The sequence below is a fragment of the Crinia signifera genome, chromosome 11, assembly GCF_055691185.1.
Source record: "Crinia signifera chromosome 11, ASM5569118v1, whole genome shotgun sequence".
Taxonomy (NCBI): Eukaryota; Metazoa; Chordata; class Amphibia; order Anura; family Myobatrachidae; genus Crinia; species Crinia signifera.
Window position 1 is genome coordinate 84710210 of NC_139227.1, and position 144179 is coordinate 84854388.

The window sequence follows — 144179 nt, forward strand, 5'->3', positions numbered from 1 at the left end:
GATGGTGCACCCCCTAATAAAATGTGCTACGCACGCCTATGGAGGGACAGGGGGGATATTTGCGATAGAGTGAAAATTATGATGGGGGGCTCAGAAAGGATATGTGTAACAAATTATAATTAATGTATGGGGGCATGGCAGCATTTTATTTGGGGGGGGGGGGGGGGGCACAACATTTCTAGTTACGCCACTGCAGAAAGCACACAGTTTCTTTAGGATAGTAACATAGTTTGTGAGGTTGAAAGGATACATTAGTCCATTAACTTCAACCTATATTTGATCTATAGGTCCTCGCCCCCACCAGAGTGAAATCCCACCACTGTACAGCTGTGGATGGCATCGCAGGCACTCTGATGAAGGATTGCAGATCCGGGGCCAGACTGTTGAATCCTTCATCATAGTGCTGAGTAAGCCACAGGTTACTCAGCCGCAGCACATTATGGGGGGAAGGGGACCTCCGATGTTGCCGTTATTACGAATAGATCTGCAAGTTTTAGCGTGCCTGCGATGCCATTCGCAACTGTACAGTGGTGCGTTTCCTTCTGACACTTCCAAGAAATGGCCGGGTACCTCACCGAAACACCTGCTGTCAATAAGGGTGCGTATGATAGCTATAAAAAGCCGCTGCTAGCTATCAACGCAGAATGGCCTTAAGCATGCGCACTACGATCCGCAAATTCGCAGCCAGAAACCCCATGGTTTTCAGGTATTGTAATTTTGGAATATCTGCTGAATATCTGATTTTATGAAAATTCCACAAAGAGTGGTCCATCACAGCTGTATTTAAGAATGTTTAGAGTTTTCATTTCTTCTTCATTTTCCCCAATGGACAAAACCATGTTGCACTGCAGGTGGGGCAATTGTAACATGTGAAATTAGATTTCTGCCACCATACTTTTTTATTTAAATAACAAAGATGACCAATTTTCGTACCACTTATGTTTAATGCGGTTATTTATATTTACAGTATATATTGTATCTACAGAATGTTTGGTCCAAGGGCGTAACTACCATCAGTGGCGTAAGTTCGTCCCAGCTGCCCGAAGGCAAAGATAAATATTGGTGCCCCCCCAACAGGCACACCATCTTATATAAATATATGTATGCATGTGTGTATGTTATGGATATTATGTTTAGAATAAAGAGAGTGTGCCATCTATGGTCCTGCTAGGAGGAGGAGACAGCCACAGAAGCAATATCAACAACTTTCAATTAACTGATTCAAACTCACAGGGGAGGAGAGGTGCCCCCTTGGGAGCAGGAGCCTGGTGGCAGATGACTCCATTGCCTCCAAGAGTTCTGCCTCTGACTACCATAGGTGCAAGAGATACAGTTGCTATGGGGCCCAGAGCTGAAGGGGGCCTATCTTTACTGACTAAGTCTGGGGTAGCCAACTCCAGTCCTCGAGAGCTACCAACAGTTAATGTTTTCCAGATCTCCTCACAGAATCACAAGTGAAGTAATTAGCACCACCTGTGGATCTTTTAAAATGTGTTAGTGAGTAATGAGTGCACCTGTGCAGCAGCTAGGTTGTCTGGAAAATGTGAACTGTTGGTAGCTCTCGAGGACCGTACTTGGCAACCACTGGTCTAAGTAATATGTTTACATACATTTATCCCCATCAGTTGCTAAATAGGGGGCCCTTAACAACTTTTGGTATGGGACCTATGAATATCTAGTTACGCCCCTGTTTTGGTCTATGAGCAGAAGCTATCAGTAATCACTCATGATGAGGTTGGTAAGCTCTGCAAAACCAAATTAAACAGCATTTTACTAATAAAAATAATGAAACCAAATTTCATTAGTGTTTTAAAAGAGGAACTACTGTATTTGTTACAGATATTGCCCCCGCCCGAACCCCCCCCCCCCCCACCCCAACCTCACCACCCCCCCCCCTCAACCCCCCCCCCCCCCCCCAAAAAAAAAACCCAATCAAACAAAACACAACTGATTACGTCACTGTGGTGTTGGGCAAAATTCACTTCAGTTTGTTCACATACTGTATGTTATGATAGGCAGCCACCAACACTGATTTTTTTTCTATTACACTGACCATAAATAATTTGATTTGGTTCTGAGCCACCAATCCAAGGTATCCCTGAAGATCCCCAAGGCACACAGTATGGGTACCACTGGATTACGTTAATAACAAAGATTGTTCAGATGCAATAGAACAGGCTACTATACTAGCTGTAATTATACCAGTTTAGGAAACCCACTTCAGTTACACCACTGTTATGAAAGTTAATGAAAAGAGGTGGTCTGGGATAAAAAACAAAACAAACAAGCTTTGTGGGTTGGGGTTTTAAAACTTCAGCCTTTATATAGTGTAAGCAAGCAATTTAATTAATGTAGTGTTCCAACTCGTGTCATCAGGCAAAGCTGGGTACACACTCACCTCATCTATATGCCAACTCATTAAAGCAGTGATATGATGTAACAATATATTGTTATACTGTATGCACTACATGATTTGCCATAGGACAAGACAATATATTGTTACATGATTAATGTAACAACACAGCATTGTCCGAGGCATCATTCCATCTGATGTGCAGCATATAAGATTGGATGATGGGATCATCCAATGTATCAAACAATGAATTGGCGGATTTGGAGATAAACACTATATAATGGTCATTGCGTGTTGTTGTGGATTATAATATCAGTCAATTCATTATATCACGTGCTCTCACCTTTTTTCTCTTTGGTAGAGCATAAGCATAGTTTTGTTACTGAGGGACACTCTTTAAAAGATCCACAAGTGGTCCTGATTATTCCACAGAGGACTATTGGGCAAGTTTAGACCTGTCCGCACATGACCGAATTCGGCACCCGTCCCCAATAGTGGAGGTCTACGCATTCTATGTGCATTTGCAAACCCCCAAAGCGAAGGCCTTTGGCGAGTTTTTTTACACGCCAGGGCATTACCAAAATGATTTGCAGCCAGGGGTCGGTCGCTGGGGTCTGACCAGCGTTTCATAGACATGCCCACTAAAATGGTGGATTCCCATAGAAACACTGGGCATACCTCTGCCAAGGCAGGTGTGTCCATTCATGCTCTGTGTGGGTAGATGACATCACATGACGTCAGCGCCCCGCCACCAGTTTGTCCATCATCGTGCAGTATAAAAGTAGGGCCAGGCTTACATTTATCAATGAAGAGAGGAAAAATCATTCTATGGCGATAGACTGTGCAATTATTTTTCCTCTTTGTTGGGCACTTGCGAGTGGATGTGCAAGCATACATATCCGCCGGCATCGTAGTGCGGGAATTAGGGCGGTGGGGTGGATGCGCATTCCAGTAGCGCACGCAGGGGGAGTTTCTGAGTACCCAGAAACCCCCCTAGGAGTCTAAGGACACTAATCTGAAAGCTGAGGGTCCCCTCTTTCCATGGATACAAGAATTTTAAAAATCGGCCCTTGGGAACCGGAGATATCTGACTTCAAAGCAGTGGTCCCCATCCAAGCCTGTTAATTGCTCTTCCCAGTCAGATATTTCAGGTTCTGTCTGACTTAGAGTTTTTCTGAGGGTATATTCCAAAACTGTGACTCTCCCCCTTTAATGGACACTAGTAGCATGTCTCTACTGTACCCAGAACCAGAGATATCAGCCTTCCAGCAGCTGGTTACTGCTCCAGCTCCACACACCTGGTATGTAGTTTTATATACTTGTTGGCAGATTGCTCTGCCTCCTGAACTCTGATCCCCTAGTCCCCAGTACCATTTGGTAGGTGGGATTATCTAGTTTTTAATTCCATAAATTTCTAAGAAATCTATTTCTGGGAACTGGAGATATCTGCAGTCAAGCAAGCTGTCCTCCCACCAGAAAATTATGAATAATAATCCCACTCCACTATACACCCCTCCTCTGTGTATTAAACATCCTCTACCACCCTGGAAGTTATGTATCAGGGCCCCTTCATTTAGCCCAATGCCCCCTTCTCCCACCTCATCTCACACCATCTGTGCAGTAAAGGGGTAATAAGTGGAAATTACTGATCCAGACCCTACATGCTGAGCGGTTGATATAATACCCCCTACCACCCGCGGGACATCAAAGCTTCCACTCATAGCACCCCCCACCCCTACAGTTGGAGGATCGGTAGGGGCCCCAATACATTGCTATGCCCAGGAGTCTACACTGCTGTTGACGCCCCTGTATGTATATATATGTATGTATATATATATATATATATATATATATATATATCCACAAAGCCTGCACTCACACCTTCAGCTAAATGCGTGGGGTGGGGTGCCTTAATGGAGCACATGTATACCTGTGTCCATGTAAATACAACAATGCTTTCTCACCAGTGAGCAGGGGTTAAAGTGGGCCGGAACGGGGCGGAACTGAGTTCCGGCAGTTGTAATTGAAGCCGGAACTCAGTTCCGCCTCCTTCCGCCCACTGTGCACGGCCACAATTAGAGATTTCCTCCAGCAGGCTGGCTCAGGCTGCATTCATTAAGCCATTTAGAGCTCAAACTCCGGAGCCCGCCCAGCGTCCCCCTGCCTCTAAAACCCGCCCAGCGACTTACTGCCTCCAGAAACCGGCCAGCGTCCCCCTGCCTCTGCAGCACGCCCATGCCCAGGCAACGATATGACCATGCTGCTGATGAGAGGAAGGAGGATGCTGAGAGGCAGACAGTGTGACACACTGTCTGCCTCTCACCATGCGTCCTCTCATCAGCGGCATTGTCAAATTAGCCAACACTGCAGCAACCCAGGGCGGTATTGCAAGGCAACAAGTTCCTGACGCTTCTCCTGCCCCTATTGCTTGGCCACTGTGCAAGTACTTATCTGAGCAGACACCTGGCCCCTTCTCTCAGGTCAGATAGCAGCCCGCAGTACAGCACACACAACTGAGCCTGCAGCATGTCGGTGTGCAGTGCAGGCTGGCTAACTTACATTACAAAACTTGACTCCCAGCTGCGCTCACAAAACTGAGCTGACAGCAGGGGAGAGCGCACGAGTGGGCGGAGTCAAGGCTGATACATGATCGGAGTGGGGAAGTGAAAGGCGACCTGGGCAAACTGCCACTAACAAATATGGCCGCTGGTCTAGGAGGAGGGTTTCTGCACATGCCCAGAAGCAACAGATCCTCCTCCCATGGGCCTTTGGGGATCCTGACTCCATGCAGTAGGACAGCCTGCCACCATCATCACATCTATGCAGTCAGACAGCCACCACCACCACCACAAACAAGTAAGTGCAAGAGCAGCCTTGGGTAAGATGTAAGTTTTACTAAAATAAGGCAAGCTTTTCCAATGTTTTTAAACAAAAGTGTATATATATATATATATATATATATATATATATATTGCACACACTTATGCTGTAATGTATAATATAGTGCTTGAAGTGCTGTTCCATACCATCCAGCTGTCCAGGATGTAGACAGCAGCACACTCTGGAGCCCTGCAGTGTTGGCCACCCTACTGCTCAACACTGTGTCCCACTTCACCTGCAGCTTCCTGCCAGTGCCTCCTATACAAATACCCCAGTCTATGTTCCCATGTCCCAGTCCCTTCCTGCATGCCCTAATATGTATTCCTATGTCCCTCCCTGCGTGCCCCAGTCTGTGTTCCTATGTCCTACCCCTGCGTGCCTCAGTCTGCTTTCCTATGTCCCTCCCCTGCGTGCCCCAGTCTGCGTTCCTATGTCCTACCCCTGCGTGCCTCAGTCTGCTTTCCTATGTCCCTCCCCTGCGTGCCCCAGTCTGCGTTCCTATGCCCTTACCTGCTTGCCCCAGTCTGTGCTTCTATGCTCTTACCTGCGTGCCCCACTCTATAATCCTATGTCCTTCCCTGCATGCCCCAGTCTGCATTGATATGTCCTTACCTGCATGCCCCACTCTATATTCCCATGTCCATTACTACCCTGCTGTGATACCTGTGCTCCTATACCTGTGCTTCCCATATACAGCCCTCTGTGCCCTCCCATTATTGCCCTGCTGGGAGATAAGCTCCTATACTTGTGTTGCCCCCTATATCCCCCTGTACTTTTCCATTACTGCCCTTCTGTGAATGCCACTCCCATAGTCAGCGCTACCATTAATCAGCCGCATAAAGGCACCTGCTCCTGAGGGGCCCCACTGGGTTCTTTTAACACAGAAATGACGGGATGGCCTTCATCTACATCTGCAGCTTACCGAGCGCTTGAGACGCCGCCCTGCCGAATACCTTCCCCCCGCCACTGAATACCCTTGGTACCATGTAAGGGTTGAGTTATGGGGCGTGGCTTCTGCCAGGTGGGAGGTGCTAGGGGTGTGGCCCGCAAGGGTGGGTGTAGAGGGGTGAGTTCCTGTCACACGTAGCCGCGACGGAGCGCGGCGGGTACAGTACTCACCCGTCCGCGCCCGCCGCCGGCTAGCGTGTGCAGGCTCCGGTCTGCGGTGTGCGGGTAGCGGCAGCTCTGGGTAGGGATGGCAGCAGTAGTGGTGCCGGGAGGCCGGCGTCGCCATCTTGGTTGAGGGCAGGAGACAGATTGGCCCAGAGTGGAGGTTCCCTCCTCATCCTGTGCTGACAGCCAATGGCAGCCACCCCCTGGGGATATAGGGGATCTGCCTAGGCTGTTCAGTGTCAGTGCAATGAGTCTTTGGAGTCATTCACAACTCCTAGCTGATTCCCGAATCCTGGCTCTTTCTCTCCTGACTCTGGTGCCTTGCTCCCTGCATCTTGCTACAAGGAAGTTTTCTCCTGACACCAATGCTGCAAGTCCTACCTAGTGCTTGTTCCTGCTTGTGTCCCAGAATTACCCTGCACAGCTTTCCGCTGTCCTCCTTCATACAACTCATTCATTCCATCATCTTTCAGTCATCCGGATCCATTTCTTCTGTCATCAAATCAACCTCCTTCCGGATCCTCATCTATGTACTCTGGCTCACCAAGTATACGTTTCCAGATTTCCCTGCCCGTTATTAGTATTGTGCTGGACTCTATTTAATTTATTCCAACTGTCACTTAAAGAAGTATTTGAGTGAAGTTTATCATTTATGAAATCAGTTATTAAACCTGCACGTTTCAATCCTACTCCTCCTGGTCCGTCTCCGGTTCCTGTGCACCACACGACTCCATCAAGCCCTTTAGCCGTGACAGTTTGCACTGACCCGATGGAATCGGGTGAAGCACAGGCCTCCATGACGGATGTTCTTCAAGGCATCATGGCTCGATTGGAACAAGTAGAGACTACCCAGCGTCAAGTGGCTCAATTTCTCCAGACCTTGTCATCACCTCAGGTGGCTCCCTCAGTTTCAGCAGCACCAACCTCCGGAGCTTCGGCCTCTGCTGCTCCCCCTGGGCCAGCTGCTCCTCACCATCTACACCTGTCAACCCCCAGTAAATATGACGGGTCCCCGAGGGGGTGTCGAGGATTCCTGAATCAATGTGACGTCCATTTTACCCTCCAGCCTTCCAATTTCCCCTCTCCCAAGACTCGGGTGGCTTACATCGTGTCCCTACTGGCGGGTCCAGCCCTGGAGTGGGTGTCCCCCCTTTGGGAGCGTGCGGATCCCATCCTCAATAACTATGAAGAATTTGTGGCCTCCTTCCGTCGCATCTTCGACAAGCCTGGCAGAGTGTCCTCCGCAGCCACGGAGATCCTAAGGATTCGTCAGGGCAGTCGCCCAGTGGGACAATATGTCGTACAATTTCAAACCCTGGCTTCCGAACTCAGATGGAACGAAGAGGCTCTCGTTTCTGCCTTCTGGAACGGCCTAGCCGGGCGCATCAAGGACGAGTTAGCAACTCGCGATTCTCCTTCCACCCTGGCTGAACTCATTTCATTATGTAACAAAGTCGATCTGCGACTCCAAGAACGCCAACTTGAGAGGAATCGCTCTGATCGCCTTCGCCCTCGATTTCCTTCCAATGTCGCACCAGCCTCCAAACCAACCCCGCCTCCTGCGGTGTCAACAGATGAGCCCATGCAAATCAACCGCTCCCGTCTCTCTCTCGAAGAGAAGTCCCGAAGACGGCGAGATAATCTATGCATGTACTGTGGCTCCTCAGCTCACTTATTGGCTTCCTGCCCGCTGCGGCCGGGAAACGACCGCTCCTAATCTCCCCGAGGGAGGTCCGATTAGGAGTCTTGCTTCCATCTCCCTCTTCTTCTGATTCCACCATTCCGGTTACCCTTGTGTGTCCCCAAGGGAGAAAAAGAGTTCAGGCCCTATTGGACTCTGGAGCAGCGGGAAACTTCCTTTCTTCTTCTTTTGTCACCCAACATGCCCTGCCTGTGCAACCCCTGGATCACTCGCTGGTCCTCACTGCAGTGGATGGGAGTCGAATTCGTAGTGGACAAATCACCCATCAGACCACCCCGGTGACACTGCTCATAGGAGCTCTACATCAAGAGACCCTCGAATTCTTCATTCTTCCACAGTCCTCACACCAAATGGTCCTGGGCCTTCCCTGGCTCTCCAAACATAACCCACACATCGATTGGACCAATATGGAGGTCAAGGCCTGGGGAACAGATTGCCAGTCTACTTGCATTCCTCAGATCCTTCCGGTCTACCAGACCCATCCACAACGTGAGGGTAACTATCCTTCATCCTCTTCAGCTCCACCCTTGTCGATACCCGCACCATATCGTTCATTTACAGATGTATTCAGTAAAGGTGGTGCCGACACCCTGCCTCCTCACCGTCCTTGGGACTGCCCGATAGAGCTGGTGGCCGGGAAATTCCCTCCTCGTGGCCGCATCTATCCCCTGTCGCTACCTGAGACTGAGGCCATGTCCTCGTACATTCAAGAGAACTTAAACAAAGGTTTCATTCGACCATCTACTTCTCCGGCCGGGGCCGGGTTTTTCTTTGTGAAAAAGAAGGATGGCGGTCTTCGGCCATGTATCGACTATAGGGGCCTGAACGACATCACCATTAAAAACCGCTATCCCTTACCCCTTATCGCAGAACTATTCGACAAGATCAGAGGGGCAGCAATCTTTACTAAATTGGACCTGCGAGGGGCCTACAATTTGATCCGGATCCGTCCAGGTGACGAGTGGAAGACGGCTTTTAACACGCGCGACGGCCACTATGAATACCTGGTGATGCCCTTCGGCCTTTGTAACGCCCCCGCCGTCTTCCAACAGTTTGTAAATGATATCTTTCGGGACTTGCTGTACCACTCCATCGTAGTCTATCTAGACGATATACTCATCTTCTCTCCAAATCTTCAACTTCACAGACAGACAGTGTCCGAAGTCCTACGACGTCTTCGCCAAAATCAACTGTTCTGCAAGTTGGAGAAGTGCGTTTTTGAGGTCACGTCCATTCCATTCTTGGGTCACATTCTCTCCGCCACTGGGATAGAAATGGACCCAGAGAAGGTGAGAGACATCCAAGACTGGGCAGCCCCCACAACACTCAAAGGAATTCAGAGATTCCTAGGGTTCTCAAACTATTACCGGCGATTTATCCGGAACTTCTCTACTATCGCTGCTCCCCTCACTGCTCTCACTTGCAAGGGAGCTGATCCAAGCCGATGGTCGCCAGAAGCATCCTCTGCCTTTCAGCAGTTAAAGAGAGCATTCATAACGGCACCAATCCTCCTCCAACCAGACCTCGACAGGCCCTTCATTCTCGAGGTGGACGCATCCTCGGAAGGGATCGGGGCCATCTTGTCACAAAAAGGTGAGGATCAAGAATTACACTCTTGTGCCTTCCTCTCCAAAAAATTCCTCCCGGCAGAGAAGAATTACCCCATCGGGGAACAGGAGTTGCTTGCAGTCAAAACTGCGTTAGAGGAGTGGCGATACCTTCTGGAGGGGGCACGGCATAAAATCACCGTGTATTCAGACCACAAAAATCTGTCCTTTCTTAAACAGGCTCAGTGCCTTACTGCCCGCCAAGCCCGTTGGGCCATGTTTTTTGAACGCTTTGACTTCCAAATTAAATTCTGACCTGGAACCACGAATACTAAGGCAGACGCTCTATCCCGCTCCTTTGAGACGACCTCTGACCTAGAGACACCTCCTCGTCCACTCCTCGATCCGCTGGTCTTCGCCCAAGTAACCGTACAGCCATCTCCTCCTCCAGGTAAAACGTTCGTTCCCCCCGAACTCCGCAAGAAAATATTGTCATGGGCACATTCTTCCCGCTTCGCAGGGCACGCAGGAGCACAAAAGACCTTGATGTTCCTGTCACGTTCTTATTGGTGGCCAACCATCCGCCACGACGTAACCAACTTCGTCGCCTCTTGTGTAAGATGTGCTCAGCATAAGGTGCCCAGAACAACTCCCGCTGGTCCTCTCCGCCCTCTAACCATTCCCACAGAACCATGGACCCATCTGTCAATGGACTTCATTTGCGAACTACCTCCCTCAAAAGGTCATACCGCAATCTGGGTAGTGGTCGACCGATTCTCGAAAATGGTCCATTTTTTCCCACTAAAAGGTCTCCCCTCTGCTCCAGTACTGGCTCAGCTATTTATCTCAACCATTTTTAAACTTCACGGACTGCCCAAAGAGATTGTATCCGACCGCGGAGTACAGTTCGTTGCAAAGTTCTGGAGAGCTCTCTGTGCCGCGGTACAGGTCAAACTCAAGTTTTCCACTGCCTTTCATCCCCAGACCAATGGCCAGACAGAACGGGTGAATCAAGACTTGGAGGCCTTTATCCGACTGTTTGTCTCGTCGTCCCAAGATGACTGGGTGGATCTTCTCCCGTGGGCAGAATATATGCATAACAACTCCTATCACTCTTCCTCCGGAACCACCCCCTTCTTTACAGTATTCGGCAAACATCCACGATCTCCGGATTTCTCAGAATTATCCTCTTCCGAAGTTCCTGCAGCAACCACTTCATTACAACGCTTTGCTAAAATCTGGTCGGATGTCCACACCGCTCTTCTTAAATCTTCCGCCCGATACAAGAGGATGGCAGACAGGAAAAGAAGGGCAGCGCCCAGATTGAAAGTCGGAGACCGTGTATGGCTGTCTACCCGCCATATACGCCTCCGTCTGCCCTCTATGAAGCTGGCTCCCCGGTTCATTGGGCCTTACCCTATCATCCAAGTCATTAATCCTGTCGCTTATAGACTTCAACTTCCTCCTTCCCTAAGGATTTCGAATTCCTTCCATGTGTCCCTCCTCAAGCCTTTAAGGTTGAACTCTTATCAAAAGAAGATTCCCAAACCGCCCAAGATTAACTCCGAAAGTGGGGCTGAATTCGAGGTAAGACGCATTATAGACTCTCGTTGCCGCAATTCTCGTACCCAGTATCTGGTGGAATGGGTTGGGTTTGGTCCCGAAGAGAACTCTTGGGTGGATTCCATTGATTTGCACGCTCCAAAACTGGTAAAGCAATTTCTCCAGAGAAATCCGCACAAGGCCCATAGGCGCCCTGGGGTCACCCTGAAAAGGGGGGGTACTGTCACACGTAGCCGCGACGGAGCGCGGCGGGTACAGTACTCACCCGTCCGCGCCCGCCGCCGGCTAGCGTGTGCAGGCTCCGGTCTGCGGTGTGCGGGTAGCGGCAGCTCTGGGTAGGGATGGCAGCAGTAGTGGTGCCGGGAGGCCGGCGTCGCCATCTTGGTTGAGGGCAGGAGACAGATTGGCCCAGAGTGGAGGTTCCCTCCTCATCCTGTGCTGACAGCCAATGGCAGCCACCCCCTGGGGATATAGGGGATCTGCCTAGGCTGTTCAGTGTCAGTGCAATGAGTCTTTGGAGTCATTCACAACTCCTAGCTGATTCCCGAATCCTGGCTCTTTCTCTCCTGACTCTGGTGCCTTGCTCCCTGCATCTTGCTACAAGGAAGTTTTCTCCTGACACCAATGCTGCAAGTCCTACCTAGTGCTTGTTCCTGCTTGTGTCCCAGAATTACCCTGCACAGCTTTCCGCTGTCCTCCTTCATACAACTCATTCATTCCATCATCTTTCAGTCATCCGGATCCATTTCTTCTGTCATCAAATCAACCTCCTTCCGGATCCTCATCTATGTACTCTGGCTCACCAAGTATACGTTTCCAGATTTCCCTGCCCGTTATTAGTATTGTGCTGGACTCTATTTAATTTATTCCAACTGTCACTTAAAGAAGTATTTGAGTGAAGTTTATCATTTATGAAATCAGTTATTAAACCTGCACGTTTCAATCCTACTCCTCCTGGTCCGTCTCCGGTTCCTGTGCACCACACGACTCCATCCAGCCCTTTAGCCGTGACAGTTCCACCACCTCCCTTGGACCACTTTAAGCACTGAAGAAAGCACTCTCCACAGAAATTATTCAGTTTTCAAAATGAGAAAAAATACAATAAATGCATAGAAAAAACCTGTTGCTGTTCAAAAATCCTCCTCCAACGTTTCGGTCACCACTGTGACCTTTGTCAAGGAGTGTATTAAAGCCAAGTATACAACGTCACCAAAGTCACATCAGTCAGCGGGACAAGATCCACAGAGGGAGAGCCACACTTTGGTGACGTTGTATACTTGGCTTTAATACACTCCTTGACAAAGGTCACAGTGATGACCGAAACGTTTTTTTTTAATTATTATTATTTATATACATTTGGTCTATCCATAATACTTTAACTGACCCGGCATATACTGGGTCACCTAAGTGTCCATCTCCGTGCTTTGCTCCGCCCCTCTGGAAACCCCCTTTTGAAAATCCTGCTTTGCCCCTGCATTCAGTAGGGCAGCTGTTACCAGCGAATATATGCAGCCTAGCGAGAAGGCATGAATCAGGCTCTATGTGGGAAGGACCAAATAGGGTTCCATTATGACTGGGGTTGCAAAAAACTAGATTCATCTTTTATTTTTTTTCATTTGAATCACTTGCTGAAAAGGTAACTGATAAATATTGTCAATAGAAAAAAGTTCTTAAAATAATTCATACAATTTTTTCCCCAAAAGTAAATAAATATATTTATATTAATTTTGAGGCTTTTATTTGGATTATGCAATTTACGGTACATAAAAAGTACTCTACCATAGATAATAATTCAAAATAAAGTTTACTTTAAATTATATAAAGAAAAACAAGATTACAGTAAACTTCAAAGGAAAAGATTCACGCTGTGGTCCAAATTCCCTCCCCCGGGTGATGGTGGGGTTCGGCACATGTACAATTATGCGCATGTGCAAACCCCCACAGCGAGCGCCTTCAGAGAATATTTTATTCGCCAGGGCGGGGGGTGTTCCAACGGGCCTGTCCAGCGTTTCATGGGCGTGCCCATAGAAATTCTGGGCGGGCCTGTCAGAACCCAGGTCAGGACGCTGATGTCACATGACATCAACACCCGTCCCATTTCGACCATCTCTGTCCAGGATAAAAGTAAATATAGAATTCTTTTATCTGCGAAGGGAGGAAAACTGATTCGATTGTGAGTGACCATCGAATGATTTTTCCTTTGTGCGGCTGCATGTTTATACACATCCGCTCGCATGGTAGCGTGGGGATTCGAGCGGTGGGGTGGGTGTGCCTTTGGTGGGGCGGCATTTACCTGCTCGCTAGGCAACAAATATATACAATCAGGTCTGAATAGCACCCTATGTGACACATTCAATGATGTCAGCTGCCCGCCCCCATGTCCGTCATGGCCTCATTAGCATGGGAACGGCCAGCGTTCTCTTGTGAACACTCATAAAATGCTGCGCATTCCCATATGCTGATGTAACCACCCGCCGCCCCACACCCACTCTCCCGCTGTCCTGTTCGCCGTAAGTGCACGTATCCTGCGTATGCACATGCGCATAAATGCGCTTGCTCATATCGCAAACATCGGGCCCCGTGAGAATGCAGGCAATCTGCGAACGGACCTCAATAAGGTCCACACCCTGTTCCATGTGCCATTTTAGAATGGAAGGCAATAATCGCTCTACCAGAAACCAAGTTTACAGCTTAGAACTGTAAATGAAATGCAACACCTTTATGAGATATTAGGAAGTAAAGCTTTATTATTGAATGGAATATGTTCTCTTCACACAATGCAGACATAGAACGAATGAGAGTAATTATAGTGGACATGTGCTGTAGATGTAAGAAACCCGAGGAATGTACTGTATAAATCAGTAATGTGGCTTTCTGTATTACCGGTATGTAGGTGGCAACCATGCAATACATTATTTCCTTGTATATCTGTTGCAGGAATAACAGTGAAATTAGCTGGCAATATTAGCATTTCATTTATTTGCAGAAAGACTTAATCATTTGAATATGACAGTTAGCTACATTATAAGACATTTAGTTATGCAGTATGACAGTTAGCTACATTAGCATAAAGCAGTGGTTCCCAAACTTTTTTTAAATCACGGCACCCTAGAGCTTTAAAAAATGTTCAAGGCACCCCTAGGCCAAATGTTTGTTATCGAGAAATTCCGAAAAAAAATATTAAACTAAGTGTATTGTGTTTATGGCCCTTATTCTGGTTGGTGCGGTAATATCCGCGTGCGTTCGTGCCGCCGATGTTTTGTGTCTGCGCATGTGCAGAGGCGTCTCTGCGCATGTGCGAGCGGGGCGTACGGCCAAATCCCGCATGAAATGTGAACACTCCGAACAGGGGGTGGAGAGGGGCGTGAAGGGCTATTTGGGCTCATTACCATATGCATACGCCCCGCGTTTCATGGGCGTTCCCATGCAAACGCTGGGCGTACGTATAGAATGCGGCCGTGACGCACGTGTAGGGGGCGGACATATGACATCGCCGGATGTCAGCTGCCCGCCCAGATCCCTGCTTTTGCACGGAAAAATGTCCGTGTGGTCTGAGGTTGCGGGAGCTGGTGGACCACTCGGTCCTGCATTCGATGGTCTGCGACCATCGAATGATGGGGGAGGTTCCCTGAGATGGAGGAGGCGTATTCCATGAAAAATACACGTGCGGTCCGTTCGGCCAGCTTCTTACCGCGTACGGACGGAGTTGGCGATCCGTATGGAAGGCGGGGTTTCGCACGCACAGTCCTGGCCGCATATTCGGATCCGGCCGCACCGATCAGAATAAGGCCCTATATGTCACAGTTATCTGGTGAGGGACAGGATTTGCTTCTGTTTGTCCACATATGTTATGATTGGCAGCCACAAGCACTGGTCTTGCCTGGTACATTGACCATAAATAATATGAATTGATCTTGGTCCACCAACCCAAGACACCCCTGCAAGTGTCCTAGGGTGCCTAGGCGCACAGCTTGGGAACCACTGGCATAAAGACTTAATCATTGGAATACGAAAGTTAGCTACATTAGAAGACAGTTAGTTATAAGACAGTTAGCTACATTATAAGGCGATAGAAGGCGTAGATACAATTTAGACATAACAAATGTGCAATACATAAGAAATTTATCTCTTTGGGGTTTACATTGTAATTTTTATCTTCATAAGATTATAATTGACATACTAAGGTATTACTTTGTCTGATTTATGCATTTAGGGACTGAGCAGTCACATTCCTCTGTATAAGTGTATGTGTAAGTATTTCTCGTGCCATTTCTGCAATACAATAACACTTCATGTTCGCTGGTCTTGGTTGGCACGCAGCATGTACAATTCTGTTCCATCATGTTATTCACTACAGAGAACCTGTGTGGAGTATAAAACATACACATATTAATATATCTACTAACTGGTAACCAAATTTGGGCTGTATTTAATGCTTTCTGCATGCTGTGACAGGGAGCAGTGCTGGCTGCTCGCTGTCACAGCTCACAGGGTGAGTAATTCAACGCCGTTTCCCCCTCGCTAGGTTAATGGAGTGAGGGGAAAATGGCGTATGCGGCCGCTAAGACAACAGGATTTCCCCGGCGCATTGAATGTGGTGAGCGGCCGCCGATGAGGGGGTTAAACTTTGGGGAGCGCTGAAAACAAGCGATCCTTGCCGTTTATCACCCGTGCTGGATGCTCACCCTATTCAATGCGCGGGGGAATCCTCACTGTCAGAAGACAGCAAGGATTCCCCCAAACAGCAAGGCTCATGGCAAATGCAGGGAGCCCGCTGCATTTAGCCGTAAACCTCGCTGTTTTAGCATCCGCCGTTTCCCCCCACTCCAAAAACCGAGCAAGGGGGAACCAGCGTATGGTCACTGATGCTCTCTGTAATTTACAGTAGCCACTGACGTCCTCTATATTATATGGCAGTCACTGATGCTCTCTGTATTATATGGCAGTCACTGATGCTGTCTGTATTCTATGGCGTCACTGATGCTCTCTGTATTATATGGCAGTCACTGATGCTCTGTGTATTATTTGGTGATCACTGATGCTCTCTGTATTATATGGCAGTCACTGATGCTCTCTGTATTATATGGCAGTCATTGATGCTCTCTGTATTATATGGCATCATTGATGCTCTCTGTATTATATGGCATCACTGATGCTCTCTGTATTATATGATAGTCACTGATGCTCTCTGTATTATATGGCATCACTGATGCTCTCTGTATTATATGATAGTCACTGATGCTCTCTGTATTATATTGCAGCACTGATGCTTTCTGTATTATATGGCAGTCACTGATGCTGTCTGTATTATATGGCAGTCACTGATGCTCTCTGTATTATATGGCAGCACTGATGCTCTCTGTATTATATGGCAGTCACTGATGCTCTCTGTATTATATGGCGGTCACTGATGCTGTCTGTATTATATGACGGTCACTGATGCTCTCTGTATTATATGGCAGCACTGATGCTCTCTATATTATATGGTGTCACTGAAGCTCTCTGTATTATATGGCAGTCACTGAAGCTCTCTGTATTATATGTCAGTCACTGATGCTCTCTGTATTATATGGCAGTCACTCTGATGCTGTCTGTATTATATGGCGTCACTGATGCTCTCTGTATTATATGGCAGTTACTGATGCTCTCTGTATTATATGGCAGCACTGATGCTCTCTGTATTATATGGTGTCACTGATTCTCTCTGTATTATATGGTGTCACTGATGCTATCTGTATTATATGGCAGTCACTGATGCTCTCTGTATTATATGGCAGTTACTGATCTCTGTATTATATGGCAGTCACTGATGCTGTCTGTATTATATGGCAGTCACTGAAGCTCTCTGTATTATATGGCAGTCACTGATGCTCTCTGTATTATATGGCGGTCACTGATGCTCTCTGTATTATATGGCAGTCACTGATGCTCTCTGTATTATATGGCAGTCACTGATGCTCTCTGTATTATATGGCAGTCACTGATGCTCTATGTATTATATGGCAGCACTGATGCTCTCTGTATTATATGGCAGTCACTGATGATGTCTGTATTATATGGCAGCACTGATGCTCTCTGTATTATATTACAGTCAGTAATGCTCTCTGTATTATATGGTGTCACTGATGCTCTCTGTATTGTATGACAGTCACTGATGCTCTCTGTATTATATGGAGTCACTGATGCTCTCTGTATTATATGGCGGTCACTGATTCTCTCCGTATTATATGGTGGTCACTGATGCTCTCTGTATTATATGGCAGTCACTGATGCTCTGTGTATTATATGGCAGTCACTGATGCTCTCTGTATTATATGGCAGTCACTGATGCTGTCTGTATTATATGGCGTCACTGATGCTCTCTGTATTATATGGCAGTCACTGATGCTCTGTGTATTATATGGCAGTCACTGATGCTCTCTGTATTATATGGCAGCACTGATGCTCTCTGTATTATATGGTGTCACTGATGCTCTCTGTTTTATATGGTGTCACTGATGCTCTCTGTATTATATGGCAGCACTGATGCTCTCTGTATTATATGGTGTCACTGATGCTCTCTGTTTTATATGGTGTCACTGATGCTCTCTGTATTATATGGCAGCACTGATGCTCTCTGTATTATATGGCACCACTGATGCTCTCTCTATTATATGGTGTCACTGATGCTCTCTGTATTATATGGCGCCACTGATGCTCTCTGTATTATATGGCAGTCACTGATGCTCTCTGTATTATATGGCATCACTGATGCTCTCCGTATTACATGACGGTCACTGATACTCTCTCTGGGCAGCACGGATGGTGTAATGGTTAGCATTACTGCCTCACAGCGCTGAGGTCATTGGTTTGATTCCCACCATAGCTCTAACTGTGCAGAGTTTGTACATTCTCCCCGTGCGTGGCTTTCCTCCGGGTACTTCGGTTTCCTCCCACAATCCAAAAACCTACTGGTAGGTTAATTGGCTCCCAACAAAATTAACCCTATAATGTCTGAGTGTGCGTGTATATGTGGTAGGGAATATAGATTGTAAGCTCCACTGGGGCAGGGACTGATGTGAATGTTCAACTGTATACTCTGTAAAGCGCTGTGGAATATGTAGGAGCTATATAATAAACTGTTAATAAAATATATATATATTCGTTCCGGCGCTCGTGACATAGTTTCGGGTATCTGTTAGGCGGAAGTAATGAGGCGGAGGGATGGCGTCTGCGGCGCACCTGGCATGTGAGTATGCATTAATTCACCTCTATTTAGGGTCTGACTGACATAATACCATTTGATACCCTTTGAGAAAGGCGCCACTGCGCCCGAAATGGCCCGTCAGGGTAATGGTTGGTTCCACGGCTACTGCTATGAATATGTGAGATTCATGCTGTACATGTTAGATCCACTGCTGCCCTTGATAAGTATAATGGCCTTATACTTTTTCTCTACAATAAATGTGTGCTGATTTTTGATTCATAGACATCTGGATGTGCTGGTCCTTTCATTGGCAATTGCGCTATTGGTATAAGTTCCTATAATTCTCTTGACCTGGCACTCCCTATTGAGACTGTATTGTGTGCGTTTTCCCTACAAAAACATATATATATATATATATATATATATATACATATATATATATATATATATATATATATATATATATATATATATATACACACACACACACACACAGACAGATAGCAATGCTCATTTAAATTGTGAAGAAATAATGTGGTGCCCTCCATGGCATGCAACGCAGCGGCTGACCAATTATAGAAAGGGCATGGGTGGCAGCACTCGTCACAAGTAACGACAGTCACAATGGTTAAGCCAATGTTTCAAAGCTTTACAATTCTTTTTCAAGGTTTAAAGAGACAAAGAGGGTTATTCTTATTCATTCGGTCCTCCGTGCATTCGCACAGAGGAACGATGTTGGGCATCTGCGCATGCACAGACTCATTTCTGCGCATGTGCAGACATTCTGCTAAACGGGCAGCCCCATCACCATATGGGAACGCCCAGCGTTTCATGGATGTTTCCATAAGAACGTTGGGCGTTCTCATGGTAATGATGCGATGACGGGGGTGTGGGGGGCTGGCAGCTGACATCACCGCATGTTAGCTGCCCGTCCATATCCGTCCCAGCGTACACGCATATGGAAGTGACCTGGAAGTCACTTTTTTACGCGTGCACCCTCCTTATCTTTCTATAGTCGGCGACCGTCGAAAGATGTGGGAGGTTACCTGCGACATACGAATAAATGTTTATTCTAAACATCCATTCGCAGCCTGTGCGAGCGACCCACGCTGAGAAGGGGGGGGGTTCGAGCTGCCTGCCATTCACAGGGTGGGGTTTGGTGGATTTGCAAGGCTGCGAGTTCGAAGCCTTGCGAATCAACCAGAATATCCCCTAAAGTCCTGTAACCTTGAAAAAGAAGTGTGTTTTTGTTTCTCTTGCTTCCTCCAATGCCCATGGGAAACACAATAGGGAGCACTGCCTATTTTGTCAGTCCCGAGCCCCACTGTTTCTGGTGGCAGCCCTGGGTATTAGACTATCTTATACTCCATACTTCCTACAGTGGCACATAAACCTTCATTCCTGCCACCTGATGCAGTCTTCTCCAGCATTGTCTTGTACTCTAAATCTCTGTTTTCTTGTTTTGCTCATTTGTGTGTGTAGTGCAGAAGCCTTGTGGTGCCATAAAATAAATAATAATAATAATAATAATAATAATAATATTAATAATAATAATTATTATTATTATTATTATTATTATTATTATAATAATAATAAATCCCACTTGACAGCATTTTAGAACAAATAATACAATACTATAAAGCAATAGGAACATATTAGGGCCTATGCGGAGTCCGACATAACCCCTGATCCTGAATGAATTTCTTTTAAATACCATGTGCGGAAATGTGCAAGAGCTACTCTTCCATAATAATTGAAAAGTAATTAGAAGGTGAACAAGTTAACAGTAGAAGTGTTTAGCTTTCATCTATTACAAATAGATCATTAGTTAAGGTCAATTTACAGAATGGAAACAATGGTGGTACAGTATGTCATTTTCATTCTATAACTACCTCCAACCAAAAATTTGCTGTATCAGCCAGCTACCAACTAGAATTATTTCCTGGAACTGAATACACCACTGGCACCAATTTCTCAGCATTTCCCAGTGTTCTGATACTCACATTGTTGAAGACTCGCATGATCCGCTACAATAATTCATATACACAGGTTCAATAGACGAACAGTTGTTATACTCAATGATGACAGGCACTGCCGATATGCTACATACTTCCATTGGTCCTACATTACAGGAAATAAAAAAGTATAGTTGGACCAACGTTTCTCATGCGTATTACAATTTAAAAGTACATCAGACAGATTCATGGTGTAACTATGGTGTAACTATAAGTTGTATAAAACATTTTAACCCTGTGAGTGCCACGTGATGTTGTCAAAATAGGTGTGAAAATTGCCAAGCAAACATTTTTATTCGTCATAATGAGCTGTAATGTTTACCTTATATATATAAAAAAAATATATATATATATATGGAACTTTTTTCACGGCGGCAGCTTACGCTACGTTTGAAGCTACGCTAACAGCATAGCCCAATGGGTGCCTTACTTGTGTAGTTTCATGGCGGCAGCCTAAGCTACGTTATCAGTGTAGCCCAATGGCTGCCTTACTTGTGTAGTTTCATGGCGGCAGCCTAAGCTACGTTATCAGCGTAGCCCAATGGCTGCCTTACTTGTGTAGTTTCACAGCGGCAGCCTAAGCTATGTTATCAGCGTAGCCCAATGGCTGCCTTACTTGTGTAGTTTCTCAGTGGCAGCCTAAGCTACGTTATCAGCATAGCCCAATGGCTGCCTTACTTGTGTAGTTTCTCAGTGGCAGCCTAAGCTACGTTATCAGCATAGCCCAATGGCTGCCTTACTTGTGTAGTTTCATGGCGGCAGCCTAAGCTACGTTATCAGTGTAGCCCAATGGCTGCCTTACTTGTGTAGTTTCATGGCAGCAGCCTAAGCAACGTTATCAGCGTAGGCTGCCGCCGTGAAACTACACAAGTAACTCTCGTACTGTTGCCGGGAACTGCATCTCTGTCCCCGGCGTCTCTGGCAAGCCTAGTCAGCACCTCTCTCACACTGCTGGTGCCAGCATGATCCCCTCTCTTTGGCGGAGAGGGGCTCATGGTGGCGCTGATGGAGAGGCGCTCCATCTGTTTGAGAAATGTAAGGACATGTAAGGTAATCCGCGTGTGCTCGCCACGCTTCAGGCTCGCTGCGCTCGCCACACTTTATAACATCAACTTCACGCCAACGTGGATAGTGGGGGTATGAAAAGGTCGGGAGGACGCGTAACGCATCCCCTCGCGGGGTTCGCTGCGCTCGCCACGCTTCGGGCTGCCGTAGATAGTGGGGGTGTTTCAGGAACAAATTCACACCGGCCGCGGGAACACTACGCTACTTCTGACTGACTACGCTAACTACGCTGGCCGCAGGAACACTACGCTACGCTACTTCTGACTGACTAAGCTAACTATGCTGGCCGCGGGAACACTACGCTACGCTACTTCTGACTGACTACGCTAACTATGCTGGCCGCGGGAACACTACGCTACGCTACTTCTGACTGACTACGCTAACTACGCTGGCCGCAGGAACACTACGCTACGCTACTTCTGACTGATTATGCTAACTACGCTGGACGTGGGAACACTACGCTACGCTACTTCTGACTGACTACGCTAACTACGCTGGCCGCAGGAACACTACGCTACGCTACTTCTGACTGACTACGCTAACTATGCTGGCCGCGGGAACACTACGCTACGCTACTTCTGACTGACTACGCTAACTATGCTGGCCGCGGGAACACTACGCTACGCTACTTCTGACTGACTACGCTAACTACGCTGGCCGCAGGAACACTACGCTACGCTACTTCTGACTGACTACGCTAACTACGCTGGCCGCAGGAACACTACGCTACTTCTGACTGACTACGCTAACTACGCTGGCCGCAGGAACACTACGCTACGCTACTTCTGACTGACTACGCTAACTACGCTGGCCGCAGGAACACTATGCTACGCTACTTCTGACTGACTACGCTAACTATGCTGGCCGCAGGAACACTATGCTACGCTACTTCTGACTGACTACGCTAACTATGCTGGCCGCAGGAACACTACGCTACGCTACTTCTGACTGATTATGCTAACTACGCTGGACGTGGGAACACTACGCTACGCTACTTCTGACTGACTACGCTAACTACGCTGGCCGCAGGAACACTACGCTACTTCTGACTGACTACGCTAACTACGCTGGCCGCAGGAACACTACGCTACGCTACTTCTGACTGACTACGCTAACTACGCTGGCCGCAGGAACACTACGCTACGCTACTTCTGACTGACTACGCTAACTATGCTGGCCGCAGGAACACTACGCTACGCTACTTCTGACTGACTACGCTAACTATGCTGGCCGCGGGAACACTACGCTACGCTACTTCTGACTGACTACGCTAACTACGCTGGCCGCAGGAACACTACGCTACGCTACTTCTGACTGATTATGCTAACTACGCTGGACGTGGGAACACTACGCTACGCTACTTCTGACTGACTACGCTAACTATGCTGGCCGCGGGAACACTACGCTACTTCTGACTGATTATGCTAACTACGCTGGACGTGGGAACACTATGCTACGCTACTTCTGACTGACTACGCTAACTATGCTGGCCGCGGGAACACTACGCTACGCTACTTCTGACTGATTATGCTAACTACGCTGGCCGTGGGAACACTACACTACGCTACTTCTGACTGACTACGCTAACTATGCTGGCTGTGGTAACTACGCTGATTCTGACAGGGACGCTACACTGACAGCGTAACTGCCGCCGTGAAACTACACAAGTACCATATATTTTTAACACAACATTTTTTGTTTGAATTTATATAACAAATGTGAGCGACTCTGGCATTTTTAGTGGACAAAGATGTTGGCACTCAAAGGGTTAATATATAAGTATTAAAACATATTAAAATGTTTAAATTGTAAAATGTGTATAAAGGAAAGCACAAACTAACTTTCTAATCATTACTCACACAGAAAAAAACTTCAAGCTCACTGGTTGAAAAATAAATGAAAATGTCATACTTCAAATACAAGTATTAAACCTATACACTATATCCACACTCAAAAAAATACCCCACTGTATGAGGAAGCTGCTGATTGCTTAAAATAGAGAGGTGGAGAAACGCATCACAGATGTCTTATACTTACCTTCTAATCCTTAGATCAAGCTACTGTATTTGAGAACACACTGGAGACTATTCAATGCCGTGGGCGAGCGGTGAAAGCGAGCAGGGCTTGCTGTCACCACTCGCCCTGTCAGTATTCAACTCACCCCCCTCATACGCCAATTCCCCCTCGCTCCGGTTTTTGAACGAGGGGGAATCGGCGTATGCGGCTGCAGAAACAGCGAGATTTGTGGCTAAATGCAGCGGGTTTGCTGCATTAGCCGAGGTCTCGCTGTTTGGGGAATCCTCACTGTCCTGTGATGGTGATGATTCCCCCAGAACGTTGAATAGGGTGAGCGGCTGGCGAGGGGGTTAATCAGCGAGGATCGCTGATTTTCTGCGATCCTCGCTGTTTAACCACCTCGCCGGCAGCTGCGAGCTTTTGAATACTACTAACTGACCGACACTGTAAACCAACACAGTCTCCAAATAATAAATTCTTCTGTACTGAAAATATAATGGAATTGTCACCAGAGAGTTAGGGGGGGATGTAGTTGTATTCCAACAACTGTGGGTGGGTGGTAACAACATTACACTATGGGGTATATTCAACGGCATTAGGGCAAGCTATGATGGCGAACAGTGCTGATATCTCGATGTTATAGCTCGACATCAGTATTCAACTGCCTCCCCCCCCTCTCCACCATTCACTCACTGTTTCCACCTCACTGGTTCTTTTCAACGAGGTGGAAACGGCGAGTGTGGCCATCAAAATTCCAGGGCTCACCACAAACCTCACCGTTTAGGGGAATTCTCACCGTTCCCTGATGATGAGGATTTCCCCTGAACATTGAATACAGCGAGCGACCGGCAAGGGGGTTTGATGGTGGGGATAGCTTGTTTTCAATGATCCTCGGCGGACCACCTCGCCGGTGTCATTGAATACCACCCTATATCTGAGCAGTGTGAAAACTGTGATATTGACCCCAGTCATTTAAAATTACCATTGTTTTGGGATAAAAAGTGTTATTTTAATTGTTAGGATGAAAATCCCGTAATGTCATTACCTCTCTTTTCTGAAAGTGTTTAAGGTCTGGATCAGTTTTGATGATATTCTAGAACTGTTTAGTTTTCTTTACATGATTTTTTGAATTTTTTTTATGTTTTGAACTTTTTTATACTTTCCCATCCATGGGGACTCCGCTCACCATGCTTCGATTTTATCATTTACAATCGAAGTGAGCCATACAAAGTGAAGTGAGAGAAGTGAAATGAGCCATGCGAGGAAATGGGGTACACTAATCTGAGATCCATGTCATGAAATCTGCAAGTTGACACCAAAAACCCACGAAAGATGCATGTCGACCGCTTCATGTGTCGACTAATCTCTTGACTTTTCCTTGTGTTGACCTTTTTGTCTATGTCTACAGTGTGTCTCTTGACCTTTTTGCCATCAACCTAGGCACTGTCGACCTTTCATTGTGGACCTAATATACCACACCAAGGGGGGGATTCTGGTTGACATGCAAAGCTGTGAAATTTGCAACTTTGCGTGTCATACATGCACCAATTTTGCAAGCGGTTGCAGATCTAAGACACCTCTCTGGTGTCTTAAGGTGCCCATACACGTACCAATTACCCGGTACTTTTTGTGCTAAAATAGCATCGTTGTGCATGTGTTGTGCATGGGATGTGATGCTATTTTAGCACAAAAAGTACCGGGTAATTGGTACGTGTATGGGCACCTTACGATCTACGTGCTCCCTGTATGGGAAGTGGGTGGGTAGTTGACATCCACTGATGATAGCTGCTCGCCCTCCTGCACCCGCGTCACTGGCGTTTTTTAGCCCAGCAATTTGTGGGGACGCTCATGTAACGCTGTGCGTTCCCATGGGCGCAGCCCCATTGCCACCCTATGTCCCTCGTCTGCACTGCTAGGTGTGAACTTACAAATAAGTTGTAAATGTTAACTTACAAATAAACAAATATACTAGTTATTTTTGGCTCCTAACAAAATGAAACCCTGTGTGTGCGCATACCTCCCAACTGTCCCACTTATCGCGGGAATGTCCCGGTATTCTGGTAAATTCCCACGTCCCTCCCGCCGCCGGCAGTGTCCTGCAGCGGGGGGGGGGGGGCAGTTGTGAGTCCCCCCTGTCGGTTGTCCTTGAATAAACGTTGTGCGCATGCGCACTGCGTCTATTCTTGCAGGCAGAGGGGCTGGATATACCCCCACCGCGGCCGAAAACTACGGCGTGGCCTTGCGGCAGCACCGCGAGTATAGGCCAAGCCCCCTTTTCAATAGTCCAAGCCCCCCAAATTGACGTACACCCTGTCCCTCCCCGGCGTCTACGAAAGTGGTGTGCGTGTACATTTGCTAGGTAATGTAGAGTGTAAGCTCCACTGGGGCAGGGACGGATGTGAATGTATAAATATTCTCTGTAAATTGCTGCGGAATATGTTTGCGTTATATACAAAACTGTTAATAAATAATAAACTTACGAAAACACAAAGTCTTGTTACAACAAGGAAAGTTTTTATCCGGAACTTCAAGTGCAATAGAGCCGTTTGTGCAAGTTTAGTGCAACCGGTATCGGACATTGGATTGGCTTGCATATTATTGTTGAGGTTTGGTCACAGGTACAATTCTGACAGTTGTATATCCAGTAATCTCCAGGCTGTGAACAGTGGACACAGAAGATTTTGTATGATATCAACACAATATAAGATTGAAAATAGAATCAATAGGGTATGGGTCGTTAGATTGACCAAACTAAAGTCGATATAGATTGGGTTGACCACTGAAGGTCGACAGGGCGATATGGCTAAAGTTGACAGGGTTATAAGGTCGACATTGGGAAGGCCGACAGTCAAAAGGTCGACATGGGTTTTTCTAAAATGTTGTCCTGAATATTGACATAGTCGACATGGACACCATATCGTTGCACCGCGCCACCTTGCTACGCTTGCCATGCTTCGTGCATGGTGCCTCCCTCCGCTTGGCACATTAGTCTATTCTCCCTCCACGCCCTAGTGGATGGTAGAGCATTTAATACCGCCTGTCGGCACATGTTGGCTCAAAATTAAAAGAGAAAAGCCTATGTCGACCTGTTGACTGTCGAGCTATCCAATATTAACTTAATGCACGTGTCGACCTTAGCCATGTCGACCTTTTGTCTGTATGGACCTAAAGCCCGTTGACCTTCGTGGTCGACCCAATGTATTTCGACCTTAGTTATGTCAATCTAACGACCATTTCCCAATCAATCTCCACTAAAGGCCCATACACATTGGGCGAAACTTGGGGTTATGAGCGGCTCTCGGCTCAAAGCCGCCCAGCGCGCTGCCCTGCACAGAAACAAATAAATCACCCAAATCTAATGCTCTCTGCACATATTACATCTGCACCCCGTCCATTTAAGAAGGAATTTGCCTTTGCAAGTATACCAGAATAAGGGCCCTTGGGTGAAATGTAATAGGATGAAAGATTCAGAAATTGAGACATTAGGTAAGAAATCTCCAGTTTTTTTAAAGCGGCAATCTTTTACAGTACACTGCAAAACCAGATTGATTTTGAAGTGTAAATGGTTGCCGCTTTAAAAAAACTGGAGATTTCTTACCAATCTCTCACTTTCTGAATCTCTTATACTATTTAATTTCACCCCTTTTGCTTAAGCATCAGTGCGGCCGCATTCAAGAGGATGTGTAAGTGTACACATCCACTCGCATTGTGTCTAGGGGCTTTGGTCATTGGGGGGGGGGTGCATTCAGCGGAGCGGCGTTTACATGCTCGCTAGGCAGCGAATATACGCAGGCCTGAATTACCCCCAATTTTTCACTAAATTTATTTTGTCATGCTACATGTTATTTTATTGATATCTATATGGATATACAGTAAGTGTTAGTCTATTATAAGGCTTTTTTTTATTTTAGCAATTTAGGATTGTTGAGTAAATCTAAATAATTTCATTGGCACAGATAGTGCTCCACATTCTTGCTCTTTTTTGTCTAATACCATACTAAGGAAACAGCACCTTAGTTTATTTGAGCAGCAGTCTGGTACCAACTAAAGAGTCAAAAAAGTGCAGTGCTCATTAGAAAACTTGACTAGCGCCCTCAATGTGTGACCCTTTAAGACTGGCTCCTGAGGCACCATGTTGGAGGTGGGGCCTGAACCGGTGCTGGGAGATGACAGCATCTCCCAGTGCTGGCTTTTTTACTGCAGTGAACAGGTTGGATTACCCGTTTACACTGCACAGCGGTCCGGGTTGAACTCATGTTCAACCCTGTGTGCTTGACGGGTTGATGACCCAGGTCTCTCAGTCTCTCTTGTTGTAACACTGCAGTGTATGGCTATCTTACCCCCATGGCAGACAGAGGCCTTATGCCCCATGAAAGATGGCCACCACCTTAAAGGAGACAGATGCTAGAGGTCTTCCTGCACCTCTATCGTCTGTCAGGGGAGTGAAGTGCACCCAGCACTACCTGGAAGTGCGGATTCTGGGAATGCTGGAGCAAGGTGCCCCCTGAGTATTTAATACCCCCAGGCATGTAACACCCTCGCAATGAGCATGTAACCCCCACCCTTAGCAATGAGCATGTAACCCCTGGGCAATGAGCATGTTACTTCCCCTAGCAATGACCATTTAACCCCTTCCCTCTTGGCAATGACCCATTAAGCCCCCTGGCAACAAGCATGTAACTTGCTAGCAACAAGCACATAAGTTGCCCTAGAAACAAGCATGTTCTAGCAATAAGCATGTAACTGCCCTCTGTCAACAAGCATGTAAACACCCCTAGCAACGTGTATGTTACACAAAAAATGTTACTTTATACAATAATTCCTTGTATTTGATCAAACGTATTTTGTGTATTTCTTTGTTTTTATCTTATTTCATTATACTAGAAAACAACATTTCACGTTATTTTATTAGAAACAATACTTGCACTACAGTATGTTCTCTCTGTTTCTTTGAATACCAGTGCTGTGGTAAAACATATACAATACATTCTGTATCCACTGTTTTAAGGTCTCTCCTTTATCTGTACTGTCCTTGAAGCACCAGAAGACTAAAATCTGGTCCTTAGTACAATCCTTCGTGTAATTCATCAAGATGATGAGACATTTTCTTACCATTTTAATTTGGTTGTTAGGTCCAATACACTCTAAAAGAAAAACAAATAGCATTTTATTAAACAAATCAAAACTAAATATAAGTGTTATATCTACAGTAGACTAGATTGTGTAAATCACTCATGGACTCAACCCTGACAAGGGCCCTTATTCAGATCTGATCGCAGTACAAATTTGTTCTCAAAATGGTCAAAACCATGTACACTGCAGGTGGGGCAGATGTAATGTACAGAGAGAGTTAGATTTTGGTGAGTTATTTTGTGTCTGTGCAGAGTAAATACTGGCTGCATTATTTTTACACTGCAATTTAGAGTTCAGTTTCAACACTCCCAACCCGAATCTAACTCTGTCTGCACATGTTAAATCTGCCCCACCTGCAGTGCACATGGTTTTGTCCATTTTGAGAACAAATTTGTACTGCGATCAGATCTGAATAAGGGCCAATATGTTAAATTAAATTAAACAGTTGCCCAAATTGTTTCAACTAAAGGGGCCTACACACGGGGCGACACTGTTGAGTGATCTGAGCAATGCAGATTTATCAGAACGCTCAGCAAGATCGCTCAGCACACAGCGATTTGTCACCGATGTGTGCTGAGCGATCTGTCAGGGCCAGTGTTATCCAATGAGAACACTGGCCCTGAACAGCGATGTCACTAGATTTATCCAGCATGCTGATTATTAATCCCCAGAACCGGGCAATGCTGTCGCCCCCCCCCCCCCCCCCCCCCCCCACACACACACACACAGAGCGATGTAGGGGAATTTTCTAAGTGATCTAGTCAGATCACTTAGAAAATGCCCTAATCTAAGTCTCATTTTGCCAAGGTGTGAGTGGAAATAGGGAATTGGAGAAATGATCTCTATGATCAATGATGAATGACGCAGTTTACTACACATGCAAGAGGGCTTTATACTAAGTAGAGATGTACAGGTTCAGATTTACCCAGATTTCCTCTGATCTCAAAACAGGATCTTTTTGGCTATTGGCTATAACAGGATTTGGCTCCAAAACATGTGACAGCCGGTAGCCAATAGTATCCCGCTTTGAGATCCATGTAAATCCAGGTAAATCCGAACCTGTACATCTCTAATTTATAGTAGTCACTTTGATGACTATTCATATCACTACTCGGTTTCAGATATCCATATAAACTCTACGGCTATTCTAGAATCCAGATGAAATGTTGTGTGTGTAGATGAAATACATTTGTTTTAAACAGATTGCAATAGGGTTGTATTTTTACAGTTCCCCAACAGAAGGACTTTGCTGCTGACGTGACGCATCGTGTGGTCCCCCAAAATGTATACCAGATGTGAAGGTAATTAGGCACGGTGCTGTAGGAGAGCATTACCAATGGTAATGAATCGCAAATGTTTAGGATATTGGCCTAAATGATAGCATTGAGCGTTAACTCAAGACAGACATAACTGGATGGCAGCAGTATGGATGTACTTTACTAGGTATAGGAACACATGAGACAGATATTAAAGGATATTAGTAAGTCAGGAGTAACAGTTAGAGAGCCACTAGGAAAAGTATTTCCATAGACAGATCTGAGATACTGAGATATTAATGACAGGACTGTCACAGAGATGACTGGATAAGTGCTCCTCTGAAAAGGCATGAGATACAGGAGTATTGGAGACAGATCTCTGGATGCCACAAACTTAAATATTGATTCTGAGCTGAGGAAATGTCAGGGAGTGCACTATAGTATGCAAAATGAGAACAAAGTTGAGACCTGTCCAGGGCCGGTGCTAGGGTGTCCGGCGCCCTCCTGCAAACCATACATTTTACGCCCTTTCACATTGCCATTGCAACAAGCTGCAGCCCGATTGTGGGAGTGTATGCAACATGCGATCCTATGGAGGATCTCGGGTGCATGTACAAGTATGCATAGACAATCTCAGTGCTGTGTCCGCAAAATGTTGCAGGCACTAAAGGTGCCCATGCACACTGCGAGAATCGCATACGTTATGGGCTAGATCGCATCACACGGCATGCGTGCAATGTGTGTGCGATGCGATCCGAAAGCAGTACAAAAAGTATGTGCAGCACTCGTGACTGAGGGGGAAAGGAGGGGAGAGAAGGGGGAGATGAAGAAGAGGGGAGGAGATAGAGGGGGCAGAGTGTTGAGGACTGGCAATTAGAGTGGCCAATCCCGGGATCGGGATCGGCGGGATCCCGGGATTTGGCCCCCAAAACGCCGGGATTTCAATCCCGGGATTGGAATATCCAATCCCGGGATTTCGGGATTAAACTGCGCATGCGCAGTTTAATGCCGGGCAGCGTCTGAGCACTCAGACGCTGCCCGGCTTCTCCCATAACCCGCAGTGCGCAGCGTGACGAGGTCACGCTGCGAGGACACGCTGCGCAGGGCACAGCCGCACATCCACGGCTGCCCGCCCAGCGCTCCCGGCCAAACGCCCGATCGCCCACCCACCCAGCGCTGAAGCCCGCCCGCTCGCTCACCGGCACCCAGCGCTGACGCCCGCTCGCCCGCCCACCCAGCGCTGACGCCCGCCCGCTCACCGGCACCCAGCGCTCGCCCGCTCACCGGCACCCAGCGCTCCCTGACAACCGCCCACCCACCCAGCGCTCGGGCGCCCATGGTGTTTTTTATTATTAGGGAAGCCAATCCCGGGATCCCGGGAATCCCGGGATTGAGCATTTTTCAATCCCGAATCCCGGGATTGAAAAAATGCCCCGGCATTGGCATCCCTACTGGCAATGGCACTGGCACAGCACACTGAGAAGAGGGAAGAAAGGGGAGGCGGCGCTGCTGCCTGTTCGTCATTTGACTGACAGCTGACAGGCGCAGGGAGCAATGGGTATGGGGTGGATCTGGACATGACATGTCATCCAGGCATTCACAGACAGCGCTATATCCCTCAGCGCAGGTGTCCTTGAGGAAGAGGGGGCAGGTCGCAGGAGGAGGACAGTGTGCGCGGTGCAGGGAGCTGCTCAGCCTCTCCATACTGCCGCCCGCTGTCAGACAGGCGCTGCGGGCGGCATGCAGGAGGCAGTGACAGTGAGGGCTGAGGCAGCTTTAGCAGAGCAGGGAGGGAGACAGCGCCTTTTCAGCATGGCGCCTCCCTGCATTGCAGGAGCTGCTGAGTGGGTAGCGCCGGCCCTGGACCTGTCTGAACTTACTGTCATCTGGCTGAGGGTTTGTCAGGTGTCATTCCAACATGGAAGACTCGAAGAAAAAAACTGGTGATGTACGGCATTATCCTACCAAGTGGATCCTGTGGGGCATCCTAATGAACCTTAATAAGTGCAATAGATGATCAGACAAATGACAGTGTACCCTCTTAAGGCTTGACTTAAACACCCTAAATACCCTACATTTTTATTGATTGATTATAAATATGCTGGATTTTTAGGATTCAAAAAACGTATATAATTTTTTTGTTTTTTGTTTTTCAATACATTTTAAGTTTTTAGAGGATTTAAAAATGTCAGTTTAGGAATCTGTATGCTCTGTACAAAACATAAACCAAAACTATGCGTTGCATTCCATTGGCAGGCATGGCTTTTTGATAGAAGAGCAAGGATCACGGGAGCATGCATACGCGAATCTCAGGACCTGTCAGTCGCACTGTATTTGCTAGGTATCAAGACTTTAACAGGACATAGCTTATGTAGGAATTACATATGAAAACTATTCATTCCACACATTTCCACAATAAATGTATACACTTTCATCTTAACTAACAGAATTAGGTATTTTTTAGGTTCTTACAATCAAAATAGTTAATTTCAGTTACTAGCACCAAGTTTAGATTTTTGGCCCTAAATTAAGGGGCCAATTTAGTCCCATTCATTAGTGTCTGAATTCAGCCCTGTTACTGATGGTGGGGGTCTGCACGCGCACAAATATGCGCTTGTGCAAACCACCTGTGCAAATGGCTTCAGCGAGATACACACTAGCCGAGCCATTCGCTCCAGTTAGGGAGGGCAGGGGTGGCAGCAGGAGAATGTCCAGCAATTTATGGGGGTACCCATAAAAACGCCAGGCATTCCCCTGATAACACAGGCCTGGTGATGCCTGCTCTCATGACGTCAGCGCCTGCCCTGAATTCGGCAGATAGCTGCTGGAATAAAAGTTAGTCTAGACTGACTTATTACTAAAGGGGAAAATAATTCAAAGAAAAACCATCAAATGATTTCTCTCCCATTCAGCCACATGCAAGGGTTTGTGTTGGCGTACAAATCCCCTTGCATGCTAGTGAGAGGATTCGGGCGCAGGTGGCGGACATTCGGCCAAGCGGCAGGTGGCGTTTACCTGTTTGCTAGGCTGCGATTACAGATCTGAACCAGGCCCTAAGGGGGTTATTCTGGTTTATTCATTTGGATGTGAAGTCGCATCCTTGCCAGTCAATCAGAATGGTGGTACACCGGCTCACCATTTGCATGACATGTATGTTCGCATGGCATGCGAATAGATGTTTTACATACAGATGGAGCTCCTCTCAGCCGGGGCTCGCCAGAATGCCCCCGCTGGTGAGATGGCGCTCCATCTCACTGGGACTCGCGTCCCAGTTTCCGGGCGGCGGTGGACACAAATCCTGCCTGTCTCTGCTTTAGGGAGATGGGCAGAGTTAGGGGGGAGGGGGGGTTGATGTGGAGGCGATTGGCGGGGACCAGCGGGGAGCTCCGTTGGAAGGGGAAACACAAGCGTCTCATGCGCGTGCATCCCCTTCCACAACTGGCGGTTGGCGATCCGACCGCCATACTCCTGCTAGACGGCGTGTGCTCCATCTGTATACATCCATTCGCATGCTAGTGAGAACCTTCCACATCAACATTCTTGAGTAAATGGGTGGGCAGATGACATTTGTTGATCCATTACCATGGGAACGCCCATGAAACTCTGGGTGTTCCCATGGACGAGTACCCCTTCCTGCCAACCCCCGCTCACAAGGTTGGGTGCTTGCACCCGGTGAACAATCCGTTCATCGTGGCCACACACACCCAGCGCATGCACATGCACAGAAATGCGCATTGAGAAAACATCGGCCCCATGCGAACAAACACCCACTACCGAATAGACCAGAATAAGGTCCTAAGTGTGTTAAACATTTTAGTGTAATGGGAAAGCATTAGAATAGGTTAGAACTTAGGAATCATGGGCTTTGTTGACAATCTGATGACTGTCAATTTAATAGAATATTACAGCTAAAAGCTACTATTACATTTTTTTTTTAAATGATGTATACAGCTTACAGGGGCAGTAGGTGCATGACATGTAGGATAGTGCAAAAAATTTGCAATTACTGTTATATTTCGAAAGTACCAAGGCAAGCATTTAAGTGCCACCACCTTATGGGAAATTCACCACTGTCTATGCCCTTTAATATTTGGCTATAGCACAGCGGTTTTTTATTTGTAAATAAAAAATTGTAGTGATATTTCCCTGGATTTCATTTAATAACAATTTGGAGTAAGAAATCCACTACTAGATCTTTAGATGGCAGTGTAGAAGGAAAAAGATGCAGTGGTTCCCCTAATTGAATACCAGAACCCTATATTGCAAGGTTCTTATAGTTAGAATGTTAACAAAAAGATCGCTTGGCATTCCAGCAACTGCCTATGATTTATTTCCTTTAAAGTGTTAATAGTCATTTTTGTGACCCTCCACATAATAGGATGTTACAAACCCATTCCGCAGGGTTGCATATTTTGTTCCATCTAGCACGTATTATGAGTACCGGCACAATGAAAACAATTATAATGAGGGCCTCTCTTCCACTCAGGGATGGACTAGGGCTGTATAGGAACTCTGGCATTGCAGTGGCAGTGTGTGCAGTGGCGTAACTTGAAATATTGCGGCCCTAGCCAAAAATTCTCTGGTGCGCCCCTGCCCAGGGCCGCCGAGAGTGGGGAGGAGCAGGTACTAATTACCCAGGCCCAGGCTTGCTGTAGGGGCCAGTAAGGGGCCCTAGGCCGACCCCCCATACCTTCCTCCTTAGTCCCTCCCGGGCTGACAGCAGGCTCAGCATGAGCGTCTCACTGGCAGCGTGAGAGCTCATGCTGAGCCTGCTTTCAGCACAGCACATGCTGTAGGTGTGTCCTGCTGCTGCTGAGGTGGGGGGTAGGCAATAACACTCCCCCCTTGACTTTAGAGTGTTTTTTCACCCCCATAAACATTTTGGGGTGTGGCCTAGTTACGGGAGGTGGTCATGCCTCCCGCAATTATGCCGTGCCCCCAACATTTTACCGGGGCCCGGCATACCTCTTGGCTGCCCTGCCCCCACCATATATATACCTACATACACATGCGGCTGCTGGTAGGAGCCCCTTTGACTGAGCTGCTCATAACTATACGGCAGCTTGTGCATTTTATGCTGCACCCCGCAGACCCCGCTGGCGATGGCTCCTCCAAGCAATGGCGAGGTCTGCGGCACCATTGTTACGCCACTGAGTGAGTGCAAAAAGTGGGCATAGTCACAGTTCACAGGGCAAGGCTTTGAGCACGTCCCTGTGTCCCTTATGCAAGATTGTCAAGGTAAATGCCGGGAGGCAGAACTGCTCAACCAGCTGCTGTCTCCATATGCTGGATAGTCTATCAGACCTGAGACTTTCTTTGAAGTGGTCAAATCCTATTTTTTGTTTTAACTAGAGGAGTAGAGTGTGTTGCAGTTGACGAGCACTACTATGTATATTACATATTGGTTAATTCCTAACCAAGTTGGCCACCACACCAAGTACTGCACATGCGCAGCATCATCTTGTCACTGTGGGCCTGATTCTGGTTTGATTGGTCGGGGCTGAAATCGGACCAGCTTCCGATTGTGCCAGTCTGCGCATGTGTATGGGAGAATATGCGCATGTGCAGACCCCCTGTGCAAATGTATGTTGGTGAGTATCACACTCATCGAGGCATTCGCACAGACATCGGTGGGAAGGGGTGCCCCCATGAAAAGTCTGGGCGTTCTCTTGGGAATGCAGGTGGGTCATAGCCTGCTCGGGGCAGGTGGCTAAAATCACATGATGTCAGAGCCCGCCCCTTTTTGGCCATCTCCATCGGAAATAAAGTCAGTCTAGACTGCTTTTTTATTTGCGAATGGGAAAAAAATTATTTGATGGTCGGCGACCATCGAATGATTACTCACCCGTGCAGCTGAATGCAAGGGGATGTCTGAATCAGGTCCTGTGTTGTAGCACCACAATTGAGGATGAGCATCTCACACTTCAAAGCTCCAGGAGAGACCCTGCAAATACTGCATCCACACCACTAAAAGCACACACATATTCCAACTGGTTATGGACCACAGCGCTGGCCCATATCTACTGGGATGTCAAGCAGCGCACAGTAGCCGTCTTAGACACGTGCAGGAAACAAGCTGCTATCAGACAGAGAGTGCAGACAACTTACTGTGTTTCCAGCACAGTGTTTCGGTGCAGAAAGTAATTAAAGTACAGCATCTGCATAATTATGTATTTGAGAAGCATAAACAAAAAAGCTACACCCATACTGGAAAAAAAATAAAGCTTAAAAGGTGCAACTGAAGCATGACAGTGAAAAGCAAAAGTTTGTCCTGGTGACAGCAAACAGAAAACAACATATGTAAAGCCATAGGAACAGTTAGCTTAAATGTAGAATAACGTGTGTACTTAATCATACATAACAAAGTGTCATCAAAATAAATGCAGGCAGATTTGGAGGCAGAGATGAAGGTCTCATGAGAAGGAAGAATTAACTTGAGATGTCTTTTAACATGAAATTATATGAATGCAGCAATATGAGTGACTACACTTCCAAATGTATGTCTGTTTCTTGGCTAGTGCAAGTAGATGATAAAGATATTGCTACAGTAATGCTACAAAATGTAACTCCTGAGTTTAATTTCCAATTTTGACAATGGACGTAAACATAGCTAAGCTAATCACAGGCACAGTTAGAACAAAGCTACTTAAAATCCAAGAGCACCTAAAGAGGGAGTTCTTGGATCCTGACCCTGATTTGCCCAGTCTTCAGGGGAATAAAATTCAGGCAGGCTATATCAGAGGCCAGAGTATAGGGGACCGCATTGTAAAATCTGATATTTCCTCAATGCACAGTACACCTCAACATTTTTGAACCAGAAAAGGAGGATGATATACGTGCACAGGGTGTGATACCTGTAGTTATATGATAGCAGGTAACACATTCCGACATCCTCACTCTGATAAAATTTACCATATTAAGCAAGTACTTACATGTACGTCCAAATATGTTATTTATTTGCTTTTATGTCCTTGTGGACTAAACTATGTGGGGAAATCTATTTGTACTTTTAAAGAACGGATGGCCAACCACAGGGCAGCGGTAGAAAAAGGCTACAGTGAGCAGACGGTAGCCCGTCATTTCTTAGGAGCATAACATAGCATCGCCACGATCAGATATCGCATTATCGATCAAGCTCCTGATAGTTGTAGAGGAGGTGATAGGGACAAATGTTTGCTACAAATGGAGAGTTGATGGATACATAGGCAGGGGCCCCTGGCCCCGGGGGGGGGGGTTTAATTAGACACTAAACCTGTGGAGTTTTCTATGAGTTTCCTAGGTTTAGACACTAAACCTCTGGGGTTTCCTATGAGTTTCCTAGGTTTTTCCATCTGTTTTAGTCACCAGTTTGATCCCATGACCTCTCTGTATATAGATGTCATTATATATATAAATATCCAGTTTTTTATGTAATTGTTATAAGATCATGAATATAACAGTGGAGATCTAATAGTTAGTTATTAGGGCGATAGTCCATACATTTATTATATATATGCTACTAATGGAGCTGGATCTGTACTAATTTTCATATGGGTCAATATAGAGGGAGCACGATATTACATTGTATTTTATATATTGCTTTGTACTGTTTGCATGTAGATACTACCACACTGCCATCTAGTGGCAATTAGTGGACAGCACAAAAAGGGAAAGCTCTTGGCTGTAAATAATTTTCATGCACGTTGTTTTATATATATATGAATTTTCACTATTATCATGCACAGTATATGTATATTGTTTTAGATATTTATAATCATGTACAATGCTTGTCATTTTTAATAATATAACGGACTTTGCACTTTTTCCCTTAGTGCTTGCATCCTCCCCGCCAGGAGTTCCGATAGGTCACTTCCTGTTTGTTCCCGGAAGTTGTCAGCGGTAGCCCTGGCCGGAAGATGGAGCAACGTTTCAATCAATGTTTACTAGGGGAGAGCAGACAGAGGAATGCACACGTAACACATTTGGGATGAACAAGCCGGATCTCAATATTGATTTAACGACCGAGGAAATAAAATTGAGGCTCAGCAAAATCAAAACAAACAAATCACCAGGGCCAGATGGGATCCATCCTAGGGTACTAATGGAATTAAGGGAGGAACTAGCGACCCCTCTATATTGCATATTTAATAATTCCTTATCATCAGGTAAGGTACCAAAAGACTGGAGAATAGCAGAGGTAGTGCCAATATTCAAAAAAGGAAAAAGGGATGACCCAGCTAATTACAGGCCTGTGAGCTTAACATCAATAGTGGGTAAAATATTTGAAGGAATTTTATAGGATGGTATCCTGGAATATTTAGACCTTCATAGTTTACTTAGTATCAACCAACATGGGTTCGTAAAAAAATCGTTCTTGCCAGACAAATTTATTAGGCTTCTATGAGGATGTCAGCAAAAACCTTGATAATGAAAACACAATAGATGTGGTCTTCCTAGATTTTGTAAAAGCTTTCAATACAGTACCACACAGGAGGTTGATAAATAAAATGGAGAACCTGGGATTAGGGGCAAATATCTCTAGATGGGTAGAGAACTGGCTGTGTAATAGAGAACAAAGAGTGGTTGTGAACAGTGCTGTATCAAATATGACACCAGTACTAAGTGGAGTGCCACAGGGTTTGGTACTAGGGCCCATCTTATTTAACATGTATATTAACAATATTGGGATGGTGATACTCATCAATGTATCCATATTTGCTGATGACACAAAATTGAGTAGAGTTATTAAAACAACAGAGGATGTAACCGCACTTCAAAATGATCTGAACAAGCTAGATGAGTGGGCTAAAAAGTGGAAGATGAGGTTCAATGTGGATAAATGCAAGGTTATGCACCTCGGGAGGCGTAACCAGTGTGCTAATTATAACCTAAGCGGGAGGCATTGGGTATTTCAGTACTTGAAAAGGATCTAGGAGTCCAACTAGAAAAAAAACTGGGGTGTAGTGCTCAATGTCACATAGCAACAAAAAAGGCCAACAGAATTCTAGCATGTATAAAAAGGGGCATGAAAACTAGGGACTCAAAAGTAATTATGCCACTGTACAAGGCATTGGTTAGACCTCACCTTGAATATGGAGTACAGTTCTGGGCGCCACACTATAAAAAGGACATCATAGAATTGGAAAAAAACCAAAGAAGGGCAACAAAGCTTATTAGGGGAATGGAGAATTTAAACTATGAGGAAAGATTGAGCACTTTGGGACTATTTACACTAGAGAAGAGATGTTCAAGGGGGGACATGCTTAACGTGTAAAAATATATCAGGGGCCAATATAAGGAACTGTCAAGCACCCTTTTTACTGCAAGAAAGGGATCTAGGACAGGAGGGCACGAATTTAGATTAGAAGAAAGAAGATTTCGTTCCCTCAAAAGAAAAAAATTCTTTACGGTCAAAGCAGTCAAACTGTGGAACTCTCTTCCTGGAGAAGTGGTGTTGGCAGACACAATAAATACATTCAAAATAAGGTTGGACAAACATTTATTGGACAAAAACATCCAAGGGTACTAATAAGAATCATATTCTGTCTTTTACAAGGGAAAAGCTATTAAAATCTAAGTTGAACTCGATGGACGCAAGTCTTTATTCAGCCTTATCTACTATGTAACTACTGTGTAACTATAGTAGAAGTGAGTATCACAAGGATACAAATGGGGGTCGGTCCTCAATACCAGCGCTCACACAGACGTATCTACCACACCTCCCTTAGGGTTGAGTGGCGTCTCCTCTTCTCCGAAATTAGGGATTTCAATGGTTAATAACTTTGGACCATTTTCACAACTAAAAACAATTCAATGATAAAAATAGATAAAGGCGAGAGGAGAAGGGGTAGAATTTACCAGAGTTGGTGGAGAACCAGGTAAAAGGCTCTATAATGGGCATAAGCGGTGATAGATGTTGACCCGGGTAACCACAGTGCCCCCCATTTGTATCCTTGTTAAACTCACTTCTACTGTATCTGTCCCACCGCCATTGGGGAAGGCGGATCGGGATTGGACTTTGTTACTAGCAGCTTCTTTGTCTCAAATTATTGCGCAGAACTATTCTGTTTCGGTTGATCCATACACATTACTGTGTAACTATGTAACGCAGAGGGTCGTCTAATTGTAAGTTGTGATATAAGCGCTGCACTTTGTGCTGTTGTTTGTGTTGGTCCTGACGACGGGGTAACTCACGAAATGGCGTTGACCGTCTCACACGAAAGTTTGTTTTTCACTAAAGACCCGGAGTGATGCCTATTTATTCCTATCTATATTGGTGGAACCCCCACCTGGGAGTGCACCCAGACAGGAACTTTCTGAGGGCGAGAAGTGCCAGACACAGCAACTACATATATATATGGCAATGAAATGGAACTAGGAGACTGAAAAACTAGTGAAAGCAAGTGGACTCTTTATTCCAAACAGTCCATCATGAAATAAAGAGTCCACCTGCTTTTACCAGTTTTCAGTCTCAGTCTCCGAGTGCCACTTCTATGCCTTATATATTTGGGAGGATCGCCATCTACTCTAAGGGGGCACCGGAGCACTGCTATTCAGTCGTTCTGTGACCAGCGATAATCCCTGAGTGACGGGTCCTTATTTGGATACAGTATATATATATATATATATATATATATATATATATATATATATATATATATATATATATATATAGAGCAAAAGGTTTGTTCGGCACTCTCGGCTATGGCGGGGACATCCACCGGGGTGCCTTCCTAAAAGATTGGTATAGGCGTTTTATCACCAAGGCAAAAAGCCCTGGAAATGAAGAAGCGGCACTCTCTGGATTTGTGAAGTCAGTAGTACTTTAGTGCATCACAAAAAAGTTACAACATGGTCGACCATGTTGTAACTTTTTTGTGATGCACTAAAGTACTATTGACTTCACAAATCCGGAGAGTGCCGCTTCTTCATTTCCAGGGCTTTTTGCCTTGGTGATAAAACGCCTATATATATATATATATATATATATATATATATATATATATATATATATATATATATATATATATATATATATCGATACTGCTGGAGATGCGCTAGTCTTTTTAACTTGTAAATGTTTTTTGTGAACCACTACACCTGAGTGTTAGGGTGAAGATAAAGTCACAGTCCTTTTCAGGTATCTGCTCCGTGGGACACACTAGATCCTTACACACTTTAGGACCGCTGCTTTCCAACTAATGGGGGAATCCCTGGATCCGTAGGGATTAGGACAATGTGCAGAAAAATGTAGAAGGAAGCGCTTCTTAGTGTATTAACGTTTTATTAAAAGGCAATCTGCCACTTTGTAAAAGTTAAAAAGAATTACAAAGACTCGTACCACACAATACATCAGTGTGGGCTTAAATACCACATGATATAAACAGAATTTCCAAACGACACACGTCACCGTCAATGATGTGGGGCTGGGGAACTTTAGCTGGTCACAACGCGCTGGATCTGTAGCTGGCTGCCACGATTTTTTCCAGGTCACAGCAGCTCTCCCTCTCCCGTACAGTGATCAATGTGCAGGTAAGCGTCTGGTGAGGCACGCCCAAACGCGTTTCGTCATGGACTTCGTCAGTGGGCCCAATAAAACGTTAATACACTAAGAAGCGCTTCCTTCTACATTTTTCTGCAGATAAATATATATATATGTATATATATATATATATATATATATTATATACACTTAACATCGGCACTCACCTTTCCTAGTTTTGGGGTGCCCTATGGCTTGTGACTACATTGTTTAAACAGACATTGTAGGGGCTCTGCACACACTAAATTACCTGATAATATATATATATATATAATTAACTAATAATATATATATATATATATATATATATATATATACATATATACCGTATTATACAGTTTAGTATTATACAGTTTAACCGCATTGTATATTTGCTGAATTATACAGCTTTCAGACAGCAAGCAGGCCTTGAGGAAAATGCCAGGCAGGCATTGAAACATTGGCCGACGTGCTATGCTGTAACTGTTATATTTGCTGTATGCTTGAAAAATAAATACCTGCAATTGTTTTACCAAGGAACCGCATACTTTTCTATGGACTACGCAATCTACATGAAGGCACACGGGGCAATACTTCAATGAAAGGAGGAGTGCCAATTCTACAACCACAAATATATATATATATATATAGAGTGCGCTAGCAACAGATACACAAAATTTGATAAAATAATGATATTTAATAAAAATTCAATACATTTGATGAATCATTTGCAGTAATTTTAACATCCAGAAGGTATAGCGAACCCAACGCGTTTTGTCACCAAAATGACTTCATCAGGGGCAAGAGAAGTAGTTTGTAAGAGAGTATAATATGCGTAAATCATCAAATAGAAACAGACTTATTGTGTGCTGTAATCATGCATAAATGGTCCCAAGAGGTAGAATCACTGAATATTGAGGCCATCGCCATAAATTTGATTCAAAATCAAGCTGAACAAGACAAATCAGGTCATGCAATAGTGGTCCAAAGTAGTAGGATCAATGGGTATTGAAGGCAATTGCCATATATTTGGTTAAAAATCAGGCTGGATAAAGAAAATCAGATCAGGGGTTCACAACCGGTTTACAAATATTGCCCCCCCCATAAGCATAGGCAATCAATAATGGGGATCTAGCCAATATGGAGTCAATAAGACCGGATGTGCACTCTAGGGATCCAAAAACAGTATCCTCTTAGACAGTTGATATACAGGTATGGTCTAGACGGATATCTCAATAAGCCCATTCGCTTATTGAGATATCCTGGGCTTATTGAGATATCCATCTTGACCATATACCAACTTTCTAAGAGGATACTGTTTGTTAGTGATTCATTGTAATTGTATCCCATCAACCTTTGCTGTATACTGCTATGCCCTGTGGGCAGTTTTATTAAATTGTTTTACTATAAATTGAATTAATCTGTTCAACAAGAAAAAGTTTAGCGCACCCTGACACCCCCCCTTCCCCCATCTATTCCAATTCTATAACCGGGTCCTATCTAACAGGGGACCCTATCAGGGTAGCAGCTCTTCTATTTAGTTTTGTTGAGCGCAGTGTGTGTGTTTTTAGAGATATATATATATATATATATATATATATATATATATATATATATATATATAGATAGATAGACCTTTTTGAAAGCAAACATTACCACTCCGCGAAATAGACTTAAAGTGAATTTGTGGTGGGCAGATGTAACCAGCATCCAGGAGCGGAGGCTGCCACACAGAAGCGAGCCTGAATGTGGGGTATCCATGGCAACCCAACAACAACAGGGGTAAGCATGACGATGTAGTGAGGCGACGCCCACTGACATCCGCCCGCACCAGAAGCCGCACTGGACGCAGCTTAGACACTCCACGGAGAGGGGAGGTGAGTCTGCTCACACTGAGTATTTAACTGCTTTTACTATCACTTGCACGTTTGTAAACCTTGAAAAAGGGGTATCCATTCCCCGAAACGTTGGACACCTGAATTAAATCACTTTAAGTCTATTTCGCGGAGTGCCACTGTTTGCTTTCAAAAAGGTCTACATTTACATTCCGGGAGGCACCCGCGGCTGTTGTAGCAGAGTTGGAGTGCGAGGATGAACCTCTCTCTCTCTCTCTCTCTCTCTCTCTCTCTATCTATCTCTCTCTCTCTATATATATATATATATATATATATATATATATATATATATATATATATATATATATATATATATATATATATATATATATATATATATTGAAAGCGCATCATGAGCACAAAGTTGTAAATGATTTACTAAAACAAAGTAAATCATTTACAACTTTCTGCTCATGGTGCACTTTCTCCTTATTTTTCCAAGTATCTGCATCTGGGTCCTAGGTATGGTCTATGGGGAAAAGCTGCACACATAAGGTCTCAATCAACACAGAAGATACTACCTGCACATAAGTATACTTGTAACTATATATATATATATATATATATATATATATATATATATATATATATATATATATATATATATATATATATATATATATATATACAGTATTATTTTTCTGGAAAAATAGGTTTAGGAACTCCAGGTCTGGGGGTGGATCAATTAAATAAAAAGAAACATATATAATAGAGAGAGGTAGGGAGAGATAGATGTATATATTGTATTTAGAAACAAAGGCACTCACATGTGACTAAAATAAAAATTATCTTATGAAAAGTAGATTTTCAGTTCCTGATGATGTCATATTTAATTAGAGGTTCAGGAAATGAGTTCCTGCTGGTTGCTGCTAAAAATTGCACTGTATATATATATATATATATATATATATATATATATATATATATATATATATATATATATATATATATATATAGTGTTTTGGATGAGTGTGGCACTCCAATGGTGTGTCGGAAACCATAAACAAAATAGCCGGTGCCCTCCAAAGATCAAAGCAATGAAGCAGGTATTACAGCGTGGTGACGGCGGCACTCGAATAAAAGACACAAACTGCCAGGGGTATCCCAACGTTTCAAGCCCTTGCGGGCCCTTTATCAAGGTGCAGAAGACTTCTGCACCTTGATAAAGGGCCCGCAAGGGCTTGAAACGTTGGGATACCCCTGGCAGTTTGTGTCTTTTATTCGGGTGCCGCCGTCACCACGCTGTATATATATATATATATATATATATATATATATATATATATAATTTTAATCTGTACTTGAATTCTTACGTTTAGTTGTAGTCTTAGGAGAAGTTGAAGCTGTAGTTGTTATCGTGGAAGAAGTTGTAATTTCTGGAGTAGTTGTAGACTTAGAAATAGTGGTTGTTGATGTCGATGTTGTTGTAGTCTTTGTAGAGGTGGAAGTTGTTGCCTTTGGAGTAGTTGTAGTAACAGTTGATGTTGGTGATGTAGACGTGGTACTCTGAGTTGATGTTTGTGTGGTCTTTGTAGTTGTGGGAGTAGATGTTGTTGGAGAAGTTGTAGTCTTAGTAACAGTGGTTGAAGGTGATGTAGATGTTTGTGTACTCTGAGTCGATGTTGTTGTGGTCTTTGTAGAGGTGGAAGTAGTTGGCTTTGGAGTAGTTGTAGTAACAGTGGATGTTGGTGATGTAGACGTGGTACTCTGAGTTGATGTTTGTGTGGTCTTTGTAGTTGTGGGAGTAGATGTCGCTGGAGAAGTTGTAGTCTTAGTAACAGTGGTTGAAGGTGATGTAGATGTTTGTGTACTCTGAGTTGATGTTGTTGTGGTCTTTGTAGAGGTGGAAGTAGTTGGCTTTGGAGTAGTTGTAGTAACAGTGGATGTTGGTGATGTAGACGTGGTACTCTGAGTTGATGTTTGTGTGGTCTTTGTAGTTGTGGGAGTAGATGTCGCTGGAGAAGTTGTAGTCTTAGTAACAGTGGTTGAAGGGGATGTAGATGTTTGTGTACTCTGAGTCGATGTTGTTGTGGTCTTTGTAGAGGTGGAAGTAGTTGGCTTTGGAGTAGTTGTAGTAACAGTGGATGTTGGTGATGTAGACGTGGTACTCTGAGTTGATGTTTGTGTGGTCTTTGTAGTTGTGGGAGTAGATGTCGCTGGAGAAGTTGTAGTCTCAGTAACAGTGGTTGAAGGTGATGTAGATGTTTGTGTACTCTGAGTCGATGTTGTTGTGGTCTTTGTAGAGGTGGAAGTAGTTGGCTTTGGAGTAGTTGTAGTAACAGTGGATGTTGGTGATGTAGACGTGGTACTCTGAGTTGATGTTTGTGTGGTCTTTGTAGTTGTGGGAGTAGATGTCACTGGAGAAGTTGTAGTCTCAGTAACAGTGGTTGAAGGTGATGTAGATGTTTGTGTACTCTGAGTCGATGTTGTTGTGGTCTTTGTAGAGGTGGAAGTAGTTGGCTTTGGAGTAGTTGTAGTAACAGTGGATGTTGGTGATGTAGACGTGGTACTCTGAGTTGATGTTTGTGTGGTCTTTGTAGTTGTGGGAGTATATGTCGCTGGAGAAGTTGTAGTCTTAGTAACAGTGGTTGAAGGTGATGTAGATGTTTGTGTACTCTGAGTCGATGTTGTTGTGGTCTTTGTAGAGGTGGAAGTAGTTGGCTTTGGAGTAGTTGTAGTAACAGTGGATGTTGGTGATGTAGACGTGGTACTCTGAGTTGATGTTTGTGTGGTCTTTGTAGTTGTGGGAGTAGATGTCGCTGGAGAAGTTGTAGTCTCAGTAACAGTGGTTGAAGGTGATGTAGATGTTTGTGTAATCTGAGTCGATGTTGTTGTGGTCTTTGTAGAGGTGGAAGTAGTTGGCTTTGGAGTAGTTGTAGTAACAGTGGATGTTGGTGATGTAGACGTGGTACTCTGAGTTGATGTTTGTGTGGTCTTTGTAGTTGTGGGAGTAGATGTCGCTGGAGAAGTTGTAGTCTTAGTAACAGTGGTTGAAGGTGATGTAGATGTTTGTGTACTCTGAGTCGATGTTGTTGTGGTCTTTGTAGAGGTGGAAGTAGTTGGCTTTGGAGTAGTTGTAGTAACAGTGGATGTTGGTGATGTAGACGTGGTACTCTGAGTTGATGTTTGTGTGGTCTTTGTAGTTGTGGGAGTAGATGTCACTGGAGAAGTTGTAGTCTCAGTAACAGTGGTTGAAGGTGATGTAGATGTTTGTGTACTCTGAGTCGATGTTGTTGTGGTCTTTGTAGAGGTGGAAGTAGTTGGCTTTGGAGTAGTTGTAGTAACAGTGGATGTTGGTGATGTAGACGTGGTACTCTGAGTTGATGTTTGTGTGGTCTTTGTAGTTGTGGGAGTAGATGTCGCTGGAGAAGTTGTAGTCTTAGTAACAGTGGTTGAAGGTGATGTAGATGTTTGTGTACTCAGAGTCGATGTTGTTGTGGTCTTTGTAGAGGTGGAAGTAGTTGGCTTTGGAGTAGTTGTAGTAACAGTGGATGTTGGTGATGTAGACGTGGTACTCTGAGTTGATGATGGTGTGGTCTTTGTAGTTGTGGGAGTAGATGTCGCTGGAGAAGTTGTAGTCTTAGTAACAGTGGTTGTTGGTGATGTAGATGTTGTTGTACTGGGAGTTGATGTAGTTGTGGGAGTAGATGTCGCTGGAGAAGTTGTAGTCTTAGTAACAGTGGTTGAAGGTGATGTAGATGTTTGTGTACTCTGAGTCGATGTTGTTGTGGTCTTTGTAGAGGTGGAAGTAGTTGGCTTTGGAGTAGTTGTAGTAACAGTGGATGTTGGTGATGTAGACGTGGTACTCTGAGTTGATGATGGTGTGGTCTTTGTAGTTGTGGGAGTAGATGTCGCTGGAAAAGTTGTAGTCTTAGTAACAGTGGTTGTTGGTGATGTAGATGTTGTTGTACTGGGAGTTGATGTAGTTGTGGGAGTAGATGTCGCTGAAGAAGTTGTAGTCTTAGTAACAGTGGTTGTTGGTGATGTAGATGTTGTTGTACTGGGAGTTGATGTAGTTGTGGGAGTAGTTGTAGAATTAGTAACAGTGGATGTTGGTGATGTAGATGTTGTTGTAGTGTGAGTTGATGTACTTGTGGGAGTAGATGTCGCTGGAGAAGTTGTAGTCTTAGTAACAGTGGTTGAAGGTGATGTAGATGTTTGTGTACTCTGAGTCGATGATGTTGTGGTCTTTGTAGAGGTGAAAGTAGTTGGCTTTGGAGTAGTTGTAGTAACAGTTGATGTTGGTGATGTAGACGTGGTACTCTGAGTTGATGATGGTGTGGTCTTTGTAGTTGTGGGAGTAGATGTCGCTGGAGAAGTTGTAGTCTTAGTAACAGTGGTTGTTGGTGATGTAGATGTTGTTGTACTGGGAGTTGATGTAGTTGTGGGAGTAGATGTCGCTGGAGAAGTTGTAGTCTTAGTAACAGTGGTTGAAGGTGATGTAGATGTTTGTGTACTCTGAGTCGATGTTGTTGTGGTCTTTGTAGAGGTGAAAGTAGTTGGCTTTGGAGTAGTTGTAGTAACAGTTGATGTTGGTGATGTAGATGTGGTACTCTGAGTTGATGATGGTGTGGTCTTTGTAGTTGTGGGAGTAGATGTCGCTGGAGAAGTTGTAGTCTTAGTAACAGTGGTTGAAGGTGATGTAGATGTTTGTGTACTCTGAGTCGATGATGTTGTGGTCTTTGTAGAGGTGGAAGTAGTTGGCTTTGAAGTAGTTGTAGTAACAGTTGATGTTGGTGATGTAGATGTGGTACTCTGAGTTGTTGTTGGTGTGGTCTTTGTAGTTGTGGGAGTAGATGTCGCTGTAGAAGTTGTAGTCTTAGTAACAGTGGTTGTTGGTGATGTAGATGTTATTGTACTGGGAGTTGATGTAGTTGTGGGAGTAGTTGTAGACTTAGTAACAGTGGTTGTTGGTGATGTAGATGTTGTTGTAGTGTGAGTTGATGTACTTGTGGGAGTAGATGTTTCTGGAGTAGTTGTAGTCTTAGTAACAGTGGTTGTTGGTGATGTAGACAAGGACGTTGTTGTATTTTGAGTTGCGGTGGTTGTTGCAGTGCTTTGAGGAGTTGTAGTGAAGCAGTATTCTGGGAGTGGCAGGCAACAGTATACACTTATCTCATAATTGTAACACACAGAAAGAAACCCAGATTGGTCTTTGTTTTTGCAGATGAGCCCATATGAGACATCACATGACAAACTCTGTCCCAGGTCATCCAGTGGTGTATCTGGGAAATTCACAGCTCTACAGGAAATATTATCTGGCTTCTCACACAGATGATATCCAGCATTTCTGATATTTTCATAGGTCTCATAATCTCCTCCAGTGGAAATAAATGTGGGATAACTCACATCATACCAAACTGACCACGAACACTCAGGAACACAGGAAGCTAAAGAAAAAGAATATTTATACATTTATATATATATATATATAAATACATCAGGTATATTTATAATAAAGTGAATTTGTATTTGCAAATTGAGGCCAGAGGAATCATTTGTGGTGTTCAGGTGTGAATTTATACTTTGTCACCAAAGTATAAATTCCTTCTCAGATAGTAGTAGTTGTATGCTGTACTATAATATTATCATGCTGCTTCCAAGTCCTGTCACTAAAAAGCAGCTGGCCATGTACGAAGTGTCTTCGGGGAAGCCCAGAATCTTTGGGAATGCTGGGCATGCACCTGGAGTGATAAAAGTAAAGGCATCTCACACACCCTTTCCTGCAAACCCACAAGCCTTTCTGGTTGTACATACCCTAGTTGTGTGTGGGGTCTACTTTAGCGCCCCACATGGAACCGACTGAGAACACTAAAATCTTTAGTAATTTAATGCTTTAGAAAAGTAGGTGTTGCGGATGACAATCCGACGGTCATTAGCCCAAAAACAGAATCCCGACTGTTAAATGACAACAGCCAGGATCCTAAATGACAGGTACTACTCTCCTTTGTCCATGTCCTCCACAGAGGCAGAACAGAAACTGTGGTGAGCGCAGCGAGCCACCAAGCCCGCAGTGTGGAGAGCGCAGCAAGCCCATAAGCGCTATCTTTTACTATATCCTCGTGTGTGTACACTAAATATCGTTAACAATGTGCAGGAGCATGCATTGTTATGACCCGTCATGTCTGATGAATATGCAGGTCAACTTGGCGATATACAGTAGGCAACGGCCCGTGTTCAGCGGGTCCCGGTAATGTTACTGATTGATATTGTTAACTTTATTGGCCACGGACAGCATCTGGTAGTGTGTTTGGGGCTTCAAAGTGACTAAAATAATTTTATCTGGTTCTGAACAACCAATCCAAGGCACCCTGCAAGTGTCCAGAGGCACCCCAGGGTGCCATGGAACACCGTTTGGGAACCACTGCTCTAATATCACAAAGGAGTAAAGTGTCTGTGCTAGACAGCTAGACACTGAAATCCTCAGGAGGGAGAGAGGAAAACAGACTCAATAACTGTCCTGTAAACATATTTCCCTTTAAGACCTCACCTCAGACCCGGTAACCACTTGGCTCATCTAGTCTTTTATTTTTTATCCTTTAGCTATAATTGCCACTCTTTTTTTATTCTAAAGCTGAGCAAACACTACACAATGGGGTGCGAATTCGCAGCCTTGCGAGTCCACCAAACCCCGCCCGGCGAACGACCGCCCCCCTGCTGCCCCCTCTAAATGCGGCTTTGCCAGAACAGCTGCGAATGGATATTTTGCATAAATATCCATTCGCATGGCTCGGGAAACCGCCCACATCTTTCGATGGTCACCGACCATCGAATGATGTTTAGCGTGCACGCATATATAAGTGACTTTTCAGTTGCGTATATATGCGTGCACGCTGGCGTGGATACGGCCGGGCAGCTGACATCCGGTGATGTCAGCTACCCGCCCCCCACACCCGCGTCACTGCCTCATCACCATGAGAACGCTGGGCGTTCTCATGGGAACGCCCATGGAACGCTGGGCGTTCCCATATGGTAGTGGGGCAGCCCGGTGCCCCCCGCCCATCTCCACCCCCCCCCCCACGCCGGCATGGGTGTGTGCACCCGGCGACCTGAAAAGTCGCCGTGGGTGCACGCACCATACGCCTGCACATGCGCAGATACCCGCATGCGCAGATGCACAACATTGGTACTACGTGCGAATGCACGCAGTACCGAAAGGATCTGAATCAGGCCCAATGTGTGTACCCAGTGATGTCTATATGGACAGGACCCAACAAGTGCATGCACTCTGCAGCATGGCCATCGTTAACAATGTCCTCTGTCTTCTGTGCATGCAGGACGATGGAAGACATTGTTAATGACCCAAGGAGCGCACATGTTTTTTAAAGGGACAATCACTTACAAGGCAATTCCATGTCTTGTAAGTGATTGCCTCTCACACTGCCACTGAAACCTACATTTAGTGTTTGGGTTTTTGATACTCAAATACATTTATTTGCATTTTTTTTACATTAAACTGTGGTTGTCTCATTCATGACCACACCTAGAGCCTCAGTCATTTGTTTTACACCACCTGTTGCATCGCTTTGCGTCATCTGCAAAAAGGCCTATTTTCCTTTTGATACCATTGCAATGTCACCAACAAATATATTAAAGAGCAATGGTCCAGGTATTAATCCCTAGGGTACTCCGCGGGTAAAATTTCCCTCTCCCTTGCTTCCACTTTTGTACAGTGGAACTAAGGGCCTGATTCAGGTTGGTTTGTAAAGGACATTTGGTTTGCTAATGGACACTACAGGTGTGGCAAATGTAACATACATATAGAGTTAGATTTGGGTGAGTTATATTGTTTCTTTGCAGGGTTAATACTGGCAGATTTATTTTTAGATATTGATATCAGTTCGAAGTACACACCCCGCCCAAATCTAACTCTCTCTGCACATGTTACATCAGCCCTACCTGCAGTGCACATGGTTTTGTCAATTAGCAAACCAAATGTGCTTTGCAAACCAACCTGAATTACCCCCTAAATTCACTATTTTCCAGTCCTGTAGAATAGTAACTGTAGCAAGTGACTGGTTGAATTATTCTGTAAATGGTCATTCTGTAACAGCTCATCTTTTTTTTTTTTTATGAATGTCCATGCAACTTAACTGTAGCAACTTCTCCTCTTCTTCTGTAGTGAATACTGAGCAAAAATAATTTAAATGACCTGCCTTGTCTTCCTTCACAAAACTCTTACTCCCTGTCTTAAGTCCTATTATTCCTCCATTTGATTTTTTAAATTCACTTATATACTTAACAAAAATGTTTTACCCCCTTTATCCTCAGACTGAGCCATTTTCTCTCCAGTTTCTGCCTTCGCATGCTAGATCAACTTTTTGTCTTTTTTTTTACATAGGCTTAAATATCTTAAAGGCCATCTCTTTTTCTTTCACATATGTTGATAAGTAACCTCTTTTATAAACCATACTGGCTTCCACTTCCTGGTTCTTACATAGCATCAGCATAGGTCTGTTGCTTTCAGGATTGCACTATTTTTTACTCACTTCTCCTGCACTCCTTTAAATTTCCTCCAATCTGTCAATGTATTAGTAACACATTCCCCATCTGTGCAGGGTGTGGTATAGGGTTCCAACAGTCGGGATCCCGACAGTCATTAGCCTGACGTTGGGATCCCGACTGGCCGAACAGAGAGCATGGCAAGCACAACAAAGCCCCTTGCGAGCTCACTGCGCTCACGATGCTGCAGGCATGGTGGCTCGCTGCGCTCGCCACCTATTCTATTCTTCCTCTATGGGGGTCGTGGACTCCCACGAGGGAGAATAGCCGGTGGCCATCGGGATCCCCTCTGACGGTGTTTTAACAGTCAGGATCCCAAAGTCGGGTAAATGACTGTCGGGACCCCGTTCGGCACCCTTCTGTGCAGTCACCCATCCTAAAATCCAACACCTTTGTGTTAGGTTTTAGGATGTTGAAGCCTGGTCACTGGATCCTAGATTCTCACCCATAAATACTGTACAGTATGTCTGATAGCTTATCACCATTTGTTTGTATTAAAGCTTATTATGGGCCTTATTCTAGTTCACTCTTTCTGACAAAATCCTTCTTAGATGGACAAAACCATGTGCACTGCAGGGGAGCAGATGTAAAATGTGCAGAGATAATTAGATTTGGGTGAGTTATTTTGTTTCTGTGCAGGGAAAATACTGACTGCTTTATTTTTACACTGATCTCATATATAGATCTCACTTTGAAGTAAAACCCCACCCAAATCTAATTCTCTCTGCACAATTAATATCTGCCCCACCTGCAGTGCACATGGTTTTGTCCATCTAAGAAGGTTTTTGTCAGAAAGAGTGAACTAGAATAAGGCCCTATGTGTCTCTGCAAGTTATCTTCCTAATCAATTGTCATTTTAGAAAATAAGAATTTAGAAATTTGCCCATTGAAGTTGAACTTGCAAAATAACTAGAGATGTGCAGTTTCTGATTTACTCTGATTTATAGATTTCAAAGCAGGATTTTATTGGCTATCAACTTTCAACAACTGTCATGTGATTTGGGATAGCCAATAAGATCCTACTTTGAAAGCAGAGTAAATCAGAACCCGCACATCTATAAAAATAACCTTTCCAATTTACATCAGGTAAAATATCCCATGATTATAATCTCTCCCTTTAAAGCCATTTTAGTGATTTCCAGCAATAGATGTTGGTTCAATTCCTGCTCTCGACCTGGTGGTCTATAAATCCCACCAGTTTGAATTGTGTCTTTCTTTCCCATTTTTATGGTCCTCCAATGGGCCTCGATTTTTCAATCAATATTTTCCATTAAAGTAGCATTTATGTTTTCTTTTATTATGATTCTCCTCCTCCTTTTTCATTGTCCTTCCTAAGTATATTGTATCCTGATATAGCTATCTTTCAGTCACAATTCTCATTGTACCATGTCTCTGTAATAGCCCCAATCTCTAATTCATCCCTTGTCAGTACAGAATGAGTCTCTCTTATCCGTGTATTCCAAAAAACAAAATATTCAGAAAACTGTGGTTTTTCAGAATATTTCAGGGTTGTTTTGTGTCCCCTGCCTTTTTTTTTTTTCATACTTACCTTATCCCCTGGTGTCCTCTTCAGCAGCATCACCAGTCCCAAGAATGCATTGTGCGGGCGCGCCTTTGACATCACCGGCTCACTGCACCCCTGGGACCGAAGATGCCACCGTGGACACCAGGGGACACCGTGGATATCGGGGGACCATCAGGGCACCGCCGGGGGACCATATAAGTATGAAAAAATTATTCCAAAATCCGCAAAAATCTCTTATCCAAATTGCTCGTGGTCCCAAGCATTTCAGATAAGGGATACTCAACCTGTATTGCAATTAAATGTGGAATTTTGTCTACTAATCTCCTAACATTTGTGTACATAGCCTTAAGACTTTTGTTTGTGCATCTGTTATTCCTAGCACTGGTAACACAGTGCATAACAGAATATAATGTTGAAATGACCTGTTTGCTGATGTTGTTCAATGTTTATTTTTTTATACTGTTCAGAAACACTTGTGTCCATTAATACATGGCTGCACCTCACTAAGGGCCAGATGTATCAAGCTTCAAAAGTGATAAAATAGAGAGTGATAAACAACCAGCCAATCAGCTCCTACCTGTCATTTTTCAAAACCAGCCTGTAACATGGCAGGTAGGAGCTGATTGGCTGGTTGTTTATCACTCTCCATTTTATCACTTTTGAAGCTTAGTACATCTGGCCCTCTATCTAAGTAAGCCTGATAAAGACAGATCCTTCTTTCCAATCCCCTAACCAGGACTCTACTCTGAAATACATTACAGAGGTTTTAAAAGAGAAAACTGAAGGCTTTTCAATGTAGTTAAATCAGGGTTGACCGGGAGGGTCACGAAAATTGGCTCTGCCCCCTGATCGTGGTGTCTCCCCCCTGACCGAAGCGTTTAAATAACCTGATCTGCCTATCTCCGAGGAGGGGGTGGGGCTAAAGTGTCATAATTGCGTAATTTTTGTCCCTCCACGGAGATTGGTAAATCAGGGTATTTTCCATCCGGGGGGGGGGGGGGGGGTTGTTGGGTCTAAATGACGTCACGCTAAAGCCCCGCTCCCTAAGTGCTGCTGAAAGTCTCTTCTCTGGGCTTTTCTGGGAGAGTAGACTACAAAAGTCGGCAACCCTGAGTTAAATGTAACTTCTGGTCAGAGAGGCAGGTTATGTCTACAAGATAGATGATCCTGTCAGACTGCCAACTGCCGACCTTCTGTAAGGAGCAGGTCTCATGAAAATATGCAGCCAATATATGTGCAGAAGCTGGAGACAGGGGACTTTTCTGGAGTGCCCTAATGCTGGGGCTGCGTCTGATAGCTGGGAGTGCGTGCATGCACCACCCTAACTGATGATGCCTGAATCAAATATTGATACTAGTGTCAAGCAATGAAACATGTTAAAAGCTAAGTAAGGACATCTGAAGGTGCAAGAATGCCACTAATGAAAAACAAATTTCTAATGTAAACACAGCACGCAAGCAATATTTCTACAACAACAAGTATGACGCCACAGGACTTACATTTGCAGGCATTCTGGTAGCAGCAGCCATCAGGTGAATAGACAGGATATTGTATTGCTCCATTAGGACAAGTGTTCGTCAAGACAGAAGGACATTTCACTGGCACTTTAATAATCACATTATTCCCAAGACATGTGGCCACTGTACAGTTGTTAATTAGCCATGTCTCATTATACTGTATTGAAAGAATATGAAAATAAAGATTAAGATGTATGCCTATATTTTACCATAACACATTTTAACATGGGGCCTATCTAGGCAAGATACTGGTTTGGGGTCCTCCTCCCTCCAACAGTCCATAGCACGATAGGCCTGATACAATGTCTGGCAGTAGGTTGGGAAGCAGGAAGACAATGCTGCCTGGTCGCTCTGTTTGTGTGTGGTTCACAATCAGAGCGACCGGGCAGCATTCACTACTGCCTCCCATGAAGCCTACAAACCAATTTCCCCCAGCTGCCCATTGAGCCCATACTGTACATTAAGATGGCCCTGGATAAGTCTATAAAAAACTCAACAACAAAAAAAAATCTAAAAAGGCAGCCCAGCTCTAGGACAGCATTATATTTAGAGATGAAGAAAAGAGTACGGAGAAGGTATGGAATGGCTCATGATCCAAAGCATACCACATCTGTAAAACATGGAGGAGGCAGCGTGGTGGCATGTTCCTGCATGGCATCCAGTGGTACTTGTGTTTATTGCTGATGTGACAAAAGACAGTAGCACCTGAATGATTTCTGAAAGTCATAGGGATATACAGGTTGGGTATTTGTTAGCTGGATATCTGTTTTCCAAATTATTCCAGAAAAACATAATTTCCGGAATGTAATTTTTTTTTAGATCTGTAACCGGCACTTTTGGGGACATGATATGTAACTGGGCGCAATGTTTCAAAAAGAAACAAGAAAAAGGATTGTCCCTGGTGTGGTGCACCTGTCACAGAAATAGTCAAACAATAAAATTTAACCTTTATTTATTAATCTAAAACTTGTGAAATATAAAACACACATGAAACATAGTGAGAGTGATGAACAAAAGATAGAATAGGTGTGTTAAAAGGACGGTGGCTACTTGGCAACACACTGTTATCTGTTCTGGTTCAGTGTATATTGTGTTGTGTAATGTCACAGGTTGTGGTATTTATACCACTTGAAGAGAGGGTTGCGAATGCCTAACTCTCTGTAAAGTGGGTTAAACTGCCTTTAAGCTGTGAGTCTCGTATCCCCTACTTGTGGGGATAGATACTGTATTTAATGTAATATTTCTGTATCAATAAAGTTTTACGGAGACAGTGTTAATTATAGCAGCCTCAGGACTGCAGGGATTATGGTCACCAAATGACCTCGAGTTACACGCTTGTCAATATGCTGACACGCTCCCAAACTCATATATATGGGGATGTGCGGGGTTTATGTATTTATAGGTGGTTAAATTCCACACATGGGACAAGAGGGATGTTGAAAGCACTCAAGGTCAATAAGTCAGTACATGTATATAGTTATATTACAGGCAGAAGGGTGTGGTGCAGCTCAGATAAAGTGGAGCAATCACCCGATATTCTCAACACCGTGGCTGTATGGTAATGATCTTAAATCCTGATGCCCACATTGTAATGCTGCCTGTGCGCCCTAGAGTTACCCGTTTATCAGTATAATACCAGGTTCATAAGATCATACATATAGATATATGTGCAGAGTTTGTTGTGTTTATGAGTGGTTATAATTCTACATTTAGGAAAAAATAAGAATAAGGCACAGTCTAAGGTACTGGGATAACCATACATACATGTAATGAGCAGACAAATGTGGTGCAACTTAAATAAATAGATAAGTAAATCAAACAGACAGTGCTGTCAGCACAATGGCTGTGTAGTTTATAATTTTGGTGCCCACTTTATGTAGACACTAGATTGGTTGTGACTCAAAAGTTACTAATAGTCTCAGCACCGTGGCTGCGTATACTGAGTCTCCAAGGCTAGTGCTACAATGTTGCCTGGGCAGACATCTAGTATATTGTAACAGTGTCTGTCACAGGCTTATGAGGTGACTCTTGCTCCGGTGTATGCCTGAGCTGCTATTTATCTGGAGGTGCGTGACAGCACTGCTGCCTGGGTAGACATAGGTGTCTGTCTTAGCCAGGAATGTGCCAGCAGTTAACAGCGCAGCTCCCAGATTTTAAATGATTGCGGCAGAACCATGAGACCGGGTTTTTAAATGTAAACCTGTGGGAGAAAATACAGATCAAAATGCATTCCTAACAGACATGCGTTGCCAAACAGCGCACCGCTAGCCGGCGCACGCTTCGCATTAGCTTTTTCAAGGCTGTCCCTGATATGTAACTGGCACTACTGGGGAAATGATATGTACACTAACTGGCATTGAATCTGAGCAAGAAAATGATTGCTTAGCATTTAAATTCAGTGCATGAGATAGCACACAAACTTTTTCTTCATGCACACATAAAACTAGTGATGTGCAGGTCCGGTTTTACTCGGATTTACTCGGATTTACCCGGAACTCAAAACAGGATCTTATTGGCTATATGCTGGCACATGTTTTGGAGCAAAAACATGTGACAGCATATAGCCAATAAGATCCCGTTTTGAGTTCCGGGTTAATCCGAGTAAATCCGAGTAAAACTGGACCTGCACATCTCAACATAAAACATATTGTGTGTACAGTATTTCATGTGTTTGATGTATTTATACGTGTTCAGTGTGATTTCCCAACATTCAAAATAAAGACGGTCAAAATACCAACAAGCATTGGCAGACAGTCAAAATCCAACATGTTCAAAATGGTGACATTCATTATGTCGACGTGTTCATAATAGCGGCACGGCCAAATGCCAACATGCCAAAAAAGTCAACATGGTTTTGTGTGTGTCTATGTCGCTTTTGATGTAACTATACCCACTTGGATTGCAAAGTAAAAACAAGTCGGTTTCATAGAAAATTGAATGTTAACTTTTTGACATTTTTACATGTCGGCATTTAGTCCGTGTTGGCATTTTGACCATGTTGGCATAACGTCAGCTTATGGAAGGTGTCAGTGTTTTGACTGTCTGCCAATGGTTGTTGAGATTTTGAACATTGGTATTTTGACTGTCGGTAAATTGACTGCAACCCCTCTATACAACATAAAGGCATTCTATGTTTACACATGAGTCCTGTCCTCAAGAGACCTAATTGAAATATAAAAGAAATACAGAATAGTCCGTTATATAAGGGTTAACCTGTACTCTCTTCCTAGATTCAGTCTTAGGGTGGTATTCAATGTCGCCGCTATTTCTGACAGGGCAAATAGCAGCCACCGCTGAAGCCTATTCAATGGGCAATCACCCAAAACATAATGGGAAAGCAAACCTGGCATATTCTTAAATAAATTCTGCAGGTGCGGGGAGTGTAGCTGCTATGGGGCCCAGAGCTCAAAGGTTATTACGTATGTTACTTATGTTATATATAAGGTTACGTATGTTATATATATTTTTCACCATCGGATGGTAAATAGGGGCCCTTACAAACATTTGCTATGGGGCCTACAGATATCTAGTTACGCCACTGTTGAGTCAATTACCTAATCTCAACCTGATCTTGTATACATTGTATTTGCTAAAGACAATACTAAAGGCAGACATATGGGGCCAAGTGTAATAAGGTGTGAGTATCAGAAGGTGAGAGATTTTGGGTGAGTTTTCCCATTTTTTCTATCTATATCTATATATATATATAGCAATGGTAGACACCTGCGCCTTCAGTGTTTAACAGAATATATACAATATGTATATCCTTAAATAATAAAGTGATATGAAGTTATTATTTAAGGATATACATACATACATACATACATACATAGAGTATTGTATAAATTCTGTTAAACACTGAAGGCGCAGGTGTCTACCATTGCTACATATTGAAATTGGCCACATCGGAAAACGTGGCACCCTGAGACTTTCTGCTGCCACTTGTATCATCTTGGAGTGTTTTTTTATATTTAAATTTTTTGCACAATTTTCTAAATATAGGGAAATAAATTCCTTTCACAAATTAACACTATAAGTGAAGGCACTGTATTTAGTGCATTAAATTAGCATCCTAACCTTGAGGGTCGTTAGCGCTTAGTGCACCACACAATACACACACACACACACACATATATATGGAATGGGATCATTCGTCAGACTGCATTTAGGTCTACAGTCATTAGGTCGACCCCACTAGGTCGACTGGCAGGAAGGTCGACCTGACTTAAGGTCGACATGGGCCAAGGTCGACATGACTTAAGGTCGAATTTGCATAAAGGTCGACATGAGGAAGGTCGACTGGTCATAAGGTCGACATGGGTTTTTCACTGTTTTTTGATCCGAATCACAGTCGACATGGACACAGTTGGCAATGAGAATCGGACCCTCGCATCGCTCGCTTCGCTCGCGATGCTTCGGGCACGGTGCCTCGCTGCGCTCGGCACACTATTTTATTCTCCCACCACGCCCTAGTGGATGGTAGGGCATGAAATACCGCCTGTCGGCACATGTCGGCTCAAAAAACAGTGAAAAACCCATGTCGACCTTATGACCAGTCGACCTTCCTCATGTCGAACTTTATGCAAATTCGACCTTAAGTCATGTCGACCTTGGCCCATGTCGACCTTAAGTCAGGTCGACCTTCCTGCCAGTCGACCTAGTGGGGTCGACCTAATGACTGTAGACCTAAATGCAGTCTGACGAATGACCGCATCCCCATATATATGTGCCGCTCCTTGTTAGCTACCGTATTCTACATTCATCTCCCGGAGGGCACCCAGGTCGCTGATAACTGTGAGGTCGAGTGCCGGACTGATTTGGACTGTATATATATATATATATATATATATATATAAAGAGAGAGAGAGAGAGACACAAAGAGAGAGAACACATATTTCAGAATCCAGCCATATATGTGATATTGATTGCTTTCAGCTAACTTATTTAAACTTGCAGGCAAGGAGCGGTGCCCCTTGTGTGCTGGAGCCTGGTGACAGATGACTCCATTGTCTCCCAGAGTTCTGCCCCTGGTTTGGTGTGTGTGTGTTTGTGCCTTTGACTAAAATGATCACATACAGAATACCTACCTACATTCATTATATCAATTACCTTTCTTGGAGGACAACCTGGTATTTCCTTAGTTGTCTGAGGAGTGGTTGTGGGGCAAGGTTCATTAATCGTAATAATGTTACAAGTCGCATTACAAAATCTATAGTAACATGTAAAATTATCCTGTTGGTGGTCAATAATGACATCTGCGAAAAAGAAAATGAATCAATCTTTCAATCTAGGAGAAGTAAGGATCCCAACAATAAAATATAGAGAATTTTGCGCACAATATTCAAGAAAGCATTCATTTTATTATTTTTTTACAAACTATTTGATTAAATAAAAAAATCAGTATACAGTAGTGTGTAGATAGTCACCACTAAAGGTGCGATGATCACGTGCGATTTGACCTTTTTAGTTCAAAACTTATCGCGTCTACTTCAAATTGCACCATTTTTATTGTACCTTATTGTACCTTATTGTACCTTGCGCTCCTGCTTAGTCAATATTGCAAGGCATAATAGTATGTTCATGCAGGTATTTTTGTATTACAGTGCATGCTATTGTACTATATACTATTGTAGTGTAGTCAAAATCTGGTGTAGTTCAAATCGCACAGTGTGTACAGTCCAAATTCATAGCACACATTGTATAGGGTCAAATCGCACCTAGCATACATCTCACCATGGGCCTAATTCAATTGGGCACCGTTCTGATGTTTCGAGGTATGCGCATGCGCAAGCACGTATTTGCACATGTAGTGTTCATTCTAGCACCCGCTATATTTCAAAACCCATGCAGTTCCTCTTCCCTGCCTGTGGTGTCGCTGTCTGCTGTAGTGCTTCTAGCACAGGTCTTGTTTGCATATCAGTGCTGATATACAGACCACACTGTGCTAGAAGCACTACAGCAGACAGCAACACCCCAGGCAGGGAAGAGGAACTGCATGGGTTATCAAATATGGCGGGTGCTAGAATGAACACTACACATGTACAGACCCCGGCAACTTATGGCTTTGGCGAGATACACACTTGCCAGGCCATTCATTGCGTGGAGAGAGGGACGGGGGCGGACATGATAATATATTACAATAGTAAATCACTTACTTGGTAAGTAATACTGTCCATTCGCATAGCAACGACACAAAGTTGTTAATTGTGTACTCTTAGCAGTTGTAGACTGTACAGAAGTTGTAGATGGGCGTGTGGTGGTGCAGTAATTTACACAGCAGTAGAATCTGATTTCATAATCATAGCATCGTCCAGAATTGGTAATTTGATACTTATTGTAGCACATTAAACCTTTAAACACATTACAAATACCATTTTGTCCTAATTCACTGATTGTTTGATATGGGTATTGTTTTGATCTGCACTGAATGTCTGAGGGGTTCTCACAGATATTAAAACCAGCGTCTTTTATAGCTTTTAAGGTTTCAAAATCTCCTCCTTCAGGTCCAAAGGTAGGCTTGTGTTCATCAAACCACTCTGTCCATTTACAAACTGATTTACAGTTGGGAGTTGTTGAGGTTCTATGTGATGTAGTGATCGTTTTGGATGTAGCTGTAGGTGTACTTGTAAAAGTTGTTCCTGTTGAGCGATATGTAGTGTAGGTTGAAGTTGCGTTTTCAGTTACTGTGATACAAAAGGAAATGGATAATGTCAATGAAAGTACAACATGCATAAATAAACACTATGGGGATGATTAAGAGTAACACATTGCTTACACCACCATATAATCTATTGCCACAGTTGTGTCTTTATACCAATGCTGGTTTCAACCCATCCCCTGATAAACAAGTGTGTGTCTGAATGTGCGAGAGATGAAATGTTCATTCTCTGCATTTTTCTATGCAACAATACTCTTTAGCTAGTCTTTAGATGCTACAATTGGAAGCACTGTAAAAACTTTTACCTGCCCCATGCTACTGTATGTGAAGATTCTCCATTAGAATATGGCCACTGGGGTACTTGACACACAAAACACTCACATAACATACCCATAACATGGTGCATCTCTGTGCATCTATATAGCCACCTTCCAATCATCACCCAATATGTTCTGAGGCCATGTATCTCAAACACAACTACAACTCTGTGTTCAAACACCTTGGGGCAGTGGTGTAAGTTCATCCCAGTTGTCCTGAGGCAAGTGCCCCCCCCCAAATAGCTCAGTCATATAGGTACATCTGACTATGTATAAGGGAAACTCGCTGATCTGATCTGAATTCTATATAATCCGCAGAATCCACCGAATATGTTATCACATGTGGGCAGACAATTTTATATGGAGCTGCTGGAAAACATATTGGGTGGATGATTGGTAACTGTGTAGGCACAAGATCATTTGTCCATAAACCCTACTAAGCCTCTGACCTATTTACAGGTGGCAAAATTACAGGAAGTGCCGACACTAAGCCACCAACATCCCGTGAGCCCCTTTTTACATCTTTTTTTTAAACAATTTTTAACATGGTTTAATAAAATTTTTTCAAAAACTGGAACCAATTGTAAAATAAGCATGGCATACAGTAGTTATGATGAGGAGCACAACATTGATCTAAATCGACTTTTAAATCCATGGCAACAGATTGACTGTTCCCCAGTTTAATTAATGGACTTGCAAAGAGATGTGCCAATCGCACAGGACAAAAATTGAAAAGCAGGACCCTCTATTGGAATGAGACAAAAAATACACGTCTGTATTCCATGAGGGTGTGCGACCTTTGGACAAACATTTTATGTAGAAAAAGGGAGAGAACAGTATGTCCTTAATCTGGTGCACCTATGTCATTAAAATTTAACTTTTATTAAGTATTTATAAAAATGGCTGTGAAATATAAAAAACACACTTAACACAAAGTGATATAAAGACACAACAAGGACAATCAAGTGTTTTAAAAAAAAAAGGTGACGAGCAGGTGGCACATTTTAATAATCACTTGATGCATCATTGTATTAAGCTGTTCATTCATCACACTAGGACCCATTAACCATTTGGGTTACCAGTACCCTAGCTGGACTAATAATATCCAAAGTTACATGGGCAGCTTTGGATGCCTAATGCTGACAGACATATGATTGCTGACACACATTTATCTAGAACCATTCTTATAACTGTATCTTATACACTGTAATAGCAGTGGGTGATGTTGTACGCAGTGTGATCAAGGATTAAAATTAATAACAGCTTAAAATGGTTAACTCATACTATACCTATTGTGGTACATAGTATAACTTGTCAGCAACAGCATCAAACAGACAACATGGCATCCATCCTCCAGAGAGGACACACCTCAGGAGACTGAAATGTTATGTCGGAATGGATAATGCTGTTTATGCATTAAAGTTACAAAGTTGAAAACCTTGACCTTGGTGAGTGCCCATTTCTTCTACGATATATGCTGATGTTCATTCCATCTGGTGGAGCACCCCCTATCATTGTCCACAAGAGCAGAGTGCGGTCTCTTTGGAGATTTTTATTGTGGGACATACATATATTGATTAAAGAGAGTCCTGCAACTGAACTATAATATCAATCCATCACCTTATAAATCGACATGAGATTGTAGAGAATAAAATCTACAATACACCCATTTAAACTGTCACTCTCTAAACCCAGCACTTGCAATAGATTGCTACAAGTCCTTCTCTGCTATAAAACATGATATATAGGGGGAAATTTACCAAAATGGATTCGTAAAAAATAGGTGTATTCGTAGGCAGAAATACACCTATTTTTTACACATTTGTATTTTCGGGATTTACAATCCCGAAAATACAACAATTCGTATTCCTAATGATGGGACATTCGTATTTGTATTTACAAATACGAATGTCCACACCATCGATAGAATACGACAGAAATCACCATTCAAAAGAATGGTGGTTCCTGATGTACTAAGCAGCCGTATTGATAATACAGCTGCTACTTGGTGTAAAACAGGCACCAAAATACGACAGGAAAATACACCCTGATGTTCCTGTCGTATTTGGCTTTAGCCTACACAGATCCGTGCAGGCTGCAGTGTAAAAAAAATAGAAAAATTAAATAAATAAATAAAAAAAACAACGTGGGGTCCCCCCCACAGCTGTAACCAGCACCAGGCTGAAAGAGCCGGGGCCGGTAATTAAAAATCAGGGAACCCGACAAATAGGGGTTCCCCGATTTTTAACAACCAGCCCCAGGCTCCAGGTCTGGGGCTGGTTCCCAAATTACGGGGGACAAAATGAGTTATTTTAAGAACCAGCCCCAGGCCAAACCAGCCAGCAGGGTAATGTCACAGCCGGGGGACACTTATGATATAAGGTCCCACGGCCAAAACATTAACCCTACCGACCAGTCAGCCTGGCCAGGGGCCCTGGGGGAGTGGGGACCCCCCCAATGAAGGGGTCCCCCCCCTCCAGGACTTACCTGACCAGGCTGAAGCCTGGTGCTGTCCCCGGTGACCCTGGGCTGTGGTCACCGGGCTGATAGTGGTGTAAAAAAAAGAATAATCTATTGTCTGTAACTGGGGCACTATGAGTCCCAGCAAGCCTCCCCCGCAAGCTGGGACTTGGAGAACCACAAGTCCCAGCCTGCGGGGCATTAAAGGGCCCGCTGGGTCTTGTAGTTCCACAGTATTAAAAATAGTGAAATAAAACACACTGACACACACTTAAAATAAAACTTTAATACATCCAAAGCCCTTACATACTGATACTTACCTATCTTCATCCCGTAGGTAGCCCTGGTCCTGATGTCCTGGTCCTTTGTCGTCTTCTGGCTCAATGTCGACGTCGCTGTCCATGTCGTCGTCGCTGTCGGCGTCCGGAGTCCGACGAAATCCATGGAGGAAGCTGTGGAAGGAAACTATACTCACCTGTCCCAGGGCGACGTAGTCCAGGTAAGGGGTCTTTGCAAAAAAAAAAAACGAGAACGCGAAACCAGACGAACAGCTGAGCCGCACGGTGTTTGTGTACATCGTGCGGCGCCGCCTCCCGAATGCCGCTATTGGCCACCTTGCGGCCTAGCGGCCAATCAGGAGCCGCTAGGCCGCAAGGCGGCCAATAGCGGCATTCGGGAGGCGGAGCTGCACGATGTACACAAACACCGTGCGGCTCAGCTGTTCGTCTGGTTCGCGTTCTCGGTTTGTTTTTTTGCAAAGACCCCTTACCTGGACTACGTCGCCCTGGGACAGGTGAGTATAGTTTCCTTCCACAGCTTTCTCCGAGGATTTTGTCGGACTCCGGACGCCGACAGCGTCGAAGACATGGACAGCGACGTCAACATGGAGCCAGAAGACGACAAAGGACCAGGACATCAGGACCAGGGATACCTACGGGATGAAGATAGGTAAGTATCAATATGTAAGGGCTTTGGATGTATTAAAGTTTTATTTTAAGTGTGTGTCAGTGTGTTTTATTTTACTATTTTTAGTACTGTGGAACTACAAGACCCAGCGGGCCCTTTAATGCCCCGCATGCTGGGACTTGTGGTTCTCCAAGTCCCAGCTTGCGGGGAGGCTTGCTGGGACTCATAGTGCCCCAGTATTAGACAATAGATTATTCTTTTTTTTACACCAAGATCAGCCCGGTGACCACAGCCCAGGGTCACCGGGGACAGCACCAGGCTTCAGCCTGGTCAGGTAAGTCCTGGAGGGGGAGGACCCCTTCATTGGGGGGTCCCCACTCCCCCAGGGCCCCTGGCCAGGCTGACTGGTCGGTAGGGTTAATGTTTTGGCTGCGGGACCTTATATAATAAGTGTCCCTCGGCTGTGGCATTACCCTGCTGGCTGGTTTGGCCTGGGGCTGGTTCTTAAAATACGGGGGACCAATAGTCATTTTGTCCCCGTATTTTGGGAACCAGCCCCGGACCTGGAGCCTGGGGCTGGTTGTTAAAAATCGGGGAACCCCTATTTGTCGGGTTCCCTGATTTTTAATTACCGGCCCCGACTCTTTTTAGCCTGGTGCTGGTTACAGCTGTGGGGGGGACCCCACGCCGATTTTTTTTATTTATTTATTTAATTTTTCTATTTTTTTTTACACCTTGCAGCCTGCACCGATCTGACTGATCCGTGCAGACTGCCTGTACAAATTCGTATTAGCGGCCGTATATATGTGCCGCTAATACGAATCATTACACCATTGGAGGGTTAGAAAGCAGTCGTATATGACTGCTTTGTACATTCCCCTCCGGAACACGACTTTGCATACGACTGAAACAGTCGTATGCAGTCGTAGGGGAAATACCAATACGAAAAACTAGGTTTTTCATATTGGTAAATTTCCCCCATAATGTTTCGAATTGTTGCAACTGACTCCCAGGCTATTTAGCCACCAGTAAAGAAGTGAGAATAAATCATACACCACAGCAAAGAAAGTTCAAAACTAATAAAGAACTGTCATTGAGACTGTGTAAACCCCAAGTTATTATAAAAATGTGCCACCTGATCACCACCTTTTTTTAAAAAACACTTGATTGTCCTTGTTGTGTCTTTATATCACTTTGTGTTAAGTGTGTTTTTTATATTTCGCAGCCATTTTTATAAATACTTAACAAAAGTTAAATTTTAATGACATAGGTGCACCAGATTAAGGACCAGTGGCGTAACTAGCAAATTTGCTCCCCCCTGCCAAAATAAATGACACGGGTAACACATCCCCCGGCAGGGGATAATAGCCAGCGGAGGTGAGCGCTTCTCTGGCTGACGCTCTTTCTCTCTCCCCCTCCTGCTTACAACATCCAGCCAGGTCCTTACCCCGTTTGCCACGCTGTTCCTGGCCATAGTGATCAGGCAGGTGGAAAAACTGACAATTCTCAGCGCTGTCCCCGTCGGCCGACTGGCATACAGCATTGTACATTCACCGCCTGGGAGCCCGGCCGGAATACAAAGCAGCGCTGCATGCAAGCTGGAAGGGCAGCAGGCATTGTGGAAAGGGGAGCACTCTCTGGCTGTGTCTGTGTAAGGACGCTCACGGACCCCAAGTTACGCCACTGTTAAGTACATACTGTTCTCTCCCTTTTTCTAATTAATGGACTTATCTGACTATTTATATACTCACCATCAAAGGGAGTGGCCAATTATCTGAGAGTGTATGGCAAAGTCAGATAATTGGCCTGACAATGAGTTATATCTCTCAGTGTATGGCCAACATAAGTCTCACCTTTGGTAACTGTGGTTGCCGTAGTAGTGGGACAAGGGTAGTCAATTTCAGCAATGGTTCCATTTTCCTTGCATATAAAACTGGCACAGACTCCTCCGCCCTTTGTGGTATTGTAAATAGTTTCATTGTAGTGATATATCTGTCCTTCATACTCACATATGCAGTCTATAATAAAAGGAAAACTTTTTGTTACACCGCGAGCATTTATAAAGATCGGAAGTCTGAGAAATTTAAAGTAGCAATAGGTGTAAATAATAATATTCTGTATTGTTTCATTTATTATTTATGCTTAATAAAAAAATTCAGACAAGAAATTAAAAAAATAAACAATATTCATCTAGAACTCTTTGAGCGCCAACATCTCTATGGCCCTTATTCTGGTTGGTGCGGTTATGTCCGCGTGCGTTCGTTCCGCCGATGTTTTGTGTTTGCGCATGTGCAGAGGCATATCTGCGCATGTGCGAAAGGGACATACGTCCAAATTCCGCATGTATTGTTTACACTACGAACAGGGGGAGGAGAGGGGCGTGAAGGGCTGTTTGGCCTCATTAACATATGCATACGCCCCGCGTTTCATGGGCGTTCCCATGAAAATGCTGGGCAAACGTATGGTAATGCGGCCGTGACGCACATGTAGAGGGCGGACATATGACATTGCCGGATGTCAGCTGCCCGCCCAGATCCCTGCTTTTGCACGGAGAAATGCAAGAGTGGTCTGAGCTCGCGGGAGCTGCCTGACCGCTCGGTCCTGCATTCAATGGTATGCGACCATCGAATGATGAGGGAGGTTCCCAGAGATGGAGGAGGTGTATACATGAGAATAACACTCCATGCGGTCAGCGGCTTACCGCATTCGGACGGAGTTAGCGATCTGTGCGGAAGGCGGGGTTTAGGACGCACGGTCCTGGCCGCATATTCGGCTCCGGCCGCACAGACCAGAATAAGGCCCTATGAGAGATGTTCAAAATATCGGCTAAAAATGCCAGCGTTGCTCACATTTGTTATATGAAAGCAAATAAATAATGTTGGGTAAAAAAATTAGGTACTTGTGTAATATCTGGGCTCCCGGTTTTCTTATGAGACCGTGTCCGCTCACCACGCTTCGGGCACGGTGGCTCGCTGCGCTCGCCACACTATATAAAATCAACTCCATGCGTAGTTGGATAGTAGGGGTATGAAAAAATGGGGTGCATTTAACATGGGAGTCCAGATAATACATAAGTACCAAAAATTATTATATTTCCTACAGTATATATACAGTAAACATTACAGGTCATTATGATGAATAAAAATGTTTGCTTGCCAATTTTCACACCTATTTTAACAAATTTACTTGGCAGTCAGTGTTAAACAATAATTATTTTAACGATAATTATTTTTTTGTTTTATCACACACTGATTATTTATGTTTCCTTTATTCACTTTTCTTTTTACTCATATCTCCAGTAGGGTATTTTTTTTAGGAGACCAGCTACAGACTTGAAAAAAAAAAGCTCTCTCTACCAACTATCCTGATTTATTACAGTAGCAATTTAAGGGTCATGTTTCCTATCCCTCTCACAGGCATCCTTACTCTGCAGTATGAAAATTGGATCAGATACAGCAGTGGTTCTTAACCTTGGTCCTCAGGACTCCACATAGTACATGTTTTGCAGGTCTCCTCACAGAATCACAAGTGAAGTAATTAGCCCCACCTGGGGATCTTTTAAAATGTGTCAGTGAATAATGAGTGCACCTGTGTACCTGCAGGGTGACCTAGAAAATGTAAACTGTTGGGGGGCCCTGAGGACCAAGGTTGAGAACCACTGATATACAGTATTCTGTTCATGTATTCAGTTAAGGTGCCCATACACAGGTCCGATTCGACTTGTTTTCCAATTCTGACAGATCAGGCAGAAATATCAAATGAAAACTGGGCAAATCGGAGGCGATTGACATCTGATCAGATCCAATGCGTGTTCCCGTGTGCATCGGATTGGATCCTGGAGATCCTATGTGCAGTACATAGGATACATTGAACCATCAGGGGGACATAGCGGGCGTTTTTTTTAGCACCTGCAATGTATTGGACACAAAGGTTTCCAGAACTCCCCCAGCAGTTCCCTGGGAGTCCTTTTACATGTGAGAAGTCACATTTGATTTATTGCATGTAAAAATAATAGAACACCAAGTGCCAAGTCAAATGGAGTCCTACCAGGAAGCTGCAGGGGAAGTTCAAGGGAAACCTGAGGGAGAAACAAGTACATTTACAGAGGAGAAAGTCCTCACAGAACTCTCAAAACTGAAAGTGGATAAATCAATGGGGCCAGATGGGATACATCCAAGGATACAAAAAGAGCTCAAAGGGGAGCTGGTAAAACCAATAACAGAATTATTTAACCAGTCACTAGCTACTGGAGTAATCCCAGAGGACTGGAAAACAGCGAATGTAGTCCCACTGCACAAAAGTGGAAGCAAAGAAGAGGTAAGCAACTATCGACTAGTGAGCCTTACATCAGTAGTAGGGAAATTGATGGAAACACTCTTAAAAGTAAGAGTTGTAGAATATCTCAAAACCAGCAATTTACAGGATCCAAAACAGCATGGGTTTACTGGGGGAAGATCATGTCAAACAAATCTTATTGACTTTTTTGACTGGGTGACTAAAGTAATAGATCAAGGTGGGGCTGTAGATGTAGCTTATCTAGACTTTAGTAAGGCTTTTGACACTGTCCCACATCGCAGACTGTTAAATAAACTTGAAAGCTTGGGATTGGATTCTAAGATAGTTGAATGGATAAGAGCATGGTTGCAGGACAGAAAACAGAGAGTTGTAGTAAACGGAGTACAGTCAAAGGAGTGAAAGGTTACAAGTGGAGTACCCCAGGGATCTGTATTTGGACCAGTGCTTTTTAATATCTTTATTGGTGATATTGCAAATGGAATTGAGGGTAAAATGTGCCTTTTTGCAGATGACACAAAGGTATGCAACAGGGTAGACAAACCAGGAGGGGTAAAACAAATGATTGATGATCTAGGTAGATTAGAGGAATGGTCAAGAGCATGGCAACTACAGTTTAATGCCAAAAAATGCAAAATCATGCACTTGGGTTGCAAAAATCCAAAGACTAAATATAGTATAAATGGCACTATAATGGAAACTACTGAGGAAGAGAGGGATCTAGGTGTCACTATTTCAGGGGACTTAAAGGCAGGTAGGCAATGTAACAAAGCAATAAAGAAGGCAAGTCAGATGCTTGGTTGCATAGGGAGAGGTATCAGCAGTAGAAAGAAAGAAGTAATAATGCCACTGTATAGGTCATTGGTACGACCTCATCTAGAGTATTGTGTTCAGTTCTGGAGGCCATATCACCAGAAGGATATAAATACATTAGAGACTGTACAAAGAAGGGCAACTAAAATGGTGCATGGCCTACATCACAAAACGTACCAGGAAAGACTAAAAGATCTTAATATGTATACTTTAGAGCAGAGAAGGGAAAGGGGGGACATGATAGAAACTTTCAAATATATCAAGGGTTTTAACAAGGTACAGGTGGGAGACATTCTTCACAGGAAGAGGAGCAGCAGAACACGAGGACATGCACTGAAACTAGAGGGAGGAAGATTCAGGGGAAATTTGAGGAAGAATTACTTCACAGAAAGAGTAGTAGATAAGTGGAATAGCCTCCCATCAGAGGTGGTAGAGGCAAATACAGTAGTACAATTTAAACATGCTTGGGATAGGCATATTGATATCCTTACAAAAAAATAAGGATCAAATATGGTTTGAGGTAACATGTTTAAAAAAGGGGCAGACTAGATGGGCCAAGTGGTTCTTATCTGCCGTCAAATTCTATGTTTCTATGTTTCTATGTTAAACCTGTTCCGACTTGTGCCTCAGACAAGTTGGACCAGTGTATGGCCACCTTTTCTGTTATGTGTGGCAATTAATGCATGTTTGAATTAGAGATGTACAGGTTCTGATTTACTCTGATTTACTCTGATTTCAAAGCAGGATCTTATTGGCTATCCCAAATCACATGACAGTTGTTATCAGTTGATGGCCAATAAGATCCTGCTTTGAAATCAGAGTAAATCAGAGCAAATCAGAGCCTGCACATCTCTAGTTTGAATGGGAAAAGGTGTGGGTGAGGGGCAGCCTCCCATTGGTAGATGGCTGATCCCTATAATTACATCATAGGTATATGCAGGGGGGGGGGGTGTCCAGTTGCCTGGAAACCTGCCTTTCCGCAACCTTGCCTGCAGTACAAGGAGTGAAATAAACTGCTGCACATACCCAGTGGCAAAAGATCAAATAAACAGATCAAATCTGCTCCGTGTCTGTGGATCTGAGTGCCCATTTATCCCACCAGAGAAAGAACCTGGTAAGTGATTTACAGTACTGTAATCATTGGGCCTGTATTACATAACCTGCACTTTGCTTGTGTCCTGTTATAGCTTGTGATATTTGGAAACCCCCCTCCAGAATGCTCCTGCACTTGACCATGCTCCTGTCTAGATTCGGGAGTCTTAAATTTTGATAGGAATGGTCAATATGTGCTGTATGCTGCTATTTCTTTTCATTAAAACTGAAGAGAGTTGGATTTTAGGGCCCTTTATCAGAACGTTGTATTGCTCTAGTGCAGGGATAATCAAATTCAGTCCTCAGGACCCCACACAGTTCATATTTTCCAGGACATCCGGCAGATACACTCATTACTCAATGGCACATTTTAACAGGTGGAGCTAATTATTTCACTTGTGATTCTGTGATGAGACCTGGAAAACATGAACTGTGTGGGGTCCTGAGGACCGAGTTTGAGAACCTGTGCTCTAGTGGCAAGTGTTCCCTCTACCTCTGAGACTAAACCAAAAATCATATATTAACTATCAATTATATTTCACATTTGACAAAAAAAAAATCTACAAACTTACCTTCAACATGGTAAGTGCATACTATTCCATTCATGGTACAATTACTGTGAGGAGAAATACAAACAAGTTCTCACCATAGATATATAATAAACATCTGTCAACGGAACACTTTACAGAATATTTGAATGTGCATTGTATGCAGATTTTAACAGCAGTGGCATATCTATAATTGGCAATGAGTGTAGGAGAGGTAATGCGCTCCCTTGACTGCTGCCTGCCGAGGTTATCCCGGGTTTACCAAACCCCACACAAATTACTTCCAAGAAATGGAGAGTCTTATCCGGCGCTGTCTCTAAACTATCACAGTAACCTTTTTTCAAAAGGGTTTTTAATTATTGGAGGGAGGTGAAGAACGATCCATCGATGTTTGCTCATGTCTCTCCAAAAAAGTAATCACACTTACCTTATAGCAAGGCCCTATGTTCATATAAAGGTTTCTTTGGTGGGAAAACAATCTCCTGACTTCTCCAACTCCAAGATACAACGTGATCTTTAGGATACTGACCTTATTGCTAGGCCCTATATTAATAAAAAGGTTTATTTTCCTCTCAGGACATATATGTAAATTTCCAAACTGACTCCATGTATAACCTCAAAACAACGTGGCTCCTTGGGGCACCAGCTCACCTCAATAGGAGGCCCTATATTCCCAAAAAGATTTATTTGAACTTCCTCTCTGGTCAGGATTACAAATTTATCGGAGGCATCCGCCCATATAATAGCAGGTTTTTAATCCAAAAAAGATACACTGTATCAGGTAAAAATAGAAAAATAAAAAAACTAAAATAGAACCATAACAGTCAGGTTCTGCTACCTCCACTCCGAATCTGGATAGGAATGGGAATGGTACCAGTTGGAAAAAAAGGTAAGACTCCCAGCAGGTTATAGCTTCTCTCCACTGACCTCTGTCCACCATGCCGGTTTTCAATATAGCGACGCTGGCATTCTGAATACCATCAGAAGACTGGCATTTCGGAAAGGATCAGGAATCAGTAGCTAACATCCTGATTGGTCAGCATGTTTTGGGGGTGTTAAGGTTAGGCTGTACAGGAAGTATAAGGGTCAGGCTATGTGTGTGTGTGTGTGTGTGTGTGTGTATGTGTGTGAGTGCTCTACTTCAAGCAAATCACTTTTCTACTTACTGACTCTATGATAGTTACCTCGTCTTGGCTCTCACATCATATTCCTATCATTATTTGAATGTGGGGATGTAAGATCATTTGGGGCTGATTCTAGGTCAAGTTTTCTGCCAAACATTACGTGCAGTGGCAAGGAAAAGCTCAGGCATGGCCATTTTCTGTGATTGGTGGTTCTACAACTTCTGAGTAACCTCACATGATGCAATACACTCAGTCTATTCTAGACTCAGAGTCTAGAATAATAGTCAAATATAAATCAGGGAAATAAGTGCAGAAACCCCCCACTAAAGCTGGATATCAAACTATTTGTTCAAAAAGTCACAAATTCCTAAGGAGTCTAAGGGCATCCACAATGGCTAGGTGTAAATCTGAAAAATGTTACCCTGTACTCATAAAGGATCCTCCTTACATCATTTCTGTGTACCCTGCAAATGTAGGGATTAGCAGCACAAGTAAAGATGGCGGCACAGAAATTGAGGATGCTATTGTAGAAGTGAAACATTATAAATGGGATATATGTGTAGCTGATGCTGCTAATAAGGATGTAGACAATGAGAATGCTGTTTCTTTAAGTCAGGCACCATATGTTTGAGCATGCATGCTTTAGGTAAATGTACTGTAAATAAGTTATTTTACCAAATAAAGCAATTCTCTTTACTGGGAAAAATTGTCCCCAACTTGTAGTGCTTCCTTTCTTCGTCATAGCAGCCACATATTGCAACACACTTCATTTCATCCTCATCAAAATAAGGTTTCTCAGGTGGACACTTGGGGTAACAGCCTGATTAAAGGACAATAATAGATTGATTTAGCTTTAGGTACAAACAAAGCAGCGTATAGCAACAGACAAGGGAAATTGAATTATAGTAAATATTTTCAGTAATATCCTGTATACCTTCCAAGCCTCTTATCTCGTAACTGCAGTTCCCAGCTGGGTTTCTGCAGGTCTTCATGCACGGAGCGCCACAAGCTCTGTAGGACCATTCACATTGTTCTCCGTCATTGTAGTAGTCACAGAAGAGAGCTGGTGGCACACAATAAACATCACTAATTCACCAAAAATAGGTGCAATATAATTAGAGTATCCTTGAAAAAAGGATTTTGTGTGAAATAATACAAAGCAATTACTTTTTAAATGTAACAAACTTCAATATTTTTTTTTTGGGGGGGGGGGGGGGGGGCTGATTCAGAATTATACATGGTGTTTATCATACGTAATGATTTCCATAAAATAAAAAAATCTAAGAGCAAAATTAATGTGATAAAAAAGTAGGTTTTTTATCAGTGCAACATAGATTAAAAATCCAATTTCTGGATAGATCTTTCAAATATTAGCAACGGCTTATACATAGAAGCCTGGCACAGTAATCAGCGAGTGTTTTAGAATGTAAAAATCTCAGCCATACCACACTTACAGCTAAATGGATGTAAGGCTAATCTTAATGATATGTGGCATCATAAGTGACTGACTTACACATTATGAAGCCAGGGCTAGTGCTATCATTAAAAGGTGTTAGGCAGTTGCCTAGGGAACCAACTTTTGGATGCAGGGCCTGCACTACCTCCCTCTTTCTCCCCATAATCTGTCTCCCTCCTCTCTCCACTCAGCATCTGTCCCTTCTTCTCTCTACCCAGCATCTTTCACCCCTTTCTCTACCCGGCATCCCCCTTCTCTGCCCAACATCCCCCCCACACACACACTCTCTGGCCAGCATCTGTCTACCCTCTGCCCAAAATCTGCTCTCCCACTCTGCCCAGTATCGGTCATCTCGTCTGCCTAGCATCTGCCTCCCCAGTGTCTGTCTCCCCTCTCTCCCCCAAAAACCTTTCCCTCCCTCTTTACCAGCATCTGTCTCCCTCCCCTCTCTAGGTATTTGATAAGGGAGAAGGGGATGGGAGGGGGTTCTGGAGAGGGATGACCTGAGCACAAGTGACACTAGAGATTTCTGTTTGTAGTGTAATTGCAATTATTACAAAAGTAAGATATAACAGATGTAATTACATAGCAGTATATCCTACCCATAATACTGCTCCTCCCACTTGACAAATCTCAGGAGTCTATTACACTCATAGGATTGTATCAAATTATTCCATAAAGTTACTTTTACTTTACCTATGACATATATGTTTGATGTTGTGTGTCTGTCTGTCAAAAAATCCCTATTTTAAATGATCATTAAAAGTTACATTTTATAATTATTCTTTGAAACACTATCTTTTTGACAATTTAAAGAGTGCCCCCAAACAAAAGAGAGTACTTTTTCTTATTTTACTTTGGTCCCTCCCCTCTCTACCTAGCATCTGCCCCCCTTGTCTATCCAGCATCTTACCCCTACTCTGTGCCCAGAATATGCTCTCCCACTTTCTGCCCAGCATCTGACATCCCCTCTGCCTAGCATCTGTATCCCCCAATCTGTCCCCCCAGCATCTGTCTCCCTATCTCTATCCAGCATATTTCCCCCCTCTCTCTACTCAGCATCTGCCCCCCTCCTTTCTCTGCCCAGCATCTGTCCCCCCATATCTCTGCCCAGCATCTGCCCATCACTCTCTCTGCCCAGCATCTGTCTCTATGGAATATTTATAGAGCACTATATGGTGCTTAGTTCAATAATTCAGAAAATCTTTGTATATATAGACCTCCTTAAACACACTAGTGCTATGGCCTTTTCATTGTTATGTACAGTATTCAGTTTTGTATCAGTAATGGGTGCCGTATACTCAGTGCACACAGCCCGAGACCCACAGCAGGTGCGCTGCACAATCTGCTGAAAAACCTTTTTTTCTGGGATCTGCACATACACCATTTAATCTGAGCGCTCTAGTGATCAGTGCAGTGCAGCAAAGGTTACCGCTAATGCGCTCAGACCCTACTTCTCCAGGTGCCGCTCCCAGCAATGAGATGGGGGCCCGGCCGAGGAGGCTGCACACGGTCCTCCTCCTTTTGCACATATATTGGGCTTCATCCATATTTATTATTCTTTTCTCTGCAGTTCCTGCATAATGTTAAACCTACATAAAAAAGTCTCATTATCACCTCTATGTAATTGTTTTCAAATTAATCCATACGTCATTCATACTTCCTTTTTAATAAATGCATTCATTTTCAGCCGTCATAACTATCAATGACAATTAAACCGACAGTACTCTATACTAGGTGCAGAATGTGCAAAGACATCGGTGTACTGTACATACTCAGAAAAGGAAAAAAAACAGAAGACCACTGCAGTTCAACCATTCAAATATTAAAATAATGCTGCAATGTCTGTTTGATATTTACAAAGATTTCCATTGCTGGCTGAGAGGCGTTCCATCTGTAACGGTTTTCTTTAAAAGCTGTTTAACCTTTCCATTTCTCTATGTATTTTAATTATAGTTAATTACTTACGACAAATATTTGGAGTTCTCCAGGAGATGCATATTCTCAGGTCTCCACAAGCCTGGGCATAGGCAGCAACAGCTGTACAGAAACATTCACAGTCTCCTCCGGTGTTACAAGCACATGCATCAGAAACACAAGCATCATAGTACAAGCATGGATCGATCTGCAAGGGAAATGTACCTCCATCACCTCTGTACAATGTATTGATTGACATTTCTTTTTTCTTTTTGTATGTGCTATAATTAGGGTTGCCACCTCTCCCAGATTTCCGTGATTCTCACGTATTTGGTGGCATCCCTCCAGGAGTCTTTTCCAGTCTCCCGGATTGCGGGATTCTCCCAGAATCTGGGTGTCTAGAAAAGTCTCCTGCGCCTCTCCCCAGTGGCCAGTGGCCAGTACCGGCCCGCCAGCTGCCCGCCGCTGCGCTTGCCTGACGCTTGCGAGATGATGTCATCATGTTCCCTCGTTCCAGTAGCAGAAGATGGAGCAGAAGATGTTAGAGGACAGAAATTCTAATTTCCAGTTGAGCAACTGTCTCAAGAGCAGCATACTGATCAACTATAAATTACCCATTTATGGACCTATTTATAAATCTGTAATGATAACTTATCAAGGATATTAAAAAATATATGTTATCCGTGCAACCTTTTCATATCTCCAAGCCAGCCGGATAGATTAATTTCTAAACCATCATAACTATCAATGACACTCTATACTAGACTCAGAAGATGTTATTGACATTGGTGTACTGTAAATACTCAGAATAGGAACTACAGTATTGAAACTACAGCTGAAAGACATGACATGACCCACAGGGCATTTCTCTTATGTACAAAGATCCATTGCCGCCCAGTTCTCACCCATTAATGCCTATTCAGTCATTACAAAAGAAAAGACTAGGGGCAAAATGTACTACGTGGTGGCATAGTTTAGAAGTGGTTTGGCTGTCTGACAATTTACTAAGGCCAAAACCGCTTTATGGGCCTAATCCAGGGGGTTACTCAGACCTGATCGCTGGGCTGATAATTACCCTGCGATCAGATAATTGCCGCCCAGCCGCAATGAAATCCCGTCCTGTGCAATCCTGCAAACTGCTGTGCAAGGCTTGTAAAAAATTACACTGATTGGCAATTAGCTGAAAAAACATTGAGGTCTGACTGACATCACAGGACTTCCCTTCAAAAGCCTGGGCATGCCTTCATTTTTCGTGATACTTTCCATGATTTAGTTTTCCATGATATTATCCTTCAATGGTTTTTTATTTAGGAGTGGACATGATGTACGACTAACCACTAGGCAACGTGGCTCCATAGACTATATCAATAACTCCATTGTAAGGCCAATGAAGTGGCGAGAAATCTGCTGCATTTTTACAGGAGACATCTAATGCATCCATGTCTTTGAAAATACTCAAATTGCTTAAGACTTATTATGTAAAGGCATTCCCGGGCTGACAGGACTAGGCCAATAAAGAATCCAGGGTCAGTACAAGTTGAATGAAGAAACAGGCCAAGATTAAAGTTGTTATTGCCATTATTTATCCAAAGTGACCAGGTGGGCTTTAAGTCATGCAGAAAGGACCATTGTGATACCATCAAAGTCCTACTGTATTACTCATACGTATTTAAAATTTTATTCTCTAGCAAATCTATTCTTAATAGAAAGTCTTCCACCAAGTGGATTGGGATTTTATCAAACTTTTTCCACTACATCTTCTTGCTTTATAGATCTCCCTCTGCAAAAAGCTTTTTAGTGAACCCTCATTTTTTTCAGGTTCTGTGTTACCCTTACACAACTCTAGCTGCAGAAGATCTTACAAAGCTTCCCCTTTCATGTGGTTCTACACCCATTTGAAGGTTTCTCTAATACAGGATTTGATTTCTTTCAGGTTAATTTTGACCCCCTCTTGTTTAAATTGTGATCAGGGTTACATACTGTTTGTAGCAATGAACAGTAAGGGTCTGATTTATGGGTGGATACAGTGTTGAGGACACATGCAAAAAGGCCAATGTTTTTAAGCATATTCATCTGAGTCGCATAGTGCATGATGCCAGTTGTTTGATAACCGAACACAGTAATCAAAGTTTCAGACGTTCACTGCTAGAGTTCGGCGGCAGTGCGGGATGCCAGACGAATTCTGACTTTTTAAAGGGGCAATCCCTTACAAGGCAAAACCATGCCTTGTAAGTCATTGCCCCGTTAAGAAAAAAAATCAGAATTCAGCCGCCGAACTCTGGCAGCATTACATTGCACTGGAGATATAATGTTTATAATTATTATATATTATATAATAATTAGTGTATTTTTTGGATAGCCGAAAAACAGAATTAATTTGAATCCCAACTTTGAAATAGTGGCCATTTTGGCTGCTATTGTAGTCATTTTTCCTGATGGGATGGGTGAAAAATGCCTCAAAAAGAGGCAAAAATAGTGGCATTTTCACCTGGAAAGTGTCGAAAAAAATGTAGATTTGCGGCACTGATGAATTTTTCTCCTAGGTGAAAAACCTGTACTTTAATTGAATAGGGTGAATCCCTGTCCCAAGTTCTAAGAGCACTGTAGGAAAGCACACATAAAAAGCAGAACTCCAAACAAATTGATGGCCACAGAGAAGGTTTGAGGAAGTCTTAGCCAGGAGAGTAATATTATAAAGGTCAATGGGCATCTACGAAAACTTAGTTTTTTTTCTGATTTAGGGGTCCATGTACTATGGGGTCATAAGGGGCCCCCCCAAAAAAAGACATATAAAATTGCAGAACATATTTTTCAATATGTACTAAAGGGGGTTGTCTGTTTTCTGCCTGCTAGAAATGAAATCATGCTAGAATATTGCACTACTATAGACAGTCGGACACCTATAGCAGCACTAAGTAACCCAGCTATTACTAAGAATATACGGTACTTGTTTCCAAGCATGACGCTCAGATTTCCTACGTGCGGCACCATAGGGAAATTGCATTGCATCGCATGGTCCATTATAACAGCATGCGATGCGATTTTTTTTATGTAAATTTTTCCATGCTCATTGTACCCCACTATATCGCATTGCATGTCCCGCAAAATCGTATGCAATCACATGCGATGTTATAGGGTGTGCGATGCATGACATTAGGTATACAATAATGATTGTACTGTATGTCCCAAAAATATATCTCTGGTTCTGGGCATGATAGAGACAAGCCGCTAGTGTTGACAGAAAGCAAAGAGTCTCAGTTTTTGGATTAAAATCTCAGAAAAACTCTAAGTCAGAGAGAACCTGAGAAATCTGACTGGGAATTGCAATTAATAGATCGGATGTGGACTGCTGCTTTGAAGTTGGATATCTCCAGTTCTCCAGGGCCGATTTTCAAAATTCTGGTATCGCTGGTATCGCTGGAAAAAGGGGATCCTCAGCTATCAGAATAGGGTCCTTATACACCTGGGGCCCCTGGGCAAGTGCCCATTAAGCCCATATGAAAAGACGGCCCTGGGTTACGGTTAGCTGTCTTCTCCAGTGTGGGCTTAGTGCCCTCTAGCTGCCGTTATCTTCCCATCCTTGTGTGCAGAATCAGGAAATGAGCTTTCTGTGTCTTTTATTGTCGCTAATAAAGTTTTTTTATTTCAATCAAAAATTCTCAGTGCTGAAGTTGTCCAGGACTTGGGAGGCCAGAAGTGACAGATGAGAATTCACATTTTGGTCTATATACAAGTTGGAAAGGACTTCTGATGTCCCACGGGGAGCAGCAAGGCCTGAATATGGGAGCCCATGGACCCTCACTGGACTTTCTCCAAAGGGATCTTGCAACTACTGACAGACCACAGTGTCAAGAAGCACAATGCATCTCTAAATGAATGTATACTCTCCCTGAGATAATGTGTTTTGAGGTTATTCTCTCTAGGTTTGCTGCAATGAATCATTACAAAAATCATACTTTAAACACTTGATATAAAAACCAACGGGTAACTGTTCTAGAATCATTAGGGAGAATATTGTTCTTCTTTTAATGCATTACACCAGGGCTGGGCAATTGCGGCCCTCCAGATGTTGATGAACTACACATCCCAGCATGCCTTGCATCAGTTTCAGCATGGCCACATAGCAAAACTAATGCAAAGCATCCTGGGATTTGTAGTTTATCAACATCTGGAGGGCCGCAATTGCCCAGCCCTGCATTACACTATACCGAATATACTTACATGGGAATGGCATTCAGAGAAGACATTACTGTTTATGATACTGCACTGCTTTTGTGCCCAGGATAATCTGTATGGATTTAAAGAACATGGGTTTCTATTAGTTGTGGCATCTGGACAACTGGTTGATAATTTCCAGCTGTTTCCAAACTCTTCAGTGTTTCCAACAATTGCATTGCTTCGTGTAGTGAAATCATTCATCCGGTTTCCATCGTAATTTCCGCACAATCCGCAAAGCTTCCCCTGTGACAAAATGAAAATAATGAAGAATATTGACCATTAATGAGCATGTAACACATTGTAATATTCATATCCATGTCTAGTGCAAAGAAAATATTTAATGTTCAGATATTCCATTGGGATAGCAGCTTGGCCAATGATTAAAGAGTGCTCAAGGATACAACCTCACCAAGATTATGGAGGTGATTCAACACCATTGGGAACGGGGTAAATTCGGCCAGGTTCTGATGGTGGGGGGTCTGCACATACACAAGCATGTATTTGTCCATGTGCCGACCCAAAAACAAATGGCTTTGGCCAGGTGCACACTTGCGCCCATTCGTTGCGGGGAGGGAGGGATGAGGGTGGACAGCGGCGGGAATGGGGCTTGCCAATGGGAAAGCCCAGCGTTTTATGGGCCCCAATGAAAACGCTGGGCTTTCCCATGGGAATGCAGGCATCGGCCCACCCTCTTCAGCCTAGCGCTCGTAAATAAAAGTCAGTTCAGACTTTTATTTGCAAAGGTAAGAGAAATAATTTGATTGTCGAAGACCATCAAAGGATTTCTCCCGGTAGCAGATGCATGTGAGGGGATCTGTTAGTGAACACATCCCCTCGCATTGTACCGAGGGGATTCTTTGGCGGGGCGGGGGGGGGGGGTGGCAGTGCGGCATTATGCCACTCTATTAGCAGCAAATAACTGCTGTGTACCGGGTGATTTAAAAGTTGCGGTACACCCTTTTGTTTCCAAAACTGAATACTCCAATAAGGTATGGGTGAGGTGGGCTTTTTTTTAGGGTATGTACCGAATAAAACTTACTGAAGTATTCAGTTTTCCAATTTCCTCTACAGTTGGTGTACTGAAACTTTTGAACTTACATAACAGAAACGTAAAAAAAAATAGAGATGAGCGTGTCCAGATTTCTTCAATCTGGATGCTATCGAACAGTCTGGATCGGAGCTGCAATCTAAACGCTGTTGAGGGTTTTCCACCAGGTTGGGATCTCAGAATGAGGCAAATTGTTATCCCACCGTCGGATTCTTGTGAGATCTGAACTCCTATTATTCCCCGCAACGCATCGCCATCTTCACTCTGGTTTTGGAGAGGGTTGAGGGAGGTTGTTTTTCTGTGTATCCCAGGGAAGCTGGCATGGGTTGGTGACCTGGTCGCAGTGGTGGTGTCCTGTGCAGTCCATTCCTGTGATACTGTACTGTCTGCTGCCGATGCTGGTGTCCAGACCCGAATCGCAATGAAGGTCGGGACACAAAACCCCAAAAATGGCAGTGCACATCCTTTAAAAAAAATACTACAACATACAGTAATTTGTTTTCACCTTATACGCATCAGTAACTTTGATGAAGATGCTGGTCTTCTTATCCCACAGAAGTATCAAGCCAATTTTAGTCTCAATGACCAAGTAGATGCCCATCAATCGCACTCTGTAAGGAACTTCTGTGCTAAAACCTGTTTGTACTACATTAAGGTGATTATCAACAAGGATCATTTCATAGCCCTGCAAACAGAATGTAACAACTGTCAAAATACGATAGAAATGTAAATATCCGTTTAGCAGCACAATGCTGTTTTTCTTTCTGGTAAAGATGTTATGTTTATTTGTATCTTTTAAGCTTTGCTTACCGCCACAAAAAGTTTGATAGATTTTGAGCAGGTTGTTCCTGTGGTACCACAAAGAATATTTTCTGTAACAACTCTGAAGGTGCTGCTATTATCATTCAGATAGCAGTGATCCTTGATAAGGGAAATAAACCAAACATGGTATAAGTTACATACAGTAGATGACTATTGTTTCATTCTATTCATGAGGCCTTCAGCAGAAATATAGAAAACTCTAAAGGGTTCACAACTTTCAAGCACCACTGTATGTATGTACAGTACAGTATGAATAATGATAACTGTGTAGGATATGGGTCATTAGGACAACAGTTAAAGAAAAAGGGAATGATGTAGCTGCTCTGCACACACCTGGATCTGCCTTTCTTCACAGTGTATAACATGTCACCTAACACGTCAAATAAATCATACAGTAGAGCCACAAAAAAAAGATATAACAAAGTAAAAAAAGCGCTCATAACAAAGTCCTCATTGATTATCTACTGTGTTCAAATCAACGGATGCTTTTAAAGAGGCCGGTATAGTTCTTCCCCATCGTATATATGAAATAGATAAACGTAAATATATGGTGAAGATCGTCTTAAAACAAAGTCTTTTTCATATACGTTTCTTTCTACTTGATTCTCGTACCGTACTCACACCAAGAAAAGTGTTGACAATAAATACAGTATTGACAATAAATAAAACAAAATTACTTTGTTCAATGAAAATAATGACATTAAATTCATAATACTCGGGGGCGTGGCTTGGTCTATACGGTGAGCGGATGTGGGTGTCATGGGCTCCGTTACTATCCTGCCTGCCTATCCTGCTTTAGAGACCACGGACCTTGTACCTCCTTCTGCCTGGACTCCGGAGCCTCTCCGGAGCCTCTTGTGCTGTCTGCGGTTCTCCTGTGTGCCCTGCATGGGCTGATGCGGCTGGCTGGGCCTCCCGTGTTCCGTGCTGCCGGGCGCCATCTTGGGTTCTCCCTTCCTCCTGAGGCTCTGGCTCTGTCCGGCGGCTGCGGCAGAGGGTGCTGGGTGCACTGCTGGGAGTCGCCTGACCCATCCGGTGCAGGGGTTGAGGACCTGAGTGGAGGGATCCAGCCCTACATTTTAAATACACTGGCTACACACCCGGAGACAGCGCAACCCGGCCCCCCATAGCTGAGACAGGGTAAAGGCTGTGGCCATCTTGGATCTGAGTGGTGCTGTGGAATCGGGTGCCATTATTCTTCCTCTGCCTGTACAAGCCTGGATCTGCTTACCCTTTCATTAAAATACAGGATTATTGCATTAACAGTCCTTTAAGCGTGGTCCCTGCTGACCTGATATACTATTGCTTATTTACAGTTGAATCTTGGAGGTGTGCTAGCCATCACCAAGCAAATTTTGCACTTCTCTGGAGTACTGTAGTGTTGATACCATTGATATGGCTGACCCTATACAAGTGCTCATTATGGCTATTGAGGAGTCCACCCAGAGGATTATTACTAAAATTGATAATGTGATCTCTGTGGTAATATGCTCTGTGCCCAGGCCTTGCACATTGACAGAGTCCCAGACTTTCTTAGATGCAGACTATCAGGCAGAGAGGTCTTCAGTAACTCCGGATGCCGGTATCATAGCTCCTTTTGTTTCTTTAGATATTGACCTTAATGGTGTGTCGCCTCCCATGAGATGGCCTCGTCCAGACCTCTATTATGTGACAGTCCCGTAATGCTTTATTCCTCAGGAATCCTTCCCTGCTTGTCTTCAGAACCTATGTGCAACTCTTAGGTTCCAAGGCAAGTGTCTGGACTTCATGTCCCAATATTTCTGCCTTTCTTGTGAATATCCTCAGGATCGTGATGGAACAAATGCTGACTACTCTCCAGTTTTTTCTCATGTGCGATGGGCCATTACTGGCTTACAGACTAGGTATAGATTAGTCTGTTTGGTTCATTTTGGCTAAAATGGTAGAAGTCAAATCTTGTTGTCGCTGTGAGTCCACAGTTTAGTTTTGGCTAAGGACTACTGGTCTATTGCCTGGTATCTGATAATAGTTAGTGGGGGTTCTAGGGGATCCAAGTATGAGTTGGGTTAGGTTATACAGGGTGGGGGGTTATGGGGAGGTTTATTTTGGATTTATTGGCTTGTTAGTGAGGTTTACTTTCATATTTAGGAGGTAGTTTGTGGCAAGACGAGCTTTTCATTATGGTATAAATCTGCAACCCCCATTATTATATGTAGTAGAGAGGCTGCACTTATACACTTTAATGCTGTGCTGTACCATTCCAACAATACCCCTGCCAATCTTTATTTTAGTTTATTCAAATGGCCCCTTAGGGTTATACTATTTTGTCTATCCTCTGAGGGGGACATTGTACTATGCTACAAATTTAGTTATATATTTGTATGTGATATCTACTACACTGGATTATTGTATGCTCAATGTGTGCTATCTTGCCTCATATTATTTTTGTATTACTATATATGCTCTGTCTTGCTACTCTGGGTTTTGTGATATCTAAAAACTTTAATAAAAATTACTCAATTAAAAAAAAAATTAAAATACACCATCCTAGAAAATAAATATATGTATATATATATATATATATATATATATATGGATGAAAAGGGGCACAGCTGCACAAAATTCAAAAATTCAATTGCGTTTCAAAATCCACACATAAAAAAAAACACTGTTGATTAAAATAAGGCACAAAAAGTTTGGCATATGAAAAAATTATAAAAACATACTGTATCTTAATACATGTAGATTTATATTATTCCTTACGTACAGTACTATACAATATAAATTGTATGATGAGCAAGTGCATTCATTTGTCCAAAGTCCAATTTTAATATTCAGTACCTGAGCGAGAGCATATTGGCATTCTCCGTTAAATGTATAGCGTTTTCCATCAAAAGTAATGTAATGTCCATCACCATAAACAGCACAGGTTGCCAGGCAGGTATTGTTAGTGCACTCCCACCTTCTGTTCTTGCAAACACTGTATACAGATATGAATAATGCATTATCATTTGGACCTTATGATGATATTACTGAAAGGTCTGAGATATACATACCAAGTATTGCATCGAATTTGGATCTCCACTTCTGGGTCATATGTGCCTTCATTGTGGACACATGGGCATTGCTCTTCAGGAATGCAGCCCCCATTGTCATCAAACAAAAGTCCAGGTGGGCAAACACATCCGGGGACACATCTTTTTGAATACTAGTGACATCAAATTGGAGAAATCTTACCAAAATATGAAAATACAATAACCATAGGCATGGGCAGCAGCCAACATGGATGTGCCACTCTGGAACTTCCCCACCACCACCAGGACATGATCCTGTTGAGTTGAGAGATAGACTGCTCACTCGAGCAACCTTGTTAATTAATCCATATCCGGGGGGGGGGGGGGGGGGGGGGAGTAATCCAAAATGCAGTGAATTACAGAAATCTGAGAGTGGCACATACTTTTAGGGCCCAAGACTGATAAAATAGGCACTGCCCCAACCACTTCCCACACACTGCCCAAAAGAAAAACATAGATTCACACACGCTGACGCACTGCCCGATAGACACTGCCCCATAGTGTCCACCCATGCACATACAGTAATCACATCTCGCCCTAAGTAGGGAACAGATTCCTGGTTTACGGCCCTGAACTATGCAAGTACTGTGTACTGTAATCACAAAGCAGCCAGGAATCAGCTATCTCCCTTCTCTGAACTAGATCCTAGCAGTTGCAATCACCACTGCCAATGCCTTCTTCTTCAAGCTCCTCATTAATCATAAGAGGTAGTCCTGCATTGAATTTGACAATGATAACTGACTCCTCCCCTATTTAGGATTCCTCAGATAAATCATTGAGTAACAAGTCTGGTGCTGCTGGGGGTGAATCTTCATTCAGAAGAGGACCAAGAAAACGACTAAAAAGCAAAACAATTGAATTTTAAACAATCCTTTTGAAAGAAGAAGGCAATGCTTTGCATACATTTTGATTTAGGACCTACATTTTGCAGGTGATGGGTCTATCCTAGGTTTGGTTCTAATAATAATTGGAGCATACAATATTTATAAGGAAAAATAAGCATTTTCAGAGGCATAATTATACACAAAAGTGAGTACCCGTGCCAACAGAGCCACAAAGAATTTATAAAAATAAATTGTATATCCAGACCGGGCACCTTATCCACTGGCAGATTATTATTGACGTCCTGTAACTCTTGTTCTCACCAGGGGGTACTGAGTTATGCCAAGTCATCAGTCTCTATGGTTGGAAGGTTTGAATAAAGATAACCATCAACTAGAGTCAAGCTATCATGAGGCAAAGTCTAAGGAGATTTTTAATACTTGACAATTGGAATGGTAGCAGGTTACATTACTGTCTTGCCATCTAGGGAGAGAATGCATCTACTGCAATTCTATGTCTATTTTGATGTTTCCTAAGTCTGTGAGCTAGGAGTTTACCCATTTTGTTCCCATGGTTATAGAACTTTTATTCGAGTTTGAGGATGTCAATGGTAACCAATTCTCGCTTAATGAGATGGGTGGAATATGATTCCACTTCCGCCAGTTGAATGTCAAATTCCGATTGTTGGTGTAAACTCCAGGAAAGAACCCTGACCAACAGGAACCAGGAACAAGCTGACCAGAGGCAGGTGGATTTCTGTAGTAGAAGCTAGAACTATCACTAGAAACAGACTCTTGAAAAGCTCACAGAAACTGCCAAGCATAATCAAAGGTGACATGACATGTACAGTATGCCACCTTCCAAAGACGTATCTTCATGAAACACTAGGTACAGTGCATTCTGTTACACAGCAGTGTTCCATTCTGCTATATACTATACCTACTAAACAGACCCTTTGGTTCTACTTTCCACTTAACAAATAACTCAATCTGGTTTGTCTCTTTTATGGAAATTAGCTGAACCATTAGATAACACTAATATCATTTTTTTTATTATAAATACTCACACAATTCATATCCAGAGTCCTACAACTTTTAGCACACTCTGCCCCAGTGGTTATTGCCTCAAATTTATTGCAATCAATATATTCCATTGGAGATTTACAATCTACAAAAAGAGATGAAACACATTTGATGTTTAGATATTAGGTTCATATCAGAAAGATATAAAGAGATATGTAGAGCCACTTTCTTTGTTATTACAATGGATTTAACCCTTTGAGTGCCAAGTGATCAAACAGGTGTGAAAATTTCCAAAATATAAATATGTGCATCTGCGACATTCTCACCTAAACAGAGCAACATGCAGGTGCAAGACAGCTTACGCTTACAGGGCTGCCACCAGGAATTTTGGGGCCCGGGACTTCCAGTCCAGGCCCCACGCCCCCATACCTCTCCCCTCCCCGGGCACCGTGGATGAGCTGTCAGTGTGCGGACCCCCATCTCCCCCCCCCCTTCCTTCACTTACCGCCCGACTCAGCAGATGCCGGAGCACAGCCTGGCTTCCTCAATGCAGGATGCTGGCGGCCAATTAAAATGCAGCACTGGCGGATGAGCCAATCAGAACTTGTGTACTCTGATTGGCTAACGGAACACAAGCTCTGATTGGCTCAAAAGCCAGGGCAGCTTCGTGCATTGAAGAAGCCAGGCTGTGCTTCGGGACCTGCTGAGGACCGAGCGCAGTGCAGGCAGCACACAGCGGAGGGTCGCTGTGGGCAAAATTAGCTGCCCGGGCCCTTCCAGAGGACAGGGCCCGGGACAGCTTTACCCACAGCACACCCCTGTTGCCGGCCCTTATAATAATTGTACATACCTAAAAAACAATCATGTAGGTGGATTTATACTGCAAAAAAATTACAAAATAATTCTCATTGTTCTGGGAATTTTTATTTTGCAAGTTCAATTCCATTGCTAATCTCATTACAGTGAATGCTAATAACTATACATGGTAGTTACTACAAACATGCAGGGGAAGTTAAACTGCCAAGTACAGTATTGCCTTGTTATGATTTTCATACACAACTTAATGTAACCCTTTGAGTGCTGAGTGAATTTGTCAAAATAGGTGTGAAAATTGGCAAGCAAACATATTTATTCATCATAATGACCCGTAATGTTTACCTTATATAGGAAACGTGAGACCTTATTCTGGTTGATTCGCAAAGCTGCAAAATTCGCAACTTTGCAAGTCAATCAACGCCGCCACATGTCCGTCTGCCCCCCCTCGCACGCTGACTTTCCCCACACGCATGCAAATGGATGTTTTGCATCAACCATCAAATTATGTCTACAGCGCTCCCAGATGTAAGACACCTCCCTTTCGGGATCGAAAGGTTAAAAACCTTGCGATGTAGATGCAATCCCTAAGGGATTTTGACTATATAGTCAAAATCTAATGTTTTATCTCACCGTTTGTACACAGCATTGGTGGGCCTTGAGGATCTAGGTTGGGAATGCCTGGTTTGTTATCACTTTTATGAAATACAGAGGCGTAACTACTTTTTTTGAGCCCCCCCGCCGGACATTTCGGGCGCCCCCCCCAAATATTAACCCCCTCCTTACCCGTTCCCATTGCCGCCGGTGTTTCTGCCTCTAACCCGACACGCATATCTGTGTCGGGTGACGGGCGGTCCCCGGCTCCGGCTGCAGTGCTAATATAATAACAGACACTCGGAAAATGGCTGCCCCCATACAGCATTATGGGGGCAGCCATTTTCCGAGTGTCTCTTTTTATATTAGCACTGCAGCCGGAGCCGGGGACCGCCCGTCACCCGACACAGATCTGCGTGTCGGGTTAGAGGCAGCGGCGCCGGCGGCAATGGGGTAAGGAGGGGGAGGGCAGGAGTCGGGAGCCGGGACCAGGTGGTAACTATAGTCCCGCAGACCCCCCAGGCGCCCACACCTGCCTAGCGCCTCCCTGCCGCCGCGGGGGCTGCAGGACTATAGTTGATGAAATATCATTTCCGTTTATATCTTCATTTTGTGAGCACCTTCCTAACTAATTCAAGTCAAAATATATTCTAGAAAATGATTCTAAACATATGAGTGCAATATAGAGTACAGTGTGGCGTACTATTTTTTTTATTGCGCAGTACACTAATCGGGATGCAGTCAATTTACCGACACTTAATTTACCGGCATGATTTTTTCTTTAAAACTGACTTCACAATCAGAGTGGGCATAGAGTTAGACTACAATAACGTGCCGAGCACAGCATTCTGAAGCATGGTGAGTGCAGCGAGTGTCCATGTCGACCTATGTCGACAAAGGCACCAAAAAGTAGATTTTTTGACATGTCGACAGTTAAATGTTGGCATGACTATGTAGGCATAATGAGGGGGAGATTCTCTAAGCTAAAAATGCGGTAAAAACCCAGTTATCGGGGGTTTTACCGCATTTTGGGATGCTGTAAGCATCCCCTGCCGGGTTACCGCGGCGGGGGGCATCGCCAGAAAAATCTGGCGATGCCCCATAGAAGCCAATAGGCTTCTATCGCAACCCTCCGCCGCCCCGCATCGCCCCCTCACCTGTGTCCGGGCAGCACAGCGCAGTGCTGCCCGGACCTGTGACCTCCTCCCTGCACTGATCCTCTTCCGGGTGCAGGGAGGAGGAGAGCCCGGCGCAGCAGCAGCAGCGCCGGGTGTGGGAGGGAGGGGAGAGCCGCCGGGACCTGCTGGGACCCAGCGACTCTCACCGCAAAGGACAGCTCTTAACGCAAGAGCTGTCCTTTGCCTTAATTATCGCATATGTTACAGCATATGCGATAATTAAATATGCGATGGGCGGCGAAGGGGGGCGAAGATTCTTAGAGAATCTCCCCCTAAATGTCTGCATTTTTAACATGACGGTATTTTGACTGTGTGCTGATGCTTGTTGGTATTTTGACCTTCTGTATTGTGAATGTCGGTAAATCATACTGAAGCCGACTAATCTGATGTGTTTTTTCCTCTGTTTTCTTCATTACTTAAAATAGTAAAGCTCTGACATTTGCCTCTACATTTGTACTTTTTTGTTTGTTAACCCCTTCCCGACATTTGACGTACATTTACGTCATGGTCGGGAAGCACTTCCCGACACATGGCGTAAATGTACGTCATGGATTTAAACTGTCACCGCGTCTATAGACGCGGTGACAGTTTCAACATGTCTGCTGTCCCTGACAGCAGACATGTCCGTGCATGCCCAGGGGGGGCTGCGATGCCGCCCCCCCGTCGGCGATCGCTGTGATTGGCTGTTCAGTGTGAACAGCCATTCACAGCGTTTTCCTGTGTCACCGGCGAATAACGTTCGCCGGTGACACGGGATCGGAGGTGATTGGTGCTGTAAAGTACAGCACCAATCACCGCGGGGTGTAAGGGTGACACTGGTGTCACCCCACCTCACCCCGCCCACCCCCAAAGGCCGTGATTGGTCCGTCGGACCGACGGACCAATCACAGCCATGGAGGGGGGTTTAAACTAACGGTGACTGCACTGCAGACGCCATTCCGGTCTGGAATAGCGTGCAGTGCGGTCACCGTGCCCACCTGCCGCCATATACTGACCAGAACCTTGCTCCATACTTACCTGATCACTGCTTCATCACTGCTTGATCACTGCTTGATCTGTGCTTGTAGTGTGCTGGATGCTTCCTGGATCCTGTTGCTACTTGTGCCTTCCTGTGCTGTGAAATTGTGCTGCTGCAGTGTAATAGCTAGATAGAGAGATAGATAGAGAGAGATAGAGAGATAGAGAGAGATAGAGAGAGATAGAGAGAGAGATAGTGTCAGAGAGTGCTATATTTTGTGCTGCTGCAGTGTGATATAGTTATAGATAGAGAGAGAGAGATAGAGAGATAGAGAGAGATAGAGAGAGAGAGATAGATAGAGAGGCCTAGTGACAGAGTGCTATATTTTGTGCTGCTGCAGTGTGATAGTTATAGAGAGATAGAGAGAGATAGAGAGAGAGAGATAGAGAGAGATAGTGACAGATTGTGCTATATATTTTTTATATAACTGACTGCTGCCCCCTCCTTTTGTGCTGATCAGTATAAATTAACTGATCAGCAACTTTTTGGGGGCGCAGTTTTTTTTTTATATATAGATATACCTGTCAGTGCTGCTGCTGCAGTGTCATAGAGTGATAGATAGTGAGAGATAGAGAGATAGAGAGAGATAGTGACAGAGAGTGATAGAGAGTGCTAAATTTTGTGTCTGCTGCCCCCGCCTTTTGTGCTGATCACTATATCTGAGGTGATCAGCAACTTTTTTGGGGGTACAGAGGTTTTTTTTTTTTATATATACCTGTCAGTTGCACTGTCAGTTGCACCAAAGGTTGTGCACCTGCTGCACCTCACTGGTAATCAGTGTCGCATCACTGATCACCTTTTTTTTTTTTTGTGAGTGCTGTGGGGTCTTTTTTTAATTTTTTTTTTACACACACTGTGATTTTGTGGGTGTCCTGTGGCCACTGTGCGCTGATCAGTGACGTACATCACTGATCAGCTTTTTCGGCACAGGGTTGATCTATTTTTTTTTTTTTTTGATCAAATTCCTGTTGCCTTTGAGCGCTGTTCAGTGACAGACGTTACTGACCAACATCTGTGCTCAATTTTTGGCGCAGGACCTTTTTTTTTTTTTTTTAACCCCTTCAATTTTTTATTTTTAACCCCTTCATTTTTTTTTTTTTTATTGGTATAAAGTATTTTTTTTTTTTCTGCACTACATACACACTACACACTACATACCCCCCGGGTTGAAATAAAGTTTGTACCCCCCCCTACACTATACACGTGTTGAAACATTTCACTACCAGTAACACAAAAATAAAAATGGCATCCCAAATGTCCTCCCAAATGTCCTCCCAAATGTCCTCCCAGTCATCCAGGAGAATGTATTCAGTGGAGGAGGCATATGCCATGCTTGCCTCTGACTCTGACACAGCCAGTGATGCAAGCGGGGAATTTGAAGGATTCGTCTTAAGCTCCTCTTCCTCCTCTGGTGATGAGGGACCCCCTCAAAGACGCCCCCGTAGAGCAGCTGAGACCCCCCCCCCAACAATTGATCTCGTATGGACCCCACCACCAGACAATTTTGAGCCCCAGGTTCCTGAGTTTTTGGCCATGCCAGGAATCCAATTTGATTCCACAGGTCTCAGAGAAATTGACTTTTTCAAATTATTTTTCTCTGATGATTTTATAAATTTAATGGTGGACCAAACTAATTTATATGCCCAGCAGTTTATTGCTCAAAACTCCACGTCATCATTTGCTAGGTGGACCCCTGTAGATGCAGTAGAGATGATGACGTTTTGGGGTCTGGTGTTTCATATGGGCATAGTAAAAAAGCCAGAAATTAGGCAATATTGGAGTACAGATGTTCTGTACAGTACTCCATTTTACCGTATGGCCATGACCCGGACTCGATTTGAGACAATTCTTAAATTTATACATTACACCGATAATGCACAGTGCCCACCCAGAGATGATCCCACCTTTGACCGGCTATTCAAAGTCAGGCCGGTCATTGATCATTTCAGTGCCAAATTTGAAGAGGTGTACATCCCTGAAAAATTTATTTGTATCGACGAGTTCCTTATACATTTTAAAGGAAGGGTTAAATTCCGCCAGTACCTTCCCAGTAAGAGGGCAAGGTATGGCATAAAAATGTATAAACTGTGTGAAAGCACCTCAGGGTACACCCACAGGTTTAGGGTTTATGAAGGGAAGGATTCAAGAATTGAACCGCCAGAATGCCCCCCCTCCCTCGTAGGTGTTAGTGGGAAAATTGTCTGGGATTTAGTGCACCCCTTCCTGGATAAAGGTTATCACCTCTATGTGGATAACTTTTACACTAGCATCCCCCTGTTTAAGGCCCTTGGTTCAAGAGGTACAGCAGCTTGCGGTACTGTGCGCAAGAACCAAAGAGGCCTCCCAAAAACGCACATTGCCCAAGTAATGAGAAGGGGTGAAAGCAGGGGAATATGCAACGAAAATATGTTGTTGGTCAAATATAAGGACAAGAGGGATGTCCTTATACTGACAACAATTCACGGAGACAGTACCACCTCCGTCCCTGTACGAGGTACCAGTACCCACACCTCAAAACCTAATTGTATCCTGGATTACAATAGGTACATGGGCGGAGTGGATCTTTCAGATCAGGTACTGAAGCCGTACAGTGCCCTGCGGAAAACAAAAATCTGGTACAAGAAGGTGGCCGTGTATATCATCCAGATGGCACTGTATAACGCTTACGTGCTATTCCGTTCTACCGGCCAGAGGGGGACATTTATGCACTTTCAAGAGGAAGTCATAAAGGGCCTAATATTTGGGAACCAGCAGGCAGAGGGCCCCAGTACTTCTAGTACTGGCCCCCGTATTGTACCAGGGCAGCATTTTCCTGATGAAATCCCCTCCACTAGAAAAAAGGGCAGGACACAAAAAAGGTGCAAAGTTTGCTATAAAAAGGGAGTAAGAAAGCAAACTATTTTCCAGTGTGACACTTGCCCCGACAAACCCGGCCTATGTATAAAGGAGTGTTTTAAAATATACCACACATCTATGGAATATTAGGTTCATAATTTCACCGTGCTTCGGGGGTCTTGCTAATGCCACATAGCACCCACCATTCATTCCACCAGAATCTGAGCCGCAAAATCCAAAAATCACTCCTTCCCTTCTGAGTCCTGCCATGCACCCAACTGGTATTTTTTGGTCACATGTGAGGCATTGCCGTACTTGGGAGATATTGGGGCACAGATTTTGGGGTGCTTTTTCTCCTTCATTCCTTGTGAAAATGAAAAATTTTGAGCCAGAACTGCATTTTTGTGTAAAAAAATGTAATTTTTCATGTTCACTGCCCAGTTTTATCAAAATTGGTGAAACCCCTGGGGGTTTGAAATGTACACTATACCCCTAGATGAATTCCCTGAGGGGTTTAGTTTGCAAAATGGGGTCACTTGTGGGGGGGTTCCACTGTATTGGTGCTTTGGGGGTCTTGCTAATGCGACATAGCACCCACCATCATTCCACCAGAATTTGTGCTGCAAACTCCAAATATCACTCCTTCCCTTCTGAGTCCTGCCACTTTTTGGTCACACATGAGGCATTGCCGTACTCGGGAGAAATTGGGGCACAGATTTTGGGGTGCTTTGTCTCCTTCATTCCTTCTGAAAATGAAAAATTTTGAGCCAGAACTGCATTTTTGTGTAAAAAAATGTAATTTTTCATTTTCACTGCCCACTTGTATCAAAATTGGTGAAACCCCTGGGGGTTTGAAATGTACACTATACCCCTAGATGAATTCCCTGAGGGGTGTACTTCGCAAAATGGGGTGACTTGTGGGGGGGTTCCACTGTATTGGTGCAACATAGCACCCACCATTCATTCCACCAAAATCTGTGCTGCAAAATCCAAAAATCACTCCTTCCCTTCTGAGTCCTGCCATGCACCCAACTGGTATTTTTTGTTCACATGTGAGGCATTGCCGTACTCTGGAGAAATTGGGGCACAGATTTTGGGGTGCTTTTTCTCCTTCATACCTTCTGAAAATGAAAAATTTTGAGCCAGAACTGCATTTTTGTGTAAAAAAATGTAATTTTTCATGTTCACTGCCCACTTGTATCAAAATTGGTGAAACCCCTGGGGGTTTGAAATGTACACTATACCCCTAGATGAATTCCCTGAGGGGTGTAGTTTGCAAAATGGGGTCACTTGTGGGGGGGTTCCACTGTCTTGGTGCTTGGGGGGTCTTGCTAATGCGACATAGCACCCACCAAAATTCCACCAGAATCTGAGCTGCAAAATCCAAAAATCACTCCTTCCCTTCTGAGTCCTGCCATGCACCCAACTGGTATTTTTTGTTCACATGTGAGGCATTGCCGTACTCGGGAGAAATTGGGGCACAGATTTTGGGGTGCTTTTTCTCCTTCATACCTTCTGAAAATGAAAAATTTTGAGCCAGAACTGCATTTTTGTGTAAAAAAATGTAATTTTTCATGTTCACTGCCCACTTGTATCAAAATTGGTGAAACCCCTGGGGGTTTGAAATGTACACTATACCCCTAGATGAATTCCCTGAGGGGTGTAGTTTGCAAAATGGGGTAACTTGTGGGGGGGTTCCACTGTATTGGTGCTTTGGGGGTCTTGCTAATGCGACATAGCACCCACCAAAATTCCACCAGAATCTGAGCTGCAAAATCCAAAAATCACTCCTTCCCTTCTGAGTCCTGCCATGCACCCAACTGGTATTTTTTGGTCACATGTGAGGCATTGCCGTACTCGGGAGAAATTGGGGCACAGATTTTGGGGTGCTTTTTCTCCTTCATACCTTCTGAAAATGAAAAATTTTGAGCCAGAACTGCATTTTTGTGTAAAAAAATGTAATTTTTCATTTTCACTGCCCACTTGTATCAAAGTTGGTGAAACCCCTGGGGGTTTGAAATGTACACTATACCCCTAGATGAATTCCCTGAGGGGTGTACTTTGCAAAATGGGGTGACTTGTGGGGGGGTTCCACTGTATTGGTGCAACATAGCACCCACCATTCATTCCACCAAAATCTGTGCTGCAAAATCCAAAAATCACTCCTTCCCTTCTGAGTCCTGCCATGCACCCAACTGGTATTTTTTGTTCACATGTGAGGCATTGCCGTACTCGGGAGAAATTGGGGCACAGATTTTGGGGTGCTTTTTCTCCTTCATACCTTCTGAAAATGAAAAATTTTGAGCCAGAACTGCATTTTTGTGTAAAAAAATGTAATTTTTCATTTTCACTGCCCACTTGTATCAAAATTGGTGAAACCCCTGGGGGTTTGAAATGTACACTATACCCCTAGATGAATTCCCTGAGGGGTGTAGTTTGCAAAATGGGGTCACTTGTGGGGGGGTTCCACTGTATTGGTGCTTGGGGGGTCTTGCTAATGCGACATAGCACCCACCAAAATTCCACCAGAATCTGAGCTGCAAAATCCAAAAATCACTCCTTCCCTTCTGAGTCCTGCCATGCACCCAACTGGTATTTTTTGGTCACATGTGAGGCATTGCGGTACTCGGGAGAAATTGGGGCACAGATTTTGGGGTGCTTTGTCTCCTTCATTCCTTGTGAAAATGAAAAATTTTGAGCCAGAACTGCATTTTTTGTGTAAAAAATGTAATTTTTCATTTTCACTGCCCAGTTGTACCACAATTGGTGAAACCCCTGGGGGTTTGAAATGTACACTATACCCCTAGATGAATTCCCTGAGGGGTGTAGTTTGCAAAATGGGGTAACTTGTGGGGGGGTTCCTAAATTTTAGCATCTTATGGTGCCTAGAAACCTACATGGTGCCTAAAAAATAATCTCATAAAAAGGAGGCTCCAAAATCAAGTAGGTGCTCCTTCTATTATGAAGCCTGTGGTTTGGTCAACGTGCACACTAGGGCCACATATAGGATATTTTTGAAAACAAAAGAATTGGGGGAATCAATTTTTAGTCACATTTCTCTAGTAAAATGTACTGTGTTCCTTAGAAAAATGTATTAAAATTGCAAATCTGCAAAAAAAATGAAATTTTGAAATTTCACCTACACTTTGTTTTAATTCCTGTGAAACACCTAAAGGGTTAACAAACTTCCAAAATGCTGTTTTGAATACTGTGAGGGGTGCAGTTTTTGAAATGGCATCATTTATGGGGGTGTCTCACATACAAGTCCCTCAAAGTCATATCAGAACTGAACTGGTCCCTAAAAAAATCAGTGTTTGAAATTTTCTTGAAAATTTGAGAATTTGCTATTCATATTGTAAGCCTCCTAGTGTCCAAAAAAATTAAAAGGAAGTTGAAATAATGATGGAAACATAAAGTAGACATATGGTCTATGTTAGTTATTAACTATTTTGAGTGGTATGATTATTTGTCTCACAAGCAGAAAATTTAACATTTTGCAAATCGCTAAATTTTCCATTTTTTCACGACATTTTGGTATTTTTCACAAAAAAACACAGACTGTATCGACCCAAATTTACCACTAATTTGAAGTACAATGTGTCACGAAAAAACAATCTCAAAATCACTGGGATAAGTAAAAGCAAAAAAAAGTTATCCCCACTTAAGTGAGACATGTCAGATTTGAAAAAAATGGCTCTGTCAGGAACGCAAAAACTAGCTCTGTCAGGAAGGGGTTAATAAAGGTCTAAAATGCAATTTGTTATTTTAATGCAATGGCAATACAGCAAAGATATTGTGGAGGGAAAGAAACAACAAACATTTGTTACCTTTTATATCTGGAACCAAGCAGGATAATTCTCCTTTGCTACAGGAGCTGTGGATTTTAAAGATAATAGTCAAATTCAGTTTATTTTCTAAATTAAATGATTACTTATTCTAGTAAGGGTACTGATGATAATATAATTTTTTTTTCACGATGTTCTATAAATGAAAAATCGAATCAATCAATTTCTATCGCAGAAGGGTGTCTGCGGTAAGGGCCCGATTCACTACGCCTGCTAAGCAGCAGTCGTTTACTTCTTAGCGAGCAGATTAACCCAGCCCACCTCCCCGCCGAATGCCTGCCCTTCCCCTGCTGCTAGTATCGCATGCATCCGGGATCCCCTCTGTAAAGTGTGAGGGTACAGATGGAGCGGGACCTATCTATCCAGGGGATGGCGATGGCGACGCCAGCCGCCATCCCCTGCCTCGCGCCATCTGTATGCCCGAAGGGGTTGCGCGTGCACGAGGTGCGCGCACGTCCCCTTCCGACGGTGCTGCCGGCGGTCGCCCGGTGTCCCTCGGCCTTGTAAACATCCCAGCATCTTACCTGTCCTTTAAGCATGTTAAAACCTTAAACATTCTTAACTTATATCACTAACCCTGATGTAACGACTCGGAGACATCGGTTTGGCAGAAATTGTTAACTGATCTATTTATCGAAACTTTTAAGCTAAATTGATTATTTAAACTAATTAATTAACTAATGGTGGCCAAGAAAGAATGGCTACTAAATAAAACTCCACCCCAACTGCAAACGTAACTGGCCTAACTGAAAACAAGCGGTATCCAACTCTGCCTCACTGCATTGACTACCCGTCAAGCCATATACGCAAGATCAACACCTAATGTAAACTAATTTGATTAAAACTGCCTATCAGCTAACGCGATGAAACCACCCACCCTTAATAAATCCTAAAAAAGGGGAGGGTGGAAAATTCAGCAGGAAGAAGAGGAAGCCTCTTCACCTCCCTGCCCCTATTAACATAGCTAACCCTGCCAAACCTAACCAGCCTATTGGATCCCCAAGTCACATGCTTCCTAGTGTGACACGCAGATGGGGATGTTTAACCCACTACGCGCCTATTGCTGGCACTGCGTTATTCAGTGGGTAGCAGGGGCATAACTAGAATTGTGTAGGTCCCATTGCAAAATCCACCACTGTCACTACAATGCCCCTTAGGGGGTAGGAGATTGTTGAATGTGGAATTAAATTATTTGGCCCACCAAAATCATCTCCTGCACCCCCCCCTTCCCCCTGTAAGTTTGGAAAATTGTTTATTGTGTGAGCAAAACATGGGACGTGCTGGAATTTGCCCAATATTGCCGACGTTGTCTTAGTGGGGTAAACCATTTTGCAATGATGTCCTGCAGTTTCTCTAAGAAGTTGTCAGTGGTTTCTTATGGAAACCAGTGATACACAGCAAAGCCTGCCTAAGAACGAGTAGGCGTTGGTGACATGCCGTTGCTTTGGCCTCTGCTTTTGTTTTGCATTAGGCAATACATTTACCCAGTGGGCTATCACAGTCATGTCGTCCTTAGTTTGCCCTGTTCCACCTGTCTAGATGACCTTGGTTAAGTGGACAGTGGGCACAACTGCTTCTTTTAGGACACTAAGTACACTTTTCTTAGTGTCCCGGGACAATCTGTGAATCGCTTGCCTTGTGAAGTGGAATCTAGACAGGATTTGGTACCAGGTCCATCAACTGTCTAAATCCCACTGCACTAATGGTGGATACTGGGTTCATGTCTAACAGCAGTATATATGGTATAGCCTTAGTAATCTGCTTTGAAAAAGGGTAACTGCTGTCATACTTCATCTTCCTTGCAATGGACTGCTGAACAGTCAATAACTTAGTTAAAGTAGTAGAAGTGGTCTTCCACTCTGGGATGACAGTCGACTCACAGCAGAAATAGCAACAGTGGCAGCAGTAGGCGTATCACTCAAGGATCCTCTGGAGGAATCCCTGGTAGGAGAGGAGTCAGTCTTGCCAGTGACATGGCCTGCAGGACTACTTCTGATCCTGATCGAGGAGGAAATTGGCAATGAGTGAGTTGGTGCTGTGGATTGTAGGGCCTTGGATACAACAGGAAAAAAGCAATTGAGTTGTCACTGGATTGCTTATACTCTTTGCCAAAGTTTATGAAATTGATAATGGCTTATGATGAATGTGCTGCAGGTGATGTATAAGGGAGGATGTTCCTAGGTGGTAAGCATCCTTATCCCTATTAGCAGTATTACGCTGTTACACAGATTACATGTGGCAAGACATGTGTTGTCCAGATTTGGGTAGAAATAATACTAGACCAAAGAGAAGGATTTTTTTGGTTTTCTGCCCAGGCATGACAATGAGCTTTTTCATCCCACGGCCAACAACTGTCTATACTGTACCTGTGCCTTACAAACCACATCCCCATCAGAATCCTCCTCATCAACTTCCTCCTCAATGCCAGCTACACCAATATCCTTATCCTGGTGTACTTTAACAGTGACATCCTCAATGTCAATATCAGCAACCGGACTGGTGGTGCTCCTCCCAGCACTTGTAGAGGGTGTGCAAATGGAGGAAGTAGCCTCTTCCCATCCAATGTTGGGAAGGTCAGGTATAGACATCCCAACTCTCCGTAGGGTTATTTCCTGTGCTTTAGCCACCTTAATTTTTTTTTTGAGAGGGGTGAGAGCCTCCATCTGCATGAGAAGCTGAACTACTAGTCATAAACATAGGCCCAGACCTTAGCCTTTCCTTGCCACTTTGTGTCATTAATGGCATATTGTCAATTCTATGTATCTCATCAGATAATTATTATTTTTGGGGGGTTATTCATTTTAGCTTCTTGGATTTTACATGCCCTCTATCAGGGGCGGATTGGCCTACCGGGAAACCGGGCTGTTTCCCGGTGGGCCAGACCAGATTTCACTCTGGCAGGGCCGCTTACCTTCATTTGAAGCGGCCGGAGCCCAGCCTGGTCACAAACGGCAGCATTGCCCAAAACAAATATGGGCGCCGCATATATGAATATATTAAATGCACATATGCGACGGCCATATTTGTTTTGGGCAATGCTGCACTGTGTGAGCAGACAGCACCAAATTAAAGAGAGGACAGTGGCAGCACCCAATTATAGAGCAGACAGGGAGCACCCAATAATTTGGCAGTCAAGGAGTATATAATATGCAAGAGCATGATGAGCGTCTTCGCCAGGTTTTGGAAAGAAAGTGAGCAATCAACGTAAAGCTCAGCCCAGATAAGTGCAGATTCAGAGTGGCTAAAGTTCTGTACGTGGGTCACATCCACGACCAGCACATGCCCCTGCCGGTGGACAAACTTAGGGGCTGATTCAGACTTGTTTGCAGAGGTCCAAATTCAGCCCCATCCTCGATGGTGGGGGTCTGCACATGTCCATGTGTGAAAATGTGCATGTGCAAACCCCCGCAACAGGCACCTATGGTGAATTTTTCATTTGGCGGGGGGCGCTTGCTGCCTGAATGACAGGCAGGGGGCATTCTGGGGTGGGCACCCAGCGTTTTATGTGTTTGCCTGCAAAAATGGTGGGCACTCTTAAAAATGCTAGGTGGATCCCGGCAATTACAGGGGTGCCGATGCCTGCTCGGGGCGAGCGGATTGAGGTTACATGATGTCAGTGCCTGCCTTCAATTCAGCCAACCCTGTTCAGCTAAAAAGGGAGTCCTGGCCTTTTATAGTGAACAGAGGAATAATCGTTCGATGGCGAGTAACGGATGTGCAAGTGTACACATTCACTCGTAGCGTAGCAGGGGGATCCGTCTACGGTGGGGGCTTGCGCTCGGCGGGGTAATGTAACCTTCTCGCTAATATACACAGTCTAGCGAGCAGCTATGAATCGGGTCTCCAATGTTTCTTATGAATGACTAATCTCCTGTCAAAAATCATCCCCAATTTTAGTGAGATCACTACACCCCTGCGACAACTTCTACACTAAGATACAGAGAGGTGTTGGTTGATACCACCCCATGCCGCAGTGCTCAATTTGAAGACCATGCTCACCAGTCCCCCTGTACTGCAATGCTTCAATGTTACTTGCCAGTTGAAATCTCATCTGATGACTCAAAGCAAGGACTGGGTGCAGTCTGCCTTCAAAAGTAAAGACCAATTGCTTTTCATTACAGGGCACTGACGGAAACAGAATCCCACTTTATCAAAGAGTCAAGACTTCTGCAATGTACGTTCACTTTAAGCTGTGACAGTTTTGACTTTTACTTTGAGCTGTGACTGTTTTTAAACCACAAACTTTCCACCCCACCCTCCGTCTCTATATATTTCTACCCCCAGTCTCCATCTTCACAGCTCCCTATCTCCATATCTTGCAAGTTTGAAACCGATAAGTGCCTCTGCAAAAATTGCTTTCATTTTCTGTTATGACATCTTTTAGCATACAAAGGAGTAATTTTTTCCATCGAGATTCCTCTAGTGGTCAGTGGTAGTACATCACCTCATAAAGATGAATATATATATTTATATACACATATATATACTGGATTTTGTCAGTGGCGCTCCAGTGCAGATAATCCATAAGGAGGTAGCAGGTGAAACAGTTAAAGACAGTGCCTCAGGTGACAGTATGGTGGCTGTTGTATGCAGGAGCTGGTAGATCCGGCACTCCTATATCAAATAAGCAACCGCCCCGGTGCCTTTACATAGAGGAATGTAGAAAGCTGAGATGCACATAAAACCCTTAGCAGGGACAGGGCATCACATGGCACTCCACAGACTTCACTCAAAATGGGTGAAAAACTGTGTTTATTACAACATTTTGGGACGCTCCGGCCCCGTCGTCAGGTTCACTGTTAGCCTGACAACTGGGCCGGAGCGTCCCGAAACGTTGCAATAAACACAGTTTATCACCTGTTTTGATTGAAGTCCTTGGAGTGCCGTGCGATGCCCTGTCCCTGCTAACGGTTTTATGTGCATCTTAGCTTTTGTAAGGGGTGATTCAGTATGGACTGGAAGGGGTTGAATTTGGCCCTGTTTCGGTGATGGGGGGTTCTCCACATGTACATGCTCATATTTGCGCATGTACATGCCCCCTGAGGCATGCTCATGGGTAGGGGAGGGGGTAAGCAGGGGTAAGCAGGGGTTACGACTGGAGGGGAACACCCAGCATTTTATGTGCATCCCCTGGGAATGCAGGCATGGTGTTCCCTGCTCGGGGTGGGCGGCTAGCGTCACATGACATCAGTGCCCTGTTCCATCTTTGGCGGGCTTCAATGGAAATAAAAGTCAGTTTAGACAGTCGGCGACTAAAGAATGATCTCTCTCCCCTTCGTCTGCATGCTAGGGGATGTGTTTGCGCACATCCCCTCACATGGTACTGAGGGGATTCGGCAGTGGGGGCAGCCGTTCGGCCTCCGGCGGGTGACGTTTATGGGCTCACTGAGCTACGTATGTATGCTGCTTAACGAGCCATGTTTGAATCAGGCCCACTGTCTCTACTTGTTAAGTTTGGTACTCTACTACTACTACTCACCACAAAATTCCATCAATGTTTGTAGATTGATCTGCAGGTATCTCAATGCCTTCATAATAACATGGGCAGGCAGAAAGAGGAATACATATATCATCATCGGTCAAATAATATCCTTGCTTACATTTGCAGCCAAGCACTGGATCAAAGTGGATTTTGCAGGTGTTGTCTTGTTCACTAAGTGAACGACAAGTGGGTTGACATGAAGTTATTGTGTAACTAAAGATCTGATTATTGGGACAGGTGACTGAATACTTGCCTGTAAAAATAGAAAGTAAACAAAATTTAGAGTAACATATTTTAAAGGGATGTATACAGAGGCATAAGGAGGGCAGAGCCAGTGGAGCACACGCTCCAGGCGCCGAAGGCGCCTGGCTGCTAACCCTGCTGCCAGGAAACCGATGACGTCACGTGACGTCACGGTCTTCTTCCCCATGTCCGACTCCTCCTTGACTGAAGCTGCTGCTGCTCGAGCCGGCTCAGTCGGCTGTGATATCGAGCCGGCCGGGCAGCGCAGAAATCAGGAGGACACTCCTCCCCTGCTACACTCCCTCCTCCTTGGCTGCAGTAGCGTCATCGTAACCAACATCACTGTCCCAAGCTCTGGCTGTAGCCATGGAGTTTGGGGGATGGGGGAGGGGAGCTCTAGTAACCATGGCACCTAGCTACACCGCTGAATGTATATAAGCAAGTTTGGACGCAGTTTCTGTCTGTTATGCTAACATTATTACTAAAATCTTATACACTGAAATTTACTGGCACTTAATTAGTGTTAAGGCAAAGCAACCTGTTTTTTTATGGCGTTTCAAAACAAGCTAGGAATACAACTCAGAAAACCTTAATAATCTTACTCGAGGTATTAGGTGATCTGTGTGGGAGAGAAGTAGCACAAACCTGACACAAACCTGACACATACCACCCAATATTTCTGATGTTTAAATTAGGACCTGCCACACCGAAGATGCGAAAAAGGGGGCGGGGCTGAGGGGAGAGTGGACGGACCTTGAGCAAAGGGGGCGTGGCCTAGTGCAGCAACACCCATTTTTAAAATTTTCGGGGGTGTGCCCACAACTCTTCTAGCGACTAGGCAGTCCCCAGCCCACTTCCTGCCCTCTCTCTTCCCTGTACTGAATAGATGCTGTGCGCAGGCTCGGATTCGGTATGAAATCCCGACGGTCAAAATCCCGACAGGGTCAAAATCCCGACAGGGTCAAAATCCCGACAGGGTCAAAATCCCGACATGGACAAAATCTCGACATTTAAAATCCTGACAGGGTCAAAATCCCGACATATAGAATGTACAGGTGAAACAGTCTACATGCCTTTCAGTCGACAGGTGCAAGGTCGACATGGGTTTTTTCACTGTTTTTTGACCCGAATGTCGACACAGTCGACATGGACACCGTTGCAAGTGAACCGCAGCCCCTCGCATCGCTCGCCATGCTTCGGACACGGTGCCTCGCTGCGCTCGGCACACTATTTTATTCTCCCACCACGCCGTAGTATATGGTAGGGCATAAAATACCACCTGTCGGCACATGTCGGTTCAAAAAACAGTGAAAAAACCCATGTCGACCTTGCACCTGTCGACCGAAAGGCATGTAGACTGTTTCACTTGTACATTCTATATGTCGGGATTTTGACCCTGTCGGGATTTTAAATGTCGGGATTTTGACCCTGTCGGGATTTTAAATGTCTAGATTTTGTCCATGTCTGAATTTTGTCCTTGTCGGTATTTTGACCCATTCGGGATTTTGACCCTGTCGGGATTTTGACCATCGGGATTTTGACTGCATCCCACAGGCTCACGGCATCTCTTCAGCGATCACCGCTGTGCTCCAGAGCCGAGCAGCAGTGGTCTCTGGCTCCACCCAATTTCCCTCCGATCTGCGGTACATGGTCATACGTGGGACAGACAGTCTCCGAATAGAGGCATTGTCCCACTGTAATCAGGACAGTTGGGATGTAAGCGGACACTTTGCATACCTGCTTGTATGACTCATTGGGGCTAATTCAGACCTGATCACTGGGATTCAAATCTTTGTAGCCCAGCGATCAGCTGTGCCAGAGTGAAACCCTTTCCCTTACATGGCTGCCAATGCTCACCATGCTTTGGGCACTCTTATATTCTCACTCTTTGCCCCCCTTGAATAGTAAAGCATACCTCCCAACTGTCCCGATTTTTGCAAGAATGTCCAATTGTTATGCTACATTCCTGCATCCTGCCCAGGACCAGCAGTGGCCCGTGGCGGGGTAGTTGGGAGTCCCCCCTGTAACCCGTGAATGGAAACTATTCCAGCAGTCAGTGGGGCCATGCTCACAGTTGCAAAATGGGGAGTGGCCTCATGGGAGTGATGCAATTTGTAGGTGACGCTGCCTTGTCGCCAGGTCATGCCCCAAAATTTTGGGTGCAAGCCTTTCGGCATGGGGGGGCGACTACCACTTTTCAAAAGTTGGGAGGTATGAGTAAACTATGAAAAACCACCTTATAAAAATAAAAAACATGAAAAACTCATGTTAACCTTTTCTATGACAACCTATGCTTGTGTTGTAGACCTGGTGACATACAGTACTGTATACAGTATATGCAGTTTATAAACATATAAAACATCTGTACTCACTGCAAACTACGCCGAGCCAGTCTGTTAGAATAATTCCTTTAGCAGCACAAATTTTGACATAAGAGTAAATGGCGGCACACATACAGTCTTCACTTTTCTCACAGCTGCAGGTGTCCAACAGGCAATTCTGAAAGTAAATGACACATTCAGTACATTTTAGTTCCTGTAGACAGTATGGTATTGCAAACACGGCTGTATTTAGCTTATTCTTCACTCTTCAGCATGGACTTATTCATTATCAAGACCAATCCACCTGCTGAAAGTTAATCCAACTCACTGCGAGTAGCCTGCATTTGATGCAAGGATCCAAACTGGGTGTGGCCTTATGGGTAGGGGTGTGGCCTCACAGCCTAAGCCCTCAATGCCTTCACATGGGGGGTCTGCAGCTGCTAGCCTCTCCCCAGAGACCAGTATATGTATTTTCAGAGCTAGACGAGTTTAGTCACCATATAATCACTGGAGGGCGGCAATTTGGAGAAGGTCCCCCCTGGATGGAGGTGAGTGGTGACAGTGAGCGTCCGCACCCCCCCCTCTGGAGCGACTAGGCGGCCGGCGCCACATCACCTGTTCCCCACCCCTGGAAATACTTAGCGGCACTGGCTGCATGCCCCGTCACCCCCGCCCCTGACAACCCCCCTTCCCTGTGGAAAGACACGCCAACTTCCGGCACAATACCCAGCACCCCCCCCCCCCTGTGTGGAGCGGCCTGCTGCCGCAATATCCGGACACCCCCCTCCCTGTGTGGAGCGGCCTGCCGACGCAATAACCAGCACCCCCCCCCCCTGTGTGGAACGATCTACCGCCGCAATACCCGGACCCCCCCCCTGTGTGGAGCGGCCTGCCGACGCAATTCCCAGCACCCCCCCCCCTGTGTGGAACGATCTACCGCCGCAATACCCGGACACCCCTTGTGTGGAGCAGCCAGCCACCGCAATACCCGGACCCCCCTGTGTGAAGCGGATGAATACCCAGCACTCACACACACCCCCTGGGGAGCAGCTGACCCCCCCGTGTGGAGCAGCTGAGCGGGGGAGCAGGTGAGCGCCGGAGCGCCCCCCACCCGCCTGGGGCGCTCCGGTGTCTGGCACCGGCCCAGCATATAATAGTGTGCACAGCATCTCTTCAGTCCAGGGAGGGGGAGGGATGGAAGGAGTGCAGGGAGTCAGGGGCTGCCCAGACACCAGGCCACGCCCCTCCACATAAGGTCACACCCACCCCTTAGCTCTTCCCCTTTTCAGTCCAGCCACTCCGCTTCAGGGAGACAGGCAGGGTTAAGGGGGAGTGCGGGGAGCTACGGGCAGCGGAGGGTTCCGTTGGAATGGGGCATGCAAGTGTGTCATGCACGCACCCCCTTCTGGCGGATGGCGGCGGTTGGCGATTCTATTGTCAGGAGCAGCTCCAACGGCAGCTGCTCCATCTGTAGGTCATATAGGAAGAGATTAAAATGGGTTTCTTGTAGGTTGAATCTACAAAAACAAGTTTGTCTGTAAATTATTAATGTAAGCTGTTCAGAAAAGCATACAGCATACATATTTACACCAAACAAGGACTTTTTTTTAAATGAGATTGGATCTTTTTTGTTTTTTTGTTTAACAAAGTGCAAATGTGCAGTATGCTAAATAAATCGTTCTGACCATTACTTATTGCCTATTGTTTCTTTTGCACTAGATCAAAGCTGTTTATTATGGGATACTGCCAAGTATTTAACACTCAAACTCCAGGCAGAACAGAACCCATGCATCAGTACAGAATAGCAAATAATAAATACTGAACGAAAGGTAAAAGTTTACAAAGTGTTTTACTCTCCATTCTGGGGGAAATTTACTAAGGCAAATACGCCTCCCCAAAAATCGTATTTTCATTGTAAAATAAAAAAATTTTAGGCGTATTCCTATTTTTGGCATTTACTATGCCAAAAATACACATATTTGTATTCGTATTTTTGGCATTTACTATGCCAAAAATACACATATATTCGTATTCGTATTTTTGGCACATTCATGTTTGTATTTACAAATATGAATGTTTGCGCCATCAGAAAATACAAATAGGAATCACCATTCAAAAGAATGGTGATTCCTAATTTACTAAGCTGCCGTATTGAAATACAGCCGCTACTTCATGTAAAACGGCTGCTAATTGCCGGCCAAATATGCCAGGAAAATACAATTCATTTTCCTGGCGTATTTGGCAGAAGCCTGAACGGATCAGTCAGATCCGTGCAGACTTTAGTGTGTAAATAAAAAAATAAAAAAAAACGGCGTGGGGTCCCCCCTCACGGCCGTAACCAGCTCCAGGCTGAAAGAGCCAGGGCTGGTATTAAAAAATCAGGTAACCACTGACCAGGGACGTGCGGTGAGGTAAATGGCAAAAGAGTCCCTGGCAACTACCAGAGACAGATATGCACACAATATACAGTATGAGCCCAGGGGTACATGCAGGGCCGCCGAGAGGCAGGGGGGGCAGGTACATTTTACCTGGGCCCGGGCCTGTCAGGGGGGCCCGGGTCCGGGGACACACAGACAAATTCCTTTTTAAAAATCTTTTACAGGCAGCGGTGTTGCGGGAAAACGGGTGCCCCCGCCGTCGCCGAGGGGGGGGGGGGGTGTTGGGCGGCAGCTTTCCGGGCGCCAGGGAGAGCGGCTCAGGAGCGGCAGCTTGTGTCACTCTCACTCACTTTGACTGCAGTGCTGTCTGCAGTGTCAGCGGTAGAGGCCGGCGTCCACCGCTGCGGAGCGTCTGTAGAGACAAACTCGCGAGATGGTGCTTTCATTATCTCGCGAGTCTGTGTGTCTGCAGACTGCAGCAGCTGAGGTTGCCTGCCTTGCACAGCACATGCCGTGAGAGGGGGAAGTCAGGGTGGGGACGGTGCAGTGGGGAGGCTGGAACCACAGGAGCTCCTGAATCTGACCGAGTCCTGTCCTGTAAGTTCATTTTTTTTTCTGCCCTGCCTGGCTTATATATGTAGAGATGCTTTCCATGTAAATTCACAGATGCCAGTCCTTTGGAACCTTTGTCAAGATCTTGACTGGTGAGTGACTCCACTATATATATATATATATATATATATATATATATATATATATATATATTTATATTTATATATATATATATATATATATATATAGTACAAGAGATCGGCACTCCCAAACTGTGATATAACTTATATGCCCAGGTGCACACAGTTCAACGGGGCAATATCCACGCAGAAATGTAGATAGGACCAAGGCATAGGCACTCACGGGACTTTTCAAAGAATAATGCAACAAGACAAAATTAAGAATCAAGCTTTGTCTTGTTGCATTATTCTTTGAAAAGTCCCGTGAGTGCCTATGCCTTGGTCCTATCTATATATATATATATATATATATATATAATGCAATGAATGGGACACATAAGCAATTATGCAGAAGTGACTATCAGCGCCTAGCGCTTTCAGGTTCTCCCCCATCCTCAGGGCGATACATCATAAAAATACACACAAAAAGACATTCACTTACCCATATAAATACCCCCACTGGATCTGTCCTACCGGAAGTGCTCTGCACCGTACTTTCGGTATCTTGCACAGCAGGAAGTTAGGGCACACTCAAGTTCGACTGCCAGTATTGTTATTTAGGGGATTAAGATTTGGCGTTCACACAATCCATGTCATCACCACGGCCGCCGCCTTGCCCATCGGAAGCCCACGGAATCGTGAAGCCGCGCCACCGCGCCACCTGAGATTATTGAGTGCAGTGCAGTGGTTCAGCACAGTGTGTGATGTAACGTGTATAGGGCATCACAGTGTGCGACGTAACATGTAATGGGCATCACAATGTGTGGCGTAACGTTTAGTGGGCATCACAGTGTGTGATGTAACTTGTAATGGGCATCATGGTGTGTCATGTAACATATAATGGGCATCACAGTGTGTGGCCTAACATATAATGGGCAACACGGTGTGTGACATAACATGTAATGGGCATCACGGTGTGTGTGATGTAATGTGTTATGGGCATCATGGTGTGTGATGTAAAGTGTAATGGGCATCACTGTGTGAAGTAACTTTTAATGGGCATCACTGTGTGTGTCTGTGTGCACAATGTGTAATGGGCATTATGGAATGTGATGTAATATATAATAGATATTATGGTGTGTGGCATGTGTAATGGGCATTACAGTGTGTGGCATAATGTGTAATTAGCATTATGGCATGTGGTATAATATGTAATGGGTTTGTGACATAATAGGCATTACAGTGGAAATATTTGGTGCGCCCTTGGTGCGCACTTTCCCTGGTTTTAGTTTGTCTGACATTACACTTTCATCTTGGTTCGATTTTAAAAAAAATTGTCGAGTCCTGGCATGTGTAATGGGCATCACGTTGTGTGGCGTAACGTGAGATGGGCATTGCGGTGTGGCTTAACGTGTAATGGGCATCACAGTGTGTGTTATAACATGTAAGGGGCATTACGGTGTGCAAAATCAATAATAGAATGGAAGACAAGGTTAAAAAACATGATAAGACAGGTCAAGGGGCGGGGCTGGGGTGGATCAAGGGGTGGGGCTGGGGGCGTGTCAAGGGGTGGGCCACTCTCCGGGAATCTTTCAACAAAAAGGTGGTAACCCTACACACACCCCCATGGGGGCCCTGGAAAGTTGATGTACCGGGGCCCAGGATTTCTCTTGGCAGCCCTGGGTACATGCCGGCATAATACACATGTGAAGCACTATATACTGCTGGAGATTCGCTGAGTTTTGATAAGAGATGCGCAGAAAAGGTAGCCAGGTGAGGCACTGCCTCACCTGCCATAGACTTTTTACTCCAGAGTTTTGACTCTAAAAATTATTAGAATAATAAAAATAAGATTTTTTAAATATATTCTTTGTATTTTTGACATACTTTATAAATTCAAAACTACGGCATACAGATGGGGTAGGTCCCATCTTGGCAGGGGATGGCGCTGGCGTCGCCAGCCGCCATCCCCCGCCAGCGCCATGGCGATGGTGAGAAGGGGACGCGCGCGCACGAGAGGCGCGCGCGTCCCCTTCCGACGGCGCTTCCATCCGTTCCCCCGGGTCCCCGCCGGCTTGCCGGCGGTAACCCGGGGTCCCCGCCGCCTGCCCGCATCCCCCCCTAACCCCCCCTAACCCTGTCCGTCTCCCTGAGGCGGAGACGGACAGGGTTTCTGTCGCGCTGGCGACGGAGACTGAGACGCGCGTGCGCGTGAGACGCACGCGCGTCTCAGTGTAATCGCTGGCGCGGCTGCTGGCGGGTCGCCAGCGCAGACGTTCTGGCGATCCGCCAGCCAGGATGGGACCTGCCCCATCTGTATACACTGGTATGACAGGAAAGGCTGTGCCTCACCTGCCTCACCCCACCGCATGCCACTGCCACTGACATAGGACTGATTTTTAAAAACCAGCCCCAGGCTCCAAGGCCAGGTCTGGTTCCCAAAATATGGGGGACAAAATGTATAATGGGCAATATGGTGTGTTGCATCATGTGTAATGGGCATTATGGTGTGTTGCATCATGTGTAATGGGCATTACAGTGTGTGGTATAATATGTAATGGGCATTGTGTGTTGCGTCATGTGTAATGGGAATTATGGCGTGTGGCATAATATGTAATGGGCATTACAGTGTGTGGCATCATGTGCATCGGGTATTATGGTATGTGGCAATCATGGCCACACCCCTATTGTGATGAAGCCAATCCTTTAGCTTTGTATGGCCATGCACCTTTTTTATGTGGCCACGCCCCATTTCTGGAGCGTGCACGCTGAACAACATTCTTAGCTTTTCCATACCCCCACTTCAAAATTTCCACTTCGACCACTGGTCCAGAGTGCAGAGTGTGTGACTGACTGACCGGGCGTTCTTTTCGCACCCCAGATTATGTGCTCAAGTAAAGTGGAAGCAAAACGTGTCTAAATATAGACACATTTTAATGAACAATTTGAGGCTTGGTGTGAGACGCTTGTTCACGTGTCGATCCCACCTTGCAGTGGGGGCGTGGGGAGGCAACGGGGGGCATAGCCCATGGGAATGCCCAGTGTTTTAAGGGCGTTCCCATGAAAATGCTGGGAATTTCCATGGTTATGGCCCGGTGACGCGGGATGTCAGTGCATATCAGCTACCTGCGCTTGGTGCACAGGGCGCTCAGAGATCTGAGACACCACAGAGGTCCATCAAACGATTTCTCCCCCGCACCCAGAAAGGATTATGCCAATCATCCATTCGCAGTCCTGCAGGGGATCGTGGTGTGCGAGGGGCGGGCGGCCGTGCGGGCAGCAAGTGCCGCCTGCGGGACTCGCAGCCTTGCGAGTCAACCAGAATAAGGTCCTTACTCTCAAATTTAGAGCAAATAAATATAGTGATATAAAGGACATCTGTATATTTGCTTCACTACGAAACCATCAGTGCTAAAGCATAAATAAGCAGACAATTTATTAACAGTCAGCAACTGACAAACTAAAACATAAAATACCTTGTAATAGATGTTTGGATCCACTGTACTGTGACACGGATTCATGATCCCCGCAGGATCAGTAATGTATGCACACCAGTGTTTGGCATACTCCTCTGAGTGGAGAAATGAAAATATAGTTGACTTGATACATGAAGCAATACATTTATTTGCACAACTGAGATTGTGCCGATTCAATATATCTTTAATACATGCAGGGCCGCATTTTGTCCCCCGTGCCGCAGGGGTACCTGTCCTGCGGCGCTGTGTATTTAAAGCAGGCGGCAGAGGCAGCGAGGGGTCCCTGCAGTCAATAAGAAATAACGAGCGCTATCCGCCGGGCTATGCGGAAGCGCTTCTGTTGTGAAAACACTGTCCACATGCTGATTGGCTGAGATTCAGCCAATCAGCGTGCGCCCAGTGTTTTCACAACAGAAGCGCTTCCACATAGCCCGGCGGATAGCGTTCGTTGACTGCAGGGACCCCTCTCTGCCACCGCCAGCTTTAAATACACAGCGCCACAGGACAGGTACCCCCCCCCCCCCCGGCACCGGGGTGCCCCCACCCTGACTTGCCTGGGGCGCTCCGGTGCCTTGCACCGGCCCTGAATACATGTTTAGTATATGTGTCAACCACAGGGTTGGGAAGTCGATGCATGCATTAGGTCGACAATTGGAAGGTCGACATTAGGGTTTCACTTTTCTTTTATGTCCTGAAAATAGACATAGTCGACATGGACACCGTCAATGTGTATCACGCCCCCTCACATGGCCGCTGCTCTCGGCAGACTATTTTATTCTCCCCCCATGCCATAGTGGATGGTAGGGTATGACATACCGCCTGTCGGCACACGTCAGCTCAAAAAAAGTGGAAAAACTCATGTTGAGCTTTTGACCGTCGACCTTCCCATAGTCGACCTAAAGCTTGTGTCGACCTTCCAACCCTGTAAGCCTTAGCCATGTCGACCTATGTCATATGTCGACATAAGTCATGTCGACCTTCAGTGGTTGACCTAATGCATGTTGACATTCAGTGGTTGACCCAATGCATGTCGACCTAAATAGGATCAACCTAATGACTGTATACCAAGCAAAGTTGCACAGAACCTGACCGTTACCCAACGCAGTCCCATTGGAAGGTATTCCCTCCCTCCATGATGTCTCTATGTGGGCTGCAGCCCAGCAGCCCATAAAATGGGTTTTGCGCATGCACATTACGGAGGACGTTACTTAGTATGTGCCAACCTGGGACCCTGAATATTCATCTGTGGGCTGCTACCGAAGCAACCCCTAGAGGTTGGGGCCAGCGCATGCGCAGTACCGATGAAGCTACTGCACATATATTGGTCCTGCAGCGGGACTGGCGGCAGTGGCGGGGACCTACAGTGGGCGGGGACCAGCAGCAGCGGTGGCTTTGGGGTTGGGGGCGGCATCGCGGCAGCCCCCTCCTCCCCAGAGGTAAAAGCCGCCGCTGGTTAGCTCTTCACAATATGCCAGCTCACCGGTCTGCCTGTAGGTCAGGCTTATTAGTTGACCCTGGACTTTCTGGCACCTTTATGTAGGATAAAAAAAACCACCTACAGATGGAGCTCTTCTTGTCTTTGCAGGGGCTGTCGTATCTATCGGCAGCCCCCCCCAACCATCGCCAGGGGGTGCAGTGCGCACGAGACGCTCGCACGCCCTGTGAGACGTAGCACCCCACCACTGTCCATTGCCTCTCCCGCCGCCATCGACGTTCCCCACCGCCACCCTGAACCCGCTTCAGGGAGATGGGCAGGATCCCGCCGCCCAGCCGCTGAGAGACTGGGACACTTGTGCACGTGAGATGCACGTGCGTCCCAGTCTGATGGAGCCCCTCTTGGCCAGCGGGGATGTTCTGGCGAGCGCCAGGCAAAGAAGAGAGAGGCTCCATCTGTATTTATGCCGTAGGTCAAAAATATTATTATTTACACAACACAAAAATGTAGCATTATGACAGATATCACAGATATTACTGCGCTAGGTGTACAAAAATAAACAAACTATTTTGACAGTTAATTAAGGATTAGTGCATGCTCTCCAATTAATATTAAGGAAACCTAGATTTTAACAAAAATCATTTCATTTACGCATTAAAAATAATATATAGAACATACACAAAACCTAAAACAGTATATACAAGCACATAAAACAGAACATATAAGATGAAATAACTGGGAAAGTGGGAATGATTCTGGTTTGCTTGGTGAGCTGCAAGGCTCGCAGCTTATTGAGCACCAGAGACGCCGCCCTCTGCCCTGCCAAATACCGACCCGTCCATCCCAGATTCCCCTCGGTACCATGCGAGGGGATGTGTATTGAAGCCTCCACTGCAGGAGAAATCATTCGATGGTCCCCTTCACAGATAGAAGTCAGTGGGAACTGATGTCAGCTGCCCGACCCTGGCAGGCATTGTGCTACCTGCGTAGCCATGGGAACACCCAATGTTTTCATGCAGGGATGCGGTCAATTTCCAGGCGGTCGGAATACCGGCGTTCAAAATCCCAACGCCGGAATCCCGACCGCCGAATCTCGACCGCCAAATCCTGAAACTTTATCCCTCTGTGGGTGTCCACGACACCAATAGAGGGAGATTAAATTAGGGTGCCGAGCATAGCGAGGCACCGGGCCCGCTGCGTGGCGAGTACAGCGAGCCCGCAAGGGGGGGGCGATCCAAGTCCACACCTTGTCGGGATTTAGGCGGTCGGGATTCCGGCGTCTGGATTTTGAACGCCGGGATTCTGACCGCTGGGATTCCATACCGAATCCTTCATGGGGACCCCAGTCCCTGCCACTGTCCGCCCCCAACCCGCCCCGATGTATGCAAATGGATTGGTGACTATGCAAGTTGCGGAGGCCATTTGCAAATAGAGGCCTGCACATAATAGACGATGCACAGTCCCACAAACATCATGATGGGGAATAATTATTGTAGTACTTTAATAAGGAGGCATATTTAGAGTTTGAAATTTTACATTATGGAACATTTCTAAGCCTGTAGATACCTACCATTCTCCACACTAATACTGCAGGGGTCATCAAAGATGTTTTGAACATTTGGACAAATAGCTGATGACTTCCAGGTGTTAACAAAAGCAGCAGCAGTGCCCTCAATCACACCACTCATGGACTTAAAATCATCAGTCTGTATGTTGTTGAAATTTCCACAAAGACCTGGAATATTGAGTTATATACAGTACATAGTTAACATAATTACAGATTTCTTTACAGCAAGTTATCTAGCGAATGCATGTAGTACCACTCAAGTAAGGCTATATACAGGGCTGCAGTGGCAAACGCAGAATTTTTAGAGAGGGGGGGGGGATTCGAAATGTAATCCAAAATCTCCCACTCTGCAGCGCATTGGAGTAACTATGGGTCTGGGGGAGTGGTAACAGCCCTGAAAATTGGTCTTTTTATACACTTGATACTGTATGACATAGAATATTAATATTTAACAGTACAGATGGTCTATATTATAGGCTTTTTCAAACATTTAGATAAGATAAGTTGTCAGGAAAAAGATAAACATATCATAATAACTAAATACACAAACACTAGGGGGCTCTAGCGCACAAGACGCCTGCGCGCTCCGTAGCAACGAAGCTTGGTAGGGGTCCCCGATGCCTCCCCCGCCATCTCCACCGGTCCCCCTCGCCACCAGACCCCCAGGGAACTGGGCAGCATCTCCCCGATGCGGAGACGGGCAGGGAGTCGCTGCCCAGCCGCTGCGATACTGGGACGCGCGTCCCAGTCTCTCTCGCCGGCGCTCGCCAGTGCAAGGGGTCTGGCGAGCGCCAGCCAAAGAAGAGCCCTGCTCCATCTGTAATAGAACCAGTACTGCACTTCCTAAGCTCACAATCTCCCACTTCATGGTAAGGCTCCTGTCTCTTCCTGATAGCAGCTAGTCTTGCTGTTGCTCACTAAAAGGTGAATGGTCATTCTTCAGTTCTTCTTGGACGCCTTTTGTTAATATGTTGTTTTATTTTCATACAATGCATTGACCTGTGCACAGCAGCGCCACACATGGTAGCTTAGAGGAACTGTACTGACTGACTCAGGGTTGTATGAGTAAGTGATCTGTATGAATCAGTGAACTACTGAACTGCTGAACTCACTGAACTACTGAACTGAACTACTTGCAAGGACTCATGAGTCATCAGGGCAATGTAGTTCATCCAGTTTTGCAGAGTCCACTTTACACCATGTCTAAGCTCAGCACTGCCACCTGTGGCAGCTGAGATGTACTCACTCTGGAGAGTATTGCATTGCTTAAAAAAAGTGTCAGGATAAATGGAAAAATAAGTGAAAATAACCACCTGTGAGATTAATGTCCGAAATTCACTTTACATTACTAGAATCAGAAGAAATGTAAATATAACGACAAGACACCACACTTTGTACACGCAAACCGTAAATAACCATTATTTTTATTCAAAGTGAGCTAGTGAGCAATTCAGAAGAACAGCTCTTCCCACTGAGCGATCAATTGACCACCACTCTCTTTAGTGAGTCACTTTGCCCATCTCTAGTGTGCTGCTACCTGCTGATACAAGAAGAGGAAGTCACATGATTGTACACGCTGAAGGGACGAGCAGGCATTAGAGGAGCAGCCCGGACAGTGAAGAAGCCTGCAGCAGATCCCACACCACCTGCACACAGAGGAGCAGCTACTCAGCAATGCCTCAGGTCAGTTCTGCTGCTAATAAAAAGGGGGGGGGGGAGAAGGAGAGTAATGCCATACTGGGAGTGTTAGTGACATGTCACTGGGGATAGTACCATGATAACAATGCCTGTGGGGGTATATTGTCATATCCACAATGTGTGCTTCGGGGTAGTGCCATGTTAACAATGTTATATTTCTTTTTTTCTGTGGAGGGTTGGTGGGTCGGTATTAAATGCACTATTTGTCACCCAGTGACTCTCCCTGGCTGTCACCTCTCTCTCCTGTGACACGCTGACTCTCTCCCTGTCACCTCTCTCTCTCTCCTGTCACCTGCTGACTCTCTCCCTGTCACCTCCCTCTCTCTCCTGTGATCCACTGACTCTCTCCGTCACCACTCTCTCTCCCTGTCACCCACTGACTCTCTTCCTGTCACCCTTTAGCTCTTTTCACATTTTCAAGCCATGAAAAATTGTAAAGATACATATAAAGAGGACATACAGATGTGTCCCTTCTCAGGTTAAATGCTTATTGCAGCAAACCTGACACATTTGCCTTGATAAGAACAACCTTGGGTGTGCATGCACCCACAATTCATAAGATCGCATGGTGAGTACTCTCCAATGAGTGGGCCATGGCTAGGCACAAGCATGATGCTGCTGCTTGCGGTAAGAATGAGTCTGACCACAGGAGGGCACTGGACGGCCCTTTGCATACATAGTACATACAAACAAGAACAGTGACTACAACTGAAAGTGCGCCAAATAAAACATTGGGGCAGATGTATTAAGCTTTAACAAGAGATAAATCCAAGGGTGATAAGGAGAGATAAACATCCAGCCAATCACCTGCTAACTGCCATGTTACAGTCTGTGTTTGAAAAAAGTCAGTGAGGAGCTGATTGGCTGGACATTTATCTCTTTATCACCCTTGCATTTATCTCTTGTTAAGGCTTAAAACATCTGCCCCCATTGATAGGTAGAGTTCCCAATCCCTTCACTATAAACACATATACTGATACAAAAACTATTTTCGAGGTCTACCTATAGTAGGTACTGTAGCGCTTTTTTCAGAGTATTCCTTTTAATAGTATAGATATCCAATGCGGTTTCCCAAAAATTAAGGATAATATAATAATAGTGAAGTACAGTTTTATTCATATCTAACATCCAAATCATAAATTACCTATATTTTTATTTACATAAGAACATGCTAAAATGACATGCAAAAAACACATCCACACAGCCGTGGTACGAGTGGAACAATTGTGTTTTGTCTCCGGCGCATCCAATTTCACACATTTGGATGTTGAGGAGATCTATGATTTCAGATTCATTAGCATATTTGTGGATGCTGAATCATTATGGAATAGCCCAGCTGATCTTTGCCTTGAGGATACTTTGATGTGCTTTCTATTTACCGCGCACTTGTGAGTGTACTGTATAAAATAAATATCACTTCATGTGTTAAACGTATTACACCAAGTTGTGGGGGATTTGGAGATGATCTATTTAAGATTTGGGAAAAAGTGTTACTCCATTGGGACTCATGAAGCCGCAGTGACTTTATTCTCATAAGTTATGTATTGTATTCCATCCTAATTGTATGGTTTCCTTCTATATGTATTACCAGAGATAGCGCTAAAGGGTAATGTGTTTTTTCTATTGGTGATTGACACACACCGATTTCATCGGTTCCCTAGCTGCACAATCTAGCACCATAAATTCTTGAATATTTTCTGGAAAAACGAGTTAGATACAGATGTAGCGGGATTCATCTTTGCAGGGGATGGCGATGGCATCACCATCGCCATCCCCTGCCCCGCCGCCATCTGTATGCCGGAAGAGGACGCACGCGCATGAGGTGCGCGCGCGTCCCCTTCCGACGGTGCTGCCCTCGGTCGCCCGGTGCCCACACCGGGCGACCGCACCCCCCCACAGTGGTCAGGTCCCCCCCAGCCCCCTCGAGCGGGAGGCAGACAGTATTGCGTCTGCCTCGCCGCCCCGCCGCCCGGATACTGAGACGCGCGTGCGTGGGGGACTCAGCCAGATAGAGGCGCCGTGTTGCTGGCGGATCGCCAGCAGCATGCTGCTGGCGGATCGCCAGCAACAATAAGGCCCAATACATCTGTAAGCAGCAAATTACCGGATACAGGGTGAACTGAAATAAATTACAGCTCAATAAGCGCAGTATGTGTAACCTCTCACGAGCAGGGACCTCTTACCTCATGTGCTTATCCTTTCTTACTTCAGTAGTCTTCGATTGCACCAAAGCACGCTGTTTGCTGCCACCTGGATACTTATGTTGCAGTAATCACCCTATATCACCCTGTATTTGTCCTGTATTAACTTCAACTGTAAGTCACTGTTTTCCCGTTTTGATTATGTGTACTCTGTAAATGGGTGCTGCGGAACCCTTGTGGTACCATATAACTAAAGGATAATGATAATGATAATAATAATAATAATAATTATAATAATAATAATAATAATTATAATAATTCAACCCTGGTGGTAGTCACTGGTCCCAACTTAAATGTCAAGGTATATCCGTATGTGCCATTCATCTCCGAACACTGCGGTATACTTGACCGATGCATTTCCACCCTTCAAGCAGGGTCTTTTTCAAGATCAAAATGGTATCATGTGGATGCATAACTGACCACATTTAAATAACCCAAGTCCTCCAATGCTGCGGTGCCTCATACAGCTTATCGCTATACAGAAATCAGACTAAACATCCATTATCCTTGGCTGTGTGAAGGCTTGTAGCTATGTCACTTCAGGTCTCCGTGTGTACTCTGTAGTGCTGTTCCTCCCATCACACTACATATCCTATAATGCAGCTGTAGTTCGATGTCCTGCTGCATCATTTTTCGGTATACGGCGGCCAATCGATCATTCTCCAGTGTGTTCAGTTGTCCTATATTACCCATAATACTTTCATCCTCATATTGTGATATGTCACTTCTGGGATTATTAGATTCAAAGTTTCATTCTAATTTTGAATAGATAGTATACTGTAAGTTTGTCCAAATACCTTTAGATAAGGAATAAATAGAATAATATCAAATATACAGAAAAAAATTATTGTCTCACAGAAAAGTGACAATGCTTTAGCCAATGAATTAAAGTGAAAGTGCTGCAGGAATTATGAAAAACATTTGACCTTAAAATCTGTATTGGGGTCTCCTGGTTGTAGAGTTCCTACTGTAATTCATAGATATTCTTCATTTCTGCTCTTGCCAATTGTTTGGTTAAATTCCGCCACCGCAAATGTCCCTTAACCCATTGTATACCACAGAATTTTTTATAGAACTGACGGGCAACTACAGTATTATGATATTTGGTAAAGTGCTCTGATAGTAGTATGCTTTTACAGATGTTCCTAACATGCTCGCTAATTCTGATTTTGAGAGGTGGTAATGCACTACTCACCAATTTATTTTTCAATACAAAATATATATCAAGATACAGTAAATGTCAATTACGTAAAATGCATGGCGGCTTTAAGGGGGGGGGGGGGCGGTTAATCCAAAAGGTAGTGTTTGCACACCACTCATAGTTTCAACAAAGCTGAGTACATATTTATACAAAAAGGAAAGTTCCCTCCACCAGCGCCTCTGTAACAAGATGGTGCCATACTCCCCGTATCAGGGTTTGGCGTCTCCTCTTCTCAATCTATATACAGACTTGGGTTGGGATCATTTGGTCTATTGCATTATGGTCGAAAGTCATTAGGTCGACATGCTAAAAGGTCGACATGACTCTAGGTCGACATGGGAAAAGGTCGACATGATTCTAGGTCGAAAGGTCATTAGTTCGACAGGTCATTAGTTCGACAAGGTCATTAGTTCGACATTGTCTATGTCGACATTCACAAGGTCGACATGGGGTTTTTCACTGTTTTACCTGAATGTCAACACAGTCGACATGGACACAGTTTAAAGTGCACTGCATCCCCTCGCATCGCTCGCTGCGCTCGCTATGCTCGGCACACTATTTTATTCTCCCACCACGCCCTAGTGGATGGTAGGGCATGAAATACCGCCTGTCGGCACATGTTGGCTCAAAAAACAGTGAAAAACTCCATGTCGACCTTGTGAATGTCGACATAGACAATGTCGAACTAATGACCTTGTCGAACTAATGACCTGTCGAACTAATGACCTTTCGAACTAGAATCATGTCGACCTTTTCCCATGTCGACCTAGAGTCATGTCGACCTTTTAGCATGTCGACCTAATGGATTCGACCTAATGACTGTCGACCATAATGCAGTAGACCAAATGACCGCATCCCACAGACTTATATCATATTCCCATGGTATAATCCTAGAAGTCAAGTCGGATAGCGTTCTCAGCCGAGTAATGTACCCAAAAAGGAGGAGAAAAGTGTATATAGTGTAGTAAAGTCTTTAATATACATATAACAAGTCACATAAAAATATCAACAGGATCAAGAATAAGCAGGGGGCAAGGTTACCGTATAGGTGGACAACCTTCAAAAGGCTCTCAAACAACGCATCAGTGGGTGTAGATGACAAAGTAGTCCTGGGACAACACCACCAGATACAAAAGTCGAGAGTCCCCCCAGCAACCAAAAGTCCTTATGGCTCCAACATATTTAGAACCCCTCTGGGTTCTTTTTCAAGGAGAGTCAGCAGTCAAAGTGAACTATACTGTAGTTCAAATCTCATGGTATTTATTCATCCACTAGCCAATCAAAGTCATGGGGTGGAAGATCCGTGTAATGGGTCTACTTCGGGGTGCCTGCTTCAGCCATATGATGCCCCACTTCTGGTCACATGGTGCCCCACTTCCTGTGGCCGGGTGCCATAACCAAAAGTAAGGCGTCATGGGACTGGAGCCCACGGCCAGAAGTAGGCCCATTAAAAGGAAGGTACTTGTGTAGTTGTGTCAGAATCACCTTAGTGTTCCCACGGCCAGCATAGTCAGCATCCTTGTCAGTATCAGCGTAGTGTTCCCAACCGTTCGTGGCTAGCCAGAGCTTACGTAGTTATGGTAGTCAGTCAGGTGTCCTTGTCAGGATCAGTGTTGTGTTCCTGCCCATTCGCAGCTAGCCGTAACTTACGTAGTTAGCATAGTCAGTCAGCTTTATGCAATTAGCATAGTCAGCGCTTATTACATTGTGTGGGAACCATTGACCATTTTAACCTGCCTGACATGACAGGTGTGAATGTGTTCCTGAAACACCCCCACTACCCACAATAGCCCGAAGTGTGACGAGGGGAGGCGGTACGCGTCCTCCCGACTTGTTCATACCCTCACTATTATCTCACGTGTTATATGTATATTAAAGATGTTACTACACTATATACAGTTTTTTCGTCCTTTTTGGGTACATTGCTCAGCTTAGTACGCCATCCAACTTGACTTCTATGATAATACCGTGGGCATATGATATGTCAGTCTGTATATAGATTGGAGTAGAGGAGATGCCAAACTGTGACAAGGTGCAGGTGGTACAATCTTGTTACAGAGGCGCTGGTGGAGGGAACTTCATTTTTGTATATTTATAAAATCACCTTTGTTGAATTTGTTTTTCAAATTTGGTGCCTTCCTGTAGATGCATTTGGGGTTGGCCAGTAAGTGACTACCTATAATAGGATTTTTGGACAGAATACCCCAATGCCTTCTTAGAAATCTTACTACTATTTTGTGTTGACAATTAAAAGTGGTTATAAAAGACCACTCAAAATTTTTCTTCTAGTAACTCATGCCTGGAAACTGGCGCTACTGTATCTTTAGTTTCTACAACTTTTGATTTCTGGTGTCCTGAGGTTAAAAACATATTGGTCATTTCTTCTGCTTGTTCTGAATAGGTAATAGAAAAATTAGCTGAGGATCTGCTCCTTTGCAATCTCAATCTGCTGCGCTGCTGCAGTCTAAAAAGGATACTCTGCCCTTAGGAAAACTAAAAAAAGAGTAGTGCTGTTCAAGATTGAAGCAAATAAAATGTAATAAACAATATAAATACAGTAATTACAATTTCATTTATAGACCGGCCAGTAGAAAACCATAAAAATTATTACAGAAAATATTAAAGTAAGCCCATTAAATATAAAATGTATCCTAAATGTAAATTTCCAACATTTATGTGAGCAAGGGTTAATCGGTGTTATTAGTATTCACAGTTCTCTCACAGTTGGATTGGATTAGTAGCAGAACAAAAAGCAGATTATTATTTGCTTGTGCAAGAAATTATTTTTTTCCCCTCCTTTTTAGGCTTCATATGGATTAGTGGTTAAATGTAAAGCATAATAATTGTTGTGTGGACCTTCATTGATATCCATATTATCTAAAAACGTAATCATTTCTGTGCTTATTTCAAAAGAGAATTCAATGATTTCAAGATTACCGGTATTATTTAAAGTACTACAGAATACTACAGAATTCCTCTCCCATTTCCAGATAAAACATAGGACACCAGGTTCACTCCATAGGAACTTTCACTGTAGATAACATCTTTCTCCCATTGCCCCATTAATAAATTAGTGTAATTTGGAGCAAACCTGGTGCCCATTACGGCCCCTAATTTCTAGAGGAAAAAAGACGCCAATTAAAAACAAAATAATTGTTTTTTAAAATGAACTCGACTCCTTACACTAAAACTCCTTTAAGACCCTCTTCTAAAATACTATCATCTAAAAAATAGTTGACCGCAGCAGAAATAAGATTGTCTATGAATTAGGAACTCTACAACCAGGAGGCCTTAATTCAGATTTTGAGTTCAAATGGTTTTTATAATTCCTGCAGCACTGTCACTTTAATTCATTGTCTAAAGCATTGTCACTTTAATTCATTGGCTAAATATACATTTTTTTATGAGACAATTAATTGTATCTGTATATTTGATAGATTTTTATATATATATTCCTTATCTAAAGGTAATTGGACAAACGTACAGTATAATATATTAAAAATTAGAATGAAACTTAAAAACTAATAAATAATTCCAGAAGTGGCATGTCGCATTATGAGGATAAAAGTATTATGGGTAATGTAGGTCAAAGAGAATGAACACACTAGTGAATGAACGATTGGCTGATTACTAGAAATGACCCTGCGAGACATTGAATTACAGCTGCATTATGGAATATGTAGTGCAGTGGGAGGAGCAGCACTCCAGAGTACAGATAGAGACTGGAAGTGACAAAATGGCAAGCCTTTATACAGCAAAGGATCGTGTAGTCTGATTCCTGTATAGCGATCAGATGTGTGAGGCATTGTGGGATTGAAGGACTTGGATTATTTAAATCGCCCACTAATTCCATATCCGTATCTGCAACTGTCACATGGACCGACTCGCTCAATTGTGAGGATTGGTAAAACCAACCCAGTTATAACAATCAGCAGCAGTTACCGTGTATCAAGCACACTGCAGGGATACACTATCACAATCTTTATCTTTCTTCTCCCTTCTCTTCTCTTCAGCCTAAGTCTTCTAAAGAAAACATTTTCTTAATGTTCACCCACTAGATGGCACTGGAGTAATTCTTACAAGCTGATACCATATTTTAAGTAAACGTATTCGTTCATGAGATTAACTTATTGTTGAATGATCAGAGATAAAATGTACTAATTATGATCGTTCATTTTACGTGTTTGTACGTGTCTTGTGTGTCATATATGTGTTTTTTGCTATGACTTGTTTATCTAAAAATCTTTTTAAAATAACAATAATGAAACGTTAAGTTTTATAAAGTGTGCCTCCAAACAAAGAGAGTGCTTTTCTTTCTTCCATTCATATTATTTAAATGTGTCATTTATAAATCCACATCATACCATGTGGACCTTAAACCCTGCTTGAAGGCTGGAGATGCATCAGTGAGAAATTTACATACCCTAGACACTACCAGACTCCTGAGGATTACACATTTTTAACAAGTTTCACTGGATACGGGACTTATCATCTCTATCGGGTCATCCATCATTCCACACACCTCAAGGATTGGACCTGCAGCAATCACCTCAATTCCACCCAGGTTTACTGGACAAGTTACCAGAAGTATTCGCCAACATTGCACCATTCATCTGGAATTGGACACCTGGTAATATATTGCTGCTCTATATTAGAGACATCCCTTCCAGTTGCTTAATTATCCTGGATATAGGAGTATAACAGTGTCTTAAAGGGTACTTACCAAATTTGTAACATAATCCTTATTTTTATATGTATGTTCTTAATTATATTACATTTTTAACATGAAAGAAACCATCATTCCTTGAATTATTTGAGAAGCAAAGCCAACGCTGGTTATTCCCTTGTGTACTCTTTGCGCAAAAACCTATGCCAAGGCAAAAACTGGGGTTATCTGGAATCGCCTTTGTCTGATGGTGAAAAACACAGTGCATAGAGAAGAGAACCCGAGGCTCGCTAAGCAAACATGTTTTGAATGTGTAAATGCTGGACACATCTAGATTAAGTGCCTGAGACTGAAGGAGTCTTGGCACTGCTTCCTAGCCCAGGAGGTGGGGCCAATATGCCCAATCTACTATGCAATGACTGCACCCTAGAAGGTCAATGTTTTTTTTACATATCAGTTCTCATTAACCAGAATGTGGTCCTGTGGGACTGTATGAAGATTGTATCTGCTTACCATATAAAGTTACACTGTTTGGCTGGAAAAAGGCTATTGCAGAATATAGGCATACTCTATATCATTTTAATCAGCAGAAGCTGCTTTTACGTACAATAGCATAATGATGCCTAAGATACATTTAACTGGGAAAAACAATAAAAATATTTACAGTATATGAGTTTGACTGATCAAAGTATATTTTTAATTTTTAAGGTTAGAAATAATTTTTACAATGCTTTTTTGTTAAAAATATGCTGTAATTATTTTACATGTAAGTGAATTTAAGCATTGCCGAATAGAACGAAAAAAATTAAATAAAACATCCCTGAATTTGTTCCTGAGGTACTTGTGTATTTTGGCGGCGCCCATCGCATCGCATACCATAAGGCATACGATGGTATGCGATGCGACGCGATATCGCGCGATATTGTACAATGCCATACAATTTTAAAATTGTATGACATTGTATATGGCATACAATGCCATACAATGCGATGCAATGTGATTAAACATTGTATAAGCACCCTAATGGGTGCTTACAATGTTAAATGCACCCCCCCCCCCCCCGCCACCCCCCCACTATAAACGTGAACCCGAAGCGTGGCGAGCGCAGCGAGCCCACGAGGGGCGGCGATATGCGTCCTCCGACCTTTTCATACCCCCACTATCCACGTCGGCGTGGAGTTGAGAATAAAAAGTGTGGCGAGCGCAGCAAGCCACCGAGGGGACGCGGATACCTGTGAAGGTCGCGAGGAGACTCCGATACCTGTGAAGGTATCCGCGTCACCTCGCGGGGCTCGCTGCGCTCGCCACGCTTCGGGCTCAGTGGCTCGCTGCGCTCGCCACACTTTCTATACTCAACTCCACGCCGACGTGGATAGTGGGGGTATGAAAGGGTCGGAGGACGCGTACCGCCGCCCCTCGCGGGCTCGCTGCGCTCGCCACGCTTCGGGTTCATGTTTATAGTGGGGGGGTGGCGTGGGGGTGCATTTAACATTGTAAGCACCCATTACGGTGCTTAAAAGCACCCTTTAGGGTGCTTATACAATCTTTCATCGTATAGGGGGCAGAAATCGCGTCGCATCGCATGCCATCGGGTGCATGGCATGCGATGCGATTAAAACATTGCGCGATGGAAATCGGGGGCGCCGCTATAATACACAAGTACCGGTCCTGATTAAGTAAGCGGTAGCAGCTTAGCACATGGGATCCTTAGCCATGCAAATGAAGCAGGAGGTGCTTACCCCCTCCTGCCTGCATTTGCAATCAAATTGAACTGCCATGTAATTGCAGTTTAAGAGGAATGAGATGCACCTTTGTGTCTGCAGCAGGGCCCATCCTGTATGGGCACTTAACAGGTCCTGTGCATGTTCAGTTTTTCAACTACCACGGAACTGCAATATGGATTGCATAAAAACTCCATAGTAAATTAGCCCCAATGTCCAACTTTATAGAGCTGTTTTGTGTCTGACTTTCAAACTCAGCTACCAATTAATCAGCCGAGTTGTATGTTTAACATGGCCAAAACATCTGGATTAGACTTTTTATTGGCAGTTTGTATTCAGAGCTGAAAGCTTTTGACTTTTTTTGACACATCTATATAATTTTTGGACACATCTAGATAATTGACTGACTTGTAAAATGTTTGATTTTAACAAAGTGAAATAAAACCATGGTAAAGAAGATCAGAGTCTGTGGTCTGTATGAGCTTCCACTACACAGCTTTGGGATGCCTCTTTGGGCTGCTTTGGCTGCAGCCTATAGATTCTAGGGTCTGTACATGGGCAGCACTGACTCTGATGCTGCGCATGCCCCGGTCTTGGTGCCTGTCATCGGCAGTGTACAGGCTCCGGGACCGTCATTAAGCTTCTATGGGGACTGCAGCAAAAGCAGACCATAGAAGCTGGGAGCCAGCACATGTGCAGTACCGCAACCGATACTGTTCATGCACCAAGTCTGCACCCTTGTCGGGGATGGTCATTGGATCAGCGGTAGTGGTATCGATGGTGGGGACCAACAGCAGTGCTGACAGCAGAGGCGGGGGGTGGTGCCATTATGGCCAGCGACAGCCACCCTCTGACACTGGGACAGGAGCCACCACTGGTTGTAACTGTCAACATATTCAAGTTATTGAGTAGCTTTGTAGTTTTTCCGACACACCCTTGAAATTATGGCTCAGTGTCATTTTTGTTTTTGGTTTGTCTGCATTTGCCTTCTGTTTTCAGTATTTCAAGGTTTTTTGGTACCCAACATGCTCTGTCCCTCCTCCATATCTGTCAGTTATTCTAATTGATTTAGGGGTATTTCATTCAGTTATTTCAGGTCATTGAATAATGGTCATACTGTATCTGTTGTTATTATTACAGTTAATTTAAGTTCTTCTCAAAATCCATTAAGTGAAAGGCCAAAAACAGACTCCCTATATTAAAGGTTTGCCTAGCTTACACCAGTGGGAGGTCTGACTGGGACCCTGAACACCTTGTATGCAGTGGCGTAGCTACGTTTTGGGCGCGGTGGCGGGGCTGCGGTGCTATAGTTACGCCGCTGCTTGTATGTCTTCAAGAATTCAATGTTACTACTCCGAGATGTTTTCATCCAAATCCATCTAGTGACATGCCCAGAAAAGGTTACCTACCTACTTCAACGTTCTGGCCAGTGTACACCAGTAAACCCCTAGTATGCCTTCTGGGATCCAATGTTACCACTTTATAAAGATGCATCAAATTCATCCAGTGGCTGGCCCAAAAAAGGCTTTCCAGGTCAATGTTCTGGCCAGCGTACACCAATAGAAGGTCAGACTGGGACAGCAAACATCTAGGATGCCTTCTGGGATCCAATGTTACCTCTTTGTGATGTTTTCTTCCAATTCTATCCAGTGGAAGGCACAGAACAGGCTCCCTGGGTCAGAGTTAAGTCTGTCACATTCTGCTGGGAGGTCTGATCAACCACTGCCCCTTTATTATGTCTTCTCGGATGCAATGCTTCCACTCAATGAAGTTCTCTTACAAATCCATTCAGTGGCAGGCCAAATAGACTACCAAGGTCAAAAGTAAGGCAAACATACACCAACAGGAGGTCCGACTGGGACCATAACCCTCTAGTATGACTTCCAGGATCTAATGTTACCACTCATTTTCTTTCAACCCCATCTAGTAAAAGGCCCAGAACATGTACCCTAGGTCAAAGTTCTGCGCAGCGCATTACGTCGTGAGGTTCAACCGGTACCATATTCCCTTTAAAACCTGTGCAGGATCCAACTGGACCACTTCACATTAATTTCATCCCAATTGGTGCATGGGTGTCTGGATGCATAACCAGACAGACAAACAAATAGACCACTGAATTTTATATATAAAATATATGGCCCTGGCCCCAAAATAGGTGTATTTTTTTGAGTATAAACCCTGCCATTATTATAAGTTGAATAATGAAGCGTATGTGTACCAAGTTTGTTCCCAATCCATCAAGCCATGTAGGAGCCTATGAAGAACAAATATACATATTTAAATTTTTATATATACAGTATATAGACACATGCACACCCAGGAGCGTAATAAGAGAGGAAGGAGCTTGTGTGCGGTCTCCATCTGTGCTCCCTCATCTCTAGCAGGAAAAAGCAATGACTCTGAGCCCTAGGTTTTGCACAGCTTTCCACACACATCATTTTCCAAAGAACATGATTTGCAAAAGAAGGTTCAAGGTGCAAGGTTCTTTTACACCTTGACAAAGGTGCTAGTCCCCGAAACGTTGGAGTATTGTTTTTGCACCAATAAAAAAATCCTACAGAATGCTGCCGTCTGCTGCCATCCTTCTACTATCCATCTGACCCGGAGGGCACCTAGGTACTTCTATTAAAGCGTTGGAGTGCCGACCCGCCAACAAACCTTTATATATATATATATATATATATATATATATATATAAAATAAACAGAAGAGAGAGGTGTGCCTCATAGTGCAGATAAACGAGTTTTAATGTGAACAATGTTAAAACTCCAGGCATAAAACGACAATTGCTTGTACCATATGTAAAAGCACTGTGGACTGATTACCACATGATGTAACACATTACCCATGGCAAACAGCTCATCTCAAGCCACGATCGTCCTCAGGATCATGAATTACCGCAGACGCTGGATTGCGCCGCAGGGAACACCACACCGGCGGATGGGAGGGCGCCAAGCAGGAGAGATGCCGGGACACAAGCAAGACGGGTATCACAGACCACGCCCTAACGTGTTTTGTCAGAGACTTTGTCAGAGGGCGTGGCTCTGTGATTACCCATCTTGAATATAAAAGAAGAACAACCATTAGTAGGTGATGGAAATAGCATACATATGCCGCATATGTATGCTATTTCCATCGGAAATAGCATACATATGGAGTTTTGATATTGTTCACAATTAAACTCGTTTATCTGCACTATGAGGCGCACCTCTCTCTTCTGTTTATTTTAGATATTTGTTTCATCCTGGCCCTGGATGCTCATCCATAAGAGAGGTTGCTGCAGTTCATTATAGTGGACTTGGTGCTCACCTAATACCCTTCTTGTGTTAAAGTCGGATCTGGACTTTCCTATTTTCTGACTCAAATATCAGCGCTGCTCACAGCTGTATCTTTTTTGATATAGATAGATAGATAGATAGTTAAATACATAGATAGATACATAAATAGATAGATAGATGATATCTAAGGTAAACCAAATTGGGGAAGGGGGCTTGAAGTATTTGTGGCAAAGTCATGAACTCTGAGGAAGAAAAGAGAAAGTGGTAATAAACTGATAATGAAAATGAGACTGTGCTCATTTAATGGAAGTAAATTATGTTTGCTTGGCTTTGTCAGGGCTGCATCTAGGAGGGGGCAGGTCTAAGGGGGCATGAGCCCCGAACACCCATTGGAGGGGGTGCCAAAGATAATCAGGCCTAGCGATGTCAATCTAAAGCAGCAGCTGCTGAGTGGGGTTCCAAATTACTGCCTTGCCTGGGTGACAAAAATGAATTTATATAAATAAGCCATCTGGAGCAAATATTTCAGTAGTGGCATTCAGCAGTGTAGAACACATTTGTTACGTTGTATGTGTATATTTGTATGTATTCAGCTGACATACAGAGTTATTCTTACCACAAGTCTTAGTTTTATATGATGGTTCCAAAACAAGGTATAGTTGCACAATAGGTAAGATTTGAAACATTGCCTGAAGTCGCTCATTAATTATGTAGACAATAATAAAGGCAGGGGCAACCTCAAAAATGGCGTAGTTTTCTGAGAAAAAAAAAAGAAACGTAATTAATGCATTGAATCCATTATTATGTTTTAATGAACGGTTTCCCTGTATCAAATGCTTACAATGAAAAGGATATAAATATTGACTTCAAATCACATTAGATCAAGAAGCAGTGTTTTTCTATGGCATTTGTATCTGTTCTGTGGTATGTCTATGTAGATTCCGCACTGCAGAGACCACCAACGTCGTCGGCTTCCTGTACTGAGGCAGGGCCGGAGCTTCCATTAGGCAGCCGCCTAGGGCGCTGGCCACTAGCAGTAGCGCACGCAGGGGGGGTTTCTAAATACCCAGAAATACCCCCAGGAGTCTAAGGGCCCTCATCTGAAAGCTGAGGGTCCCCTCATTCCATGTGTATAAGAATTGTAAAAATCGGCCCTTGGAAACTGGAGATATATGACTTCAAAGCAGTGGTCCCCATCCAAGCCTGTTAATTGTAATTCCCAGTCAGATATTTCAGGTTCTGTCTGACTTAGAGTTTTTCTGAGGCTATATTCCAAAAGCTGGGACTCTCCCCCTTTGGTGGACACTAGTAACTTGTCTCTACTCTTCCCAGAACCAGAGATATCAGCCTGCCAGCAGCTGGTTACTGCTCCAGCTCCACACACCTGGTATGCAGTATTATATACTCGTGGGCAGATTGCTCTGCCTCCTGAACTCTGATCCCCTAGATTCCATTAAAATCTAATAAATCTATTTCCGGGAACTGGAGATATCTGCACGCTGTCCTCCCACCAGAAAATTATGAATAATAAGCCCACTCCACTATACACCCCTCCTCTGCATATTAAACATCCTCTACCACCCTGGAAGTTATGTATCAGGGCCCCTTCATTCAGCCCAATGCCCCCTTCTCCTACCCCATCTCCCACCATCTGTACAGTAAAGGGGTAATAAGTGGAAATTACTGATCCAGGCCCTACATGCTATATATATATATATATATATATATATATATATATATATATATATATATATATATTATTATTATTATTATTATTATTATTATTATTATTATTATTATTTATATACATTTGGTCTATCTATAATACTTTAACTGACCCGGCATATACTGGGTCACCTAAAGGTGCCCATACACTGCCTGCGACGTCTCGCAGCAGTGTACGGACACCCGATGGACTGCAAGCCGCCGGGACCTTCCGGCGGCAGGGACACATGGGATCCGTTGTGATGGATCGAATGCCTCACTGCTTAGCGCCCGTCCCAGAACGGGTGGTCGGATGGCCAGCTGGTCCGACCACCTAGTCGGGTCCAATGCGCACGGGACCGCGCATCGGACCCGACTACATGTCAGGGAGAGGCGATTTGGTCCGATTTAACGGGCCGATTGGTCGCAATCGGCCGAAATTGGACCAAATCGCCTTGATGTATGCCCAGCTTCAGTGTCCATCTCCGTGATTTGCTCCGCCCCTCTGGAAATCCCCTTCTGAAAATCCTGCGTTTGCCACTTAAATTAAGTATATTAGTGGCGGGGAAATTTACGTGAATAGCTGTCTGTTTTCTTCAGGCACGCACGTGGGGGGGGGGGGGGTGGGGGTCGGCTGGGGGTATGTCATGTCCGAGTACATAGAAACCCTCCCCTGTCTGCCCATATATCGGTCGTGGTCTTCTGAGTGGCAGTCTGGCTCCCTCCCTGCTGCGGCTGCCATCTCTATCACACGAAGATGCAGGCAGGGGGAGCATCTCCTCTCAGGCTGTTGTCACATGCTTACAGCTAGAGAGACAAGGGGACTGAGTACTGGAGCTCCGTGGCACTGCTGATAACTGTGAGTCGGGGCAGGGGCAGGCTGGCTGTTTGTGAATGCAACCGTCTGCATTATGGCAGTCTGACAATGTGTGTGTGTGTGTGTGTGTGTTTGTGGAAGGGGAATACATTTCACTGACTGGAGGCTGTGCTGAAGTGGAGGGGCTGGCTGTTTGTGCCTGGGAATGTCTGCAGGCATACTGACAACTGTATGGGGAAAACATTTCACTGACATGTCTGCCTAATGGGGGAGGCTGTGCATTAGGGGATCTGAATATATGACATGTCGGCGTGACCACGGCAGGACGAGAGTGAGAGTCTGCACCTGCCCTCCCTCCTGCACGCCACGCTAATGGTGTCTGTCCCCACGCCTTGAGGAAAGCCCCAGTGAGCGATATGTACCTGGGTGAAATAGCCGTGCTCTAGCTGCCGTTTCCAGGAGGTCCGGGTGCCGAGCAGTACAGGCGGAAGAGAGTAAAGGACGCCTGGTGGTGTGACGCGAGTGGGGGCCGGGGAGAGTGCCCGAGGCGGTGCCGGATTACGGCGTGCAGACACAACGCCGACGTGCTCGGCGGGGGACTGCGGTGGCAGACGCAGCAGCTGCCGAGGACGGCTGACTACCATTCCTTGCGGGCGCCGCTTTCCCTGACGCTGCGGGTGTGAGGCGCAGTGATCCGGGACTGCCTCCCCCCGGCAATTGCCGCTCGGACGGAGGCGCTGCCGCAGCCGGTCAGAGAGCCCAGCAGTGTAGAGGGATCCATCTGCAAGTAGCGGCAGACCTGACCTGCATTACACGGAGATACTGGAGGGTGCACAAGGAGTGTATTGAGGTAACCTGCTGGGTACTGGGACTTGTGTGAACTTTCCCTAATATAAACGGACCTCTCCCCGTCTCTGGGTGTGAGGCAGGCTGCCGGGAAAAGGTCCCAACTGGAACCCCTAGGGGGAGAGACTGCTGGGGCCCCTGCGTGGTTGTTACAGCGGGACAGTTAATGTTATTTGGCGTTGGGGCACCCTGGGTGCATAAGCCACCAAGGAACAGCAGGGCAGGGCTCTCAGTTTAAATTCCAGCCCACGTTCAAGGAGAACCAAGTGGCCCCCTCCCCGGCCCTGGGTGTGAGGCAGGGTGCTGGGAAAAGGACCCAACTGGAACCCTCTGGGGGGAAGAGACTGCTGGGGCCCGTGCTGGGTTCATATAGCGGGACAGCTATTTGAAAATTGGCCTGGTGGCACCACGTGTAAATAAACTCTTAAAAACAACTCCAAACAGAGTAAAGCAGGGCTCGCAGCTGAAACCTCGGCCCATTTGACAAGAGGAATCCGGGGATGCAATCACCCCGTGGCCCGGGACTTTTTTTTCCTTTATTTCTGTCTCTTTCTCTGAAACGTTTGTGGCAGCAGAGATCTGTATAAAAGCCTGCGCTGTATAAGCCTGCTGGGAGAAGTAGAGGGGTCGGTCTACTGGTAAACGGCCAGGGACAGACAGAATCAGGTGTCAGTTTGTTTGTCTCCTGTTCTCGCTGTTTGGATCATGGGGAAAACAGGCCAGACAGCGGCCGCGGCCAGGCTGGAGAAATATGCCAGGTCGCAGGCAGGCAACAGTACACAGTCTAGTACCCCATTATCTACCCCCACTAAAGAAAGTAAAAATCCACCGGCATCTGAAGTAACGCTACAGCAATTGCTTGAGGCGATTAATACATGTGAGACCCGTCTTCTTGAGCAGATTAATAAAGTTCAGTCCGATATCTCTCTGCTTAGAAATGATGCTCAATTGCTACGTGAGAGAGTCACGGAGGCGGAGACTAGAATCTCAGCGGTGGAAGATCTGGTTGGCCCACTACAGTCCCAGGTTAAAACCATGAGTGGTCAAATGTCTGAATTTTGTTACAAATTGTCAGATATGGAAGGCCGCCTCCGGCGGAATAATATCCGTTTTATTGGCTTCGAAGAAAGATGTGAGGGGAATACCCCGGAAAATTTTTTGCAAGACTGGCTGATTTTGATATTTGGTGACAAGACGTTTTCCGCTCAGTTTGTGATCGAGAGAGCGCATCGTATTCCTGGTCGGGCCCCCCCCCCGGGAGGTCCACCCCGGACTCTGATCGCGAAGTTCCTAAACTTTAAAGACCGGGACACTGTGTTAAGGCTGGCCAGGGATAAGGCAGAATTTGCCCATAATGGCTGCAGGATATCTGCATTCCCGGATTTCCCGTTAGAAGTCCAGAAGGACCGTGTAAAATTTCGGGAAATAAAGAGCCGTCTTAGGGAGTTGGAATTAAAATATTCCATGCTCTATCCATCAAAACTGAGAGTGGTGGTGGATGGGGCTACGAAGTTTTTCTTCACTCCTGGGGAGGCAGCTAGTTGGCTGGATGCCAATTACCCCGGAAGGAAGCAGGTCCTGGCAAATTAATAATGTGTTTATGTTTTGATAAAAGCCTCACGGTGAGGGTGGCAGGGCTTGTCCAGGGTATTGGGATGAAATGTATTAGGCCCCGAATATGGGCTGTGTATAGTGTGTGATATTTTGCTCCGGTTATCTGATGTGGGGAGGGCACCTGGGAGTTCAGCGAAGGGGAATTGATGGGGGAAATTGAGCTAATAATTTGTGTGTGTATTTTTTCATCTTTTTTTCTTTTTTTTTGGCTCTCTTTTCTCCATCAAGATAGATCCGACTAGGATGTGGTGGCGTGCAGGGGGGAGGGGGATGGGGGTAGGCTTCTTTGGTGGTCATTAGTAAATTGCCTCAGGGGTGAATGTGTTAGGGTAAGGGATGTGTATCTGGATGGGAGGTCGGGGAATAGGTATACCATGGGGTGTGGATATACAGGGCGGGGGTGGGGGGAAGGGGTGTTCGTTTATGTGGGTGTATGTGTTTTTGTCTGTTTTGCTTTTATTGTTTCACAGCAGCATTAAGATAAAATCCAGTAGGAGCTTGTCTCCAAAGGGCCAGGATAACTCGCTAAGTCCAAAAAGGCCAGGGTGTTCCAATCGGACGGGTTGGGATAAATGTAAAAAATTGATTGTCTTTCTCCTGTTTCACTTTATAGTTTAAATGGTTAAATTTTTGACCTGGAACGTTAGAGGGTTAAACTGCAAAATAAAAAGAGCTCTTGTCATGAAGCAATGCAGGAGTTTGGATTCTGATATCATTTGTTTACAAGAGACACATCTTACTAAGGACCGAATGGGCTCCTTAAAACGTCCATGGATTGGACATAGCTTCCATGCTCCCTTCTCCTCTTCGTCCCGGGGGGTGGCGATTCTTATTAAAAAGTCTGTGATGTTCGAAGTGGGAACTGTAAAGATCGATCAAGGGGGAAGATATATATTCTTAGAATGCGCTATTGAACACCTGCGGTTTTGTATTCTTACAGTGTATATTCCACCCCCATTCTCCTATGACGTAGTAAGAATAGCTGTGGAATTTGCAGCCTCTTTTCCGGATAATATGGTAATTTGTTTGGGGGATTTTAATAAGGTTCTCCAGCCACGTCTTGATAGATGGAATAGGACTGAGAAGGAAATCCGTAGTGAGGGTAATAAGTTTTTGGAGCTAATAGAGGAGATAGGATGGAAAGATCCTTGGAGAATGAGAAATCCTGAGGCACAGCAGTTTTCCTGCTATTCTTCCTCTCATAAAGCATTCTCCAGGATCGATTTGATTCTTGTTTCAGACAAAGCCCTTACCTTAATTAAATATGTAGACTATAAAGCTCGAGGGATTTCTGACCACTCCCCGGTGTTAATGGAGGTGGATCTTGAGACCCCGTTAGGGTATAGATATTGGAAATTACAGGCGTATTGGATAGCGCAAATGGGAGAACAGGAGGGAGCAGAGACAATGATAGAGGAGTTTTTTGAGGGAAATGAGGGGTCCTCCCCCAACATTTTAGTTTGGGATGCATTCAAGGCCTATCTACGTGGGGTTCTTATTAAAAGGATAGCATACTTAAAAGGTTTGAACCGAAAAAGGGCTAAGGAACTGGAAGCAAGAGCGGTGGAGTTGGAGAATGCTTTTCTATCAAGTAAATCCAATCAAGCCAGGGCTCTGTGGTGTTCTGCCCAAAAGGAATGGGTGGAGCATCTACAGGAGGTGACCTGTCGGAGGCTGGGGGTTGGGTCACATAAGTGGTACGCAAATTCCGATCGAACAGGGAAGTTCTTGGCCCACCTAATGAAGCAGGATAGCCCATCTAATATTATTCCCATGATTAAACTAGAGACAGGTGAAGTGGTGATCAAGACCCCTGAAATTACAGAGCTCTTTTCTACACATCTGGTTGAAGTGTACAAATCCAAATTAGAGTGTAGTGATACTGAAATTGACGAGTACTTGGCAAAGCTTGATCTCCCAAATCTGTTGCCCTCCTCTAGAGAAATACTAGAGGCCCCTCTGTTAGTTGAGGAAGTGAAAGAGGCAGTTAATTCCTTCCCAGGGGGTAAAGCCCCTGGGCTGGATGGTCTTCCCGGCGAGGTGTATCAGAAATATATTAATAAATTGGGCCCGCGTTTGCTGAAGTTATTTCAGCACATGGAGGCCGAGGAGTGTATTCCTCAGTCAATGACTGAGGCTGCAATAATAATGATCCCTAAAAGCGGGAAAAATCCGACTCGTGTCGATTCATATCGGCCTATATCACTCATAACGGCTGACGCTAAGATATATGCCAAAATTTTGGCAACCAGGCTTCAGTCAGTTATACACCAAGTGGTTCATCCTGACCAAACTGGATTCATGGTTGGGAAGTCTACTATGATTAATCTTAGAAGGGCATATACCTACCTTCAGGGGGTTGAACTGGGGGGGTCGGACGCCTTGCTCGCATCCTTTGATGCGAACAAGGCGTTCGACTCAGTCGAATGGCCATTCCTATGGAGGGTGTTACGGGCATTTGGGTTTGGGGAAAGGTATATCAAACGGATATCATTGTTGTATCAAAACCCCAAGGCCAGAGTGACCATAAATGGGTTCACGTCTCCCTCCTTCTCTCTCTCCAGGGGTACGCGTCAGGGATGTCCTCTATCCCCGCTGCTGTTTGCGGTGGTGGTGGAGCCGCTCGCGTGTGTCCTGAGGGCGGCCCTGGGTGGAGGGAATGGGGGAGGCGGGCCCAGTAGTAACCTAGTTTCTCTGTATGCAGATGACCTGCTGGTTGGACTGGCAGTACCTGGAGATCTCGCAAGGGTGATAAAATACATTCAGGAATACGGGGGTTATTCCGGGCTTACAATGAACTGGGATAAATCCAACTATATCCAGCTAGGAAAGAATGGGGGGATAAGCCCTGTGTTAGATGCCCAATTCAAATTGGTGGGAAAATTTCGGTATTTGGGAATAGTGGTGGCCAGGAACTCAGTCGATTCCATCCCCGATAACCTTATCCCGTTTATTAATGATCTTAAGTTAAAGTGTAGGAGCTGGTCAAGACTCCAGATTTCACAACTTGGCCGGGTCAACCTGGTCAAGATGGCAATTCTGCCCAAATTCCTGTACATTGTCCAACACTCTCCTGTCTTCATAAAGGATGAACACTTTAGGAAGATAAAGAGTATAGTCTCCTCGTTTGTCTGGAGGGACAAATTGCCTAGAGTGAGAATGGATATTGTCTGTCGGGACAGGGAAAAAGGGGGCTTGGCCCTCCCTGACTTTAAATTATATTATATGGCCGCACAGATGGTGCAAATTTGCGGGTGGGTCAAGCCAGAGGAGGTACCCTCTAAACTACAAAGTTTGGTAGAGTGTGTGGATCCAGACTTCTCTCCTCTACAAAGACTGTTTGTGAAGGGGCTTTGTCGAAATCTCCCTCCGCTGATCAGTCAAGCGGTTAGGGTTTGGAGATGGTCATGCAAATTAACAAAAGCTGAGGGTCTGGACCCAGACACCCCTATCATGTCCCTGCCGGGAATGAAGGAACTTAAAAAACAACAGGCTGGGAAAGTGTGGCAGGGGTATGGTATCACGAATCTGGGACAATGGTGCCAAGATGGGAGGGTGAAATCCTTCTCCCAGATGCAAGTAGAATTTAGTTTGCCTAAAGAAGTATTTTTCAGATATCTGCAAGTGAGAAGTGCCTTGACCCTAGGGGACAAGGTAGAAAATTGGGAGTTGGAGGAGGCCCCATGTAAAATCTTTATAAAACAACTAGAGAAAGGGAAGCGTATGTCTAAAATGTATCAGTATCTTCACTCTTTCTCATTTAAACTGAGGAACTGGGGGCCTTGAGGGCCAAATGGCACGAGGATATCCCTCAGTTGGATGCAAATGGGTGGAGATCGGCTCTGGCAAGTCCTCGTCAATCGACTAATTTAATGCGAACACAACAGGTCCAATTCAACATCCTCCATAGGATATATATTACCCCGGTCAAAGTTAAAAAAATTTCAGGGTCAGCATCCGATGGATGCCCTAGATGTGGGGAAGGGCCGGCTACATTTGATCATCTACTCTGGAGCTGTAGGGATATTAGTAGATTCTGGGGGGAGGTAAGGGAAACCCTAGCTCAGATAGGGGTCCCGAGAGCTGCTTTAACTAAAATAAATTTGCTTTTAGGAATTTGGAAGGAAGCTGCAATAAACGGGGAGTTGAGGCAGTTGGCAAGAAGCATCGCGGCCATTGCCAAGGTGCTAATAGCTCGTAGGTGGATGTCCTCTATGGCTCCGAATTTTGGAGAATGGGTTAATGTGGTTAACCAGACTAGTGAACATGAAAAATATGTATTCGCTTCTAGAGGATCCTATGTCAAGTATCAGAGAATATGGGGCCCCTGGAATAACTCAGGCTACTTTAAGGTTTCTAATTCTGAGGGGGCAAATCGATAAGCATGGGGGAATTTAGGGAGGGGCTTTCTTTTTTCTTTTTTTTTTTTTTTTTTTTTTTATATGGGACTACAAGTGACACGATAGATAGAATAAAGGGCATTATAGGGTAAGCCAGTTTGTAGGAGCAGGGGGTAAATAAGGGTTAAGGACACTTATGTTGGCACTGTTTAGAGCCATTGATAAGATGGCAGGGGTATATGTAGTGGTAGAAGGGAATTAAGGACGATAAGCATGATAGTTTGGGTTGGGGTGCTCCTATTTTGGAGCCTTATTGATGGGGGGGGGGGTCGAGGGCACGAGATAAGAGATGCACGTTATTCCATACCGGAGGGAGTGGAAATAAGTATGGTCGAATATGAGTCACCTATCACATAGTGACACGGACACAGGGGAATATCACATTAGCTCAACACAAAGCTCGTGGTGGTGTGTGTTTAACACTATTATTGGTGGGCTTGGGTTTTTTTTTTTTTTTTTTTTTTTTCCCCCTTCCCCTATTTCCCGCATGCGTGTGGCTTGACCATGGAGTTCTGGAAATTTGGCCGCCAACATCCGGGGAACTTTGAAGATGGGTGACTACAGGGTATAAAGTCTGAAATTGTTGGTCGGGATGGCCTGGGGAACGAGGGGATCGGGGTATGCGGGGGGTGAAGAGAACGGTGGAGGTCGGGAATAGGTGGCCGCAAGTCAAGAAAGGGGAATGGGAGGAGGTATGGGTAGGGCATATTAAGTATTAAGAGGAGAGGGTGCTGTGAGAAGGGGACGATATTCCTTCTGAGAAAGGGCGTGGGATTGGAAACGGGGTTGGAGGCAACAATATGGGTATATATAGGGCGAGTTGGCCGTTATGGGGGAGTTAATCTGAATAGAGTGGATTGTGTAACAATGTCTCGTGATATTAATTTATAGCTGTGATGTATTGTTGTGATTGTTTTGTATTTTTTTTGGTATGTTTGAAAACTAAATAAAAACGCAATTAAAAAAAGAATATATGACATGTCTGTCTATGGAGGGAGGGGGTGCTGTGCTGGATGGGTAATTGGTGATTTAGTGGGATGGGGGGGGGGGGGGCGCAGAAGGCAAAAGTTTTGCCTAGGGTGCCATAAAACCTTGCATCAGCCCTGTACTGAGGACATTACCAACATTCACCGGCACCCCTGTATTAAGGACAATGCAGGCACCCATGCTCTAAGCACACCGCCAGCAACCCCCAGGCAGGCAGGTGCTTGTCTGCATTCACATGGGGACACCCCTGACCGCCTCCATCCCAAACCCACCCCCCCTTCCCCGACTGCAAGCACAGAGCATAAACAAACATCCAGGGGACCGAGGTGACCAGAATCAGAGCCTATATCCAATCTGCACTAGACACAAACCACAATCATAGGCGTGCACAGCACAATTTATTAGGGTGTGCACCGTAACTACTTTAGGGGCGCCGTGATAAAACACAAGTACCAATTGTTTGGGGGGGGGGGGAAGCTGTACAAGTACAATCATATTTTTTATAAATAGCGACAGCATATTTTGTTATTAAATATCAGTCTGTACACACTTCTTAGAAATGACCCAAACTATATAACAGTTCCCTACCTGTTAATGCAGGCAGATCTTTAATTATCCCATTCTCATAGAAATGGCTAGAGGATTCAAGCTCTAAAATCTAAAAAAAAAGCAATGAGAAGATAATAATTAAGAAATCAAATTGGAATAAACAGAACAAAGGAAAGTATAATTTGTACAAAACTCTTTGAAATGAAAAATCAAACTTTAAAACATAAACATATTTTCCTATACTGACTTTGTTAATTGTAGGGAAGTTTAAAATGAAACGGCTAATAGATTCTGGTTTGAACTTTTTAATGTTGTATTGCAATGGGATGCAGTTACCATGCCGTTGATCGGGATGCTGGCGGTCGAAATCCAATGGCAGAATCCAACTGGCGGCTTCAATACTGTTGCCAGATTTACTGCCGATGTCGGGGTTTCATAACATTAGGCCATGGATTTGGGAGGGAGGGCTTGTAGGTTTAGGCAGTGGGGGAAGGGTAGGGATATGGGGGGTTATTTTGGTTCACTCTTTCTGACACATTCCCTCTTAGATGGACAAAACCATGTGCACTGCAGGTGGGGCAGATGTTGCTTGTGCAGAGAGAATTAGATTTGGGTGGGGTTTTACCCTGCACAGAAACAAAATAAGTCACCCAAATCTAATTCTCTCTGCACATTTTACATCTGCTCCCCTGCAGTGCACATGGTTTTGTCCATCGAAGAAAGATTTTGTCAGAAATAGTGAAAAAGAATAAGGCCCATGGTTAGGTGTAGGTTATGGTTGGGCCGCTGGGAGGGAGGGCTAACCAGTGGTGCAGAGGAAGGCAGGGGTGCCGAGAGGGGGGGGGGGCAGGTACAGTTTACCCGGGCCCAGGTCCGTCAGGGGGTCCCGGGTCTGGACACACAGTTTTTTTTTAATTTGGTGGCGAGTGCGCTGGGTCTGAGTGCGCCATAGTCAACTTTCCAGCTGCGGCATTGGGAGTGCGGACGTGAGCTGGCATGGGAGCAGCAGCATCACAGAGGTTCTTCCACTCTCCGCCACGTTATTTGGGAGTTTACTCCTGGCAGAGCATGTAACCCCTGGCAGAGCAGGTTAATCCCATGGCAAAGAGCATGTTAACACCTGGTAGAGAATGTTAACCCCTGGCAGAGCATGTCAACAGAGTGTGTGTGGAGCTCCGTCTGTGGGGGCCCCAGGAAGTTGTTGTACCGGGGCCCAGGATTTCTCTTGGCGGCCCTGGAGGAAGGGGGTAGCTTTTACCCAGACTCGAGTCTGAAATAGGAGTTCCACTCCCCCTCCCGCATTGTAGAGAGCCGTGCAGATTCCAAAAGAGAATGGGCTGCCGCTGCAACATGTCAGTGCTGTGTGCTGAGTTGGTGAGAGAAGCAGAGGCAGCCTGTCCTCTCTCCCTGTGTGCAATCCCACCCTCCCACAACCTGCACCAGGCACCCCACACACCGCTCCCCTCACCCTGCTGCCCATCTGCAAAAACAAATATATTCCTTTACAGGACCGTGGCCACGACAGGCCCATAATGCACCACATTTCAACAAAAACAAAAGTGCCCGATTACGCCCACTCCTCTCTCCATCAGTGCAGTAGACTATGTCATTTTGCCAGTGTCTACTGCGCATGTGCAGGTCTTCCAGGGAATCCAGCAATTTCCAGGGAACAACTCTACTGCATACACATGGTTCCATTTCCCCAGTGATTTTTGTGGTTGCACAGCCATCGTTGGACCAATGGAGAAGTGAGTATAATTTCATGGATGCAGGGTGTATGGTGAGTAGGTCCCCTGTGTGCATCACACACCTTGCACCCATCATAGATAAGCCAGTGATGAGGTTAACAATACGATCCTTCTCTTAATGATACCACAATAATAAGTGGTATGAATGAAAAGGTGTACCCCATTCATAGTGAATGTACCCCACTCACAGCAGTACCATGCATGTAGAGGCATCTTTACTATGCCTCCTCCTGCCCCTATTAAATGGCCCTCCATTTTGTTCAGGGGCGGATTGGGGTGCTGGGATACTGGGTAGGCTTTTGGTTGGGCTGAGCTTCGAGGCTCTGCTAGCCGGGAATAGCACTGCAGCATGGGCATAGCATGACAGTGAGTTGCCCCGGGCTTACAGCCATAGCTGAACCACAGGTTACTTGGAGGAGCTACTTGAGCAGCAATGGGAGTGGGGCTACACTGGGGATGGCGGTGGGGCTACACAGGACTCTGGCTTCTACTGCTGCTATCAGGGATGGAGAGGAGAATCAGCTGCAACTCTATGGCCTGCCCACTCAGTGAGACTGCACTCTGTGGATGTAGTCAGAGGCACTGACTGGGCACTTAGAGTTGGGCTACATGGTGGGAGGTTAGGGTCAGTGGGTCAGTATGTGAGTGTGATAGAGCGCAGGGTGAGGTAGCACTGTGATAAAGCACCGGCCACAATGTGAGGGAGGGTATAGGGTGCAGGCCAAGGGGTGAAGGATTGTGTCAGTGGTAGAGTTAGATAATCGATTGGCTTGAAAATTTGCATAACAGTGATCAGGTCTGAATAACCCCCAAAGGTCTTTACATTGGGCCTGATTCAGGATAAGTTGTATGGTCTGTGCTGCCCTTTTCTGGCTCTGAAACTGCTATCACATGAAATTGAAGTTTCGGGACTTGTGCCTGCGCACTCCAGCGCACATATGCACAGGAGTGCCAAATAGCGATTTCCACATACAGTATGCTGAATCGGGGTTATTGTTCTTCTTGCCTTAGTGACGGTGCTTACATAAGTGTGTGTAAAAGCTGCTCAGGTCATTTTAAAACATGCTACAGTATCTTATATTAAATTGTTCACCCACCATCTCGCCTTCATTTAGGACAATGGTGATTCCCATAAGACATGTGTCAGTTTCTTTTATTCCACACTTTTTTAAACTACCCAAGACGACGAAGCTGTTATTCACACAGTCCTGAAAGATAAGTTATATAATAAGCATAACTGTTGCATACATTTAATACTTGTAAATTGATAAGAGGCAAAATCAAAGAAAAAACAGAAAATAGATTTCTGCTAAAAGTGTTTTGGCATTAAATGAAAGTGACTTTGCCGTGTATGAGATCTGCAATATTGATCAATTTAGAAAAAGCTTAGCCTTTGGGGCTTGCAAACCAACGCCATCATTTCATAAAATTAACCTTGATTGTCTTTCTATACAGTAGGTTACAACAACACACTGATCCCTTGTATCCCACATAAGCTATTGGTGACTTGTCAGGTCCTGACATTAAAGTAAAGTGATTGTGTAAGTGTAGATTTT

General features: G+C 44.6%; 3 protein-coding genes across 3 annotated transcripts; all 3 read right to left on the reverse strand.

Moving 5' to 3' along the window:
- Nucleotides 1–13903: 13903 nt before the first annotated feature.
- Nucleotides 13904–76854, reverse strand: LOC146045086 (uncharacterized). Its single transcript, XM_083163770.1, has 14 exons — nucleotides 76828–76854; nucleotides 76404–76560; nucleotides 73914–74042; nucleotides 73655–73799; nucleotides 71880–71923; nucleotides 66963–67127; nucleotides 60924–61451; nucleotides 59878–60023; nucleotides 54751–54925; nucleotides 44538–48614; nucleotides 28553–28584; nucleotides 25921–26096; nucleotides 20348–20465; nucleotides 13904–15520 (listed from the first exon to the last, which is right to left on the reverse strand). Exons 1-12 carry the CDS (start codon nucleotides 76852–76854, stop codon nucleotides 25968–25970), a joined length of 5754 nt encoding a protein of 1917 aa, XP_083019896.1. The 3' UTR covers nucleotides 13904–15520; nucleotides 20348–20465; nucleotides 25921–25967.
- Nucleotides 76851–83472, reverse strand: LOC146045088 (mucin-2-like). Its single transcript, XM_083163771.1, has 5 exons — nucleotides 83251–83472; nucleotides 82429–82539; nucleotides 82124–82303; nucleotides 80574–80813; nucleotides 76851–76955 (listed from the first exon to the last, which is right to left on the reverse strand). Exons 1-5 carry the CDS (start codon nucleotides 83470–83472, stop codon nucleotides 76851–76853), a joined length of 858 nt encoding a protein of 285 aa, XP_083019897.1.
- Nucleotides 83473–84541: 1069 nt separating this feature from the next.
- Nucleotides 84542–108490, reverse strand: LOC146045089 (mucin-2-like). The gene is made up of 9 exons (XM_083163772.1): nucleotides 108395–108490; nucleotides 107066–107134; nucleotides 105718–105844; nucleotides 103100–103355; nucleotides 97603–97649; nucleotides 87382–87482; nucleotides 85476–85627; nucleotides 85261–85399; nucleotides 84542–84610 (listed from the first exon to the last, which is right to left on the reverse strand). The coding sequence occupies exons 1-9, from the start codon at nucleotides 108488–108490 to the stop codon at nucleotides 84542–84544; spliced, it is 1056 nt and encodes a 351-aa protein (XP_083019898.1).
- Between the last annotated feature and the right edge of the window lie 35689 nt (nucleotides 108491–144179).

Excerpts from the sequence above, each read along its gene's own strand:
- LOC146045089 (XM_083163772.1), bottom strand. The coding sequence starts at position 108,490 with ATGAAAGCACCATCTCGCGAGTTTGTCTCTACAGACGCTCCGCAGCGG. Across the intron at positions 105,845-107,065 it reads CCGCCATCCGCCAGAAGGGG|AATTGCCTGTTGGACACCTG; the intron begins GTGCGTGCATGA and ends ATTTACTTTCAG. Across the intron at positions 97,650-103,099 it reads AACATTGATGGAATTTTGTG|CTCCTGTAGCAAAGGAGAAT; the intron begins GTGAGTAGTAGT and ends TAAAATCCACAG.
- LOC146045088 (XM_083163771.1), bottom strand. The coding sequence starts at position 83,472 with ATGGGTCAGGCGACTCCCAGCAGTGCACCCAGCACCCTCTGCCGCAGC. Across the intron at positions 82,540-83,250 it reads CAGGCAGAAGGAGGTACAAG|GATCACTGCTATCTGAATGA; the intron begins GTCCGTGGTCTC and ends TCCCTTATCAAG. Across the intron at positions 76,956-80,573 it reads TCTCTGAATGCCATTCCCAT|TTGATCAGTATGCTGCTCTT; the intron begins GTAAGTATATTC and ends GGTAATTTATAG.
- LOC146045086 (XM_083163770.1), bottom strand. The coding sequence starts at position 76,854 with ATGATGACATCATCTCGCAAGCGTCAG. Across the intron at positions 74,043-76,403 it reads GAGAACTCCAAATATTTGTC|CTCTCTTCTGTGACTACTAC; the intron begins GTAAGTAATTAA and ends GTGTGCCACCAG. Across the intron at positions 61,452-66,962 it reads GGCAACCACAGTTACCAAAG|TAACTGAAAACGCAACTTCA; the intron begins GTGAGACTTATG and ends TTTGTATCACAG.